This window comes from Bos javanicus, chromosome 23 (assembly GCF_032452875.1).
Source record: "Bos javanicus breed banteng chromosome 23, ARS-OSU_banteng_1.0, whole genome shotgun sequence".
Classification (NCBI taxonomy): Eukaryota; Metazoa; Chordata; class Mammalia; order Artiodactyla; family Bovidae; genus Bos; species Bos javanicus.
Window position 1 is genome coordinate 9,473,501 of NC_083890.1, and position 140,961 is coordinate 9,614,461.

General features: G+C 48.7%; 4 protein-coding genes across 6 annotated transcripts; 2 read left to right on the forward strand and 2 right to left on the reverse strand.

Moving 5' to 3' along the window:
• The first annotated feature begins 1,348 nt into the window (after positions 1-1,348).
• Positions 1,349-10,535, forward strand: FANCE (FA complementation group E). Of its 3 annotated transcripts, none has more exons than XM_061397971.1 (10): positions 1,349-1,819; positions 3,083-3,698; positions 4,302-4,346; positions 4,636-4,704; positions 4,995-5,138; positions 5,766-5,889; positions 6,117-6,195; positions 7,559-7,625; positions 8,097-8,190; positions 8,755-8,867. In XM_061397971.1, exons 1-10 carry the CDS (start codon positions 1,569-1,571, stop codon positions 8,769-8,771), a joined length of 1,506 nt encoding a protein of 501 aa, XP_061253955.1. In that variant the 5' UTR covers positions 1,349-1,568; the 3' UTR covers positions 8,772-8,867. The 3 variants fall into 3 exon arrangements, with proteins under 3 accessions (XP_061253955.1, XP_061253953.1, XP_061253954.1); XM_061397969.1 differs by lacking the exon at positions 8,097-8,190 and adding an exon at positions 9,979-10,535 and having other exon boundaries at positions 1,350-1,819; positions 8,755-8,880; XM_061397970.1 differs by lacking the exons at positions 4,636-4,704; positions 8,097-8,190 and adding an exon at positions 9,979-10,535 and having other exon boundaries at positions 1,350-1,819; positions 8,755-8,880.
• Positions 10,536-11,428: 893 nt separating this feature from the next.
• RPL10A (ribosomal protein L10a) lies at positions 11,429-13,986 on the forward strand. The gene is made up of 6 exons (XM_061397972.1): positions 11,429-11,528; positions 11,884-11,958; positions 12,045-12,125; positions 12,482-12,630; positions 13,306-13,478; positions 13,784-13,986. The coding sequence occupies exons 1-6, from the start codon at positions 11,524-11,526 to the stop codon at positions 13,952-13,954; spliced, it is 654 nt and encodes a 217-aa protein (XP_061253956.1). The 5' UTR covers positions 11,429-11,523; the 3' UTR covers positions 13,955-13,986.
• Positions 13,987-18,786: 4,800 nt separating this feature from the next.
• On the reverse strand, positions 18,787-42,889 carry TEAD3 (TEA domain transcription factor 3). The gene is made up of 14 exons (XM_061399381.1): positions 42,821-42,889; positions 41,492-42,176; positions 32,017-32,268; positions 30,112-30,176; positions 24,841-24,903; positions 24,005-24,016; positions 23,313-23,450; positions 23,156-23,205; positions 22,508-22,569; positions 21,414-21,547; positions 21,067-21,240; positions 20,749-20,889; positions 20,492-20,644; positions 18,787-20,262 (listed from the first exon to the last, which is right to left on the reverse strand). The coding sequence occupies exons 1-14, from the start codon at positions 42,887-42,889 to the stop codon at positions 20,149-20,151; spliced, it is 2,112 nt and encodes a 703-aa protein (XP_061255365.1). The 3' UTR covers positions 18,787-20,148.
• On the reverse strand, positions 42,163-57,443 carry TULP1 (TUB like protein 1). Its single transcript, XM_061397973.1, has 15 exons — positions 57,242-57,443; positions 57,092-57,143; positions 56,622-56,700; positions 56,195-56,362; positions 55,383-55,532; positions 54,041-54,142; positions 53,837-53,953; positions 53,406-53,524; positions 50,212-50,217; positions 49,946-50,116; positions 49,672-49,784; positions 48,561-48,672; positions 48,381-48,479; positions 45,839-46,010; positions 42,163-43,087 (listed from the first exon to the last, which is right to left on the reverse strand). The coding sequence occupies exons 1-15, from the start codon at positions 57,286-57,288 to the stop codon at positions 42,954-42,956; spliced, it is 1,641 nt and encodes a 546-aa protein (XP_061253957.1). The 5' UTR covers positions 57,289-57,443; the 3' UTR covers positions 42,163-42,953.
• Between the last annotated feature and the right edge of the window lie 83,518 nt (positions 57,444-140,961).

Consider the following 140,961-nt stretch of genomic DNA (forward strand, 5'->3'; position numbering starts at 1 on the left):
CCTCTGTCTATGGGATTTCCCAGGCACGAATACTGGAGTAGGTTGCCATTTCCTCCTCCAGTGGATGTGCCCAGACACTTGGCAGGTGAATTCTTTACCACTGAGTCACCTGGGAAGTCCAGTCCTATCCAATAGCTCCCTTGAAATCATTTTGGAAAAAATTATAAAACTGACTCTAATGGAAATCAGATACAGCTCAAAATATGCCTATGGCTTCCCATACTATTCAGAGTAAAAGACAAGTTTCCCTCTGGGACCTCACGGCCTCACAAAATCTGGTCTGGTTATCTTTTCAATCTCATCTATTTTTCTCCAGCAGGTGCACTCAGCTCCAGCCAGGCTTCTGCTCAAAGCCTAACCATAACCTTCTTCCCAGAATGGTCTCCTCATAGACCTCTACCTGGCTTCCTTCCTTATCTCCTTTAGATTCAGCTTGCCTGACCACCTATTTAAAACTATCTCACTCTATCTCTGTTCCCTCCTATCACAAACAGTCATTCTATTGTTTACTTATTCAGTTGTCTGTTTCCTCACTTGAGTGTCAGCAACAAAAAGGGCAAGGGTCTTTATTTTGTTCCCTGTATCCTTAGCCCTAGGTGATCAGTAAAAGGCTTATTGATCGAATGGATGTATGCATGGCAGCAGAAGCTGGGAAGACAGAAATACAAGCTGGCACCCAAAGAAGGCTTTATGGGGGTCCTGTGGGGCTCTTCTCCCCTCTGCCTTTATTTCCATCCTCTGCTATGATCCCTCCCTTCGCGGGAAGACTTGCCTCCTCCAGCAGATTTCCCTAAGCTGAAACACTGGGAAATGGAGGCTCTCTTGGTCCTTTATAAACAACCACAGCAAGGACACTTCTTGATCTCTGAGAGGAAGATTACAGTAGCTAGACTTTTTGCTATATAGATAACATTGGATTTTACTGCAACTCCCATTCTCTGGTGTACTTATACATCAAATATTTCTGGAGATGGCTGAAACTCAAATGATAGCAGCTGATGGCCTGTGGAAGAGGTGACGTTACGGTGTTTTATGATCAAATCCTATGCCAAAGCCCAAGATCTACAAGAAACATGGGCGTCAGTTTAAATTAAATAGGTCTGGATTCAGAAGTATTGAATACAACTAACCCTGATATCTGTTCTGTACCTCCGCCCTCATCGCTTACCTGAAGGAAGGTAAGGACCCGCTCCTCCATCAAGCCCTGTCCCACCCAATCTCTTGCATGACCCCGCCTACAAGCCTGTTTCTCTGTAGCCCCGCCCCAACTCTGGCCCCGCCCCATCAGCTGACCGGCAGTCGGCCTTTGCCCCCTCCCCTGCTCGGTTCCTGCTTCCGGCCCGGCGCATCCTGGCCCCGCCCCTTCCGGCTTTCCCCCGCGCCCCGCCCCTAGCCGCACCTCCAGCTTCTTTGCTGACCGCTCGAGTTCCGCGCGCTGGTCGGGCGTCCCCGTGAGCTGAGGAGGGAACTTGGCTGGATCGGCGCTGTCCTCAGCCTCCCTTTTCCCAGGCCCCGGAGCTGAGGCCCGAAGCCGGACCGCGGGGCGGCGCGACTCCCCGATCCTGGGCATGGAGGCCTTGGAGGCTGAGACCGCTCGGGCTGAGGACGCAGAGCCGGCGGCGCCCTGGGCTCGGCTGGAGGCCCCTGGCCGCCTCCTGCTGCAGGCGCTGCAGGCCGGGCCCGACGGGGCGCGGCGTGGTCTAGGCGTGCTGCGGACACTGAGCGGCCGCGGTGGGGAGCCCTTTGCCTGGGGCGGCGTCCTCGAGGCGCTGTGCCGGGAGGAGCCCGTCGTGGAGGGCCCGGACTGTCGCCTGGAGCTGTAAGTCGTCCGCCCGCGTTCCTCCGGCCCTGTCGGTGCCCTCATCCTCTAGGGTCGTGTGAAGCAGGAGCTGGCGCTACCCGCTGCTCTAGATGTGTTTTTAATCCCCACACACAAATAAAAGGTTTCTTTCCTGCCTCACATAGCCCAAGTGTCTTTGTGTGTGATGACAAATAGCAGAGTCACGTACTGAGAGGTTCAGAAGCGTGAAGGGTGGTGACCCCTGTGAGTTACAGGGACTGCCGAGGGGAGCACAGGGCTGCAGACTAAGCATTACTCAGCGTTCTGGAGTATCATTTTTACATAAAATTTCAGAAAGGTCTTTTTTTTTTCTTGTTTACATAAAACAGGTATGGATCTATTACAGGGTTCAGTTCAGTCACAGTTGGTCCAACTTTTTGCGACCCCATGAACTGCATCATGCCAGGCCTCCCTGTCCATCACCAACTCCTGGAGTTTACTCAAACTCATGTCCATTGAGTTGGTGATGCCATCCAACCATTTCATTCTATGTCGTCCCCTTCTCCCACCTTCAATCTTTCCCAACATCAGGGTCTTTTCAAATGAATCAGCTCTTCGCATCAGGTGGCCCAAAGTATTGGAGTTTCAGCTTCAGCATCAGTCCTTCCAATGAATGTTCAGAACTGATTTCCTTTAGGATTGCCTGGTTGGATCTATCTGTAGTCCAAGGAACTCTCAAGAGTCTTCTCCAACACCACAGTTCAAAAGCATCAATTCTTCAGCGCTCAGCTTTCTTTATAGTCCAGCTCTCACATCCATACATGACTACTGGAAAAACCATAGCTTTGACTAGACGGACTTTTGTTGGCAAAGTAATATTTCTGCTTTTTAATATGCTGTCTAGGTTGGTCATAGCTTTTCTTCCAAGGAGTAAGCATCTTAATTTCATGGCTGCAATCACCATCTGCAGTGATTTGGAGCCCAAGAAAATAAAGTCTGTCACTATTTCCATTGTTTCCCCATCTATTTGCCATGAAGTGATGGATTACAGGGTAGGTTCCAATTTTTGAGCTGAAATAGGAGATGTCAAAGAGCAGGGTCTAGTGTAGTGTAGAATTGATGCTCGCTTGTTGAGTGATTTCCATGTTGTCTCCACTTCCATCCACACTGACCCTCAGGTGCTGCCTTCCAGCACTCCCCACCCACTTCTGTCCGGCGCAATGTAGCCTCTAACTCTAGCCAGCCTGCCCTGTGTTCCTTTCAGTGAGATGCTCCTAACGGTGCCCTCCCTCTGCCACCCAGGAAACCACTGCTGCTGCGATTGCCCCCGTTATGCCGGAGAAACCTGATGTCCCTGCTCATGGCTGTTTGGCCATCGCTGCCCGAAAGCAGGCTCCTCCCTGTGCTGCAGGTTGCGAGGCAGGATCCAAGTCCTGACCCTGATCCCTGGCTCCAGGCCCTTGGAGAATTTCTGCAAAGGGATCTGAGTGCTGGCGTCTCCACTGATGGAGCGTCCCCACTGTCTGAAAGGTGCCAGAGACAGCTCCAAGGCCTGTGTAGGCGGCTGGGCCAAGGGGGCAGGAAGTTGAAGTTGCCCCCGACTCCAGATTCTGAAGGAGAAGGAGGGAAGGAGGAGGACAAGGACTCCCAGCAGCCTGGGAAACGCAGGAAGGAGCCAGAGGAAAAGCCTGTCAGTCCTGAGGGGGAGAGGGCCCCCAAAAGGCTCCGGTGTTTGGAAAAGGAAGGTCATGAGGAGAAGAGACCTGAACACGAATCTTTGGAATCCCTGGCTGATGGAGGAGGTGCATCATCCATTACAAACCAGGCTGTCATGGGACCTGAGCCCAGTGAGGCTGGTCAGAGTCTAAAGGATGCTAAGGGCCTACCTGAGAGTTTGGAGTTGCCCAAAGTTATCCAGGTACTAGGGTGAGGTGGCTGCTTTAGAGTGATCTTTTGGAGTGGAGGGTTCATACAGGGCAAAAGCTGGCTGGGACACTGTCCCCTTTGGAATGACTGTAGTCTGCAGAGCAAGGGGAAGGAGGTGGGGTTGAGGGAATGTCGTTTCTGCTCCACAAGCTTCTGAGAAGAGGGTAGGGAAGGGAGGGACTGGAGGTGGGAACCCTTGACCTAATGATCAGTATTGTGAGATCAGGGGTACCGGGGAATAGGAAAGGCTCTGGAGCTACCCCTGCCGCCCCACCTTATGGGAAATGGGGGAGTTGTCCCAGCATCCAGCTTGACCTCCCAGCCCAGGGCCTGGTCTAGCCCCATCAGGATGGATGAAAAGAAGACAAGTCTGTTCAGGTGGATTTACATGGGCCCTTGTCTAGTTTGAGTTCTGAAGCACTTTGTAAAGTTTAGGCTTCATGTTCTGGCTCTCTTGAGTCATCTTTGCCCGCTAGCTCCCACTGACCCAGGGCCTTCTCTCAAAGGGGGCTGGGACCCGGCTGGGGCCATGGCCATGACCGGAGGCCGTGCTGCATGGGTTGGGGCTTGGCAGTGACTGGGCTCTCCTCTGCAGGACCAGGTTCCCAGGCTGCAGCAGCTGCTCAAGACCCTCGGGAAGGTGACTTGCCCTACCTTGCTCCCTACAGCCCTTCTTCCACCCTTTCCTGGACCCCAGTGGCGCCCAGGGAAGCCCCAGTGCAGCGAGGCACAGCTGTTCAGTGGGGGTGGGGGGTGGGAAATGAAGGTCTCGCCATCCGTGTGAAGGCTTTTCTTGGCCCACATATGTTGTTCTAACCCCTGGCAAGTAGCTCTCCAGTAGCACCTTCTGAGGTCCTCACCCCTCCACTCTGCCAATTGACTTGTCACTGAGGGCTCTGCCAGCCCTAACATGGCATTCGCCCTCTCAGGGGTTGGAAGGACTGGAGGGCACCCCACCGGTTGAGCTGCAGCTTCTCCAGGAGTGCAGTCCTGGCCAGGTGAGTCCAGAAAGCCTGGCTGGCCCCGAGGACATGGTCCCTGTCTCCATTTAAATTTCTGTTCCCCTGCCTCATGTGGGAATTTGGAGAGGGGATTTGGTTGGGTTTTTGTTCTCTCAGGGGCAGGGGTCACCCACAGTGGTTTCTTTTAGCCCTTGGTTCCCATAGGGCAGCTTTCCCATCTTACCTTACCCTGGGGTGTCCTGGTCCCGCCTGTTCTGCCTGCTTGGCTTGAGACAGTTCAGCCAAGACAGGCTGAATGTCCTGGGACCCTCCCCCGTCCTTGGCAGGTGGACCTGCTGTGTGCCCAGCTGCAGCTCCCGCAGCTCCTGGACACAGGTCTCCTCCAGCTCTGCACCTGGCTGCTGGCCCTGTCACCAGACCTCAGTCTGGGCAATGCCACTGTGCTGACCAGGAGCCTCTTCCTTGGACGGGTAGGTGCTCTGGGACGCACATGAAGGGTCTGGGACTGGTGGGGCGCAGGGAGAGAGTCTGAGCCCTCAGCAGGATGCCAGACGGGGTTCCCAGCCTGGCTCACATCTGGCCTGTCCTGGGTCCTGGGGGCAAGGGAAGGGCATAGACCCCTAGGCCATCTACCTACGGGGCATCTAACTCATCCCTCTTGGGCCCCAGATCCTTACAGAAGCTGAAGGGATATGGGAGCTGGGGAAGGGAGCTATGTGTGCTTTCCAACGGGTGGATCCATGTGGGTCCTGGATAAAAGGACTTTTCTGTCACTGTAATGTATGCGTTTGCATTTAGTTGCTCAGTCTTGTCTGACTCTTTGTGATCCCATGGACTGTACCCGCCAGGCTCCTCTGTCCATGGGATTTTCCAGGCAAGAATACTGGAGTGGGTTGCCATTTCCTTCCCCGGGGGATCTTCCTGATCCAGGGATAGAATCTGCAGCTCCTCCTGCCGCATCTCCTGCATTGCAGGCAGATTCTTTAACCGCTGAGCCACTGGGGAAGCCTGGTGTATAAGCTTCTGAAATGAGTCTGATAAACATTTGTTGGAGGGAAGAAGCAATTAATTAATTGTTTCCTCCCCGTTGGCTGTAGATTGTCTCCCTGACTTCCTCAGCCTCCCGCCTGCTCACGACTGCCCTGACCTCCTTCTGTACCAAGTATCCCTATGCCGTCTGCAGAGCCCTCCTTGGCCCCGTGCTCCAAGCCCCAGGAATAGGTAATTTTAGAACAGGCCGCAGGCCCGGTAGCTCTGCCCTCTCTCTTCCCAGCACCCTTCACCTCCCCTGGGTGGTCCTGGCAGGAGTTGGGTATTCAAGGAGTAAAGATACCAGTTGCTTCCCTGACACTGCCGCCTGTAATGAGCTGGGCATTTTGTTCCCTGCCAGCCCCCTCCTCTCCTGCTGTCTTCTCCCAGACTTCTCTCATCTGCTGTCGCCCACTCAGGTCCAGCTCAAACAGAGTTACTGTGTTGCCTTACAAAGGACAAGGCCCTGGAGCCAGATGTGCAGGTTCTAATGCTGGGGTAAGTGACAGGCACCTCTGCTGGCCCCACCCACACCTCCTCCCCCTGGCCAGGCTGCTCTTGGCATTCTGGAATTGGAGCTGACTGGGCACCAGGCCCTGTGCCCAAAAGTGTCTGAAATACAGGCAGTGGCACAGCCGATGCCCGCTCTCACTGACCTGAGCCTGGCTTTGTGCCTTACCACTGTGGGTCCTTGTAAGTTGCCACACCATGTCCGTTCCCCAGCCCAAGGGGCCAGACTTCTGTGCCAGGCGCCCCAGGGAATGTGGAGAAGAGGCTGGTGCTGCTGTGCTTGAGTTCTCAGCATAGTTGGAACATGACATCGTGGTTCAGAGCACTGGCTCAGGAGTCAGACGGACATGGGTGAAAACCTCAACCTTGCCTTTTATTTTTTTTATCTTTCAACTTTGCCTTTAAATGTGCAAGTTTAATCAGGTTGTTCTCTCTCTCTGAGCCTCTGCTTCCACACATTAACTGTGTAGGGTTTTTCTAGATATTAAGTGTGATAATGCACATGAAGACCTCAGCACAATATTTGGCACCTAGGAAGTGCTCAAATACTGTCATAAAATTGGTGTTAAGTTTGGGCATCAAATTGGGGAGTTAAGATACAGACATGTAGAAATAATGAGTAGGTGAGACCCCATTGGACATCAACATGAAATGTAAAATGCTAAGTATCAAATGAGAAGGGGACAATCTCCAAAAAACCACTAGCCACCTGTTTCCGAGGACTTTCTCTGTGCTTTCAATTCATTACTTCAGTCTGCGTGCAGTCCTGCGCTGCTGCCACCTTAGAGATGGAAAAGCTGAAGCTCAGAGAGGCTGAGGGAGGTGGCCAAAGGCCACAGAGCTACAGCGAGCGCAAAAGCCTGGCCTCAGACCCAAGTCTGTGCACCCGGGAAGGGACACTGTTTCCACATGACATCCTGCCTTTCCCAACAAGCTGAGGACAGGAGGTGCAGCTGGAGTGGACCTCACCGAGGGCTGGGCTCTGCTGGGACGGCTTGCCTTCTCTCAGAAGCCTCACATGTGTCACCTCACCCATCATTGTCATCATCCTCTTCCCTGGGTCACCCTCCCCTTTTTGCTCAGGATGCACTCTCGACTCTTGGTCATTTTTCAGGGAACCATTGTACCTCTCGGCCAAAGCCTCCACTGTCAGCTCCCAGGGGTCTGGGGCCATGGCTTTCCCGGCACTGCAGCAGCGGCTCCTACCTGGCCGCCAGCATCAGGGGCCCTGACTACTTCCTCTGCGGCTGGGGATCTTAGCTGTCCCCGGGGCCTTGCCTTGGGGTAGGAGCAGTAGATCCCTGGGCTTGGTGGGAGGCTGAGCTTTCCTCAATGGGGCCTGTGCTTGCAGACAGATCTTGGAGCTGCCCTGGAAGGAGGAGACTTTCTTGGTGCTGCAGTCACTCCTGGAGCGGCAGGTGAGCAGGCTGCCTTGGGATGGACAAAGAAGCGCTGCTGTGCTATGGGCGGGCGTGGGGCTCCTGGGCTTCTGACCACTTCAGTGACAGAATGGGCAAGGAGGATGGCAGCCCTCCAGGAGGGTACCTGTGACACTGGGAGGAGGCTCCTGGGGCTTGAAAGGCCAGGAGCAGAGAGCTGACTGCACGGTGAATCCCAGCTGTGCCTCTTGCTGGCTGTGTGGCCTGGAGGAGGGACTTATTGATGTGTATGTGTAAATTTAATTTATTTTTGAATAGGTAATAGAGTCATATGTTTCCACTTTTGAACTGTATCCTTACAAGGACATAGTGAAAAAATTCCTCCCAGCCACCCAGATTCCCCTCCCCAGGGCTAATCGGTGTTACTAGTCACAGTGGAACCCTCCCAGAGACGCTGTATAAATACAAGGACACATGTTGAAATTTACTCTTCCCCTGCTTTTTACATAGGTTGTAACACACCAAGCTCTAAGCTGTAACACAGAGTGCCCTGTGCTTTGCTTTTTCCATCTAACAGGAATTTTGGCAGTTTTTCCATATACCGGTACATGAGTCTGTCTCATTGGTTTATAATGCAAGTAGTTCGCCTCTTTATGCCTCATTTTCCTCATCGGCAAAAGGGGGGTGATGATGGCACCTACCATGTAAAACTGGGGTGAGATTTAAGTGGTAAAATTGGGGTAGCATGTCCAGAACGGTACCTAGTGCCTAATAAGTGTTTATTAAGTTATGATTATGAAGAGCTGTTGTTATTATGCAGGCAGGACTCCCTTGGGACCACTCTCTCCTTTTATCTTCAACCACTATGCCAGGCTAAAGATCCTCAGCCTCCCCTTGCTCCTAATCTGAGCCTGTGCAGCAGTGACTACCGCTTTTCTGAGCCCTGTGTGCCAGGCTTTATCTGCATAATAACATTAAATCACTTTCAAAGTCCTCAGAGTTCAGTATTATGAGCCCCATTTTACAGATGTGGAAGCTGAGGCTCAGTCTGGTTGAGTGACCTAAAGCTCAGTTTGGTTGAGGGTCACTTGCTTAGGAAGTGGTAGAGTTGGGGAATTGAATCCAGGGCCCTTTCTTGTGCTATTGCCCCATCTCCTAATGTGTGCAGGTGGAGATGCCCCCTGAGAAGTTCAGTGTGTTGATGGAGAAACTCTGTAAAGAGGGGCCAGTGGCCACCACATCCATGGCCTATGCCAAGCTCCTGCTGACAGTGATGACCAAGTATCAGGCCAACGTGAGTACTGGTAGGGCCACAAGTGTGGGGCTTCCCTGGTGGCTCAGTTGGTAAAGAGTCTGCCTGCAATGAAGGAGACCTGGGTTTGATCCCTGAGTTGGGAAGATCCCCTGGAGCAGGGCATGGCAACCCAGTCCAGTATTCCTGCTTGGAGAATCCCATGGACAGAGGAGCCTGGCAGGCTGCAGCCCATGGGGTCGCAGAGTCAGACACAACTGAGCAACTAAACACACACAAGGGCAGTTTCTGCTGCTTGATCCTGCCACGAGGGTGTTTGATGTTCGCCAGGGAGAAAACCCTGAGTGTAACAGGGAAACCACAAGTTCAAGTCCAAGAATAGGGGAGTGAGGCTGCTTAGGAGTTCGTTCATCCAGCCAACACTGCTATAGGCCAGGTGCTTTCTGAGGCATTAGGAATCAACAATCACAATATCACAGTTTCTGTCCTGGACTTGACCTCTGCACCAGCACCTACTGGGCTAGTGAGAGGGGAGAGAAATGATAAACAGATCATTGTAATAACTGTTAGCAGCCAGGTGAAGGTAAGCACAGGGCATCTGATGGCAGAGGAAAAGGGGGCAACTAAACCTTGTTTGTCATGGAAATTGGTACAGGCTTCCTGACTCTTAAAGGATGGGTGGTAGTTAAAGGCCAAGGTGGAGGAAAGGGCATTCCAGCCAAATAAACTGTGTAAGCACTGAATGTCCGAGGGGATCTGCAGGTAGGTCATTGTAGCTGAGGCCTAAAAACCCAGGAGTGGATGGTCGTGGGAGAGAAGGTTAGAGAGCTAAAAGACTAAGCTGATACTTGTAGCCCCTGCTATGTTCCAGGCATCCTTCTAAGCCCTTTATATATGTGAACTTGGTACTAGTCCTGTGAGAACTAGTCCTATGAGAAGATACTATTATTGGCTCCATTTTATAGATGAGCATCTCCTGGTCATGGTAGCATCTAATGGAAGTTAGATTTCTCAGGGAGTCATCTCCAATCATCCTTGGGTCCTGGATTTCTCTCTTCTAACTAACAGAGCCCAGGGGCAGGATAGGGGAGAGGAGGGATCAGCTGCTGGAGTCCTGATACGATTCATCCTTCTCTCCAGATCACTGAGCCCCAGAGGCTGGGCCTGGCTGCAGCTGTGGAACTCAACACCACTTTCCTGAGGAAGTCCCTGCAGGCTGCTCTGAGACATCTGACCCCCTGACTGTCCACCAGAGGACCACCCTCCCGAAGCTCCCTCACCGACTTCCTGAGGGACACTTCTGCCCTCAGCTCCTCACCCTGCCTCTTGCCTGGGGGTCAGGGCTGAACCTGGCCATCCCAGGGATCAACTGCCTCCCTGCTCCAGGCTGCAGAGGGGCTGGCAGGAAGGGACTGGGGCTACATGATCTGCATTACCGAGGGCTCCTGACCCTGGGCTCCCTCCTTGTCACTTCTGGGGACAGACACCGTTAAGATAGGCCTCAGCAGGGTCATAGCAGACCCAGAGTGGACAACGATGACACTCCAGGAGCCCCAGGGACATGTGCTCAGCACAGATCTCCTGTGCTCAAGTGTATATGTGATGATCCTCTGTGTTCTTGTTTCTGACTTGAATAATTTATCAATGGTATTTCATTAAAAAAAAAAAAAGAGAGAGAGAGAGGTTCAATAATGTCTTATTAGAAGCAGTGCCTGTCTTCCTACTAACTCTTGTTATTTGTTGAAACCAGCCCACACCACCCCCCACCCCCTGCCCCACCCTGCTTAGTGACAGGGGGCATCTTTCTCCTTGTGGGCCAGGTGGTAGAGTTCTGAGGTTCATTCACATTCTGTGGGCCAGATCACGTGTGATACCACGCACCTGAGCCCTGTCAGAGCGGTCTGTGGAGTGGGTGAGACTGGGCATGCCACACTGCTGGAGAGGGCTTGAGGGTGGGAGTGACTCAGCCTGGAGTTGGGGAAGGCTTTGGGGCAGATGATGGCCTTTGGGGAGGGATCTGAAGAGCTCCTGGGGTTACGGTGAGCAGTCTGCTGGACAGAAGAGGCAGAGAGTGTGCAGTATGTGGGCGCGTCTGTCCTACATCTCTATATTCCCACAGCACTTAGCGAGGCGCCTTGCTCACAGTAAACAACCTATAGATGTTCCTGAATCAACTGTCAGGTGTAAGTTCATCACAAAACCTTCCTTGAGGCCTCCCCGCTGCAGGCTCTGAGCGGCCAAGAAAGAAACTTTTAGTAAAGCCTGCTTTTGAGACGTGAAACAGGTTCGCAAGGCAGGAGGAAGTGCGCGCCGGAGGTCTAAGAGACAAAAATGGTGGGAGGTCTGTCTGCATCCTCTCAGCGGCTGTCAAGGGTGCGATGCCCAGCAGTGTGGCTACTGCGGTTCGATCCCTGGCCCTAGCCTCTTCCCTAAGGGCCTGGCAGAGTCTGGTGCCACGGGGCGCGCGGCTGGGGTCTTCCCAAGCGAGTCTAGCGGTACAAGGCACGTCGGTGGCGCCCCTCAGTGGCCGCAGGTGGCGGCGCTCCCCGGGATTGAGCCACCAGACTGACTACACTCAGGAGAAAAGCCGCGGGAACAGACATCTCTCGCGAGAACAAGGATCCTATTTGGGCGCATGCGCGAGCGGCATTTCTCTCTTTTTCGGTTATCGCGGCGTAGGGAACTATGAGGTTGGTGTTGCTTAGTCGTGCTATCCACGTTCATCCGCGCCTCTGGACGCCCTCGTGGGGAAGGAAACATTGCGGGCAGAAGCCCCGGGAGTTCTTGCCCCTGCTTCGCTGAGGGGCATTTCTTGTCAGGCTTCGGCCTGCGGGCCTGGCGTTCGAGTTGGCGCGCCAAGGCCGGTCTCCAGTAGGGTCTCTCTTCCCCGGGGTTGGTCCTTGGGCCCGAGTCGCTCCACTTGGGTGTCCAGAAACCCCCGGGGAGTAATCTCTAGGCAGCCTCCGCGCCCGAGGCTTCTGACACCCCCGGGGGTTGGTCCCCGGCTCCCGGGCTCTGACCGCTTGTCTTGCTTGTTTCTTGCAGCAGCAAAGTCTCCCGCGACACCCTCTACGAGGCGGTGCGGGAAGTCCTGCACGGGAATCAGCGCAAGCGCAGAAAGTAAGCGCCGGCCTCGGGGAGAGCCGCTTTGGGGAAAGCCGCTGGAGGCTTGTTATAACTTCGTTAACATTTTTTTTTTTTTAAAGGTTTTTGGAGACGGTGGAGCTTCAGATCAGCCTGAAGAACTATGACCCTCAGAAGGACAAACGCTTCTCGGGCACCGTCAGGTTGGCACCGTTCCGATCCCACCCAGCCCTCAGTGCCCCCGCGCTGCCCTGTCTCCTCCCTTGTGGCCCCAGTGGAGCTCGAGGCGGCCGGGCGCGTGCGGCACTGAAGTGCCCGGGTAGTTCAGACCCCCTGCTCCGGGCAGACGTGGCTGGACGGACCCCCACCCTGGGTCTTAAAAGAAGAGGGGAGGCGTGGGGAGGCTTTGGCCGAGCCCGCCGGCTAGTTTGAGAAGCCAGACTAGCTGTTGGTGAATGTGGACGGCTCTGGGTAAGGCTCAGTGGTCCCAGACCCTTTCACCTTCAGCCTCGGTAGCTTAGGGCTGGATGTGACCTATCCTGTCCCCCCCAAAATGCAGGCTTAAGTCCACTCCCCGCCCCAAGTTCTCCGTGTGTGTCTTGGGGGACCAGCAGCATTGTGATGAGGCCAAGGCTGTGGATATCCCCCACATGGACATCGAGGCGCTGAAAAAACTCAACAAGAATAAGAAACTGGTCAAGAAGCTGGGTGAGTGCCTGGTGTGGTAAATAGGTGGGGTACAGTGATTGCAGATCTCTTGGGAGTGGTAGAATATAGGGGTATTTCTGCTATTCGGATTTTAAAATGAAGGGGTAGAGTCATGGCCAAGCATCTGCTGTGCTTGGCCAACTGGAAATTGAAACTTAGCCATGTGAAAAATTAATTTTTTTGCTTTGAGGGTTATTTTTAAGGGAACAAGGCCAGGTAGTGGTTCTTTGCTAAGCAGGTGAGCTCTGTCAAATTGACAGGTTAGGTGCTAGTGCCTTCTGCGTTGGAATTTCTATTTAGAGCTCCTATTGTTTCATTTTAATCTTTATGCTCTATGATTGGAGTGTTTTACAGATGAACAGGTTCTTCAGTTGGGTGACTAGAAAGTAGGAAGGTGGGATTTGAAACCAAGCAGTCTTAATTAGAGTGAGCCTTTTTCATTGCAACATGGATTGTGAGTCAGTGTGGACTTCTGCCACCTGGTTTCATGTGGATATTTGGCCAGTAAAAGTCCAGAGGATGGAGCTCCTACTGCCCCGAGGAGAGGATGCAGAAGACTTGGTAGCTGTGGAAAGGGTAGAGTGCTGATGGAGGCCACTTCTGTGGTTGGGTCACAGAGCTCTGTTGAGAGTTGTCTTGAGGGGCCAGGTCCTAATGGCTTTTTCTCTCTACCAGCCAAGAAATATGATGCCTTTTTGGCTTCAGAGTCTCTGATCAAGCAGATCCCCCGAATCCTGGGCCCAGGCCTGAACAAGGCTGGCAAGTTCCCTTCCTTGCTGACCCACAATGAGAACATGGTGGCCAAAGTTGATGAAGTGAAGTCCACGATCAAGTTCCAGATGAAGAAGGTGAGGTGGTCTGGCTGGTTGCACAGATTAAACAGTGGTGATGGTGGCAGGGCCTTGCAGTTTACCCACATTCTGTGTGTGGAAGCCCTGGTTTGCATTTCTGTGGATTCTTGGGACTTGTGACAGTCACTTACAGGATTGAAGGTTTTCAAATAGCTCTGGTCTTCTAGGTCTGAGGGCAAAGCACTGCTTATTAGGGCACTGGAAGGGGGTGGAATGGGCCATCTGGCTTGTAGATGAGCCCACTCTCCACAGTTGGTTTCTTTGAATCAGGCCACCAACCTGATTTGACCTTCTCCTCACAGGTGCTGTGTCTGGCAGTGGCTGTTGGCCACGTGAAGATGACAGATGATGAGCTTGTGTACAACATCCACTTAGCTGTCAACTTCCTGGTGTCATTGCTCAAGAAAAATTGGCAGAACGTCAGGGCCTTGTACATTAAGAGCACCATGGGCAAGCCCCAGCGTCTGTACTAAGGCACAGCTTAATAAACCATACTAAACCATCAGCCGTGTCTTCTGTGGCTTTGGGGAGGGAGGGAGGGAGGCGCTTTGCTACCCTGCACTGATGAGCCAGTGATGGGTAGCCATTTAGTACAAACAAGAGAAGGCCTTTCTGCCCTCAAAATCATGGAGTAATGCTGAAACTTCTTAAAACAACCTTTATCTACTTGTGTACAAGGTGTTAAGTGGCTAAGTCATGTCTAAACCCTTTGAGACCCCATGGACTGCAGCATGCCAGGCTTCCCTGTCCTTCACCATCTCCTGGAGCTTGCTCAAACTAATGGCCATTGATTCGGTGATGCCATCCAACCATCTCTTCCTCTCACCCACTTCTGCTCTCAGTCTTTCCTAGCATCAGGGTATTTACCAAAGGGATTTGTCATTTTGGCTTAGGTTGTAACTATTACACCTAATAATCTGGTGAGCATTTAATTTTGGTTCTCAATGTGATAGTCCTGACTTGCTCCTCTGGTAATACAGTTAGTGATAAAACACCTAGGCCTGTTAACAGTGTTGCCAGTAGGTGTGGAGGGGGGAAAGCTGGCTACAACCGACGAGTTCAATTTCACTGAAAGGAAAAAGTTTTGTTCCTAGTATAGGGTTGGCCAAAAGGTTCACTTTGGGTCTTGTAAGCTGGCACAGAAAAAAAGGAGTTCCCTGTAACTCAGATGGTAAAGAATCTTACTGCAATGCCTGGATCAGGAAGATCCCCTGGAGAAGGAAATGGCAACCCACTCCCAGCATTCTTGCCTGGAAAATCCCATGGACGGAAGAGCCTGGGAGGCTACAGTCTATGGGGTCTCAGAGTTGGACAGTGACTAACAGAACAAACTTTGGCCAACTCAAGGAAAATGGGAGCAAACTAAAGCTTGTAAAGTTAACTCCCACTGAAAGCTGGGAGTTAAGTGATTTAGGGGATTTTCTGAAGCTGTGTGGTTTTTGTTATCCAAAGAAAAAAGGCAACACGGGGAAATTTTATGATTTGGTAACTAGAGGAATAGAGTATGAAAGATAGTTCACAAGTGACTACATTTTCTGTCCCGTCTCTTATAAAGGTAAATAGAGCAAAAGGAAAACGTTTCAGAAAACGAAGATCGTGGCATCTGGTCCCATCACTTCATGGGAAATAGAAGGGGAAACAGTGTCAGACTTTATTTTTGGGGGCTCCAAAATTACTGCAGATGGTGATTGCAGCCATGAAATTAAAAGACGCTTACTCCTTGGAAGAAAAGTTATGACCAACATAGATAGCATATAGAAAAGCAGAGACATTACATTGCCAACTAAGGTCCGTCTAGTCAAGGCTATGGTTTTTCCTGTGGTCATGTATGGATGTGAGAGTTGGACTGTGAAGAAGGCTGAGCGCCAAAGAATTGATGCTTTTGAACTGTGGTGTTGGAGAAGACTCTTGAGAGTCCCTTGGACTGCAAGGAGCTCTGACCAGTCCATTCTGAAGGAGATCAGCCCTGGGATTTCTTTGGAAGGAATGATGCTAAAGCTGAAACTCCAGTACTTTGGCCACCTCATGCGAAGAGTTGACTCATTGGAAAAGACTCTGATGCTGGGAGGGATTGGGGGCAGGAGGAGAAGGGGACGACAGAGGATGAGATGGCTGGATGGCATCACTGACTCGATGGACGTGAGTCTGAGTGAACTCCAGTAGTTGGTGATGGACAGGGAGGCCTGGCATGCTGCGATTCATGGGGTCCCAAAGAGTCGGACACGACTGAGCGACTGAACTGAACTGATAGCAAAAGGTATGAGAGGGATTAGGTGAAGGCCAGCAAACCTCCCGTATTGGAGAAGGAAATGGCAACCCACTCCAGTGTTCTCTCCTGGAGAATCCCAGGGACAGAGGAGCTTGGTAGGAGGCTGTCTATGGGATCGCACAGAGTCGGACGTGACTGAAGCGACTTGGCAGCAGCAGCAGCAAGCCTCCATAAGGCGGGCCCCAAGTGCACCTTCGGTGGCCAATTCTGAGAGAATGATCACAGCCTGTGAGATGAAAGCAAATCACTTCTGGGAGACCAACTGTGCCAGCAGCTGTGCTGTCATGAGCAGCATCACAGCAAAGCTAGGGTTTCCCAGAGGAGGTTCCTGTGACCAGCTGCATATAATTTGTGGGGTCCGAGACCAGACTGGGCTGAGGCCCCCACTGCCTGAGTGAATCCCAGCTCTACCACTCAGAAACGATGGGTACCTACTGAGCCAGCCTCGTCCAGAAAGCTCATCTGAAAGTGGAGCTGAAGAAGGTACCTACTAAAAGCATGATGTGCTTTGCACAGTGCCAGGCACTTGGTACTCAAACAGCGGTTATAAAATGGTAATTAGGCATAACTACGTACATGTGTGTTCTAGACCTGGCGCATAAATACCTGCTTGTCTGGCTCAGCTGGCTGTAGGACAGATGGAATGGAGGTCGTCCTGAGGACAGCTGTTTCATCAATGGTGATGCGTGGGGAGAACAAGGTGCCTTGAGAATCAGTTGCACCCTCGCGCCCCTCCCCACCAGCCACTCTGTCTTGCTGTGCCGCGTGTGGGATTTTAGTTCCCCACAGGGGATCCCCACCAGGGATCTAACCCAAGCCCCCTGTGGTAGAAGCGCCAAGTCTTAATAAAAATAGTTATGGGAACTCTATGGGTAGGTTTTGGAAATTCTTGGAAATTTGAGTCTTACTGGATTACTGATTTGCATCACCTGGATTTAAAAATTAAGCCCTCCAGAGGCCCATAGCACCACACTAGAGAGCAAAGAGTGGGAGGCAGGACGGGAAAGCAGACTGATTTGATTATAAGTGACAGCCCAGCTATCTTAGCCAAGCCCAGCCTCTAGGATGACTCTAGACTAAAGCCTAGTGTGCACCTGAGTTAGAAATCTGGGGGCCCCAGTTCTCCAGCATTTGCTGTTATTGTTTAGTCACTAAGTTGTGTCCAACTCTTTTGCGACCCCATGGACTGTAGCCGTCCAGGTTCCTCTGTCCATGGGATTCTCCAGGTAAGAATACTGGAATGGGTTGCCAATTTCCTTCTCCAGGGGATCTTCCCAAACCAGAGACTGAAGCCGTGTCTCTTGCATTGGCAGGTGGATTCTTTACCACTGAGCCACCTGAGAAGCTAGTGTTGGTTCTAGAGGGAAATAGAGAGCCCCCCAGAAACCTCATGACAGCGCTCAGGCTTTGTGGACCTGGCAAAATGATGGCCCACCTGCATCTTCCCTAAGGACATGGGAACGGGAACAGGGGGCAGGACTACTGGCCTCTCTGGGTCCCTGCTCTCCCGGCCTTTCCTTACAGCTTCCCACAGAACCCCAGGCAGGGAGAGCTACCTCTAGGAGAGAGTCCTAGGTTTTGGGTTCATAAAACCCACCTTCTTATCAAGTTCCTTCAATATTTTGAGACCTCAGAACTATGTAATTTTCACCCACCCTGAATCGGTTGCATTTGTATGTGGGAGTGGGGGTGGCAAGTGAGGAGGGCAGTCGAATTTCACTTCTTGAGTTTTCATGAGACTTACATTATTCTAATAGAGATTACCTGGAGGCTGTTTACTCCAGGAGCCTGAAGGCAATAACCCACGTGAGGATGATTCAAGCACCCAAGAGATATATTCACCTATTAGTAGAGATTGGATTTTGTATCCAGCCCTAGGCCTAGCACAAGGCAGGTTTCTCATAAACCAATTTCTGTCTGCAGGACACCCTTCCATCTGGCTGGGGCTCCAGGCACCCTCCCCATCTTGTGAGCAACAGTCTCGGGTCCCACCGATGCAGTGGACCAAGACAAGAGGCCACCTGATTATTTAATAGTATACTAGGTGGCTAGGCTTGAAGTCAGAAGACCAGGTTCAAATCCTGGTGTTGCCACTGACAGCTGAGTGAGAACATTTAACCTCTTCTGTTTCCCCATCACAAAATTGGAAGTTGGGCCAGAATGATCTAGAAACTAGATTTCAGTGTAGGGTTGCCAGATTTAGCAAATGAAAATACAGGATACCCAGTTAAATTTGAGTCTTTTTTTTTTTTTTTTTGGCCACACCATGCGGCACACGGGATCTTACTTTCCTGACCAGGGATTGAACCCCTGCCCCCTGCACTGGGAACACAGGACCTCAAGAGAAGTCCCTAAATTTGAATTTTGGATAAACAGCTGTCCACTGAGTTCCCCATCTCCTCACCCCCTCTCTCCCCACACTGTGGTCCCAGCTGTGTGAGCACAGGAGAGCTCAAAGGGGAGAGGTTTTCCAGGCACAGAACAGGTTGGAATCCGGCTGCCCCCAGCGAGCAGCCACCCACTTGGGGAGCACTCACTTCCCTGAGGTTCTTTCCTCACGTGTGGGGTGCGGATGGGATGGTAAAACCCGTAGTGGCCCCTATGGACTGTGGGGATTTGACAGGGGCCCCATCTCAGTACTGAAGTCACCTGTGGCAAGTCACCGCATTAAAGATGCTGCAACACAGGGCTCAGGCCAGCGCTGGTCACACTTCCGTGCTCAACTCATGGGGTGGGGGCGGTGGCAAGAGAAAGGCTGGAGTCGGCAAAGCTTTCACAAGACCCTTGAATCATGTCTATTCTTTTAATGATACTTTTTTTTTTTTAATCTTTTGGCCATACCCCGTGGTACGTGGGATCTAGCTCCCAGACCAGGGATTGAATCACACCCCCTGTATTGGCAGCGCAGAATCTCAACCACTGGACCACCCAGGAAGTCCCAGTACATACCTATTTTAAGTGTGGATAGAATTGGGCCCCCCCCCCCCGACCCAGCGGAGACAGGGCACACACCACACAACCACCCGGGCACACAACTAGCCCACAAACAAATAACTTTAATTTTTTTTTTTTTCAAGCAGGAGCCGGGCCTTCAGGCCTTCTGCCCCAGCCTTGTGCCACATGTATGATATAACCCATCACAGCTGGATTTTAAAAAATACACAAAAAATATATAATATACATTATAAAACCTAGGTTGGGTTTGGAGGTGGCCTGAGCAATATGCAAACTGTGAGGACCTTCAGGAAGCTCAGGGGCGGCGGAAGGAAGGGGCACAGTACTTCATATGAAACTCATAAATACCCACGGGCGGCGGCTGGAGGTGGAGGGGCCTGGGTGATGGGGAGGCATAACCAGCAGTCCCAGGTCTGGGTACGGGGAGCCGCCGCTCCAGGCCAGAGAGACCGAGGCGGGGAGAACAGAAGAGAACGGCGTCCCCCGAGGGTTCACCACCAGATGCAAGTCTCAGGCAAGAGAAACTGTCAAACCTTTCTACTGCCCGTTCTCCCTGGGCCACGGGTCTTCCCCGGGGGCTGGGACTCCATCTTCGGACCTGACCCTCAAGCCTGTTTTGGAGCCCGGGCCTGCCCCTGGGAACCTTTGCCCACAGGGAGGCTTCTCAGGGCGGGGCTGGGACCAGGCCAGGCAGGGAAGCTTGGATCTGACCAGGAAGCCCCCAGGGCCTGGATTTGCAGGCTGGTAGGGCCCTGGGGTCTGTTTAGACACCCACCCCAGCCACCCTGGCCCTTCAGTGCAGACTCCCTCTGACCCCTGTGGCTGGGCCCCACCCTATGGAGGTAGTGTAAACCTGGGCTTTTAGGGACAGGCTGCCCTGGGGGAGGACTCCCAACTTGCCCACCTCTCCCCCGGGTCCCTCAAGGGAGACACTGAGCCCCACTCTTGCCCTTCAGGGTCTGACGATGGCATGCGGGGGCCTGCCCCAGGCCTGGCACACCACAGGCACACAGAAAGCACGGGCCCTCTCTCTGCCCAACATGACCCCAGCTCGACACTCCCCCATCCGGGGCCTCTGCACTCCGGCTCCTCGCCCACCACAGTCCCCTGAAAGGTCAGCAGCCACGCACCCCTGAGCTGGAAGGTGTCCTCCCAGTCTTTCGAGGCTGGGCAGAGCTGGTGACGGTGGTCGGCGTCCAGCTGAGCTGGGCCCGGCGCTGAGCCCCGCCTCTCTCCTCCTTCAATGAAAGCGCAGAACAGTGGCAGGGAGTGGACGTGCAGGGGTGGCTGGGGAGGCCTCCCGGGTCCTGGGCCTGAGGCCTGGCAGGTGGATGAGTCCCCCATCCTGGACCCCTGGGGTGGGGGGACCAGGCAGGCGTGTGGGAAAGATACTCGTCCTGGATCCTGGTGGTGGTGGCGGTGGTGGTGGGGGCCAAGGGCACCCTAGTCTTTGACGAGTTTGTAGACGTGGTGCTGGGCTCCGTGCTCGCTGGTGGAGACTTCAAAGACGAAAGCAATGACGAGCAGGGTCTCCTGGGAGTCCCGGCTGGTGACCACCTGGGGGTCGGGTAGGAAGAGATGGGAGGTCAGGCAGCCCAGGGCTGGGGTGTGGGGAGGGGTCCTCCTTTCTGGGGCTCAGGCTCCTCCTCTGAGGAATGGGCTTGGGTACCCCTGCTTCAAGGCCCCTGTGCCCTGGTGCCCCCTAACCCCCGTGCCCCCTGTGCCCAGGTGCCCCCTGACCCACCCCATTCCCCCTGTGCCTGGGTGCCCCCCGCCGCCTCCACACCTGCAGGACGGTGAAGTTCTCCAGGACGCTGTTCATCATGTATTTCTCTGGCAGGTGCTTGAGCTTGTGGATAAAGTTGATCATGTACTCACACATGGGCGAGCGGTGGATGCGGTACACAAAGCGCCCGTTTTCCAGCCTGGCATACTCAGTCTGCGGGAGCCGGAGGGGGTGGGCGGGGGGCAGGAGTCACTCGGCCGGCCCACTCCCAGTAGCCGACCCCCCGGCCCCCTCCCTCGCTGTGGCCCCCCACTCACCTCTACCTTCTCCACTACCTGCTTGCCAAAGGAGCACACCTTGGTGGAGACGCTGATGGTCATGCTATCGGCCGAGCTGTACTGGGAGCTGACCCCATAGAAGGCGCCTGGGCCCTCCTGGATGGTGCTGTTGAGGTCGGCCTGGAGGAGAGAGCCGGGTGGCATGAGGTGCTGACCGAGGCCAAGGGAAGCATCCTACCTGGGGACCCATCGCCCGCATGGTACCCACAGGCCCAGGCAGAGAGGGCAGGGGCAGGCCCAGGGGGCACTGTGCCCCTGGCGGGGGCCGTCGGTAACAGAAGAGCAAGGGCAGCTCACCCAGAACTTGACGAGGAAGAAGGCGTTGGGGGGCCCCTTCTCATAGAGCTCCTTCAGGCCACCCTTCTTCTCAGGGAACTTGTCGTATATCTGACGCACATCCACTGCCTCCAGTGGCGGGTCTGAGAAGGCGGGGTTCGTCTGGCCGATGTGCACAAACAGGTGTTTGCTGTACTGTGGGGAGGGCCCAGTACAGGGTCAGGAGAGCACACAAGTGTGCAAGCCCCGGGGCGGGGGGGCAACAGGCTGCACGGAGACAGACTGCCCCCCCCACCACGGTGTCCCAGCCCCACGACCCTGAGCGGCGGCCCCGGACTGCACAGACCCTGCCCCCAACCCCACGGTACCGTGTCAGGGTCTCGCTGCACCTCCATGAAGGCGGAATATTCGAGGAGCCGCAGCCGGGAGGAGGCGATGGTGCGGTCCTGCCACACGGGCACAGAGGCAGCAGCTGAGGGGAGCGGGGCCAGGGGCTCGTAATCTGGGAGGACGAGATGGACCCTCGTCGGCACGGGGTGCTGTGCGGTTACACGCAGAGCCGCCCCCGCCTGCACCCGGCCTGTGTGCAGCGCGGACCCTGCACCCCCGTGTGTTGTGGCCTCAGTAATGTACACCCGTGGATTTTCCCTTGTGTCACTGTTAATGTGTGTCCAAACAGAAAATACAAGGCAAGTGAAAAGGCAGACTTAGAAAACGAACTTACGGTTGCTGCGAGGAAGGGATAATTAGGGATGGGTATGTACACACTGCTATATTTAAAATGGATAAACAAGGACCTATTGTATATAGCACAGGGAACTCTGCTCAACGTTATGTGTCAAACTGGATTGGTGGGGGGCGGTTGGGGGGAGGATGGATACATGTATATGTATGGCAGAGTCCCTTGCTGTTGACCTAAAACGATCACAAGTGTTAGTCGCTCAGTTGTGTCTGACTCTTTGTGACCCCATGGACTGTAGCCCGCTAGGCTCCTCTGTCCGTGGAATTCTCCAGGCAATAATTCTGGGGTGGGTAGCCATTCTACCCCAATACAAATTAAAAAGTTCAAAAATTTAAAATAAAGTGAAAATGGAAAAAGAAAAACTACCCAGAACCCCAATACCTAGAAGAAGTGAAACTCCGTGAAGATTTTGGTGTATTTTCCTAGAAGGAATTATATATATACACACCTATCAGTGTAACACTTTTGGTGGTGTCTACTTGTAACAGAGTTCTGGAAGCAACACTGTAAAAGGTAAGGGGCTTATTCCTGGCCTGTTCCGATCCCCTACAGATGTTACCCACCCCTCCCTCCCAGTATCCATACATGCGCGTGCGCACGCGTGTGTACACACACACACACACTCACTCACTCACTCATTCACTCAGGCCCAGGCTCTCCCGAGCACACGTGCAGGTGCTGAAGGAGGAACGGAGTGGCTGCCTCGAGCGGGGAACTTACTGCTGAGCGTTGGTGGCAGGGGCGGCTGGACAGGGTAGGTTGGCTGTGCAAAGGGCTTGATGCTGCAGACAGGAGCACGGGCTGGTTAGAGAGTCGCCCCCTTCCCCACCTTCCGCCTGACCCAGTCGCATGGGCCTCATTGGGACCCCCGTAGGGAGGAACCCGGGTTCCTGTGCACTTCCCCGAAATGCATGCTGACCAGCTAACTCCCAAGTGTTTTGTTTGCTTCATGTGTTAACTTTTATGAAGTCTGGCTGCATCTCACAACTGATGTGCACATTTAATGTAGCATTTCAAACCCCACCCTGCAGACCTGCTCATTAAACCGAGGGCGTGTCTTAGGAAGAAATTCGTCCTGGAGTTGAAGGAGCTGAGAGTACTTGGCTACCCGACTTGTTGACTGAAAGACTGACTCAGAGATTAACTGAGTGAAAAATAATTGTAAGATGGATGACAAGTGGTTGATGAATAAACAAACACATGAATGAACAGACAGAAGCATCAGCTCTCTGAACTGGTGCTCTCCAACCCTCTATTTTTAATTTAAGATTTTGCTCAGCTGTTGCTGGAATCCAGATGGGAAGGGAAGTGCAGCGCGGCTGACAGGGGAAGGAAGACGGTGGGGGAAGGCCATCTCCCAATACTCACTCCTGAGAGGGTCCAGGCTGCTGTCCCAGGAGAGGGGGGCTGCTCCAAAACTGCAGAGACGGGACAAAGGCCAGGGTCCCTCAGTATCCAGGACTCCCAGCTCACCCACCCTAAAGGCACTCCCTCACCCCAGTCCCACCTGCCAGGACCCCCGTACCCGTGAGGAAGCCGAGAAGACGGCCTGGGGCAGAGGGGAGGGTGGGCTGAACTTGTTCTGCAGGACGCTGGCAGAGACGATCTGGGCAGAGGACATGGACGCCATGCTCTGGAGGGCTTTGTCCTTGGAGACCTGGTCCTGGGGAGGAGAGGAGCCCTGTGAGGCCTCGGCCAGGCCAGAGACAGGATGGCGGCCTGCCTCAGGGGCCCTGTCCCAGGCCCTCGCTCCTACGTGTACATCATCCCTCTGATTACAATCCACAGTAAGAGATACTTTTATTTCATTCCATAACCCAGTATACGTGAAAAATATTTCCTTTTATTTTGCTTGTGTGTCAAACACTCATAGTTTCTATTTCATCAGCAGTTCTCAAAGTCTGGTCCGCGGACCAACGAAACACCAGCATCCCCTGGAAGCTTATTAGAAATCAAATTCTCAGGCCCCACTTCAGACCTAATGACTCTGAAACTCTGAGGGTGAGGCCGAGAAGTCTGGCTCCCTAAGCCTTCCAGGTGATTCTGATACAAGCTAAAGTTTAAGAGCCACTATCATCCATTAAGAAAAAAAAAACAAAACGCTGTTTGCACAGTCTATTACACTGATTTCGCAATCCATACTCTGAAAATTCTGCATAGGTGCTTTCCCACCCACTGCCCTTCCCCCACCCTCAGGGCAGGGGCAGTGCTACTTACCAGGTTCATGGCCTGTGGAAGAGAAGGAGGATGGATTAGATGAGACACAGAGGAGCCCGGATGGGGTGGGGGGTGGAGGGCACGTCATTTCACCGCCCTCCTCTCAGTGCCCGCCTGGCTCTTGGGGTCCTGAGGGGCCCAGGGGAGCTCAGAGGCAGTCGTGGACCTCCCCCCAGCCCCCTGCCACCGGGAGGGAGTCCGTGTCGGCTGAGGGTGCCCCGGAAAGGGCAGGATGAGGGTGGAGGGGCTGGAGATCTAGTTAGGGGACCAAGCTGGGGCCCTTTGGGTCTGTCCACATCCACTGGGGCTGTGCTTCAGGCAGAGGAGCAGGGGCAGGAGGCGTGGTCTGCTGGGCAGCCGTGGGCAGAAAAGAGGTGCAGCTTACCCAGGCTGGGGCCATAAGCCCAGGCTCTGAGATCCTCAGCCACAGGGCCACCAGGATTGAGTGCCCAAGACAAGGAACAGCCATGCCTGCCAGTCCTCCCCACCCCGTGTCTCCTCCCTGCCCACCCGAAGTCCCCATGCAATTAGCAAGCAGCAATTAGGAGGAAGGAGAAAAGGAAAATGGAGGAGAAGAGAGCTGAGCCTCAGTGGCCCCCAGATGGTCTTCCTCTCCCTCGCTGTCGGGTGGGCTGTCCTCCTGGGCTCCTCCTGTCTCCAGGGACCGTGGCCCTGTGCAGCATGAGGCAGCCACTGGGCTTCTTCTGCTTCTCATATTTCTGAGACCCCCATGCTGCCCACCTATAGCTCCACAACCGGTTCCCTCTCCCCGGTTGGGGTCAGAGAGCAGCACCAGGCCCGGGCAAGGCCAGGCCAAGTGGCAGGGGACCCCCTACCTTCAGCTTGGACTGAATCTCCCGAGACTTCCGCCTGGCTAGAACCTGCAAGTGGCTAGAGACCTGTAGAGAGAGAAAGGAAAGAGAAAAAGAGCAGAAAAAACAGGAGAGGCAAGAATAGAGCTTCAGCCAGAAAACAGCCATAGAGGGGCTGGAGAGCCAGCCGAGGCAGAGGCCTGAGCCACGCAGACAGTGGAGGAGGCACCGTGAGTGAGAAGGGGGCTGGAGGCCCTGGTCAGGTGCCTGACATACCTTGATGCCAACCTGGTACTCCCGCACCTTCTTCCGAGCTAGAACCTGTATGTGGCTGGACACCTAGGGGCCGCCCCGTGCCCGGCCAGAGAGGAAAACACAGACAGTGAGGAGGCATAGCTGGGGTGGCCACGGGCAAGGAGCATCCCAGCCCTTATTCCTGGGACCAACTGTAAGTGGGGGGGAACTGTGGGGCCCCTGTGGGCAGACACCCCTTTGCACTGCCAATTCTGCCCTCTTTTGGCCTGTCTTGATCATGAGCCTACTGTGGCTTCCAGGACTACCATGTACAGTTGTACAAGTTGTTCACTGTGTAAGAGCACCTGACCAGTGAGGGCTAAAATCTAGCTCAAGCTCTGTTGGCCAAGCCGTGTGCCCTGATGCAGGGCTGCATCTAAAGCAAAGGAAGAGAGACCCCTGGAATCCAAGATGGCATCAGTCATACCACCAGCTGGAGAAGCTCCTGGATAGCCAAACAGGGGAGCTGCTAAGCTGGATACTGACGCAGGATTTCGCCCCTAAAGGCACTGCTGGAGCATTTCAAGAGTATGACAACAAGTATGTCAATGTGAAGAAAGGAAGCCTTGCCGGACTTTCCACGGTGCTGGAAGCTTACAAGCTTTTCAACTACTGCCATTCTTACAAGGAGTTCAAACACAAGTGGCCACGCAAGTACCACTGAAGAGGGCCCGATGTGAAGGGACACTCTGCATTCCTGACCATGACCTTGGCCTGGCAGCCCTGAATCCTTTCACATCCTAATGGAGAATTAACACCCATTAAAAGATGACTGGTAAAAAACAGAGGAAGAGCATCTTTGTATTCTTCCAAGAACGCCTGACTTCTTCCTCATTGGACCCCTTTTTTTCCCAATTGGCATCTCAGAGGCTAGCCATGGCCATAATGCCTCTGCTGGCCACCAGATTACCCATCAAGGCCAAATCCCTTACAGAAGGTCTCCCCTGAACCTCTGCCTAAGTCCTCCCAAGAAGACCCCAGCTTGCCAGCCTATGGAACTAGGCCTGGTCTCGCTCCTGCTTTGTTCACGAAGCTCCCTTCCCCAGCACGCCTTTCTTCCCCTCGGACTAACACATAGCAGTGTGTACTCTCTCTGTGTACACAGTATTTCCTCTTAATTGCATTTCTTCTCCAGCTCCTCCTTCCTGAAGCCTCCCTCAACTGGCAAAACTGAGCTAGCCACCATCTGGATGTGTGCGCCTTGGGCTTGCACAACACCCGCTTGACATTGTCAAGGATCTGACCCTGAGCCTCAGAGAACTAAACATCTCTGTTTTTTTTCCCCCATGAAACAAGCGGGGAGGAACTCGAGGATCTTCTAAGCTGCTTCACTTTCAGTATCAGCAATTGCTGTTGGCTTGCCTTGCAAATTGTTTTTATCACCACAAAGAAACAGTTTTTCTTTTTAATCATGGATTAAAAGTTACTATGTAAGGGCTGCTGGAAGGCCCCCTGCTATCTGGTGAGGACCCAAATGAGTGCTTCTCATCTCACTGCGCCCACGATTCAGACCTACAGCCAGCAAGATTCTTGATCACTTCACATCATGACAATAATCAGCGTTTACCGAGCACAGCTAGTATTTTTTTTGTTATTAAATGTATTATTTATTTATTTATTTGGTTGCACTTGGTCTTATTTGCAACATGCAGGATCTTTAGTTGTGGCATGTGGGATCTAGTTCCCTGACCAGGGATGGAACCCAGATCAACTGCACTGAGAGCTTGAAGTCTTAGCCACTGGACTACCAGGGAAGTTCCACACAGTCACTGTTGTTCCCGGCACTTTACATGTACCAACTCATCTGAGCTTTACGGCAATGCTAAGAAGTTGGCACTAATATTATTCCCAATTTAATATGATTGGGATGATGTGCCAAAGCACAGAGAGGTTAAGCAACTTATCCAAGGTCACACCGCTGGACCCAAGTGGCCTGACAGCAGAGCCCACTTGGCCACCACCAATAGGCCCTTAGCCCAGGACTTATCTCCAGATGGCCAACTCTGTGACAGCTGAAAGTCACATGGGACTTAACCCTAATGTAATATTAGCTGCGCTTTCAACATGCAGGCATTGTTGTTGTCAGTTAGTCCCTAAGTCGTGTCTGACGTTTTGTGACCCCAGCACTGTAGCCCTCCAGGCTCCTCTGTCCATGGGATTTCCCAGGCAAGAACACTGAAGTGGGTTGCCCCTTCCTTCTCTAGGGGATCTTCCTGACCCAGGGATCAAACCCACGTCTCCTACTTGACAGACAGATTCTTTACCACCGAGCTACCTGGGAAGCCCACGAAGGCACTGCACTTGCTATTAACTGCTGGGGGGGTGGTGGTTTAGTCGCTAAGTCATGTCCGACTCTCGTGATCCTGTGGACTGTAGCCTGTCAGGCTCCTCTGTCCATGGGATTCTCTAGGCAAGAATATTGGAATGGGTTGCCATTTCCTTCTCCAAGGGATCTTCCCAACCCAGGAATTGAACCCAGGTCTCCTGCCCTACAGGCAGATGATTTACCAACTGAGCTATGAGGGAAGCCCATTAATTGGTCTAAGTAGCTATAAAAAATAAATTTAAAAACTGCATTTTTTTTTCAGCTAAAAGTAAAATGAAAACCACCAAAAAACCTTGCATTGCTCTTTGTGACACATAAAGACACACCTTATTCTCACAACCATAGGTTGGGTCCCTCTTTGAGGAGATATCAGACATCAAAGCTCTAATAATAAAGTAAGAGGAGTGTCACCCGTGCAAAATGACAAAAGCCAGAGGTTTTTAAAATCCTGAGCTTACCAACAGCTAGTATGTAAAATGTCATTGTACAGCCAGCCTTCTTGGGATATCTGGCCAGGAGCAGGTGTGATGCTGGACCCAGAATTCAGGGGATCTGCCACCCTCCCTGGGTCTCATTTAAAGATGCCTGGGCCCCTTCCCACTCTGACCAACAGGTTCCTATAAACACGTCTTTTGGGTGAAGCAGGACACACCTGCCCAAGACAGTCCCCTCTTCCTGTGCCTGGGATGGTGGTCTATAATGACTATAATGGGATTTCCCTGGTGGCTCAGATGGTTAAGCATCTGTCTACAATGTGGGAGACCTGGGTTCAATTCCTGGGTCGGGAAGTTCCCTGGAGAAGGAAATGGCAATCCACTCCAGTACTATTGCCTGGAAAATCCCACGGACAGAGGAGCCTGGTAGGCTACAGTCCATGGGGTCGCAAAGAGTTGGACACAACTGAGCAATCTTCACTGTAATCCTTCACCGTAATGACTATAATACTAATAGCAATAGAAGTGGCAAATTCTTACACAAATACACTCTGTTTTACATTTAAGCTAACTGAACAGCTGAGGACAGAGGCTGGGAGGTGAGGCATCCCCTGCCCGCAGGTAGAGGAGCAAGTATTTGAAGCCGGGGGCTGAACAGCTAGTATTCCTCCCATGGCCCCAGGCTTCAGGGAACTGGGCCCTGTCTGTCCGGTTCTTGGCGGGATCCCTAGTGCCGGGAGAACACAGTAGTAGCTTCAACGATTTGCTAAATGAATAAATGCTGTACGGTCTGAGCTGGCCCAGGGACTTCCGTGGTGGTCCAGCGGCTAAGACAGCGAGCTCCCAATGCAGGGAGCCCCGGGTTCAAACCCTGTTCAGGGAACTAGATCCTGTGTGCCACAAGGAAGACCTGGTGCAGCCAAGTAAAACGAAATAAATAAGAAACTAACAACAACGACGACCATGCGCGGGCCCAGGCAGAGTGACTAATAAAGGCCTGAACAATGAGGGAGCAATTTCCACACTGGGTGAGTGGACCCAGAACCTTCCTTGGAGACAGGGGGGATCTCGGGGGTGGGTGGCAAGGCCCAAATCCCACCCAGAGAAGGAGGTTCGGGCGGTGCTGACCTCGGTTCTCCAGGTGCCTGACTCCAGCCTGCCTCTCTCACCCCACGTGCAACCCACCCTAAAGGGCTCCGTTCAGGTTTCCTCCCTGGACTGGAAGCCTAGATGACGAGCTCCCAGATCGCCAGTTTCTTCCGTGTCCACCATCGCTACCCACGGTCACTGCCCAGGCCGCGGCTGACCTAGGTCCCTGCCTCCGCCTGGCCCTCCCTATGCACTGCCTTGGGTGTTCGGGGCAGACAGGCCTTAACAGCTGCCACTCCCTGATCTAGTCCCTTCCAGGCCCCCAGCTGCCCCCAGGGAAACCTGGCCCTCAGGCGCCAGCTCAATCTCTCCACCCCTCCCTCCACACACCACACCAACTGAAATCTCTTTTCCTGTCCAGTGGATCCAACCTGCCAAGCAACCTTAGGAAGTTACTTAACTTTCCTGCACCTTGGTCTCCTCACCTGTAAGAGGGAGATAATTACTGTACCCACTTCACAAGGCTGCTATGAGGACTAAATACATGAACACAAAGTCAACTCTGGAGGCGTTAACAATTATTTTTTGTACAGCCAACTTCCTCGGCCTGGAAGAATCATCTCCCTTTCCTCCTGCCTGCCTAAATCTGTTCCTTCCTAAAAAAAAGTCATCTTGAGCATCGTCTCCTCCAGGAAGCCTTCCCAGCCCTTCCTCCTCCCTTCCCCTGGCTGGTCAGGGTTAGATGCTTGTCCGATAGCGCACACTCCAATCTCAGCCATGCCGCCCTCCTCTGCACTCATCTGTCCAACCGTCCGTCTCCCTGCCTGGTCAGTGAGCCACTCGGGGCAGGGACACACAGCTGCCACAGTTGCCCAGCGATCTGTGGTCACTGAACCAAAGATCCGGGGGAGGGGGGCAGTCACAAAGGACAGCGGCGACTTCCCTGGAGGCCCAGTGGAGGAGGAGACTCCTCGCTCCCAATGCGGGTGGCTAAGGTTTGATCCCAGGTCGGGGAACCAGGGCTGAGTAATGGGGCGAATCCAAGGAAGTGGGCAGGGAAGTGGGCTAGCTCGGCTGGGAAGGGGCTGAAGGAGGCAGGGAAGAGGGTGTCTTTTGGGGTGGGGGGTGTGCACAGTATAAATCATCTCTTACCTGTTTTCTCGTCCTAGTCTTTCCCGTCCTCAATTTAATATAGCGTGCGATCAACTCATTTCGACCTAGATTGGGATAAGAGGAAAATGGGAAGTGGGCAAAGAGGAGAGCCCCTCCCCAGCTGGAAACCACACCACGCCTGTTCCCCCATCTCTGTCTCAATTCCAAACCACCCCCCTCTCTGCCCCCCAAGGGGCACAAGCAGGGCAGCTGAAGGGGAAGTCCCAGGGCTCCCCTATGGCCTCCAGGACCTGGGGGGGCTGCTCATTGGGGGAGGGGTTGCAGAGCAGGAGGTGGAACAATGTCAGGCGGCCTGACGGGCTTTCCCTGCGAGACAGACAGGGGCAGGTGCGGCCGAAGGGCGGCAGGACAGCTGGGCCCCCCACTCCCAGCCCCGGGCAGGGCTTCCTTCCCCCTTGTGTTGTCAATGAGGGTGTGTGTGTGACGTCTCTTCCTGGGCACACATCCCTGTGTGTCTGTGAGAATTCTGGGCCCTGGGTCCCTGTCCTTCTCTGGTGAAACAGGCAGGAAGGACCGGACGGTCCCCAGCACGCCTCCTACACCAACAGCCTGGGTCAAGAGGTGTCACTGAGCGCATCACCATGTCCTTGAGCCTGTCACCCCCAAGTCACTGGTTCCCAGTGTCTGTTCCACCCTGTGAGAGCGGGCTCAGCCCGGCAGCCTTGGATGGGGGGGCTCTGCTCTGCACCCCAGACCCTCGGGGGACCCAGAGGCTGGCCAGTGTCCGAGGGCTTGGCCCTGTGAAGCGAGGGGTGGTGCTTGGGACACACGGTGCAGTGTATGTCAGCATCCTGGGGGCACACCCCTTACCCCCAACTCCAGGCCCCTGCCCCCCAACTCCACAGCCTCCGCAGAAGGGCCACATTCTCCAAATTCCTCTTCCATGACAGAACCAGGCCCACTGCCCCTCCCTTCCTGCCTGCCCCCTCCACCCCACTCCCTCCACCCTGTCTAAAAATACCCTGCGGGGCTGCCCCGGCCATCTGGGAGGTGGTGGTGGGGGCAGGTGGCCCCCATCCCGGGGAAGGCACCCGGGAACACCTGCCTGCCCCACGAGTGGGCCCGGGCTGGCGGTGGGCGTGTGCCCGTGGGAGGAGAAGGGGACCCAGGCAGCCCAGCTGTCTCACTTCTGCTCCCCCCACGGCGCTGCACACCGGGCGCGGACGGGCTGACGGCCTGCCCCACTCCAGAGAGCTGGAGGATGCTGGCAAGGAGCCAGGAGCAGAAGGGTTGAGTTATCCCAAAAATGCAGCCCTGGGAGAGCCCTCTGAGGAAGGAACGGGGTGGGGGGGACACTCCCTTCTGGAGGCAGGAGGTGGGCCAGGTGGCAGAGGGAGGCAAGCAGGAGGCCTGGGAGGAGGTGAGACCCTCTTCCCCACACGGGCCCTTCCCAGAGCAGGCCTCTCACCACCCTGCAGTCCCCCTCCCCGACCCCCCCCATGATGGGGGGAACCCCTGCTCTGCACTGGGATCCCACCCCAGGCCTCAGCCCTCGGGGGGCTCCCCGACGTCCTCCTAGGAGAGGGACCTGTGTTCAGGTCCAGACCAGAACACACCGAACTGACCCAGTTTCTGGGGCCCACTGAGTCACCTCGAAACCTCCAGGCCAGCAGGGGCGAGGAGAGGAGGGGCAGCCAGGGGGTGTCGCGTGTGGGTTGCACTCTGGTGGAGGGGGCAAGCCTGGCCTGTTTGTGAGGAGGATCCAGACACACAGGCTTGCACGCCCAGACTCGCCCGCCCGCCCGCCCGCCCTAGGAGGGCTGGAGGCCCCGCAAGGACTTCGCCAAACCGGTTGGGTGAGGGGGCAGAGAGCAGGGGGAGGGGCGGGGAGGGCCAGGCGCCTCCCCAAGTCCGGCCCAGGGTCCCCTGCCTCCCCGCACGCACCATACATCTTGCCCTCGTCCGACAGGATGATCTTGCGGCGGCCACAGGGCGGGTAGATGGCCAGGGCCTCCTGGAAGCTCTGCTCAATGTCCGGGCTCCACACGCCCTCTGCATCGTTGTCCAGCCCCTTGTCCAGGCCCTCGGGCCCATCCTCCCGGGCCTCCCCGGGGCTGCTGCTGGCATTCCAGCTGTTGGACGCTATTGTGCTGGTTGCTCTGGGCTCTGGGCCTGAGCCCACTGGGCAGCCTGAACCTGGGGGGCAGAAGCAGAGGGGTTAGGTAGCACAGGGCCCTTCCAGACAACAGCAATCTCCCACCCCGGGGCCGGGCCAGTGCTCCAGGGTTGGGTGGTTTAGTCAGTGTGACCTTGGGTGAGTGACTCCACCTCTCTGAGCCTTATTAAAAGGAAGGAAGGGTCTCCCTGAGATTGTGAGGGTTAAAATGAAATGAGATTCTTTCATTAACACTCAAGACATGGTACTAGTGGAGATCAAGAGCAACACAAAATGCCTTATACCTGCACAGCGCTTTTGTGAGGAAAAAGTACTTTCAGAGAAGGAAATGGCAACCCACTCCAGTACTCTTGCTTGGAAAATCCTATAGACACAGGAGCCTGGTGGGCTTACGGTCTATGGGGTCGCAAGAGTCGGACACAACTTAGCGACTAAACCACCGCCACCTGCACTTTCATATTCATTCAACCCTCAAAACTAAGGTGGCGTTGGGGGGGTTGGCGGGGGGGTGGCAAGGAGTGATGCCCATTATGCAGATGAGGAAAACAGGCTCACAAGACCATGCAGCTGCCAAAGGCACCATGACGAGGAAGAGAGGAGGACCACACGGGCAGGGCCAAGGATCTCTGCGGCTCTCAAAAGGGCTCCTTGCCTCTAGCCTTGACTCTCCTCCTCGCCATCAGGAGTCCTGATCAGGGACCCCCACCCGTGGGCTTCCCTGGTAGCTCAGACGGTAAAGAAGCTGCCTGCAATGTCGGAGACCCAGGTTCGATCCCTGGGTTGGCAAGATCCCCTGGAGAAGGGCATGGCAACCCACTCCAGTATTCTTGCCTAGAGAATTCCACGGACAGAGGAGCCTGGCAGGCTATACAGTCCATGGGGTCGCAAGAGTCGGACACGACCGAGCAACTAACACTTCACCCCTTATTCTCCCCCAGTATCAACCCAACCCTGCCAAGGACCTGCCATAAGATGAGGGTTCCTGATTCAGGGAGGGTATGGTTTTGCTTTCCTCAAAAGCTAACTCATGAGAACCCTGCCAAGGAACCTAATCTCAGGGCAGGAACTGCCCTAGGAATCCTGGAGAATGGAGCGACGCTGGGGGGTAAGGGAGCAGCTGAGAAGGTACTGGGCTGACAGCCTTGCTCAACCCCACCCGTTCCTCCATCCCACTTCCTGTTCCCGCACCTCCCGGCCCCACAGCAGCCCATAAACCACCCACACACCCGCCCCTGCCCTGGCCCACATGGTGGAAGGGCCAGGGCTCTATAAACTCTGAGTTCCCTGCACACGCCGAGCTGGGTTATTAAAGCAGACCACACCCAGACAGTCCCCCAACACACACAGCCCTTCGGCTCACCCCCGGCCCACTTCAGCCTTAGAACTGCACGTCCAGGGCTTTCTCAGGGTCCAGGGAGCTGCAGAGCCCCAGATGGCTAGACTCTGGTATGTGCTCTGGGCTGAACAGAGAGAAGGGAGCCAGGTGGGAGACCCCCACAGAAGCCAGGGAAGAGAATTCTTTCCCTTCAAACAAGAATTCCAGGTCCTGCCAAATGGGTGGGGTTCTCCCTTTGGGGACCACCTATTTACTCTGGAAGGCGTGACGGTGGCTGCTGGCAGCCTGGGAGGGCCTGGCGGGGGCTGCTGCCTGAATGTCAGGTGGACACAGAGTTTACACTTCACGTCACTACAAACAACAGCACCTGCATATGGCAGGCACTAGTCTAGGACTTGACACACACTGACTCACTTCATCCTCACCGTCACCCATGAGGTGGCTACTATTATTATTTCCACTTTTCCGATGAGACAACCAAGGAACAGAGAGGTTAGGCAATCTGCCCAAGGACACGCAGCTAGTGCGTACTAAAGCTGGGTTCTGAACACAGGCAATCTAACTTCGGTCTCTTAACCAAGATGAGAAGTCCCACCATCTGCAGACAGAAAGGAGACCCAGCTGTCACGGCAACCATCCTCAGTCTACCTAGTGGGGTCTGGGCCACGGGATCTCCTCAACCCAGGTGGCTGGAGCAACTTCAAGGACCCCCAGGTTACTGCCATAACCCTCCCTTGGAAGGCCTTCAGGACACACCAGAGGGCAGCCATGGAGAGAGGAAGCCGTGCTCCTGACGGGTCTCAAGGGCCACACTTCTCTATTCAGCCCAGGAACTGCATCCCCACCTCCATCCCCTCCTCAACCCCTTGAGACCAAGTCTATGTAATAAAGCGGGGAGGGCAATGCAGGGTGGGGGGATCACAGCGGCTCCTGTACTGGGGTAGTTGGGATGCAAAGCCTCCCCCAGGTCTGACAGTGCCACAGATGAGTGGGCTCTAGAGGGGAGGCAGATGAGGGATTACGATGAGCTAAGACCCCTCCCAACAGATTCCTCAGCCCATTTCCCCCCAAATCCTTCCCTGAGGCCTCCCTCAGAGCAGCAGGGGCCCGGCGCATGGGGGGCCCTGCCAGCCCCAGACTTTCCAAAGCCACTTTCCTGCCTCCCCCAAGTCTCTGCCCGCCTCCCCTCACCCAGGCGGCGGGGGGCCCCCCCTTCTCAGGGTGATGTCAGCCCCGCCCCGCCCCCCGCAGGAGCACTGTGGCCAAATATGGCGAACACAGCAGTGCTTGGGAGCTGGGACAGACTGGGGGGGGTGGGGCGGCGGCCCCTGGCTGGGACTGCTGGCAGCTGGCGAGGGGGAGGGGAGCCCCGGGGGGGCGGCCGCAAGGACAAGTCAAGGAGAGAAGCGGGACCACCGTCCCTTCCACTGGCTCACAGGCTACATGCAAGACCCACTTTCCAGGCACACTCCTGGGGGCCCGCAGGTAACTCCCCACCCCACACAGCCATGCCCAGGAGCACCATGTGTGCAGGTTATGCTGCTGTGTGGGTGCCCAGATTGACACCCAGTGAGAATATCTGCACCGCCCCACCAGAACGAGGAACACCCGGGGCACTGGCAGGTGGGCAGTGGCGCCTGGCTGGGGGCTGAACTAGGGTCTCTGTCCTACCATGTCACTCAGGAGGGGGTCAGTGTGGAGAGCCTGGATAGCCGCTCTGGCCTTCCCAGAGTTACTGCCCTGGGGCGAGGACAGAGAGTGGTCCCCCCTCCTTCTCTTAGACTCCAAACCACTGGGACTCAGCCTGCGGGGAGGGAGGAGGCTACGGGCTCCCCTCAGCCAGCTGCAGGACTGGACTGAGGCCAATCCTGAGGCCAGTGGTGAAGGGGGCTGACCCCAGGGATGCTAGCCCCCACTCAGCTTAGGGTTTGATCTGCCCTTTCCATGGCGGGGTTCACAGGGGTGGCAGCCCCCAGCCACTCACTGTCGCTGGCCCAGGTGTGCAGAGCCTCTGCGTTGCTCTCAAGACAGGTGGGAGAAGGGGGAGAAAGACCCAGGTGAGGGGCAAAGAGGTGGAGGGATGGGGGGTGCAGGATGGGGGAGAGTCTGGGAGTGGGTGAAGAGAAGACAGCCAAGAAAACTGACAAAAGAGAGGAGACGGTCAGAGAGTGAGAGACCCAGAGAGGGAAAGTTGGAGTGAGAACAGGAGGGAGAGAGTGAGATCCGGAGAGAGACTGACAGACGGAACAGGTAGACTGCTGGAGAGAGTGGGCTCCACGGACACTGCGGGGAGGGGGCAAGGGACCCTGACCAACAGAGACACAGAAAGACAGAGGCCAAGATGGAGAAGACAGGAGGCCCAGCTGAAAGGGGCCAATCAATAAACCAAGACATGGTCAGGCTGTGCGAAAACGGAAAACCAGAAGGTGGGGGGAGAGAGAAAGAGACGGATGGAGTCAAGGACAGAAAGACCCCGAGCCCCGAGCAGACCAAAGGGGAAGGGAGGAGTGACGGGGAGCCATCGCTGGGGCTGGGGCCGCATCCAGGGCGACAGCCCCTCCTGGCCCACCGCTCCCCACCCCTCCTCTCAGAGGACCTCCCTCTCCGCGTTCCTGCAGGGCCTGCGGGCCTCTGTGCTCTCATATGGCCTTTACCTTCGATCTGACCAGTCACACCTGCTTCCCCTTCTCCCAGGGCCTTGGGAGGTCAGAAGATGCCTCTGGGTGGTGGCCAGGTGGGAGATAGGAGGCTAGGCGAGCAGGCTTCGGGGCCCTGAGGGAGATAAGGGGTACTCTGCAGCCCACTCCCCTCCCTGGGGCCAGACCTGCTGGAATAACTGGCTGGACAGCTCCAGAGGTGGAAGCCAGGGCGGCCACAGAGGACCTAAACACCCACCCCAGCCCCTCCCACCCCACCAACTCCAAACCACCCGCCCTCTACTGCCTTTCAAGTGGGGGCAGGGACAGACTTGAAGCTTGGGCCTCCCCAGAGCCTGGGCCTCGTGGGAGATGCAAGCCAGGCCAGTCCAGGCAGGTGTCAGCAATCCCCCCCACTCTCCCCAGGTAGCGGCCCCACCAAGGAGGCGACTGAACCGCTGTCTGCACTGGGGGTAGAGGCAGCAGCTGTCCGCTCCTGCAGAAACTCAGCCCCCAAAATGCTCTCATGCTGAGTGAGAACCTCACTCAAAGGGTGGGAAGATCAGGAAATCAGCAGTTTCATCCCGAATGCCCTGCCTCCAGACCAGGGCAGGGCAGGGCAAGGCTGACCGGCCGGCGGGTTGAGGATGGGGCCGGCAGTGGAGGAAGGCTCGGGGAGCCTCCCTGCCCCCATCCGTCTTTCCCTCCTTCCTCCCCACCCACCCCCACCGCGGGGCCAGCTGTTCTCCAGCTGCCAGAGGCTCCCACCCTAGAAGTAGCTGTGCTGTGCTGGGACAGGGAGCGTAGGGCGGGTGGGATGCGGATGGTGTCCGCCGCCCCCACCTCCAGCCCAAGGACCCCACACCCCCCCTCAGGGATCCTGCCAAGTGACCACGCCCTGCCAGGCTAGGGAGGGAGTACCCGCCTCCCTAGAGCTGGGCTGAGATTTTTACAGGAGGAAGCAATTTGCAGAGCCCACTAGGAGGGAGGTGAAGGGGGCTCCCCCGCTGCCCAGCTTATTAATGTGCTTCCAATTTGGGAATCCAGCCTCTGCACCCACCCACCCCCTCTCCTAGGGCACAGGCTTCTCAGGGAGTCGAGGGGGCAGGGAAGCCCCTGTAGGCTTCTCTCTCCAAGGCTCCCCCTCACTGTCTCCCCCCTCCAGCAGTGTAGGAGGGAGGGAAGGGGCTCGGAGCCCTCAAACCTCCTGCAGAGAGAAGGGGCCCACTTCCCAGACTTCACCCCCAACTCCGAGCCGCTGTCCAGCCTCTTCATCCCGACTCAGTCCAGGAAGGCCAGGGATCCAGGCTGGAGAAGGCGGGGGTGCAGTAAAGGGGTGACTCTGGGTTTCGCAGTTCTCACTGTGTCAGAGGGACTCTGGGTCACCCACCGAGATGTGACCCATCCCTCAGTTGGTTGTTGCCTCCTCGGGAAAGTCACACTGTCAATGTTATGTATAAACACAGAAGCTTGCCCTGGGCCCCTCCTCTCTCTCAAACATACACACTCCTGTTCACAGCCACTGTCCCGCACAGCCACTGTCACCTGCATCTCTCATTTCTTTCCTTTTAAAAAAACATTTTTTGGGGGGGCTACATGCAGCCCTACCAGGGATCAAACTTGCACCCCCTGCAGTGGAAGCACCAAAGTCTTAACTCCTGGACCACCAGGGCAGTCCCTTGATTTTTTTTTAAATGGTGATAAAATATACACGATAAAAAAAAATACCTTTTTAAAGTGCACAATTCAGCAGCATTAATTACATCCTTTGTTTCTAACAGGTTTTTTTTGTGATCTGCCACAATCACGGGGTCATGGGCCCTCAAATTCAACACACACGGCATCCCACGCCATATATGCCACAGCCCTGAAGGGTGTCACCCCCACGGCCCCACTATCTCAAACCACCACAGATGTGACCGCCCACAGGGTCAGTCTCACCCCGCAAGCGGCACCGACCCTCGGCATGTGGGCTTTCTTTCTCCGTCTCACCCACACACCTGATTTCACGCTCAGCCATGGCCACGGCTTCTCAGCACTCGCATGCTGCACTAGGTAGAGTCCATCACGTCACAATGGCGTCTCAGCGTGTTATACGTGAGCACACCCGGCCCAGTGTGCCTCATTCTGCCTTGGACACACACAGCATCACACGGTCGCACTGGCCCTCACAGGTGGCGCATCGGCATCCCAGCCAGTCAGTGCAGGACAGGGATGTGAGCTCACACCACTGGTCAAGCAGACGGGTTCTTTCATAAACCCACCCCGTGTGATGGCCCCTCACACACACAGAGGTGCCCTACACACACACACGCACGCATGCAGCATCAGTCACACACTGAGAACGTCACAGCGTCTCTCACATGCATGTTACAAAGTCACAATGTCGCATACAGTTCCGTCCTGTGAAGTCACACACATGAACTTGTTTCACCCCAGTTCCCCTCACATGCACCACCCCTACGGTGTCACCCACAGAGGGTCCCTCTCGGCCTCACACACACACACACAGGTCCAGCAGCACACACAGTTGCACTCCCGCTTCCCTCTATCACTTCCGGTCCTGTGGGCCTGGCAGGGAGCACAGGAAGCAATCAGCACTCTAGGAAACCTCAGGGGCTGAGGCTTTGCGGATTCACAGAGGGACAGGGTTCTCTGGGCCCCTGCGCCTGTGGGTCCCAGCCTCCTGCGGGACCCTGAGCAGACAGGCAGAGCCCCGAGGGGCAGTGCCTCTCCGGCAGACCACCCTAGGCTGGCACAACACTGCGGGAAGGGGAGGATGGGGCTAGGCCACAGGGACAGGGCCAAGTGTGATCAGCTGGTCTCCACCCCAGCTCTGAGCAGAGAAGCTCCCGCCATGACCCCAGGGGTCCACGGAGACCTGGATCCTCAACACTACCCCTTGAACCCCACATGGGAAGCAGAGGCTGGGACCTCCCGGCCACCTCCATGGAGAGCTGCAGTCTTGGGAGCCCTCTTTCTTGGCTCCTTGGGGCCTGGCACCACCAGCTCCCCCCGCCAACCCGAACGGTCCTCTCTGTGAGCCGGACCCCTTGGCTCCTCTCCCTTCCTGAGCGAAGAGATGGATAGGACTGGGAGTTTTTGCTCCCTTCCAGCTTCCACCCTGAGCCCTCAGAGGGGTCTGGGAGAGGGCTGGCCATCCAGGTGGCCTCTGAACACCATTCATTGCCAGACCCCACAGCCAGTTCCCAGGGCTGTTCTCTGACTCCACCTGGCCCCCCTGGCCCTCCTGATGGCTGCTGCCTTAACCTTCTCAGCCCCTCTCACTGGCTTCGCTGTCTTCAGTCAACCCCCAATCAGCCCTGTTTCTTCCTTAGACCCACTTTGATCACCCACTCACCTCTCCAGATCCCACCAGGTTCAGTTTCCATGATGGGAAGGCCAACTGACCAGGAACCAAAAAGAGACTTGGAGAAGCTCAGAGAAAAGGGACCAGAGAAGTCCTGGATTCCAAGCAGGGAAACTGAGGCCCACCGCCGAGCTGGGGCCAGATCTCTTAAGTTCTTGGCCTCCTCTGTTTGAGATGTCTCCTTTTCATTTTAATATTTCCCCAGCTGTTCAGAATGTGCCAAGATCTGCAAACCTGAGGGTGAATGTGGGAGCAGAGCCCAGGACACACACATACACACAGCTCTGACCTGGGCATCACTGACCATCCTACTCAGCCAAATGCACTAATTAGCATTAATTACTGTTCCCTCCCTGGGGGGCGGGGAGTGATGGTAGAGGAAGGCCCATGAGGTTGAGACTCCCATTGGATCCCAGCCTCTCTCTGAGGAGGGGGCATTTGGGGTCCCATGAGTCCCCCCTCATCATATACCCTAGTCCTAGAAAAGACATCTGTCCATCGCCTGCTCACAGGGTGAGCAGGGATCCAGGAAGACCCCAGAACCATGGTCTGTGGTGGCAACTCTATGGGGAAAAAGAGCTGCCAGAATCTGGGTGGGAGGAAGACCTCATTTCTCACCAAAACTAACTTTTGGCAACTTCAGATTTCCCTCCTTGCCCCAGGCTGCCCCCAGCATTCTGGCCAACGAGGTGTCCTGGCCCCCCTGCTCTGGGGCTGCAGGAGGTGGGATACACAGAGCCGCCCTGGGCACCAGCCCCTCTGAGCTGTGTCCAGCCCCCACCCCCACCCCCTGCTCTACTCGGCTACAAGTTCAGGCCTGACCTGGTTCTGCCTCTACCTGGAGAGAGAAAAGACACAGAGGGAGCTGTGAGGGACGGCTTCCCTCCCCTGAGAAGCTCTACCCCAAGGCCTCAATCCCCCTTGTTCACAGAAAAAAAAAAAAAAATCTCGCAGCCCTGGATGAGGGCCCCTCTCCCGGAAAGGTGACACGGTGGGGTCTGGTCTCAATGACACTGCCCCAGGGCCCCGCTAGGCTGGAAAACAGAGGCAGACAGGCGCTCCCAGCTCTCCTTCCCCAGGCAGGAGTAGAGGGCATGACAGACAATGGTGGGGGTGGTGAGTGTGTGGTGGGGCTTAGGGTTAGAGGAGACAAGCCGCCTTCAAGTCCTCTAAAGTCTAAACACGGGCTCTGACGAAGTGTGTGGCCAAGACAAGGCCCCAAATCCAGTCCCCTTCGGAACCAGGCTCACAGAGCTCAGGGCTGGAACTCTGAAACTTCCACCCCGACGCCGGCGGCAGAAATGAAGGCAACTTAAGCCCCTGCCCCATCAGGGGGCACACGCCCGGGGTCGTGAAGCTTGGCTGCCAGAGACCGTCCACAGTCCGGCGCGGCTGCGGGCACCGCGCGCGGGAGCCAGCCTGGGCGCCCGGAGGCCCGGCCCGAGGCCTGCGTGGAGCTGGGGCCGGGCGGGCTCCGAGAGAGCGCCAGCCGGGAGTCCAAAGGGCGGCGGGGCCCGGGGCTGGGCGCTGCGGGGACGAGCTCCCCGGTGGCAGGCCCCCCCAACCCCAGACTGTGCGGGCCCCCGAACCCCGACCTCGACACCCCCAAATGCGGACGTCTGGACAGGCGCTGGCACCGGGGCCAGGCTCGCGGCTCCCCGACCTCCCCCCGAACAACTCGTCCGGGTCGCGGGGGGTTGGTGGGAGGGTGGGCGGGGCTTCCCGGAGAGCTTCTCCCCCTTTCCTCTAAACTTCCCGGCACCCAGATCCGGGGCTCAGGCTCAGGCTGGACAATGGCTCTGGGAACCAGCCCCCCCTTGACTGCTCCCCACCCCCCAAAGCACCGACCAACCACACCACCTCTCCCAGCGGGGCCTCCTCCCGGCGTCCGCCCGGCTTACCTGGTCCGATCTCGCGGGGGCGCTCCGGCCGGGCGGCTCCGCCGGGCCCGAGGGAGCGAAGAGGGGGGCCGGGGGAGGGGGGTCGTGGGGAGGGGGCTGACCGGAATGTGCGGAATGAGCCGGGCCGGAGCGGGAGGCGCCGGGCGCGGAGGAGGGAGCGAGCCGCACGGAAAGTTTGTGTTGAGGAGCCGGGGCTGGGGGTGGGGGCTGCGGGGAAGGAGGGGGCGGGGCGCGGAGCGGGGCGGGCACCGGCCGCGAGGGGCGGGGCCGCGCGGGGCCGCCCCCCGCCGGCGACCGGGCCGCCCACCCCGGGGCTCCGGGACCCCCGCGGCAGCCCGCCCGGCCTCTCCGCGCCCGGGCGCCTCGCTCCTCGCCCGCCCGGAGCGGCGCTCCTAACCTGCCTGGAACGCCGGGCGCTACGCCCCCACCTCCCCGGTTCCCCGCCGGAATCTGGGGCTCCGGCCTGGGCGGGGCCGGGGGCGGAGCTCCCGCCTCGAGGGCAGGACTCCCGTCGGGGCCCTGGCGCGGGTGCCGCGTCACTAGGAGCCCGGCGGAGCCTCGGGGCGCACGGGCCTCGGGGCTCCTCACTCTCCACCCCCCCAGTCCCGAGCGGCCGAGGCGGAGCGTCCTCTCCGGCCCGGGGGCCCGCACCCCCGACTCCCGGGGCCCCAGAACCGGTCCCGCCCTAGAGGCTGCGCCCGCCCTGCCCGAACCCGGTTTGTCTGGTTCTCCCCGAGAGGCTTGTTTCTCGAATTTCTCCCTTTCCCCCTCTTCCTGGACCTCCGGGGCCCTCCCTCTCGTCCCGGCTCCCCGGGGGCCCCCGCAGGGGGCGTCTCGACACCGCGAGCCCGCCGAGTTTCGGTAGGACCCGCGATGGGCGCGTGGGAGGGGACGCGGGAGCGCCTCGGGGCCCGAGCGGGACGGGGGTGGGGGAACGGAGGCCTCCAGCCCGCCCCCCGGACCCCTCCCGCCGCCTCGTTCTCCGCACGCGCTGAAGAACCGCTGCCCGTCCTGGCCTAGGAAGCGGCTTTATTGGGGGTGTGGGTACCGGCTCTCCGTCCCCCATCACCTGCCCCCTCCTCTGAGCCCCCGCCGGCTCCTCCGAGCCCTAGTACAGTCCCAGAGGGGGTTAAAACAACACTGACTACTGCTCCTGGACAGGAAGTGACTGGGGCGCGGGGCGGGGGTGGTGTTGGTGAAGCGGCGCAGCCTAGCTCCGCGACCAGATGTGCAGCTCCAACTCCAGATGTTCTTCATCTCCGTCCGAACCGCCGTCTGAGCTCCTCCCCCCACCCCACCGTGCCAGGCTGGGCAGTGAATGAAGGTCACCCGGAGACGGTGAGGGGTCAGCCCCCCAAGGAAGAAGTCTTCATCGAGAGGCTCTGGTGAAGGGACCATGTAAGCCTCCAACGTGAATCCTTTTCCCAGCCCTGGCGGGCGGGCGCTGGGGATATCACTAGGATCACTCGCAGGCCAGCTTCCCGTCGAAACTGGAGAGGGCGATGGCGAACGCCTGCAGGGCGCACAGCGGGTACCGGTAGTCTAGGGTGAAGGCGTCCTCGGCCACGCGGCCAAACTGCAGCACGATGTAGTCGGCTATGGACACAGACACGGGTGGGGGCGGCCTGAGACCTCGCGGGCTCTGTCCTGGCAGACGAAGCCCTCATCATTGAGGGAAGGGCCCCCATCCTTGCACTGGGATCCCAGTCCTTAGCCACCATGTCAGTCACCCTCCATCCATGCACCCTCTTATCTCACCCAATAAGCCTGCCTACCGCCGTACCCGCCACTGTAAGCCCCCGAGGGCAAGGACCCTGCCTTACCTTCTACTGCCCAGGGCTAGGCAGATGACCTGCCCGCATTGTAGTAACCAGTCAAACTTGCTTATGCCTAGAATCCTTCCTTTCCAACTAAAGCGATTTTACCCCATTCTTCTCATCCCAGACCCCAAGTCCTGAGACCACCAGCCTCATGGCCTCAACCAGTGCCCTCACTCAGCCCCTACCTCATATCTGGCCCAGGTTCCCAGCCCCCATCCCAACACTTCCCCCGGCATCCATGGGACAGGATGTTGCTAAAAATACCCCCAACCCAGGCAGACCAGGCTCCACCCGAAATGTGATCTGGAGATGGGTTTTTAAGACTTCAGGACAGATGACACTGGGGGCACATCCCTAGGATGGAGTGGGGGTGGGGAGCTCGTTCAATGTTAACCAATCCTGGGAACCTGGAAAATCCCTAGGAGATACTGCTCCGTATCCAAATCCCTTCAACCTAGTGGGGACCTCTTCCCCAGGCTTGTAACGGGATGTTTTTGTGTTCTGAGTATATCTTTTTTTCCCTAATTCTACGATGGCAGGCCTTTGACCTCACTGGAAAGAGAATAGAAATGCTTGACTTATACTTCCTACTCCTGAAAGACAATCATCTTGATGGGGTTAGGAGTGGGGCACTGGAGACAGACTACCTGGGTTCTAACCCCAGCTCTGCCTTCACAAGCTGTAAGTTACTCAACCTCTCTGCACCTCGGTTTTCTCATCTGCCAAATGCTGTTCCGTCGCTAAGTCATGTCTGATACTTTGTGACTCCATAGACTGCAGCACACCAGCCCTCACAGGGTTGTTGAAAAGACTTAATGAATCAGTATCTGTGAAGTCCTGAGAACACTGTCTGGTCCACAGAAAGCACTGTGTGTTTCTGAAATAAAATTTGAGGGCCAGGGTAAGTAATGCCTGCAGTTGCTGAGAGACTTGGGTAAGGGACTGCCCTCTCTGAGCCTCAGCATCCTCTCTGGCCACATAGGGGTTGGGCTATAAGTTTTGGGGGGTTTTTCATATTTATTTTTATTGATTTGGCTGTGCTGAGTCTTAGTGGCTGCATGTGGGACCGAGTACCCTGACCAGGGGCTGAACCTGGGCCCCCCGCACTGGGAGCATGGAGTCTTAGCCACAGGACCACCAGGGAAGTGCCCATAAGTTTGTTTTTTTTAACTTTTACTTTTGGCAGAGCCTTGTGGCTTTTAGGTTCCACTTTCAGTACATGATGCAGAGTACATCATGAGAAACGCTGGGCTGGAAGAAGCACAAGCTGGAATCAAGATTGCTGGGAGAAATATCAATAACCTCAGATATGCAGATGACACCACCCTTATGGCAGAAAGTGAAGGAACTAAAAAGCCTCTTGATGAAAGTGAAAGAGGAGAGTGAAAAAGTTGGCTTAAAGCTCTATATTCAGAAAACTAAGATCATGGCATCTGGTCCCATCACTTCACGGGAAATAGATGGGGAAACAGTGTCAGACTTTATTTTGGGGGGCTCCAAAATCACTGCAGATGGTGATTGCAGCCATGAAATTAAAAGACGCTCACTCCTTGGAAGGAAAGTTATGACCAACCTAGATAGCATATTAAAAAGCAGAGATATTACTTTGCCAACAAAGGTCCATCTAGTCAAGGCTATGCTTTTTTCAGTGGTCATGTATGGATGTGAGAGTTGGACTGTGAAGAAAGCTGAGCACCAAAGAATTGATGCTTTTGAACTATGGTGTTGGAGAAGACTCTTGAGAGTCCCTTGGACCGCAAGGAGATCCAACCAGTCCATTCTGAAGGAGATCAGCCCTGGGTGTTCATTGGAAGGACTGATGCTGAGGCTGAAACTCCAATACTTTAGCCACCTCATGCGAAGAGTTGACTCATTGGAAAAGACTCTGATGCTGGGAGGGATTGGGGGCAGGAGGAGAAGGGGACGGCAGAGGATGAGATGGCTGGATGGCATCACCGACTCGATGCACATGAGTCTGGGTGAACTCCGGGCGTTGGTGATGGACAGGGAGGCCTGGTGTGCTGCGATTCATGGGGTCGCAAAGAGTTGGACACAACTGAGCAACTGAACTGAACTGCAGTATCTTATTTCCCTGACAAGGCCATGGCAGTGAAAGTACCAAGTCCTAACCACTGGACCACCTGGGAACTCCCTTTCAGTGTTTTTTAAACTCTAGCAGCATAACTGTCCCTTCAACACAGTCTTACCCAAAACAGCCCAGCATCTGCCCAGGCTCTGGTCAGTGCTAGGACGAGGCCCTGAAAACAATGCACCTGAAGACAGCTGCTTGGAATATCTGAGGCTCTTTGTGGGGTACAATGTGAGTGCCCCCACAGGAGAGAGTGACCTTCCTGAATGTTCTGGCTCCAGGGATAAAGGCCAGCTCCACTCCAGCACGCACATGTGTGTGTGTGTGTGAGACAGAGAGAGGGAGATGGCAGGGGGAGAGGGGAGGGAAAGACCTGAGTGAGGTTTGGGGTCTTGGAGGTGGTAGGGAACAGCCTGGCTTGTGTCCTCAGATACTCACGGTCATCAGCGTGGACAATCTGGAAATTCTTGACTGAGGCCTGGGTGACTCGGCCTTGGAAGTTGAGGGTGTAGGAGCCACTGTCTTCGTTCCAGATGGGGGGCTTATTGTGCAGCTCGATGAGGCTCTCCAGTGTCTTGTTCTGCCAGCGCACCAGCAGCCCGTCGCTGGCCTGGGGTGTGAGGGGTGGGCAGTATTAGGGGCAGGATAGTGAGAGCTGGCTGAGATATCTTGGGACTAACGGGGTGGGGCAGCGGCTGGGGACCTGTGGTGCTTTTATATATGTGTGCAGCCTGGGTGTCAATGGCCATGGTGGCCAGGGTTTCTTTGAGTACACCCACAGTGTCTGTGGCATCCACCTGGCCAGGATGTACGTCTGGGAGAATGGGCTCGGCTGTAGGACGCCAAAGTGAAGAGTTGGAAAGTGAAAAGTAGCATCTGCCGCACAGGAGGGGCTCTGTGCCATCGGTCCCAAGGGGTCTTAGGCCACATGCTAGCATCTATCACAAGGATGAACCAGATATTCTAGGATTTACAAGGAGCTCACAGTTGAGCTTCAAAAGATGTATAGGTACAGAGTAGTTAAAATGTCCTGGAAGAGTTTCTGGAAGGAAGGAGCAGGGTCTATATGAGACATGTATTTCTTTTCTTGGTTTCTTTGTCACCTGTTCACGTTCATGGCTTAGAATGAGTCCACTCAAGATTGTGTCCTCCAAGAAGCCTTGTGACCCCAAGTCTGACTTAAATGTCTTAGCTCTGAATTTCCATAACACCTCGCTCTTATGATTTCTCCCACTGCACTAACAGTGCAGACAGGACAGAATTAGATACCCTAACAGCAGGCGCAGTATTTGACTAATGGCTCTATGCCTTACAGATGACAGGGGATGAGATGATTGGGTGACATCACTGACTCAATGGACATGAGTTTGAGCAGGTTCTGGGAGCTGGTGATGGACAGGGAGGCCTGGCATGCTGCAGTCCATGGGGTCACAAAGAGTCGGACACGCCTGAGTGACTGAAGTGAACTGAACTGAACTCTGTGCCTTAGTTTCCCTCATAACAGGGTGTTGTGAAGATTAAATGATTAATAGTGCATGAAGTGTTGTTTTGAGCAGTTCCTCACACAGAGTAAATGTTCAATAAATATCAGATATTGTTTTGATGGTACCTCTTGTATTGATTTTACATCCTCAATACCTGGCATTAATAAATGATTGTAGAATGAATGAAGTGATGATGAAGAAATTCAGAGCAGCTCTGGGTGTCAGTTCCTACTAAGCCCAAGGGAGGCACCGCCTTTGGAGGATCTGTGTGTCTATTCCAGGATGGGAGGAGCAGTTGTGGAACACACAGGCTCCTAAAGACAGGAGCCACCCAGGGCTTGTGCCCCATGGGTTGGCCAGGTCTCTGATTATTCCATTGTGGCTTTCCAGCAGGGAAAGATGTGTGATCAGCTGATGGGAGTATTCTTTTTCATTGTAAATGAGTAAAGTGACATCACTGTGAGTATGAGACACGCCAGTCAACCGTCTCTGAAATCCCGGGCTCACTCAGCTTGCAGTGCTGAGGGGCAAAGCATGGGTCTGACACACTGAAGGAGGCCCCCTCTCTCTGGGCCAGCTCTCCATCTTGCCCTACATCTCACTCACACACACACACACACACACACACACACACAACAGCCTTTGCTTTTTAAAATATGTCAAATCGTATCACTCCTTTGCCCAAAGCCCTGCTGTTCCTGTTTCTCTGAGTAAAAACCAGCTACACAGGCTCACCTGCCCCTCACTCTCACCTCTCTGACCTCATCTTCCTCCAGCCACCGTGGCCAGCTTGCTGCTCCTCAAACTCAGCAGGCACTCTCCTGCCTCAGGGCCTTTGCACTGGCTCTTCTCCCTGCCTGCATGATCTTTTCCCAGATATCTGCAGGGTTGCTCCTCACCTCCTTCAAATTTCATCTGCTCAGTGAGGCCCACTCTGACCACTGAATTTAAATCACACCTACACACACACATCTCATCTCCTTTCCCTGTTCAACTTTTTCCCCCCCCCCCCCCCCGCCGCTACAGTAAAAACCACTTTCTAACACACTACACAATTTACTTACTTATCACAGACTTTGTCTACCGTCTGTCTCCCTCCACTAGAATGCCAGGTTCATGAGGGTAGATCTTCGTTTTGTTGACTGATGTCTGCAGTTGCCTAGACTAATACTTGGTACTCAATGTATGTGTGTTGAATGAATATATGAATGAATGATTTTGATGTACACTAAAAAAAAAACAAAACACACGAACACAACTAACCAACCCTATTGTGCTCGTTTCAGTGAGTTCAATGAAAACCCTCCAAACTGAATCTATTGTGCAAGTTGCCAGAATGAATTTGTGACGGGGCAATGGGTGTGCTCCGGGTTGGGTATGGGGTAGGCCGAACACCCCTTCCCCACCCCACAGGGCTTCCTGGAAGTGGGTTACAAGCCGGTAACTAGGGAGCAAGACCCACAGGGAAAGGCGTGTCAGGGAGGTGCGGGGCTCACGTTGCGAGGCCGAATGGGCACCCTTTCGTTGTCGGAATTCATGCCAGGAATGATGACCGTCATGCGCCGGGGACCTCGGAAGCCCAGCACATTGGTTTCCTGAGAGGGAGATGCGCATTAGACCACTCGGCGAGGGAAGGGGCCTGCCCTAGGGCATACGGGGACAGAAGGCGCTCTCACGTAGATCACGGCCGCCAGCTCCTGCCGAAGGCTCCCCACGTCCGTGCTACCGCCGCGGTGCGGATTCTGCCCGTTGTCAAAGACAGTAAAGCGGTTCCCCAGGAGGTTGGACCTGCGAGCAGGGTGGAGCTGGGGGCGGGGCTGAGGGGGTTCCACACCCCTTCTTCCAGACCCCTCCTCACAGCCAAGCTTAAGAGCTTTCTGCCTCAAGCATGGGTGTGTCTTAGGACCCTGCCCCTGGCTTTCTGCATGAAGTCTTTTTAAAACCTGGATCTACAGGGAGACTGGGCAGCTTTCAAACCTCAGCTCTTACTAGCTGTATGACCCCAGGCAAGTGACTTACTCTTAGCCTCAACTTCCCCATCTGTAAAATGGGCGTGGTAATAGTATTTTCTATGAATTTGGTTGATAAAATTATTGAATGGATTAATATTTGCAAGTTACCTAGAAATACCTCTGACACAGAGGTAGGCCTTACATATGTGCTTGGTAAAGACATAAAGAAATAAAGCCTGACTTGGGGACTCACTTTCTCCTCATCTCTCAGATTTGTGGTGAGGACTGGATGAGCTATATGGGGAGACATAACACAGGGTGGGTGCTGACTATTTCGTTCGGTCAGTTAATAACTGTTTGTTGAATAGCTACTATGTGCCAGGTGCTAGGAATTCAACCATGAACAAGACAGGCATAATCCCTGCTTCATGGACTTTATGCCCTACTCCGAGTGAGGTCCCAGAACCAGCAGCATGGGCATCACCCCAGTGCGTCTTAGAAATGCAGAAGCTCACTCCCAGCCCAGACCCTCTGAACCCAATTTTCTTTTTTTTTTGGCCTCACCCTGGGGCTTGCAAGATCTCAGTTTCCCAGACCAGGGATTGAATCCAGGCCACCACAGTGAAAGTCCAGAATCTTAACCTCTAGACCACCAGAGGACTCGCCTCACTGAACCATTTGAAGAAGATCCCCAAGTGATCTACATGCATCAAAGCGGACAAGTGTCCATGTATATAGAGAAGCCCGGGGCCGGGGGACAATTCCAGAGTGTCTGAGGTGGGGCACTCTGCACAGCGGGCCAGAGGTGACTGGCCCCCGAGCTCCGCAGCCCCACCTCAGCTTCCCAATGAAATTCTCCCCTCCTCGGGACAGATTGGTGGGATCGCTAGAGATGAGGTAGTTGGCGGTCTTGCTGCGTTTCCGCTTCCTGCCGGCCAAGAGAAACACCTGGGGAGAGGGGCAGCGGAGACGCGCTGGAAGACAGAGGCGAGCAGGAGGGGACCGGGGAGGGGAAGGCCCGTTTGCCCCCCAGCTCCCACCCCCATTCTGGCTCTCGACTGGGGTCCGGGCCCCTCCCCTCTCCCTTCTCCCTCCCTCCTCCAACCCACCTTCTTCTCAGTGTCCAGGTGCAGGAAGTAGGAGGGATACAGGCCCCGATCCATGCCCTTCTTGTCCCGGGTCAGCCGGCAGCGGACCGTCCGGCCCTGGGGGGCAGGCCGAAGCACGAACTCCTGGGGTTCGTCCACTTCCACGGGTGGGGATGGGGCCCTGTCCTCCTTCTGAGTCGGGGCAGAGGGTGCGTCAGCCCCAGAGCACCATCTCCCCCAGCCCTCGGCAGAAGGTCCGGAGCCCGGAGGCAGGCAGGGCAACTCACCGCTTTCTGTTTGGGGGAGAAAACAGAGGCTGCTCCAGGGGTCGCCCTGGGCCCCTCAGCCTCCCCCGAAGCTCGCCAGGCTGTGGGGAGCTTTGTGCTTTATTAAGATTCTGTTTAGCTTGTGGTTAAGAGCCAAGGCTCTGGGGCTAGACAGCTTGGGTTCAAATCCTGGTTCCACCAGAACTGTCTATGATGTTTGTTAATTTTTAACGTCGCCGTGACTCAGTTCGGTTCACCTGAGAAGTATGCAGGATGGGGGTGGATACCTGGGACAGACCTTAGTTTATGTATTTAACAGACACTCATAGTAAGTCTACCGATGTGCCAGGAATTATTCTATGCACTTTCCAAGTGTTCCTCTTTGGAATATTATCATTCTTCTTATCTATAGCTACTGAGGTGGTTGGTCTCTTTATACAGGTGAAGAAGCTGAGGCTCAGAAAGGCTTAATAACTTGCCCAAATTCACATAGTTAGTAAGAGCTGTAGCTGGATGTTGACTGCTGCCCAGTCTTCTGTTAGATGCACAGCCTGTCAAAAGACCTTCCATCACATGGATGCTCTTAGGAAGTGAACTGAGCTGAGGCTGAAGATTTGGGTTACTGTGTTCTAGGCACATGGTGTTAGAAGTGTTAGCTACTACTGTTACTATGTGCGTGCAGGTGTGCTAAGTCACTTCAGTTGTGTCTGACTTTTTGTGACAAGGAAATGGCACCCCACTCCAGTACTCTTGCCTGGAGAATCCCATGGACGGAGAAGCCTGGTGGGCTACAGTCCACGGGGTCGCAAAGAGTCGGACACAACTGAGCGACTTCACTTTCACTTTCATGGACCACAGCCCACCAGGCTTCTGTCCATGGGATTCTCCAGGCAAGAATACTAGAGTGGGTTGCTGTTCCCACCTCCAGGGGGTTTTCCTGACCCAGGGGTTGAACCTGTGTCTCCAGCATCTCCTGCATTGGCAGGTGGGTTCTTTACCACTAGCGCCACCTGTTAGTTTAACAGAAAGTAAATACCCAATGAATGTAGCAGCCAATCTCCAAGATAGTATTTATACTCTAGTGTAGATCCCTCCCACATTGGTCTCTGTGATCAATGGAATAAGGCTGAAGTGATGGGCGGTCACTTTGAAAGCTAGGTCATAAAAGATATTACAGCTTCTGCCTTGCTCTGTCTCTAGGGCCATTCTTGAACTCTTAAGGCAAGTTGGCTACCACATCATAAGGATACTCAAGGGGCCTCTGGAGAGGCCTCCAGCCAACAATCATGATAGTAAACCAATTTAGAAGTAGATCCTCCATTTCCAGTCAAGGTTTGAGAATGGGTGCAGCCCCAGTTGACATCTCAACTGCAAATTCATGGGACACCCTGAGCCAGAACTACTCTTGCTAAACTACTCCTAGATTTCTTTTCTTTTTGAACTTTTTGTTTTGTATTGGGGTATAGCTGATTAACAATATTATGATAGTTTCAGGCGAACAGTGAAGGGACGCAGCTATACCTATACCTGAATCCATTTTCCCCCAGACTCCTCCCGCATCCAGGCTGCCACATGACATTGAACAGAGTTCCCTGTGCTAGACAGCAGATCCTTGTTGCTTATCCATTTAAAATATAGCAGTGTGTACATATCCGTTCCAAACCTCCTAACTATCCCTTCTGCCTATCTAGCCCCCTGGCCACCGTAAATTCGTTCTCTTAAGTCTGTGAGTCTGTTCCTAGATTTCTGACTCACAGAAATTAAGAGGATGAAGTGTTGTTTTAAGTTTTGGGGTGGTTTGTTACATAGCAATACAACAAATGAATAAATGAGCTCATTTTGCTCATTGAAAACTTTTAATAACTCTTTGGTTGCATTAGGCCCTAGGGTGGCCTGATTATTGCCCCTCTGTTCTTACAAGGCTAGTACCCTTTGCTCGTATGTTCTGTCCCTCACATGAAGGGCAACCAAGATTCTAACCCCAACTTTCTCAGCAGGGGAGAGAAGGGACTGCCACCTGGGTATGTGCATTTGAGGAGTAAATGCTCTCTGGGAGCCACCAAGAAGCCCTGGTGGGCTGAGGTTGCCCATTTTGCTGAAGACAGGTTTGCACTGGGTGTGAAGTGAGGCTGGTGTTGGGAAGTGGGCCCTTAAGCTCTGGGTGAGTGGGCATCTCTTCTCCACTCTAGGCTGCTGCAGAAGAATCTTGGGAAACTCAGGACTATGTTTGGAATGCGGTATGGAGAAAGCTGGAACTCATTTAAACATTTCTACATGGTGAATTTCAAGAGCCTACTATATTAAAGGCTCTGCATGCCTGCATATTCTTTCTGGAAGATAATAAACTGGGCTTTCAGTTTATACATCAGTATCTGGTGATCTCGGCCCATGTGAATCAGTCCCTCGGTGTACAAAGGAATAAACCCACAAAGCTAAGACCCCACCCTCACCCCCCAGGCCCTGCCCTCGGGGTGATCTCTCCATTCCTGGAAGCCTATTTCTCAAAGGCTTTCATCACCTTCTCCAGCTGGACCCCTCTCTCTTGCTTACTCCAGCCTGTGCATGTTGGTACCTGAGTCCTGTTTGTGAGGAGGGGCAGCATTCAATATATTTAACAACATGCTCTGCCCCTGGAGACTGCCCAATCAGAATGGACATGGTAGAGGAAGGTCCTGGAGGCCCTTGAGAGCCAGTGTTAACCCTCTGGTCGCTGGATAGTTAGGTTGCTGGAAGGTTGGGAGGTCCTGGGTGGGAGAGGAAGAAGCATTCTGAGCAGTCTCAGAGCAGCAGGGTAGAACTATTTTAATAACTCACAGTCAGCTGGCTGTCAGTCAGTCCCTATGCCCAGGGGTGTGTACGCCTGTGCCTGTCTGACTGTGCTCCACCTCCTGGTACAGAAAATGTGTGTGCTTTCAGGCGGGGCCATGCAAGCACCTCCGGCTGTGTCTGATGGTTAGGCTGCAGTGGGGAGGGCTCAGGGCAGACAGCATAAGGCCCCCGGGTGGCCAGTCCCAGCCTGGTGACCCCGCAACTGCCTCTTCTGTTCCTACAAACCTGGTTCCCTTTGTCCTCGTACCCTATCACCAAAGAGGGAGCTAAGAATTCTAACCCCAAGGGACTCCATTGCCCCAGCCCACGAGGCCCCACACCCAGGTCCCCCAAACCCTGCCACTGCTCCCAGCAGGGACCTCGCCCTCTCCCTTCCAGGCTCCCACCTTTTTGCCTTTTCCCTTGGCTTTGCCCTTCTGATTGCTGTTCTTGGTCATCGCAGCGGCCGCCTCATCGTCCTCCTCCCCTTCCTCCTTCTTCTCCTCTTCGGAGCCTTTGGGAGTTCCTGGGGGTGGAGGGGGAAGCCTGTTTGCACCCTTACCCTGGCATGGGCACATCACGGTTTACAAGGGACACCCACACCTCACCTGGACCCCAGTTCACTATTATCGGAAAGCAATAACCTCAGAAAGGCGAAGACCCTGTCCTGAGGCCACACGGCTTATTAAAGTGGGCGTCAAGGTGCCCCCAAGTCTTCCAACTTGAGAACCTCCGCCTTACCCCCTCTGCCTTACCTGCCCCTCCACACTGACAGCTGACTGCCCCTGGACATCCCGGAACCAGAGCTCACCAGAGCTCACCAAAGCTCACCACCCACCCTTCTTCTTCAGAGCTTTCTCCGCTGGGCACTCCCCGGGAACCAGAAACATGGCTGCTGGTGTCTTCTTCACTGTGCCTGGGCTCACAGAGCAGTCCTTGTCAGCCTCCCCAGACCCTGCTGGTGTGGAAGTGAAGAGGTCACACCCCCACCCCCACCAGCCCCACACCCAGAGACCCTTGCTCCTCCGGAGACTAGGCTCACCTTTCTTCTTCATCTTTCTTATCTTGGTCCCTTCCCCCGCTGGAGCCTCCTTTTTCTTAACTCGAAGAGGTTTCAGTGGGGGGCCAGGGCTTCCCAGATCTCCTGGAAATGGAGGGTGGGGGTTAGACAAAGACGAGTCACACCCTCCACCTCACTCATTGTCCCTTCAGTCCCCTGGGAGGCTCAGAGCTCCTCTGCTTGTCTTGTTTTTAACCCTGAGCCCAGAAAGAACTGAATGAACACCAGGAGTATAATAAGTAGTGAATGAATGAATGCTAGGCCTTCTAAGGAAACTCTGAATCCCACCACCCACCCCATCTCCATCAGAAATCCTCCAAACCTTCTCTGGTCAGAGCTACAGATAGTCCTCCCACTTCGAGAGGCCCAAGGTCCTAGCTATGTGTCTACATTTACACCAGACCCCAGCACCCACCCGTAGGGCAAGGTGCCCAGCCAGGAAGCCATCACAGTATTTACTCACTAACTGATTTTTATTATAATCACTTTGATACTTTTGTAAAAATTATAAATATAATTCATATTGAGTTAAAAAAAAATTAAAAACTCACCAAGAACATGAAAATCCTCTGCCCTCCCTGGCTCAGCACACCCTGACCAGGGGGCTGGGAGGATGGTGGTGATGGTGGCGGGGCGGGGGGCACATATTAATTTAAGGATCATTAGAGGGAAGAAGTTTCCCAGGTGGTGCTAGTGGTAAAGAACCCGCTTGCCAATGCAGAGACACAAGAGAGGTGAGTTGGATCCCTGGGTTGGGAAGATCCCCTGGAGGAGGACACAGCAACCCACTCCAGTACTCTTGGCTGGAGAATCCCATGGACAGAGGAGCCTGGCGCGCTACAGTCCATGGGGTTGTAAAGCGTAGGACACGACTGAAGTGACTTAGCATACAGCATGCTGCTGCTGCTAAGTCACTTCAATCATGTCTGACTCTGTGCAACCCCATAGATGGCAGCCCACTAGGCTCCCCCATCCCTGGGATTCTCCAGGCAAGAACACTGGAGTGGGTTGCCATTTCCTTCTCCAATGCAGGAAAGTGAAAGTGAAGTTGCTCGGTGGTATCCAACCCTCAGCGACCCCATGGACTGCAGCCTACCAGGCTCCTCCGTCCATGGGATTTTCCAGGCAAGAGTACTGGAGTGGGGTGCCATCGCCTTCTCCGATACAGCATGCAGAGGGAAGAAATCACCAAAGGATGGAACACTTGGGTCCAGGCACCTGGTAGCTTTCTGATGTCTCAACCCCTGCACATCCATGAACCCCCAGGCCCCTCTGGGGCCAGTTTTGTGTGTCTTTCTGCCCCCTCTGGACCCTCAACACCCACCCTTTGGACCCTGGGCCTTGGTCTTCCTCTCCTTGATGTCTGTAGAAGCCTTCTCTTTGGGGGGTTTCTTGGGAGGCAGGCGGACTCTCTCTTTCTTTTCCTCCTCTTCGTCTTCATCTTCCAGGTCATCCTCTTCCTCCTCCTCATCCCCTGTAGGTAGAAATTCATCAATATGGGGGTTGGGGTGGGTCCTCTAATCTCTGCGGGTCTCTCCAGATTTCTGGGAGGCAGTGAAGGAGCCAGGGGTAGGAGGCTCCCTTCTGGAACAGAAACAGGAGGAAGATTCTCAAAGAATGCGGTGACCCCAAAGTCTTCCACAGCGTGCAAGTCACACGAGAGCTGGAGTCGGGGTTACGCTGGGGGCTTGGCAATCCTATTCTGGGAAAATGCACTTCTTTGCAGGCCCTTCTCTCTCTGGCTGTCACACACCCTCCTGGCATCTTTCAGTTTCCCCTTTTCCATCCCTTCTAATGAGACACGTGCCTGCTTCTCCCACTCTGCTTCTCCCTACCCTGGTCTGTCTCTCTTTCTAACTCCCAACCAGACCCATCTGAGCTCCCCCTTGCCCCTAGTCCTGGTCTAAGGCAGAGCTCTTAACCACTCCTTTGTGCCTCGGTTTCCCCATCCGGAAAATGGGGAAAAGAACACGAGCATAAAGGGTTTCCTAGTTCAGAGCCAAGGCCAGGGATGCAGACGCTGTTTTCCCCAGCTGTCTGCCTCTCTCCCTCTGTTGTTCCTGTCCAACCTCTCCTCTCCAGTCGCCCGCTCCCCTGCTGGTCTCCAGACGCCCCCTTCCCTCGGGGTTCGCTCACCGTCCTCCGTGTCCGGGGCGTCTGGGGCGCGGGCTACCAAGAAGGTCTCCCGGGGGTCGCGCTTCTTGGCCTCGGGGTCCCTGAGGAACTTGGTGTAGACTGTTGGCGCTGCCCGGGCCTCAGCCGGTCCCTGCGCGGGCTCCTCCCGCGGCTTCCCCTTCCGCCCGGCTGAGCCGAGATGCGCGGGTCAGGAGCGACCCCCACCTCTTCCTGAGAAGGTGCCCGCGCCCCCTCAGGCTCCTCACTCTGGGGGCTCCCCGGGGCTCTGTTTCACTTTGGACACCACTCTCCCGGCTTTCATTCATCCTTTCGCTCTTCCTATCCCCCAGCTCACCCACCTCCCCTTCGTTCTTCGCCTGCGGGCCTTCCCTCACGGGACCCTCATCCTGGGGGTGCCCCGGGACTCGCCCTCCCACCCCCAGCCCACCTCCAGGTCTCCGGGGCTTGGATCCTGTGGGGCAGGGAGCCTCTGGGGCTTCTGGCTTTTTCTTCCTCAACTTCTGTCGCTGCGGAGTGGGGGGTCAAGAGGAGGGAGAGGAAGGAAAGGGGCGGAGGGACTCTGAGGGCTGCCCATCACCCTTCTAATCCCTTGAGCTGCCAGAAATAACCGCGGATTATTGGGAGGGGAACTCTGCCCCTTCCTGGGGCACGATGGATGACTCCCTCCCACGTCTCATGGACACCTCCAATGTCCCAAAGTCCAGGTTCCTCCTCACGACACCCCATGCCCCCCCAAACACCCCTTTCCTGCAAGAACAAAATAAAGCCCAAACTTCCAGGGAAGTAAGGACCCCCAGAGGCTGCCCCGCTCGCTCCCAGATCCCCTGTGCTGCGTGGGGGGGCCCTCTGTCTCCTCCCCAAGCCGGGTGACCTACCTGCTTGGTGCGGGTGACCTACCTGCTTGGTGCGCTGCTGGACCTCGGGGCTCCGGCCTTCCTCCTCGTGTCCGCTGAGGGTAGCAAAGGAATCAGCCTGTCTCCCTCCCCAAACCCTCCATCTGAGCCCCCCACCAGGCTTCAGGTAGGGTGAAGTGGGGGCTTTCCAGACCTGTCTGAGGCCCACACCTCTCGGAGGGTGTCGTCCTGCAGAGGCATGGTGCCCGCGCCTGGCTGCACCCACTTCTCTGGCCACCCTGCAGCTCTAGAAGCTTCCCTGCCCCCGGCCCCAGCTAATCCAGGCTCAGCCTCACCCCCACCTCCTGCAGGCTCCCGAGGGTGGCAGGACTGTGGGAGGGGCTTCTGCCCAGAGTACCCTCCCCCTCCCCGCGTCCTGGCCTACTAAGAGAAGAGGCTGAACTCACAAGATCTCAGATCCCCAGCAGCCTGAAGGTTGGTGTCCCTGTACGAGGTCCCCCCACGCCCTGAGCTTTGACTTAGAGATGCTGATTTGTAATTTGGTGGTGGTAAATGGGGCATGGGAAGAAAACATGAGATCAGATCCTGTATGTATCTTCATTTTTCATAAAAAAAGAATCAAGATTTACTAATATTTAATATATATGGATTGACACATGCATGTGTGTATACTTTATAAAGAAATATGCCTATATTCTGGGTGTAAATGTAAATGTTTCTTAATGATAAGGAACATGCTTTTTAAAATATATTTCAGTTAATTTTTATGAATTTTTTTTTAAGTTTTGTTGATTCAGCTAGTTTTTGTTTTGTTTTTTTTGCCATGCAGCACACAGGATCTTAGTGAGGGATCTTAGTTTCCTCACCAGGGATTGAACTCATGTTCTCTGCATTGGGAGTGCAGAGTCTTAACCACTGGACCACCAGGGAAGTCCTGGAACGTGCTTTTTAAAAAGCTTAGAGACAAGGGAATATAGTGTTGGTATGATTAATATCATGGGAGAGGTTTGGCTAAGTGCAGAGGAAGCTCAGAAGAGGGGCCCAACTGGGGGTCCTAGAGGCTTCCTGAAACCTGATCTAAAACTTGAAAGGGGAGGGGAGTTCTGCAGTCAAAAAAAAAGAAAAGAAAAAGAAAAGGTGGGATGGTTTATTGCTGGAAAATGAACAGCAAGGTAGAGACCTAAGGGTTGGAAACAGATGTATTCAAAGATCTAGCACTGGGAGGGAGGCAGCCGTCTCTGGCATGGGTCAGCCAGCCCTGAGCACAAGCCTTAAACTCTGCTGCTTAAGAGCTGAACATCCTTGGGTGACTGACTTAACCTCTCTGAGCCTCCGTTTCCTCATTTTATGAAATGGGTTTAACAACAGCACTGACCTGGTAGGGATGGTGTGCAGATGAAATGAGATGACAGGTGGAAAGCCACATACAGTAAACGCTCAAAAATCAGTAATTAGAAGGAAAAAAAAAGACAAAAAATTGGTAATTATGTGCCCCTTTTCAGAGCACTTTGGATTCATCTCTGTTTCCTCAGCATTTACAGCACAACTTGGTACATGGTTGGGGTTCATTTTTTGCATCAGTAAATTAGCACTTTTTTTCCTTTTATGCCCACAAGGTTTGTGAGATCTTAGTTCTCTGACCAGAGATTGAACCCAGGCCACAGAAGTGAAGGTGCTGAGTCCTAACCACTGGACTGTCAGGGAATTCCCTATTTCATTTGATTTTCACTGGACAATAGTCCAGTGATATAGGTAAGGTAGAGATTATTATTTCTATTTTATAGGTGGAGAAACTGAGGCCCAGAGAAATGAAGTGACCTGCTTAGTATCGGCCAGATGGTAACCAGAACTGTCTCCTGTCAGAGCTTTTGCTTTTAGCCCTTTTATGTTTTATATGGTCATAATGATTAGATGGATTTTGAATGAAACAGTCTTTTTGTTTTTCTCCACGTCCTTGGTCCACCTGGTCCCAATTTGCCATACATAAATTTCCTAAAATGCTGCTTCTTCAGTTCACACCTTCGCTCCGAAATCATCACTGTGTCCCTACGATCAGGTTTAAGTGCGCTGGGCTGGTGTTCCGGGCTCTCCCTGACCTGGCCCCAGTCTGCCTTTCTCACTACAGGGCTGTCTCAAACCCTACTCTCCATCCAGCCCCGTAGGTTTACTTACTGCCTTTGTGCTTCCTCTCCTCCATACTTTTGCTGCAGCCGTTTCATGAAATCCATCCAACCCTCACTCAGTCATTCAGTCGTGTCCGAATCTTTGCAACCGCATGGACTGTAGCCTACCAGGCTCCGCCGTCCCTGGGATTCTCCAGGCAAGAACACTGGAGTGGGTTGCCATTTCCTTCTCCAATGCATGAAAGTGAAAAGTGAAAGTGAAGTCGCTCAGTTGTAAATAGCCCTTAAGTCCCCACTGCTAAGATTCCTCAGTCCTCATCTGCCTCTGAATGTGTGATAACCGGAGCAGCATTTATTGACCAGCTACTGTGCATCAGGTCCTTGTTCCCATTCTCTCTCCACTGAGGCAGATAGTAACACCTTGATATTAAAGGTGAGGAAACTCACAGCTGAGAGTCATCAGCAAGCATTTCCTGGGTACCAACTCTGTGCCAAACAGCACTGGTTATACAATGATGGACAAAAGGATGTGGTCCCTGCCCTCATGGAGCTTCCATTCTTGTGAGAAATGGAAGAGAGCAAAGCCATGAATATGCAAATTACCAGGGAAGCCCAGTTATAATGATATCATTATTATTAATTCTAATAACTGCCAGGAAAGGAAAGAACTGGGTTCCATGAGACTAGCAGGGGGGACCAGTCTGGATTTAGAGGATAGATGAGGCTGAGAAGGGAATTTAAAAAAAAATTATTTATTTATAATATTCGGTCGTGCCAGGTCTCAGTTGCAGCTTGTGAAATCTAATTCCCAGACCCGGGATGGAACCCAGGCCCCCTCCATTGGGAGTACAGAGCTTTAGCCACTGGGGCACCAGGGAAGTCCTTGAGAAGGGGATTTTAAACTGAGACCTGAAGGATTTCAAAGACTAGGAAAGAGAATGTTCCAGGTAAAGGGCACAACTTAAGAACATGTTTCCAAGCAACAAAGAACTTGGCATAATGTAGCAGTGGGAGCCACAGCCGCCTCAACCAGGACTTAAGCCTAAGAACCACCCTTCAGAGGGAATCTCTAACCTCAAACATGTCCGAGCCGAGAACCATGGGGAGCCTGGGGCTCAGCGGGCTGTAACCCTAAACATCCAGGTTCCAACCCTGCTGGGGTCCCAGAGACACTTCTCTCTTGCCCACTCTTCTCAAAAGCAAAGATTCCTGAACCCGCCTGTAGGAGGTGTGTGGGCTGAGCTTTGGCCGACACCAGAGGTGGACTCTGCTTCTGAGTTGGGGGGCAAATCTGTGCAGCAGAAACTTTAACTTGAAAGAAAAGGTAAATTCACTTCTCAGATCTCTCCTCTTGGGTTGCATGCCTGTGATCAACACTTACATAACAAAGTGTCCATTTAGTTGCTTTTATTTCCTGTTCCGAAGGGTCTCGAATCAGCATTGTCTCTGTGCCTTTTGCACGCGGCAGCTGAGGAACACTACAGAGTATTAATTCATAGCAATGTGTACCTACATAAGTCTGGACATGACTTGTGAAGCATGGTAGCAATTCTTCATGTTGGATGAAGAATTGGATGATATTTTAAGAACAGTCCGGTTTTCCTAAAAGTGTTAAATAAGATGAAATTAAAACTTCTAAAAACCATTTAAATTTGATTAATTGGGGGATATTTATTAAGTGTAAACTATATTTGCCTTCAACTTTTAATATATCATTTTGAATATATTCGAGGAAAAGTCACTTTTCGAAACATACATGAAAAATAATTTTAATTAAAAAGTTTAACATTTACTTAGTTACTTTAAGGAGAATGTATTCACATTTTGTACACTTTGAATGCAGTGACATGTTTTTAATCCTTGGAGAGTTAGTCTGGGTCCAGATCATGATAGAAGCAGAAAATAGCCAAATGAAACACAGAAAAGAATAAAAAGAATCTTCAGAGTTTTGTTGGGGACCTTCCCTAGTGGCTCAGCTGGTAAAGAATCTGCCTGCAATGCGGGAGACTTGGGTTTGATCCCTGGGTTGGGAAGAGCCTCTGGAGAAGGGAAAGGCTACCCACTCCAGTATTCTGGCCTGGAGAATTCCATAGTCCATGGGGTTGCAAAGAGTTGGACATGACTGAGTGAGTTTCACTTTCACTTTTCACAGTGGGAAACTTAGAGATGTGTGTGAAACTTAGAGATGGGTCAGTGTTTAGATTTGGGCCAAGGATGGGTAGGTTTAGGATTGGCCATTAAGACTTTGCTGAAAATGAGAGTTTAGTGATAAGATTCATGTCAAGAACACACATAGGGACTTGCTTGGTGGTCCAGGGGCTAAGAGTTTGCACTCCAAATACAGGGGGCCTGGGTTTGATCCCTGGTCGGGGAACTAGATCCCACATGCCCCAACTAAGAGTTCTTATGCTGCAATTAAAAGAAAAAAAACAAAAAAACAAAAAAAAATCTTGAATGCTGCAACTAAGGCCTGGAACATTCAAATAAATACCAAAAAAAATTTTTTTTAAAAGAACACATATCTTCTGGTACCTTCTGCTCTGACAGCAGAACACCAAGCCTCTCCACAAAGAAAAACAAGCTTGAGACTTTGTAACTACACTTTGTTCTGGTCTAAAAATGACATTTCTCTTTGACCATTGGCATTAGTCACCAGACTCAATTCCACTGGAATTTTAGCTATTTCCTAAAATTAAATCTACTTTCAGAAGACAAAGATTTGCTACCACCAATGACTTGGATGCTGATCAATAACGACTCCTGCCATGTGTTGGGCGTTGTTCCCAGTGCTTTCAGCTGATTCTTATAGCACACTTGTGTGTCTGTGGCTCAGAGAAGCTAAGTAATTTGTCTAAGGTCACACCGCTGGTGCTTGGTGGAGCCATTCCATGGACAAGCGCCTGCTAGGTGTGCGGTATTCACTTGTGTTATCTCTAGTCCCTGTGGAAACTTTGAAAGGCAGGTGAGCACATGAGTTCACCTCTCCATTTTCTAGACAGTAAAGTGGTTACAATAACTGTATCTGACTTTATGGAAGTTGTGAAAAGCAAATGGATTGATCCACGTTCGGTGCTTAGTGCAGTGCCTGGCATAGAACCGATGTCTTATCAAGGTCAGCTGTGTGGTGCTTTATGTATAAGGAAAGTAGGGCCCAGTCCTAGAGACTCGAACCCAGCCCTCCCTGGTTCAGCCTGTGTGGTGCAAAGGAGAAAAGAGGGGATTTTGGAGAAAGTCTGAAGCAGTGGTTAAGAGCTGGAGATTTTACCCAGAAACAGACCCATGCGTCCTGCTTTTCCATGTCCCAGCGGGGTGACCTTGGGGAAGTTATCCCCCTTGCTTAGAGCCTATTGCCCTGAGCTTCAGTTTCTCAATCTGGCAAAATACATTTGTACCGTGAAAGGATCCATTCAGGTGGGCTTTTCAGAAACCGGGAAACTCTAGCTGCCTCCGGTGTTCAGGCTCTTGGAAAATAGAAAATAGGTCTTAGCTTTGAAATGGCCGATTTTTGTCAGCTTTATTTTGTTGAAGAATGGGGCTTCTTTTATCCATCAGGGTGCTATTGATGTCATATAGCCCCTGGCAGACTGTTCTAGAAGGGAGTTTCTCTCAGTGAGCTCTAGCCTTGCAGTGCCAGGGTCTTAGTCTTTTTTTTTGGCTGCATCGGTTCTCAGCTGTGGCATGTGAACTCTTAGTTGCGGCGTGTGGGGTCTAGTTCCCTGACCAGGCATCAAACCCAGGCCCATGCATTGGGAGCTTGGCGTCTTAGCCACTGGACCACCAGGGAAGTCCCCAGGGTCCTAGTCTTAGCCTTGCTTCTTGGATAAGGAAACAGAGGCTAAGGAAGGTTAAGCCACTGTCCAGGGTCTCACAGGAGGACAGGCGGGAGTGAGCAGGATTCAGGTCAGCTGTTTGAGCTCAGAGCCTGGGCTGAAGGAAGCCCTAGTGACAGTTGGGCGCTGGCCGAAGGAGCTGAAAATGGTGTTCCAGCTTGGTTTTTTCCTCATGGAATGCACAGGCTGTGAGATGAGGTTATTGGGAGGCACAGAGAATAAAACTGGGGCACTGATGTCTCCTCTAGAAAAGGAGAACATGACAAATAATATTACTGGGGTTTCTGAAATGCTTGAAATTACTCCTTGCAGTAAAGCAGTGATTCTCAAAGCAGGTTCCCTGGACCAGCAGCATTACTGGGGAACAGTAATGGTTCCCTCGGCATTACTGGGGAACACGTTAGAAGCATGGATGCACAGACCTCACCTCTGACTATCAGCAGCTCTGGGCTGGGGCCCAGCCTTCAGCATTCTAGCATAGCCTCTGGGAATTCACATGCCCACCTGACTCTGAGAACCACTCAGCCCAGCACCGTCTCCAAGAGGCCTTCGAGAAATGAGGATACTATCTCCCCACTGGGTAGTTCCCCACACGTCTCTGAATGATGTCACAGGAGCTATGAAGAAAAGCTCCCTGAGGCCAGGGACTTTGTCCATTCTGTTCACAGCTGTCTCTCCAGGGCCCACGGTGTGTGATGAGTAACTAAATGGGGAGAGAGAGACAAAGAACTGTCTTGGATGCTGTGAATGGGGAGGGGAGACCCCGCCTGTTTCTTATTCTGTCTTGATCCTGCAACATGTGACTCTAGTGTTTCTAGTGTTTAAAGATCCAGATTTCTGGCACAAGTGGGCCCTTAAACACCTGTCTCTCCACCTAGTGCTCAGGGAGGAGATGTGGCCTTCTGCTACCCCTGGTGGAGCAGCCGCCTGGCTGTTGTTCTAAGTCCGTTTGTCTCCAATGTGGTGTATGCCTGTGGCAGGTACACTATTTGACAGGCGATTTATGAGACTTTTTCTTCAAAAACGTTTCCTTTTTTTCCCATCCAATGTTCATTTTTTTTCCTCCAGTGGTGTTTGTTTTTTTTTTTTCTTTATTTTTGAAACAATTTCAAATTGACACATAAGTTTCCAGAATAGTGTGATAAACTCTGGAATACCCTTGGCCAGAGACCGAGAGGTTTTTCCTACTGTCCCAGTATTGGCCGTTATAGGTTCAGGGGAACACTTTGCATTGGTCATGATGTCTCTCTAGTCCTCCTCAATCTCTGAGGAATTGTCAAGGGCAATTCTGCTCTGTGCGATTTTCACTTATGGGTGTGTGTGTGTGTGTGCATTAGTCACTTAGTCGTGTCCGACTCTTTGTGACCCCGTAGACTGTAGCCCACCAGGCTCCTTTGTCCATGAATTCTCCAGGCAAGAATACTGGAGTGAGTTGCCATTTCCTTCTCCATCACTTATGCGTAATTACCCTGATTTAATAGTTGCCTTCAGGCCCAACCTCCGAATAAGAAGCCACTTCCTGGACATTGTCTCAACTGAATCCTTAAGGGTGACCAGGGACTATGAACCCAACCTAAAGCCGTGTAAGTGACAGGTAACAGAAGCCCAGTGTAAAGTAGCATAAACACAAAAGATTGCACCCTCAACTAGGTCAGCTAGAGGCAGTCTCACCTCTGGCATGGCTGTACCCAGGGGCTCAAAAGGCGTCCCCAAGTCCCTCTCTCTCACACTCTCTGCTCTCCTCTGCGTTCCTGGGAAAGGTGACCTCAGACGACTCCCTGAGCTCATTAGCTCCCCCAAGCGGACGCCTGACTGGCTGCACTTTGGTCCCTTGCTTACCCCTGGATCTAAGTCCTAGGATGGGTGTACTCTGATTGGCCAGCTCAGACCTGTGCCCGCCTCTGGGCGGGGCTCTCTGTGATTTTCGAGAACAGTAGTTCTGAAAAAGGAAAGAGGATTTCTTCCTCTTCTGACCGCTCGGTGAGCAGTCCGCACCCGGAGCTGCTGTCGGAGTGAGGAATAATAATAGCAGCAGCTGTAGCCGTAACATTTATTGAGAGCTTGCTGGGTTCTGGGCATCGTTCTAAGTGGGTTTCCTATCAATTAGCTCATTTAATACTTAGCCATATTGTGCCGTCGATTTTTACTTTCATACATGCTTTCCATACCAGCAGCTTCACAGACAGGTGCAGTCACTTGCCCAAGGCCAACACAACTAGTACGCAGCAGAACCTGGTGCCCCACACCCTCGGGCGTCACTCTAGAGTGCGTCCTGGTGCACACAGAAGTTCGCCCTCCAGTTACCTCTCAGTGGTAGAACCAGGTCTCCTGCTCCAGGCTGGGGCTGTCACGTGGCACGGTCATCCCCCGGTGCACCTATGAACCTGGGGCAAGTGGAACGCCTGGGCCCAGATCGTTTATGGGAAGTTTGCTGTTACCCACAGAGCAGAGAGCAGGGCCCCGAGCCCCAAGAAACAGAAAACAGACGGAGTGAGTTTAGAGCAGTGGTTCACACGGGCCGCCCACAAGAATACTCGGGGGAGCTGAAGCCATATCCCAGGCCAATTAACCAGAATCTCTGGGGTGGAGCCCAGGCATGAATATTCTTTAAGCTTCCCCAGGTGAATTCAGTGTCCTGCCCAGGCAGATAATCACTAGTTTGTAGGCTTTCTAGCTTAATAGAAATAACCATAGTTTAAAATCTGCCTGGGTTTGACTGTTCTTTAGTAAGAAAGCATGAAGATTCTGGCTGAATCAGTTTCACAAGGTTTTTGCGTAACCTGAGTGTCCAGAGCTGAAAAGCCTGTGGCTGTTTAGAAGAATCAAACATTATATTAAATTTTGGTGAAAATTTCTAACTCTGTAGCCTTCCTTTCTGGAAAAAGAAAATAAAATCCTTTAAAAAATATCCACCTGGGCTTGAGATTTGGCTTCACTGTCACAAGCTGTGTGATTTTGTGCCTGTCACTTACCTTCTCTAAGTCTCAATTTCCTCGTCTGTGGGAAAGTTCTAAGTCCCTCTTCTTTATGTGAAAATCAAATGAGATGATACCTATAAGACCTCCAGCATAGAACTGGCACTCAGCTCCATTCTTACTATCAAGGAGGAGTCAGGACAGAAGTGGCTTCTGCAGGACCATCCAGGGAGTCAGTGCCAACGACTTACCATCCCTAGGCTGAGGCTGTGGAGTGGACTCTGGGAGCCTCAGACCCCAGCCCCTCCCGCCTTGATCTTCCACCCTCGCAGAGGGGCCTAAGGCTTTTGAATAGGGTGAGCTTGGGATGGAATGGGCCGGTGGGAGTTGGGGCAGAGTTGGATGGGGAAACGGGGAAGTCAGGGTGTGTGCACTGACTTAGTCTTACCACCAGGAGGCGACAGGAACCCACCCACTGTGAGAAGAACAGTCAGGCTGAAGGAGCGGACGACTGGGGATAACACAAAGATATTAGAGGACTTTTTTGAGTACTAGGTAAATGCTAAAGCCTTATTTTCTTTCATTTCCATTTACTTCATGCAGGAGTCCTGGGGTAGGCGCCATTACCCTCCTTTACGGGATGAAACTGAGATGGTGCTGGTGACTGGCAACCAGGAATTTAACTGAAATCAGTCAGACTCCAGGTTAGTCTCTTAATCACTGAAGTCATATGTCGCAGCTGCAAGGGTCTTTAGAAATTCTCCGGCCATGTGATTCCCAAACCTGTTTGATGATAAAAATCACCTGAGGCTCTTCAAAAAATTCCAAATTCCTGGGTCCCAGGACAGGCATTGAATTAGAATTTCCCAGGAAAATGGGCTTGGGCATGTGTCTGGTTAACAGAAGTCCCTGTTTGGAAACGTGATCTGCTGTCAGAGAGGGAAAGTGTCCTGCCCAAGGTCACACAGCCAATCCCCTCCAACCTCCTCATACCCTCTGATTCAGAAACCAGGCCACACCCACCCCCTCCAAAGATGAGACAGTATATAGCACATGCCCTGGGTATATGCCCAAAAGAGTTAGAAGCAGGATCCTGAAGAGGTATTTGAACACCCATGTTCACAGCAGCATTATTCTTAACTGCTGAAAGGTGGACACCACCCAGGTGTCCGTCAACAGGTGAATGAATAAGCAAATGTGGTGCATGCACGTGTGCACGCTCAGTTGTGTCCGACTCTTTGTGACTCCGTGGACTGTATGTAGCTCTCCAGTCTCCTCTGTCCATGGACCTTTCCAGGAAAGAATCCTGGAGTGGGTTGCCGTTTCCTTTTCCAGAAGCAAATGTGGTATAAACACACAATTATAAGAAAGGAAATTTTGACATATGCTACAGCATGGATGGGAGAAGGCAATGGCAACCCACTCCATTACTCTTGCCTGGCAAATCCCATGGACGGAGGAGCCTGGCAGGCTGCAGTCCCTGGGGTCGCTAGGAGTTGGACACTACTGAGCAACTTCCCTTTCACTTTTCACTTTCATGCATTGGAGAAGGAAATGGCAACCCACTCCAGTGTTCTTGCCTGGAGAATCCCAGGGCTGCCGTCTATGGGGTCGCACAGAGTCGGACACGACTGAAGTGACTTAGCACAGCATGGATAAACTTTGAGTACATTAGGCTCGGTGAAATAAGGCCATCCATAAAAAGACAAATACTGTATGATTCTGCTTATATGATATACCTAAAATAGTCAAATTATTTTCATAGAGGCAGGAAGTATAATGGGCCTGAGGGGAGGGAGCAATGGGGAGTTACTGTTTAATGGTAACAGAGTTTCAGATTTACCAAATAAAAATAGTTCCAGAGATGGCTGGTTGCACAATAATATGAAGGCTACTGACATTGAGCATCACCAACTCAATGGACATGAATTTGAGTCAACTCGGGGAGATAGTGAAGGACAGGGAAGCCTGGCATGCTGCAGGCCATGGGGTTGCAAAGAGTCAGACACGACCTAACTACTGAACAACACCAGCAACTGACATTGAACTGTATATTTTAAAATGTTTAAGATGGTAAATTTTATGTGTATTTTACTACAATACAACAATTAGAAAAAACGATAAAATGATCTGTGCCCAGCCCTGGAGGGTTGATAGAGGTGAAGAGTGAGAAGGTAAGTGTAATTTTCTTCTTTTGAATGAATTTATGAATAAATATATGTGGAATTTGATGAGTGTTGATTGTCAATCATCTCTTTTCCTCAAAGGGGATTACACTAATAATGTATGGATACACTTTTTTCCTAGTAACTTCACCAACTTTTGGTTCTATTATTTTGCCTTTTTTTTTCTATTTAATGGGTGAGAGACAGTACTTCATTATTATTTAAATTTGCATTAACATTTGTTAGATTTAGAGTGGAAGGTCCAGAATTGACCAACGCCGTTGACAGCATCAGAATGATTTTCCTCAAAATGTTAATGCTTGATTTATTATACTAAATGAAACAAGTCCATGTTTATTGTTAAAGTAAATTTAAAAACCTACTACGTCTGTTAACAGAGAAGAGAAAGTGGCTCCTGCTTGAGCTCTGGCCTTAGGGTTTCTGCTTATTTAGCACAAATTCCAGGTTCTGAGATGGAGGCTCTTGAAGCAGAAGGCTCATGAAGTCAAGGACTACGAATGTAAAAACTCGTGTTCATTTTGCTTCATCACCTGCCAGTCCTCCCAGTGGCTGTTATTGTTATTATTTTTAAATATTTATTTGTTTATTTTGGCTGCACCGGGTCTCAGCATGCAGGATCTTCGATCTTTCTTGCAGCTCGTGGGATCCCTAGCTGCTCCATGTGTGATCTGCTTTAGTTGCGGCATGTGGGATCTACTTCCCTGACCAGGGATTAAACCTGGGTCGCCTGCATTGGGAGTGCAGACTCTTAGCCATTGGACCGCCAGGGAAGTCCCCTAGTAGCTGTTGTTATGTTCCTCCTAGGTCATTCTCCTTAGTTTTTTTTCTTTTTTAAATTGGAATATAGTTGATTTATAATGTGTTAGTTTCAGGTGTACAGCAAAGCGAACCAGTTATACACACAGCGGGCGTTTCTCTTGTTGCGGAGCATGGCTCTCTGTGCCCAGGCTTTCGTAGCTGTGGCTTGAAAGCTCTAGAGCGTGGGCTTCAGTAGTTGCGGTGCGTGGACTTAGTCGCTCCCCAGCAAGTGGAATCTTCCCAGAGCAGGGATTGAACCCACGTTCCCTGCCTTGGCAGGCAGATTCTTAACCACTAGACTACCAGGGAAGCCCCATAGCCTTTGCTTTTTAGATTCTGTTCCCATATAGGCCATTTTAGACTATTGAGGAGAGTTCCCTGTGCCGTACAGTAGGTCCCTATTAGTTATCTATTTCATACGTAGCAGATCACTCTCCTTGTGATGGGGTAAAAATGATCAGGGAGAGGCTGGGCACAGAGATGTGTTCTCACTCCCTTCCCCACCCCCATCCCCAAAAGAGTCCTGTAATTACGGGTCCACTTTCTCCTCCCTGCCTTCCCTTCCTGAAGAAGAGTGATTCTTCCCCATGGGAAAGTAGCTGCTGAGTTGAGCTAGATGTGGAAGAGGAGCGTTTTTTCTTTTCTTTTCTTTTTTTTTTTTTTTTGGTGGCAGATGGAGATTGAGTAGCTTCGGGGCATGAAGAAAGAGAAGAGAGGAAAAGGGGGTTTAAAGAGTGTGGCTTTGAACTATGTACCTGACTCCCTTTAAATCCTCCTAGAGGTGTGACCAAAGAATGAAATTGCTTGTTAATTACATTGGCTGTTGGGCTGTGTTTCTGGTGCTGTTCTGGGACTGGATCATGTGTGGCCACATTTTAGTAGGGTTCCACCCTTGCTAATGAAGACCTTGGGCACGAGCACTTCAGCCTCCAACACCCTGGGGACTTGGCTCCTTGACAGCCCTGCTACCCACCCCCAAGACCACACCCCGGTCCCTGTCATCACCTGAAACTGCTCCACCTCTGAAATTGCACTTCAGACGCCCCAGTCTCTAGTGACAGTCTCCTCCCCGACCCCTGCCCACTCTCCTCTGCCACACCTCTCCTCTGACCCCATTGGGGCTTCTAGCCCATTGATCCCTGTTGGTCTTCTTTTTTTCTGTTGGTAACAACACTCACTCACTCCTTGGAAGAAACTTGGTTTTTTTCTCCCATATGGATATGATGCGAATGAGGCTGACTATACCCTCAATCGTATTTCAGACCCCTGGCCACAGCATTGGGTCAGGGGTGAGCCTGGGAGAGCCAACCTGAGGGGACACTTTTTTTCTGCTCCTGTGGCTCACCTGGTAGGACTTAGCCAGGGCTGTCCTGGGGTCAAGAGCCTGCAGGATAATGAGAAAAGCTGAGCAGAGACGGGAGGTTCCTAATAGTCTTGTTGGAGTATCTGGAACTAGCCATTCCTGAAACTACCCTGGGCTTTTTGGCTATGTGAGTCAATGTCTGAGATCCATGAGTCAGGATTGGACTGTATCACCTGAACAGACCTGGCCATTACAGGGCTGCTCCACTGAGGCTCTAGACGAGGGATACCGAGATGTGGTTGCTCATCAGAATCACATGGGTAAGGGGGTACTTTCCTGGCAGTCCAGTGATCAAGACTCTGCTTCCACCACAGGGGTCGTGGGTTTCACCCCTAGTCAGGGAACTAAGACCTTGCATGTCAGCGTGGTGCAGCCAAAGAACAAAACAAAAGAATCACATGGGAAGATTTTTTTTTCTTTCCTTAAAACCTTTATAGTTACAGAAAAAAGACTAAAACATAAATATACAAGTGAATGTATTATTACAAGGCCGACTCCCATGTAACCTCGTTAAGGTCTAGAAAGATAACTGCAGGGACTTCGCTGACGGTCCAGTGGTTAAGATGCTGTGCTTCCAGTGCAGGGGCCGCAGGTTCAATCCCTGATCAGGGAACTCGGACAGCGAGGCCCAAAAACAAAGCAGAACACTGTCAGACTCAAAGCCTCAGCCCCTCCTGCCCCTCATGGAACCACTGCCCTGATCGGGTCCTCGCATCCTTCCATCTTTTTCAGCCTGAGGATGCCTTCCTAAAGACCATGGGGGCAGTTCTGCCTGTTTTAGAGTGTTGTACAAATGGAATTACTTATTAATCTTAATGAAACCAAATTTGTCAGGCTTTTCATGTAAGGTTGGTGCTTTTGTGACAGGAAATGTAATCTGTCACTACCCCGAGGCTTTCATCCTCAACCTTTTCTTTCACCTTCTATCATCTCGTGTAATCTTTAGTGTTCTGCCCTCCGTGTGATGACAGCTCACCCGAGATTATTTGTTTATGGTGTGTGGCAAGGATCAAGTTTCACTTTTTCCCCATGTGAACACTCAATCTGTTTATTGAAAAAGCTCGTCTTTGCCTGCGCTCTTGTTGCCACATAGATCGTAACTCCTGTCCTCCTCTGTGTCCCTCTCCAGTCGTCTTCAGTCTGTCTATGCTGACCCAAGTATCACCCTCTCCTAATCACTGTACTTTATCAAGTTTTGCTATCCAGTTGAGTGATATTCCCATGTTGGGCTGTTTTGTTTTTTCATTTACATACATATTTTAGAATCAACCTGTCACATTCTACCAAAAAAATAACCCATGAAGATTTTGATTTGATTGCATTGCATTCATATCTCCTAATCCTTTTTAAAAAGAAAATGTACACATATTAAAAAGAGATTTAAGATGGGGAAGACCTAACAAAATTTGTGTTTTTTTTCCAGCTTATTGAGATATAATTGACATACAACACTGTGTATGTTAAAAGTATACAATGTGATGATTTGATACATTTATAAATTGCAAAATGATTGCTACTATAGCATTAGCTAACATTCCATCCTGTCTCATAATTACCATTTCTTTTGTGTGGTAAGGACAGTTAAGATCTACTCTCTTAGCAATTTCAAGTATGTAATAGAGTATTATTAGCTATAATCACCATGCTGTATTTTATACCCCCAGAACTTATTAATCTTATGACTGGAAGTTTGTATCCTGGAAGTTTGCCTTCCAATCTTTGAATGTGGTATATGTGTGTGTGTGTGTACATGTGTACTCATATGTATATGTATGCATACACTTATTCAGTTAATTAAAATTTTTCTCTTTGAATTTATTTCTTGATAATTGTTGGGGGCTTCCTTGATGGCTCAGTGGTAAAGAAGCCCCCTGCTGATGCAGGAAATGGGGTTCAGTCCCTGGGTTTGGAAGATCCCCCGGAGAAGGAAACGGCAACCCACTCCAGTGTTCTTGCCTGGGAAATCCCATGGACAGAAAATCCTGGCAGGCTGCAGTCCATGGGGTTGCAAAAGAGTCAGACACAACTTAGTGACTAAAACAGCAATAACAACAGATAATGGCTATATTTTCTAGTGCTTTAAGAAATTATCTATTTTTGGCTGCGCTGGGGTCTTAGTTGCTGCACATGGACTTTCTCCAGCTGCAGGGAGCAGGGTTGTCTCATTGTGGCGGCTCCCCTTGTTGTGGAGCACAGGCACTCGGGCTTAGTTGCCCCAAGGCATGTAGAGTCTTCCCGGAGCAGGGATTGAGCACGTGTTCCGTGCATTGGCAGGCAGATTCTTTACCACTGGATTACCAGGGAAGTCCTTAGTGCTGTTTTTTAAAAACATCTGTTTACTTGGCTTCGTTGGGTCTTAGTTGCAGCACGTGGGGTCTTTGTTACATCATCTTTCACTGCAACACATGGACCGTCTAGTCATGGCACACAGGCTTAGCTGTCTTGTGGCATGTGGGATCTTAATTCCCTGACCAGGGGTCAAACTCACGTCCCCTGCATTGCAAGGCGGATTCTTAACCATTGGACCACAAACGAAGTCCCTTTTGGAAGTCCCTTTTAGCTGCTTGCTGCTGCTACTGCTGCTAAGTCGCTTCAGTCGTGTCCGACTCTGTGCGACCCCATAGACGGCAGCCCACCAGGCTCCTCTGTCCATGGGATTCTCCAGGCAAGAACACAGTGTCTTATTTAAAATCCAGATCCTGTGGCTCAGCCTCTGAAGAGTCTGAGTGAGTAGTTTTGGGTGAGCGAGCCCATGTACACTGTTAAACCATCTGAATTTCTTTTTTTTTTTTTTAATTTGGCTATGGTGAGAGGTGGTGGTTCTAACTCATTGTCTCCCTGGTGGGATCCCAGTGAGTCAGCAACACTTATTAAGTACATTCTTCCCTCACCAAATTGAAATCCTGCATTGTCACATTTTAAATCAAATCTATTTTGGTATCTGTTCGTGTGCTCTTCTGTTACGCTGGATTTTTCATCATTGTCTTGACCAGTCTTGGAAAAGTCTTAATAGGAATCAGAGTTCTGGAAAAGCCCATCTTCCCCATGTCCTTAGCCAGACTTGAAGATAGTGAGCATCCCATATTACTGGATACACCTGGCAAGACATATACAATCCCAGCATACATAGGATTGCTTCTGCACGGTGTGGTTATATATGCGTCTCTGCATGAGTTTTCTCCCTGACAGCCTTGCCAGCCACCCAGCCCCACTACGGCTCTGCTGCAGACTAATCTCATTACACCCTTCATCCCTGTTTATGGTCTCTGCTCAGCCTCCTCCCTGTATCTAATCCTCGTCTGGCCGGTCTTTCCCTTCTCTTGTCCCATCTCCTGCTCCTTTACTAAAAACCCTTCACGAGCCCGTCCAAATTCAGACATGGGAAGCACCCTGGGATTTGTCTTCTGTGGACAATTCCTTCGTCTCCTAGCTCTTCTGGAATACCGAGTCTCCCTGGGGACACGGCTTTCCCCGCCACTAGCTCAAATGGTGACTGTCTTCTCTCTCTCGCTCCTTTTGCCATGGGGCCAAGAAGAGGTGGGGTCGGCGATCGACTCGTTCCACTTCCAGAATGTGACCCTTCCTTCTTCCCTCCGCCCCACAGCTTTAAATCTCATGCTATTTAACCGAACTGGTATTACAGAGCTACTGGCCCTTGGTCACTCCTGATTCCTTGAAGGGAACCTAATTTAGTGAACCTAATTCACTGCACCTTCTCTTAAATACCACTCCAGTCATAATTTTTTTGAAGTCTAATTGACCTACAATACTGTATTAGCTCCTGGTGCACAACTTGGTGACTCAGTATTTCTGTGCATGACACAGGGCTCACCACAATAAGTTCCCATCTGTCACCTGTACAAAGATATTACGTAATTATTGACTCTGTTCCCCACGTGGTACATTTCATCCCTGTGACTCATTTATTTTGAAACTGGAAGTTTCTATGTATTAATTTCCTTCTCCTGTTTCACTCATTCCTCTCCCCTCACCCCTTTGGCAACCATCTGTTCTCTGTATCTCTGACTCTGTTTCTATTTTGTTGTTTGTTCATTTATTTTTTAGATTCCACATGTAAGTAAAACAATACAGTGTCTTTTTCTGTCTGACTTAGTTCACTTATCATGATACCCTGTAGGTCTATCCACGTTGTTTCAAAAGGCAAGATTTCATGATTTTTTTTTTTTTTATGGTTGAGTAATACTCTAGTCAAGGCTATGGTTTTTCCAGTGGTCATGTATGGATGTGAGAGTTGGACTGTGAAGAAGGCTGAGCACCAAAGAATTGATGGTTTTGAACTGTGGTGTTGGAGAAGACTCTTGAGAGTCCCTTGGACTGCAAGGAGATCCAACTAGTCCATTCTGAAGGAGATCAGTCCTGGGTGTTCTTTGGAAGGACTGATGCTAAAGCTGAAACTCCAGTACTTTGGCCACCTCATGTGAAGAGTTGACTCATTGGAAAAGACTCTGATGCTGGGAGGTATTGGGGGCAGGAGGAGAAGGGGATGACAGAGGATGAAATGGCTGGATGGCATCACCGACTTGATGGACGTGAGTCTGAGTGAACTCCGGGAGTTAGTGATGGACAGGGAGGCCTGGAGTGCTGTGATTCATGGGGTCGAAAAGAGTTGGACACGACTGAGGACTGATCTGAACTGAAGTAATATTCTGTTGTATAGTAAGAGTAGTGTTAGTCACTCAGTTGTGTCTGAGTCTGTGTGACCCCATGGACTGCAGCTCACCAGGATTCTCTGTCCATGGGATTCTCTAGGCAAGAATACTGGAGTTGGTGGCTATTCCCTTCTCCAGGAGATCCTCCCCACCCAGGGATAGAACCTGGGTCTCCTGCATTGCAGACAGATTCTTTACCTTCTGAGCCCCCAGGGAAGCCCATATACACAGATATGTATATACTGCATCTTGTTTATCCACTCATCTATCGATGGGCTTCCCAGGTGGCACAGTTGCTAAAGAATCCACCTATAATGCAGGAGACACAAGAGGTGCGGGTTTGATCCCTGGGTCTTGAAGATCTCCTGGAGAGTGGCATGGCAATGCACTCCAGTATTCTTGCCTGGATAAGCCCATGGACAGAGGAGTCTGGCAGGTGATGGTCCATGACGGGCACTTAGGTTTCTTTCATATCTTGGCTTTTGTAAATAATGCTTTCTCAAACATGGGGTGCATGTATCTTATTCAATAGCTGGTTCTGTTTTCCTAGAGAAAACACCTAGAAGTGGAATTGCTGGATTGTACGATTGTTCTTTTGTTAATTGTTTTGAGGACCCTTCATACCATTTTCCATAGTGGTTACACCAATTTACATTCTCACCAACAGTACAGGAGGGTTCCCTTTTCTCCACATCCCCACTAACACTTGTTATGTTTTGTCTTTTGATGATATCCGTTCCAACAGGTGATGTCTCATTGTGGTTTTGATTTGTATTTCCCCAACAATTAGTGAAGTTCAGTGTCTTTTCATGTGCCTGTTGGCCATCTGTACATCTTCCTTGGGAAAAATGTCTATTCAGCCCCTGCGCATTTATTTATTTGGCTGCACCAGGTTTTCGATCTTCTTGCAGCATATGGGGTCTTTAGTTACAGCATGGGAACTCTTAGTTGCAGCACATGGGATCTATTTCCTGACCAGAGATAGAATCTGGGCCTCCTGCTTTGGAAGTGCAGTTGTCTTAGCCACTGGACTACCAGGGAAGTCCCACCCCTGGCCATTTTTCAATGGACTGTTTGTTCCAGCCATAATTCTTACATGTTCAGTGTTCACATAGATGGTCCTTCTCCTCTCCTGGTCCCTCAGTCCCCTGACTCCTCTCTACCTGTGACCTTGCCTTCATCTGGCCTCAGCTCTCTGTCGCGGGGTCATACCTGAGGCTCTACTATTACCAAGGACAGGCCCCTCATTTGGGCTTGCTCTTTGCTGGCCCTGCCTGAGATCCAAGCTGAAGGCATCCTCTCTCCATTTAACTCCCCACCCTCCCTGATTCTTCATCTCAGTTGCTTTGGGCACCGCCGTTGCCCATTTTGTAGTTTGCAGTTTTCGTTATTTTCTGGTTTCCTCAGAGATGGTCTTTCTGTTCCTCGGTTCATCAATATGAGATCACACTGGGTTTGTGTGCCCCAGTTATCCGTTGCTGCATAACTTAGTGGTGTAAAACAATAGCTGGTTTATTTGGTCGTGATTTTGTGGGTTGGCAGTTTAGTTGAGCTCAGCTGGGCGATTCTTCTGCTGGTCTCTCCTGGCGGCAGTCATCTGGTGGCTCGGCTGGGGCTGGGTGAACGCCCCAAGACAGTCGGCCTGTAGATGCTGGCTGTCTGCAGGGGTGTGTGGTCTCTAATTCTCCAGGAGGACCATCCTGGCTCCTTTCCCTGGAAGTCTCAGGGCAGTGAGAGAGTGGACAGTCAGGGCCAGTGCAAGCTGCAAAACTTCTGAGGACCTGGTCTCAGAACACCCACAAAATCACCTTTGCCATATTCCGTTGGTCACAGCACATTACAAGCCCAGGTAGCATTTAAGGCTGTGGAGACGTAGGTGTCCCCTTGACAGGAGCTGCTGTCAAGTCACACTTTGAAGGGATTTACACACAGAGAGGGGAGGGACTGTCACTATCTTATTTTGCCATCTCTCCCAGTGTGTCAGCTGGTACAGCTGGGAGAGTTACTGAGCAGTTTTCTTGGTTGATTTTTTTTTTTTTAATGTGGACCATTTTTTAAAAGTCTTTATTGAAGTTGTTGTAATATTGCTTCCATTTTTAGCTGCAAGGCATATGAGATCTTAGCCCCCTGACCAGGGATTGAACCTGCACCCCCTAATTTGGAAGATGAAGTCTAAACCACTGGACCACCAGAAAAGTCTCTGCTTGGTTGATTAACTAAAGCCTGGACTCAGTGACTGACTCTGTTCAGTGAAGTTGAGGTGCTAGCACATCCCTGAAATTATGTAGAAAGAATCCCAATGTGCAGGAGGGAAGAAATGTGTATTTGTCATGTGTGATGGGCACATCCCCGCCTCACTGCATCCCTTGTGAAGTCCCAGAGGACACATCCCTCCGAGGGCACTAGGGATTCTGTACCAGTGTCGCCAGCTCTGTGCTGGCTGCTTCCCATAGGCCAGGAATACCAGGGGGCCCACCCCTGAGATGGGCTCCCATATTTCAATGGGAAAGCCGGAGTCCTGGAGCAGGAGGGGCTACAGGGCAGCGTTTAGTCACCAGAAACATCATGGACATTGGAGAATGGCAATCAGAATGTTTTGATCTGTATGGATTTTGAGGGTGCCCAATTGATCATGGTATCCCTAGGAATAAAATAGATGAACAACCTATAAAATATTTCTTAATCTACAAAGCCAGAACCCTTAGTTCCCACAGTAATGGTCACAGTCCCCACCCAGTCTATGGACCTAAAGCAGTTCATAACCTCAGAGCCCTTTGACTGACTTAAGGCTGGGGTCCCTCTGAGATGGGATCTTGCAAGCTCCTGTAAGCATGCAATATATATCTTCCAAGCTTTCCTCCAAGGACCCTGCAGCCATTTACTAGGGTAGCTGTGTCTTGGGTAAAGGGACATTCTCAGCCTCTTTGGAGATCACTAGATACCGGTTTTGAATTGTCATTAATTCCTGGCAACCAAAAAGGCCAGTAAGGCCTTACGGTGGTCAGATGATAAATTGAATTTTGGCTAAAGTCTAAATCACAAAGAGCCAAGCAGAATCACAGACCCATCCTGTGATTGTTTTCCTAGTTCTTGAATGAATACTTGGCCAGTGGTAGAATCCTCATATTAGATCTCAGAACCATGGTAAAAAGGCTATTTTGGCAGGAAGTACCACAAAGAAGAATCTCAGAATTAACCGTCCCTAACCAGGTAGTAGGAGAAGGCAATGGCACCCCACTCCAGTACTCTTGCCTGGAAAATCCCATGGACGGAGGAGCCTGGTAGGCTGCAGTCCATGGGGTCGCTAAGAGTCGAACACGACTGAGCGACTTCACTTTGACTTTTCACTTTCATGTATTAGAGAAGGAAATGGCAACCCACTCCAGTATTCTTGCCTGGAGGATCTCAGGGACGGGGGAGCCTGGTGGGCTGCCATCTATGGAGTCACACAGAGTCGGACACGACTGAAGCGACTTAGCAGCAGCAACCAGGTAGTAAAGTAAAAGCAATTTTGCAACATGGGGAAGCAACATGGATGATGCTACCTTGCACACGCCCATTTATTATCTTACCTGCTTGGCTTGTACAAAAAAAGATGGCTTTAAGAGAGCATTTCTGTAATTCATTGTAAACATAATCAGATGGTGATTCCAATTGCACCTGCTGTTCCAGATGCATCATCTTTATTGGAACAAATTATTACGGCTGCATGTCCCCCTGGTTAGCACTACTGACCTGGCAAATGATATTTTCTTTGTAACAGCTTGCAAGTGGTACCAAAGGCGGTTTAAATCACTTACCAGGCCCAACAGTATTTGTTTACAGTCTTCTTCAGGGCCAAGTCAACCCTCTAGTTCTCTCATAACCTAGTGTGCAGAGGTTTTCATCATCCCAGTATCTGACAGAACATCAAGGCCTTTACGATGCTCATTTGATAGGACCTGAGGAACAAGGACTTTAGACACCTAAGTAAGGCCCAACCAAGCCAGAGGGTGGGAGACAAAGCCCGTGAAAATGCAGGGACTTGCCATCTCAACAACCTTCCTGGGGATACACAGGGGTTTGGTGCAAGTTGGGTTATTTCCTTAAAGGTGAGTGTGGTGCCTTCTACTGCCTCTGACCGAAGATGAGGCCCAGTGCTTCATGGGTCTCTTTGGATTTCGAAGGTGTTATGGTTTGAATTGCATTTCCCAAGAAGATATGTTGACATTCTAACCCCCTATGTCTCAGAAGGTGACCTCATTTAGAAATAGAGTTTTGGTAGATGTAATCAAGTTAGCATGAGGTCATTAGGGTGGACCCTAATCTAACATGACTGGTGTTCTTGTAAGAAGAGGCCAAGGTCACATGAAGACACGGACACACAGGGAGAAGGCCAGGTTTGGGTGGAGGCAGAGATTATAGTGATGTGTCTACAACCCAAGGAACACTGAGAACTGCTTGGAACAACCGGAAGCTGAGAGGTGGAACGTCATGTGATAAGTTCTCACCTAGACCCTTTGAGAGAGTGTGGCCCTGTGACACCTTGATACCAGACTTCCAGCCTCTAGAACTATGAGAAAATTAATTTCTGTCTTTTTAAAATTTATTTGTTTATTTATTTGGCTGCTCCAGGTCTCAGTTGTAGCACACGAGGTCTTCAACCTTTGTTGCAGCGTGTGGGATCAAGATTGCTGACCAGGGAGTGAACCTAGGTCCCTTGCATTGGGAGCGCAGAGTCATAGCCCACTGGACCACCAGGGAAGTCCCCTTTCTGCAGTTTTAAGCCAACCTGTTACAGCAGTCCTGGGAAATGAATACAGGGGCGATGCACATCATAGGGAGTGTACAACTCAGATCCATTTACTGAGTTTTGAGCGGGGTCCAGGGAGAGGCAGGCTCTGTAGCGTGCTCAGGCTGTAGTGCAGATGGCTCCATCACTTGGGCCTTTTATGATCCAACCGAGGAAGCCCTGATGGGGAATCATAGCACACACATGTAAGTTTGCAGAGCAATTCCATGCTGTGGAGTGCAGAGAACTACTTTCCTTCTGATTTACCTGCATGCTTGCTGGGACCTGGTGGAGACCAAATGTCTGGGGATGGGACATCAAGTGGCTGTTTGTTCTGAGGTGCCTATTAGGTACTGGGAGTCATCTGACCCATCAAGTCACAAGAGAGACAACATCTTGAAGTATGGGGTTCGTCTTATAGGATGAACTTTTGGAGAAGCACCCAGAATATACAGACCTGGAAATCAAACGGTGAAAATGTACATGGTTCCTTTCATAAGTACATCTGTCTATAGATGGCTCCTGTTCCTGCAATTCTGAGCTCTGCTGATTTAAAGGTCATGATACCCAGTAGAGAAATTTCTTCCGCCATGGGATATGACATTGATATCATTGACCTGGAAGCTGAGACTGCTTCCTGGTCAGTTGGGGTTCCTCATGTCACTGAGCCCACAGGTAAAGGAAAGGGTTACTCTACCTGCTGGAATGACTGAACCTGGTGACTAAGGGCAAAGGGGGCTGCTACTACACAGTGAGGTCAGACATCTAGAATCGGGGATGTGTCCCGGGTGCCTCTTAGTGCTTCACATTCCCAAGTAAAAGTGAATGGAAAACAATAGCAACCAACAAAAGGCAGGACCACTGAGAACTCATACCCTTCATATTAAATAAAGGGCTGCCCCACCACATAAATAATTCAACCAGCTACGGTGCTAGCTGAAGGAAGAAGGAACGCAGAATGGGGAATGGAAGAAAGAAGTTACTGTCATCAAGTACAGTCTTGTAGTGAATTACCGAAATGAGAATAGGCTAGCTAGGTACACTTTCTTACTTATTCTATACACACACACACACACACACACACACACACACACAGCTAGTTTCCTAGTGCTGCCGTAACAAAGGCACAGGGTGAGTGTCTTAAAAACAACAGAAATCTATTCTCTGACAGTTCAGAAGGTGGAGTCTGACATCTGGTGGTTTCTTGGCTTGTAGACACATCACCCTAAGCTCTGCCTCTGAGAACATGCTGTTCTTTCTGGGTCCATATCTTCACATGTCATTTGCCACTTCCTGTAGGAACACCAGTCAGATTGGATTAGGGTCCACCCTAGCGACCTCATCTAGACTTTATTACATCTGCAAAGACTCTATCTCTAAATGAGGTCACATTCTGAGGTACCGTTAGGACATTAACCCATCCTTTTGGGAGACCCAACTCTACCCATAAGACACACACACACATGCACATGTGTGAAGTTGCTTCCGTCGTGTCTGACTCTTTGCCACCCTATGGACCGTAGCCCGCCAGGCTCCTCTGTCCATGGGATTCTCTAGGCAAGAATACTGGAGAGGATTGCCATGCCCTCCTCCAGGGGGTCTTCCCGATCCAGGGATGGAACCCACTTCTCTTTCGTCTCCTGCATTGGAGGCGGGTTCTTCATCACTAGGGCCATCTGGGAAGCTCCTGCCCCCCCCACCCCACAAACACATATACATATAAAGAAATATATATGTAGCTTTATATTATCAGCATCAATGCAGTCATTAACATCACTTAGCGATGGCTGTACAGACTTAGTGTGTCCCCTTTGGGGGCAAGGCTGAGAATATCTTCATTTATTTGAAGGATAGTGGGATCTAGCTTGTTAGGCAGAAGCGTCCATTTGTTTCGCTGGAATATGAAAGTTCAAATATAGGTGGCAGGGTGGAACTGGATGCTGAGGAGCCAGGGGGTGGCTTGGGTGGATTGTTACTGTCTTTCCGCTCCTAATCGACCCTTCTGTGTTCTGCTCTGATGTGCTGAAGCTGGAACTCGGCGGCATTTCTCTGGCTAGATAGCGTCCTGCGAGCTTCTGCCAGCAGAGGGCGATAGAGGGAAGACCGGGCGGCCGGAGCTGAGACGTGCCCGGGTGCTTCTGGGCTTGAGCAGTATTTCACCAGCAGTGGGCGCAAATCACCCCGGGGCAGCAAAGGTTGGCTTCCGCCTCCAGCTTGATTCGGGGGTCCAGGCTTCAGCCTCCCCGCAGTCTCTTGATACACTCACATGATGACACAGCATCTCTCCTTGGGGGTGGAGCCCAGTACCATCCCTTCCTCGGAGCAGTTGGGATGGTAGCAGCCACTGGATCCCACCTCTTTTCCAAGGTCCAGAACTCACCTCCAAGCTGCTGCTGCTGCTAAGTCACTTCAGTCGTGTCCGACTCTGTGCGACCCCATAGACAGCAGCCCACAGGGTCCGCCGTCCCTGGAGACCTCCCTTTTAGCGTCTTTTCATCATTCCCCCAGCGCTTCAGGTGGGAGTTGCTTCTTGGAGTAGCATATATCTTGGTCCGACCTCAGTGTCCTACTTTTGTTTTTTGAGTCCTCCAGCCCCTGTTTAATCAATGTCCTATCTCACATTCTGTTAAAATAACTACTATGAAACCTGTTTTCTTTTATTTATTTATTTGGCGGTTTTAGTCCTTTGTTGCAGCATGCAGGATTTAGTTCCCTGACCAGGGATTGAACCCAGGGCCTCTGCATTGGGAGCGTGGAGTCTTAGCCATTGGATCACCAGAGAAATCTCCGGAACCTCTTTTGTGACTGGACCCTGACTGATACAGATGATTTCCAGATAAGCGGGAACACATCAACTTTATTAAAATCAGAAGTCAAAGACCCTGTTTTATAAATTTTTGCATATCCATAAGTTCTGTCTAGTCAAGGCTATGGTTTTTCCAGTGGTCATGTATGGATGTGAGAGTTGGACTGTGAAGAAGGCTGAGCGCCGAAGAATTGGTACTTTTGAACTGTGGTGTTGGAGAAGGCTCTTGAGAGTCCCTTGGACTGCAAGGAGATCCAACCAGTCCATTCTGAAGGAGATCAGCCCTGGGATTTCTTTGGAAGGAATGATGCTGAAGCTGAAACTCCAGTACTCTGGCCGCCTCATGCGAAGAGTTGACTCACTGGAAAAGACTCTGATGCTGGGAGGGATTGGGGCAGGAGGAGAAGGGGACGACAGAGGATGAGATGGCTGGATGGCATCACTGACTCGATGGACCTGAGTCTGAGTGAACTCTGGGAGTTGGTGATGGACAGGGAGGTCTGGCGTGCTGTGATTCATAGGATTGCAAAGAGTCAGACACGACTGAGCGACTGAACTGAACTGAAGACTGAATGCTGGTTGGATGGTATCACCGATTCAATGGACATGGGTTTGAATGGACTCCAGGAGCTGGTGATGGACAGGGAGGCCTGGCATGCTGCGGTTCATGGGGTCGAAAAGAGTCAGATGCAACTGAGCGACTGAACTGAACTGAACTAAAGACTGAATGCTGACTTATATAAATATTCAGTAAAGGGTTGAGTCATGTGTATTGAATGAATCAATGTGCCCATGAAAGATATCCATATCCTAATCCATGGAGCCTGGGGGTGGGGGTGGGGGTGAGGGTGGGAGGATCTTTGCAGATGTGATTAAGAGTGTTGAGATGAGGTAACTATCCTACATTATCCAAGTGGTCCCTGAAAGCACACACATGTAATATTCTTACAAGAGGTATGCAGAGGAAGTTTGATAGAGAAAACGGTTATGTGAAGATGGAGCAAAGGGAGATTTTAAGATGCTGGCCTGAAAGACAAGGGTGATGTGGCTATAAGCCCAAGGGCTGCTGGCAGCCAGCCACTGGACGCAGCATGGAGTAGATTCTCCTCTAGGGCTTCTGGAAGTGTGAGGGAGTAAATTTCTATTGTTTTAAGCCATCAAGTTTGTGTAATTTGTTACAGCAGCCACAGGAAAGTAATACATAAATACTGGATTCGATTAACTTGACATGGGAGGGACCTCCCTGGTGGTCCAGAGATGAAGACTATGAGCTCCCAATACCAGGGGCCCAGGTTCAATCCCTGGTCAGGGAACTAGATCCCACATGCTGCAATGGAAAGATTCTGCATGCTGCAACAGAAAGATCCTGCATGCTGCAACAGAGATGGAAGATTTCATGTGCTGCAACTAAGACCTGGTGCAGCCAGATAAAAAAAATAAGTATTAAAAAGTTGACTTGGGAGATGGCTTTCCTAAGGAAATTAGTTCTTCTGGTGTCACATCCACATGGCTTAACCGGCCGGGTCAGTGTCTTGACTGCTTGGGTCCACCGTTGTTGAGGGGGGGTCCCTTATTTTCAACTCTCTGATTTATTTCACCTACCCACTACCAGGAGATCCAACCAGTCCATTCTGAAGGAGATCAGTCCTGGGATTTCTTTGGAAGGAATGATGCTAAAGCTGAAACTCTAGTACTTTGGCCACCTCATGTGAAGAGTTGACTCACTGGAAAAGACTCTGATGCTGGGAGGGATTGGGGGCAGGAGGAGAAGGGCATGACAGAGGATGAGATGGCTGGATGGCATCACTGACTCGATGGACATGAGTCTCAGTGAACTCCGGGAGTTGGTGATGGACAGGGAGGCCTGGCATGCTGCGATTCATGGGGTTGCAAAGAGTCGGACACGACTGAATGACTGAACTGAACTGAACTGATACTCCTCATTTACTGGGGATAGAGTGCCCTGCCGATTTCAGTGGAGGGCGAAAGAAGTTTGACTTATAAGAATACGTATTTGGTCTTCTTCCTGCTTCTGGCACAGAGCCCCTAAAATCCTTGGGATTTCCTAAGCGATAAGAGCAATGGGAGCTTTTTTTTTTTTTTGGTCATAACATTTGGTCTTTTGTCTTTGGTTCGTGAAACAGCTTCAGAGCCATAAAGGCAAAAAGAGTGTTTTGGTATTTATTCATGAGAAACTTCTTTCAATCACAGCTGCTTTGTGTTAATGAGGTGGCTTTTGGAAAGCCCCAAAGGATGGGGGCTGGTTGCCAGGGGAACCAACCACTGATTAGAGGGCTGGAGCTTTCAGCCCCACCTCCTTGACTTCTGGGGAGGGGAGAGGAGATTGAGTTCAGTCATCAACGGCCAATGACCCAATCAGTCATGCCTACATAATGTAGCTTCCTTAAAGCCCCCAGAAGGACAGGGTTCAGAGACTTTCCGAGTTGCTGCTGGAAGAGTGGCCTGCTCTGAGTGGGCATGGAAACTCCACCCTCCTTCCCACATTCCTTACCCTCTGCATCTCTCCCATCTGGCTGTTCCTGACTTCTATCTTTTGTATAACACACTGATAATCTAGTAAGTAAATGTTTTCCCAAGTTCTGTGAGCCACTCTAGGAAATTAATTGAAACGGAGGAGGCAAATTTGTAGTTCACTGGTCCGAAATGCAAGTACCGGGGACTTCCCTGATGTTCCAGTGGTTTAAGAATCTGCCCTGCAGTGCAGGGGACTCAGGTTTGACCCCTGGTGGGGGAATTAAGCTCCCACATGCTCTGGAGCAGCTATGCCTATGCACTGCAACCAGGGAATCCGTGTGCTACAGCTGGAGAGTCTGTGCACCACAACGAAAGATCCTGCATGATGCAGCGAAGGTCTCTTATGCTACAACTGCGACCTCTCATGCTACAACTAAGACGCGATGCAGCCAAATAAGGAGGTAAATAAATGCTTTTTAAAAAAGAAATGCAAGTAACAACCTGGACTTTTTTTTTGTAATTTTTGGCCACACCCTGTGACATGCTCCCCCAACCAGGAATCAGACCTGCTCCCCCACATCGAAAGGCGGAGTCTTAAGTCTTAACCACTGGACCATGAGGAAAGTCCCCAGTCTGGACTTTTGATTGGCATCTGAACTGGGAGTAGGGGTGTCTTGTGGACTGAGTCCTTAACCTGTGGGATCAGACGTGATCTCCAGGTAGTGTCAAGATTGAGTTAAACTGTGGGACACTTAGCTGATAGCACAGAGCTGCTTGAACGTGTGAAAAACAACCAAGCACACACAGACCTGGTGTCAGAAGCAATTTTGTAGTAGTGTGAGGACAAGAATCCCTTGTACTATTTTTTAGATCCTTGTATTCTTTTAAAGAAATGGAGTAGCCATAATAGTCAACAAAAGACTCCAAAATGCAGTACGTGGATGCAATTTCAAAAATGACAGAATGATCTCTGTCATTTCCAAGGCAAACCATTCAATATTACAGTGATCCAAGTCTATGCCCTGACCAGTAACGCTGAAGAAGCTGAAGTTAAACAGTTCTATGAAGACCTACAAGACCTTCTAGAACTAACACCCAAAAAAGATGTCCTCTTCATTATAGGGGACTGGAATGCAAAAGTAGGAAGTCAAGAGCTGCCTGGAGTAACAGGCAAATTTGGCTTTGGAGTACAAAACGAAGCAGGTCAAAGGCTAACAGTTTTGCCAAGAGAACGCGCTGGTCATAGCAAACACCCTCTTCCAACAACACAAGAGAAGACTCTACACATGGAGTAGATAGTCAACACCGAAATCAGATTGATTATATTCTTTGCAGCCAAAGATGGAGAAGCTCTATATAGTCATCAAAAACAAGACTGGGAGCTGACTGTGGCTCAGATCATGAACTCCTTATTGCCAGAGTGAAGTTGCTCAGTCGTGTCCGACTTTTTGCGACCTTGTGGACGGTAGCCCACCAGGCTCCTCCATCCATGGGATTCTCCAGGCAAGAGTACTGGAGTGGGTTGCCAATTCCTTTTCCAGGGGATCTTCCCAACCCAGAGATCGAACCCAGGTCTCCCGCATTGTAGGCAGATGCTTTTAACCTCTGAGCCACCAGGCCAAATTCAGACTTAAATTGAAGAAAGTAGGGAAAACCACCAGACCATTCAGGTATGACCTAAACAAATCCCTTACAGTGGAAGTGACAAATAGATTCAGGGGATTAGATCTGATAGACAGAGTGCCTAAAGAACTATGGATGGAGGTTCATGACATTGTGCAGGAGGCAGTGATCAAGACCATTCCCAAGAAAAAGAAACGCAAAAAGGCAAAATGGTTGTTTGGGAGGACTTACAAATAGCTGAGAAAAGAAGAGAAGCTAAACACAAAGGCAAAAAGGAAAGATATACCCATTTGAATGCAGAGTTCCAAAGAATAGCAAGGAGAGATAAGAAAGCCTGCCTCAGTGATTAATACAAAGAAATAGAGGAAAACAATAGAATGGGAAAGACTAGAGATCTCTTCAAGAAAATTAGAGATACGAAGGAAACATTCCATGCAAAGATGAGCACAATAAAGGACAGAAATGGTCAGGACCTAACAGAAGCAGAAGATAGTAAGAAAAGGTAGCAACAATACACAGAAGAACTATACAGAAAAGATCTTTATGACCCAGATGACCACAATGGTGTGATCATTCGCCTAGAGCCAGATATCCTAGAATGAGAAGTCAAGTGGGCCTTAGGAAGCATCACTACGAACAAAGCTAGTGGAGGTGATAGAATTCTAGCTGGGCTATTTCAAATCCTAAAAGATGATGTTTGTTTCTGAGTTTTCAGTTTTGTTTTTCTCTCTATGTCTATCTTTATGTTAGTAACACACAGTCTTGGTTACTGTTGCTTTGATTAATAGTAAGTTTTGAAACCAGAAATATGTCCTCCAACTTTGTTCTTTTTCATAATTATTATGGCTAGGCAGAATCCTTTGCAATTCCTTATGAACTTTAGGATCAGCTCATCCATTTTCATAAAAAAGGCAGTTGGAATTTTGACAGGAATTGCATTGAATTTTATAGACAAATTTGGGGAGTATTGACCTCTTAACAATAGTAAGTCTTCCACTGAACACAGGATGTCTTTCCATTTATTTAGGTCTTTAATTTTTTTTCAGTGATGTTTTGTAGGTTTTAGCATACGAGTCTGGCACTTCTTTTGTTAAATTTACTCCTAAGTATTTTATCCTTTTTGATGCTTTTGTGAACAGAATTGTTTTCTTAATTTCCGTTTCATTTTTGGACTGTTGATTGTTAAGTGTAAGAGATACAGATGATTTTTGCATATTGACTGCGACTTTGCTGAACTTGCTTATTAGGTCTACTAGATTTTTGGTGGCAGATGCCTGATCCTTGATAGATATGGCTGCTCACGGAGTAGACCACACTTCCAGCATTCCCTGCAGCTTGGTATGACCCAAGGATTAAGTTCTGGCCACTGACTGTGAATGCAAGTGATGTGTGCAACTCCGAGTTGTGTGGGCAGCTTCTCCTTTCCTACTCCCTTTTGACTGGAATGAACTCAGCCGTCATGGCCTGTCTTCAATGATCTGACAGCTGTTTTTATATTGGGTTGGCCAGAAAGTTCATTCGGGCTTTTCATAACACCTTGCAGAAAAACCTGAATGAACTTTTTGGCCAACCCAATAGATAGTTTTATGGAACATAGGCACCCCCATTCACTTGTGTCTTTCTATGGCTGCTTTCATGCTATAATGGCAGTGTTTATTGCATAAAGACCCTAAGGCCTGCATGGCCTAAAATACTAACTGGCCCGTTACTGAGAAAAGTCTGCTGATGCTTGGCTTAGAGGACCTCTCTATGGTAGGATTTTATGGTCCCATCTTTCTGGAATTGGACTTGAAGTTACTGGTATTTGAAGCATTGCTGTTTGATTTTTGTTGTTGTTTAGTCGTTAAGTCGTGTCTGATTTTATTACGACCCTGTGAACTGTAGCCTGCCAGGCTCCTCTGTCCATGGAATTTTCCAGGCAAGAATACTGGAGTGGGTTGCCATTTCCTTCTCCAAGGGATCTTTCCAAGCCAGGGATCAAATCCACGTCTTCTGCTTGGCAGGCAGATTCTTTACCACTGAGCCACCAGGGAATCCTGTCTTTGATTTTACTTATGTGAATTTCTGTCACAGGCTGGCAGCTTGGTTCTTCTCTCCATCATGAGCTCTCCTGGTAGCAAGAGGAGCTCGTGAATTGTCATTATTTTTCTGATCCTGAAGAGGAATTTGGGTTTTATTAGACTGATCACTCCTCTCTCCTTCCTAAAATTTGCCTTCCTGTTCTTGAATTCTGTGCTTAGAAGTGTTTTTGCTTCCTCTTCAGCTAAGAGCTTCGGCTCTCCTCCCATTTATTCTCTTTCTTTTTGACAATAGTAAGGGTTTTTTGGGTGGGGGTGGGGGTGGGGGTGGTGACCAGGAATTGAACCTGGGCTCAGGGCAGGGAAAGTACCAAGTCCTAATCACTCGGAAGTGAAAGTCGCTGTCGTGTCCGACTCTTTGCGACCCCGTGGACTATTCAGTCCATGGAATTCTCCAGGCCAGAATACTGGAGTGGGTAGTCTTTCCCTTCTCCAGGGGATCTTCCCGACCCAGAAACTGAACCAGAGTTTCCTGAATTGCAGGCGGATTCTTTGCCAACTGAGCTATCAGGGAAGCCCTCCTAATCACTGGACCGCCAGAGAATTCCCCCATTCATCCTTTTTCAAGCCAGCTTCTCCTCTGAGCTCCTTTCTCTGCTGATGCAGTACTTAAAGGTTTGCTCTCTGCCTCAAGGTTCTGCATTTCTCCCCCACCATCTCTGTGACAGGATGTAGCTATTATCAGGCTTATATCTCATTACCCATTTGATTAGAAATGGTCTCTTTTTCAAAAGTGCAGGATATTTTTTTTTAATTGAGTATACTTTACATGCAAAAAAATATTAAGTGTCCAGTTTGATGAATTTTGACAACATGTGCACCTGTATAGCCACTACTCAAAGTAAGGTAGAGAACATTCCATCTTGTGGCTTTTCTCAGTCAATTCCCACCTCTACTTCCCAGGGGCAACCACTTGTTCTGATTTCATCACAGACTAATTTTGCCTGTTCTTGGACATCACATAATCAAAACCGTATATTAGAAAGTGCTCTTTTGTGTCTGATTTTTTTTTTCCCCTCAGCATAGCATCATGTTTTTGAGATGTATCTTTGGTGCCTGTTTGAAAATAAGATTGTTCCTTTTTTTTTTAATCACTGAGTGGTATCCTAGCATATGGATAGAGCACAGATTGGTTATAATGAACCTTTGAGTTTTTCCATCTCAAGCACAGTATTTTTTAACTACAATTTTATTCATGGCCTTTTCCAGCTTTAAGGCATTATCATCTTGACATTGTCAACGGAAAGACTGAAGGTAGGAGGAGAAGGGGACGACAGAGGATGAGATGGTTGGATGGTATCACTGACTCGATGGACATGAGTTTGAGCAAGCTTCCGGAGTTGGTGATTGACAGGGAAGCCTGGCGTGCTGCAGTCCATGGGGTCGCAAAGAGTCGGACACGACTGAGCGACTAAACTGAACGATTGTCAACGGTATAAGGCAATGTTCCAAAAACTTCAATTTCTTTCTTTTTCAGAAGTCAGAGCTTCTGGCTGTCAATCCTGGCTGCCCACTAGAGTCACCCGGGAAGCCTGTAAAGCCCAACAGTCAAGCCACACCTGACACCAATGCAGTGAAACTCTTTGGAGGCAGATGGGGCCCAGGGTCCCGAGGCTTTAAAGCCCCCCTGTGATTGCGCTGTGTGGCCAGCTGGGGGAGCTCTTGCAGGGAGTCGGCGGAAGGCTTGGAATGCTCGCTCATCCCAAACGCTTCCTGCAAATAAGAGCTCCGAGCTCTTCTGAAATCCTGTGTTTTTTCTCCTTTAGAATTTGAAGGCATTCAGACTTCATCTTCTTTCTAATCGGTCTTGTTTCCTTACGGGCTTTTCTTTTCCTTCCTAAAGTTTCACCAAATTCCTCGTTACAGGCTTCCCGCATCTCCTTTACATTGTCTTTTTTCTCCACCGCCCCCATCCCCACACCTCCACCCCCAATCTCACCTCTCTTTCCTTCCCTCCATCCTCCATCCCTTACGCCAAACATTTTCCCCCTTGAATTTGGTCTGGATCCTCAAGCCTTCTAGAATAGTGCATCGTAAAGCCTAAGCACCTCTTCAGGTGAGTTCTCCTTTTTGTACGTTTTTCCCTTCAGAAGAGATCATAGCTGCCTTGCTCTTTTGCTTATAAATTTAAGTTTTGAAATAGCTTATTTTATTAATAAGAAAAGAATTTCTGCAAAGCCTTTGATATGTTCTCCTCTTGATGGAAAAGAAAGTTCCCTGCAAGAAAATGGAAAATGCACCAATTCCCAGTAAAGTGTAATAATAGTTATAGGCTTCCAGGTGCTAGGTGAAAACCACAGATTCTAGATCAAAAACAATTGCCCTCTCCTTGGCGGCCAGGACAATTTGGCCAAATTCTGAAGCACTAATGTCCTTCAGCTTGTGGGCTGTTAAACTGCCCGCCTCTTCTCACAGGTGGGACTCCTGGCTTATCCTTTCCAGGTCTTGTTTGGTCTTCTCCGGCAGCGTCTTGTTGCTGCTCCGCTGGCCATGACCTCACGTCCGCATGCACTGGTGTCTGCTGGACTCTGTTGCCTGCCCCTGCATGCAACTCCGGAGCAGCCACTGGGACGCCCTTCTCCCCGGCAGGTGTGTCTGTACCGGAGGGGGCAACACCTCCAAGCGTGAGTACCCTCCTGGCTGGGGATCTGGAGCAGTGAGTTTCCAGGGGCAGGAGGACTGGGGAGAGCCTGGTGCTGGACTTGGGCGGGCAGTAGGCATGGCAGCCCCAGGTGCTGGCACTGAGGGAGTGCGCAGTCTGTGGAGATTTGTTGCTGAAATGTTACCTTGTGTTCTTTAGGTGGTCCAGCTTCAGTATATAAGTGGGGCTATTTTCTGTCTTTAATGACTGCCCACGTTTACTCTTTTATCTGTGACTTCTTAGATTGTAGCAAGGCTGCAGAAAGTAAAATGGACGAGACAGATGTAGGAGAGTTTTGAAAACAATTATAAAACTGAGCATCTTGCTGGCTTTTTATTGTAAAACCTTGCACTGGCGATCCTCAACAGTATTAGTGGTAAAATGCCCCCTTCCCCAAATCTTTTGTTCCAGTTACCTTGGTTATTACTGAATTTCAAAGCACAGAATTTCATTGTGTGCTTCAAATTAGCATATTTTTATTATTTATCCTTTTTAGTCTACCTGGAAGCTCATTTGGAGAAATCTCAATTTGTATAATAGAAAACCTTTCCCTGACGCATTGCACTCACACACTTGATCTACAGTAGCTTTCATTAGGAAAGTAGGAACCTCGAGGTATGAAATACTCCAAGCTCACTTTGGCTGTATTGTATCTCCAGCTGTACCGCATATTCCTGCATTTAATTAGTGAATATGAAATAATGATGGCACAGTGGTTGTAAAAATTATCACACAGAACTAATTTCAATTCTGTCTTTATATGATCACTTAAAAGTTTTTACTTTGTGTTTAAAATTTTAAATGGCAAAATTGAGTGTAAACTTCAAGGTGTGTGTGTGTGTGTGTATTCTTTGGTCAGTGCAAATTTTCATACGTAAAATACTTGAATATTTTTAAATTTTGAAGTTACTCTTTTTAATAGTTATTTTAAAACTGAAGAATGAGTCAAGAAAAGTGATTATTACTGAAAAAACAATTTTGTGTATAGAGAAGAGGGTGTTAAAACAATCCACCTGGGATATGAAATGTGAGCTTCCCAGGTGGCTCAGTGGTAAAGAATCTGCCTGTAATGAGGAAATGTGGCGTTCGATCCCTGGGTCAGGAATATCCCTTGGGGAAGGAAATGGCTTCTCACTCCAGTATTCTTGCCTGGAAAATTTCATGGACAGAGGAGTCTGATGGGCTACAGTCCACAGGGTGGGAAAGAGCTGGACTTGACTGAGTGGCTGAGCACGCACAGGGTGTGACATGGAGCAGGGACCTCAGAGGTAGGAGTCATCCCAGGAGACCTGTGGCTCCAGGTCTTCTGTTCTGACTTTCCCTCTTGCATGGCTGAGTTTCACCTTTGAGTCTTTTCTGAGGAAGCCTTCTGAGAACAATATTCCTCATTTTGCTTGTTCAGAACTGTTTGGACTGAGTATAAATGTCTTGGCAGTGTTTGCTTTTTCCTGCCTTTTGAAGCCTTGCTGGCTCAGGATATGGACAAGGGTTCTAGGTCTTCCCCAATCAATAGCATTTGACTAGAGGCTGGACAAGAAGCTCAGGCAAAGCTTTACTGGGGCCCCTGCTGAAGCAGGGGTGCTGGGCAAGCGAGAACAAGCAGGTTCCCTTGCTTGCTTGCTTCTTGGGCAGGGACGAGCTTGTTCTTCATATGGGATGAGGGTAGGGTGTGTCCAGGGGTTGGGCTGGAGGGGTGGTTTAGGTGATTTGCTCACCCCTTTGGTGGTGCAGGGGGCATGTGCAGTACCCTGCTTTTGCTCCCAAAACCCTGTTTTTGCTCCAGGCTCTTCACAAGTGGCAGTTGGGTATTTTGATCTCTTTTGTCCAGAATTTGCCCCAACTTTGCATACCCATAGTTATTTTTAGCCCCATACAGTTTCTTTGTATTTTGTTCCTGGAGAAGAGGTGTGTCCAGGTGCAAGCATTGCAGCAAGAGAGTCCCAGGTCCCAGCTTGTCTCAATGCCCTCTGAGAGACGTCCTTATTCTTAAGGGGTAAGGGGCTGAAGGTCTCATCTTCTGAAACTGCTTCTTGCTGGACAGAGGCAACAGACTCTAGCCTACCCAAGAGGTATAGAAGTCCCTTGCTGACTGTTCCAAGGACCCGTAGGGACCTGGGCCACTCTCTGCTGGAGTGGGTTGAACTCCTTGAGCCATCATGAGCCTTACTTCCAACTGTTGGAGCCTAAAAGACCCAAACTTCAACAAAAGGTTAATCAAACAAGGACCAGAAAGGAGAACAAAGGAGTAGCCTTTAAAGGGCTTCGGAAGGGAAGGAACCAGGTTAACTTTGGGAGGGCTTCCTTACCTGTTGACCAGACAGGGGAGGAGCTGTCACCCCTGCTCAGAAGCTGTTCTGCTTGGGTATATATGTTTTGTTACTCTCAGGGTTAAAGTTGAACATGTTTTTCTATTTTTAGAATAGAGGCTCTGGACCTGTTCGTTCCAGGTCTCCTCCTTGGCCCAAAAGTCTTAGTCACAGGTTTACAACACTAGGGAAGACATCGGAGTACTGTTGTAAACCTGTGACCAAGTCTGTGAGTGAAAAGAAAAGGGTTATAAGAAAATGAAAACCTCCTGCCAAAAAGTTTTTTTATATCTTGTAGGATGCGAGAGAACAAACTAGAGAACCAACTTTCAGTTTCCCTGTCCATACTGAATAGCAAGCACTGGTGGTTAATTGTCTGCTGAAGCCAGGGGACTTGTTGAATTTTCTCAAAAGTGGTTTCTACCTGGAACGAGGTATTGACATATGGGCGACAAGCAGTACTAGCAATGGCCACACCCCTCCTTGTTCCGTCAGTAGATACTCAGAGGTCAATTTCCTTTTGGTGCCCACGGCAGTGAATGACTGTTCCTTGTTTTGGATTTTGAGTCACTTCTTTGAGATGTCAAATCTTAGCCCCATATATTTAACTAATTTCTTTATGACTATGGTGGGCCTTGGCTACCCACTACGGTATTCTTGGGCTACGCTGGTGGCTCAGATGGTAAAGAATCTGCCTGCATTGTGGGAGACCTGGGTTTGATCCCTGAGTTTGGAAGATCCCCTGGAGGAGGGCGTGGCAACCCACTCCGGTATCCTTGCCTGGAGAATCCCATGGGCAGAGGAGCCGTGGGGTCACAATGAGTCGGACTCGACTGAGCACAGCACAGGGTCTTTGTTGCCGTGCTCAGGCTTTCTCTAGTTGCCGTGAGCAGGCACTTCTCTCCAGTTGCAGGGTGTGGGCTTCTCCTGTTGCGGAGCACTGCCTGTAGGCTAGCAGGCTCAGTAGCTGTGGCACGTAAGCTTAGTTGCCCCACGGCAATGTAGAATCTTCCTGAACCAGGGATTGATCCATTGTCTCCTACATTGGTAGGTGGCTTCTTAGCCACTGGATCACCAGGGAGGTCCCTTAGCCCCATACTTTACAGGGGATTTTTTTTTTTTTTTTTTTGCATTTAAAAGTCCTTTTTCTTTCCAGATAGCTGCATGGGCATGTAAAACAAGGCATATTTTGAGTCTGTACATATATTCATGTATCAGGCTTCCCTGGTGGCTCAGACGGTAAAGGATCTGCCAGCAGTTTAGGAGACTGGGGTTCAATCCCTGGGTCGAGAAGAGTCCCTGGAAAAGGGAATGACTGCCCACTCCGGTTTTCTTGCCTGGAGAATCCCACGGACAGAGGAGCCTGGTGGGCTACAGTCCACAGGGTCACAAAGAGTTCGACACGACTTAGCAACCAAGCACACGCGTGTATTTATAGTTTTTCCTTTTTCTAAGGTTAAGGCTCGAGTTAGGACCGTTAGCTCACCTCTGGGCTGAAGTGTTAGGTGGCAGAGGTTTTGCTTCTGTAGCAGTATAGGCTCTCACAATAGCATACCCTGCCCTGCTGCCTCCATCTTTAACGAAACCACTGCCGTCAGTAAACCATTCTTCTCAGGGTTGTCTATTACCTGGTCTGTTAGGTCAGGGCTGCAGGCATAAGCCTGGCCACAGGTTTCAAGGCAGGACTGTGTTAGTTCTGGGCTTTCAGCAGGCATGGGTGTCGCAGGGCTGAGGGTGTGGCAGGTGTTGAGGGTTAGTTCTGGGGCGTCAAGGAGTAAAGCCTGGCGCTTAGTAAGACGGCCTCCAGTAAGCCATGGTGGTCTTTAATCTCCAGAATCCCTTGTACTTGATGAGTGGTCTAGACTTCCAGCTAAGCTCGTTAGCTTCTTCCTGTAATAAAGAGATGGCAGCTACCACCTGGAAGCAGCCATGGACCACAGAATCTAGTTGTTTGGAAAAATAGCCTATAGGCTGAGGAACTTCTCCTAGCTTTTGTACAGGGACCCCCCCAGAGTTGTCCCCTAGCTTCTCAGCTACGTACAAAATAAATGGCTTTTTGAAACTGGGAGACCCAGAGCAGGAGCTTTGGGTGAGGATCTGTTTAATGTTATTAAGAACCAGTCTAGAGTAATGGTTCTATATCTGGGTCTTAAGTGGCTTCATACAGAGGCTTGGCCACTAGTCTGAATCCTGGAATCCAAATTCTGCAAAATCCCACCACACCTAAGAAAGGATGATTTTTTTTTTGTTTTGGGGGCACTTAGGCCTAATATAGCTTCTTTTCTATAAGGAGATAACTGTCTGCTTCCAGGGTTTATAATATATCCCAGGTATTTAACTTGTTGCTTTGAGGTTTGGGCTTTTTTTTCTGGGAGATCCTGTAGCCCCAGTGTTAGTTGCTCAGTCGTGTCCGACTCTTTGTGACCCTGTGGACTGTAGCCCTCCAGGCTCCTCTGTCCATGGGATTCTCCAGGCAAGAATACTGGAGTGGGTTGCCATTTCTGACCCAGGGATCAAACCTGAGTCTTCTTGCGTCTCTTGCATTGGCAAGTGTATTCTTTACCACTAGCACCACCGAACAAGTGTGGGCTGCCTTGAGACCCCTGAGGCAATACTGCCCAGGTACTGTTGCATTTGGCCCGAGTAGGGGTTCGTCCACTTGAGGGCAGACATACTGAGATGAGGAATGAGTTGGGATGCGAGAGAAGGCATCCTTGAGGTCAAGCACAGTAAACCATTTGGCATCTCCAGGAATCTGAACTAATATAAGGATCGGCCATATGAGATATATAGGGACCACTGCCTTGTTTACTGCGCTGAGGGCTTGCACCATCCCACATTCCCAACTGGCTTAACAACTGGCAAAGTAGGGGTATTGCATGGAGACAGATCAGGCACTAAGAGGCTGTGTTTTAAGAATTTATTTATGAGAGTTTGCAAACCGTTTTTTGCTTCCAACTTTATAGGGTACTGTCTCTTGTTAGGATAAGTGACTTCTGGCTTATGGCTAATTCTTACTGCTTGGGCATTGATAGCCTTCCCAGGGATTCTTTTGTCCCAAACTGTAGGGTTTGCTATGTGTAGAATATGGCTGGGAACAGGCCCTTGTTCTTCCAGCTGATTTGTCTTCGAATCAAGAGAAGGTTGCTTGGGGCCTGTTAATCGTGAGATGGCCCCATGGAGCCGAGCAGGTCTGTCTCCAGTTGTGGAGCAGGACACTCAGGAACCACTGGAAAGCCATGTGAGATTAAATGCTGCTCGGATTGGCAAGTGAGACACCTAGTGAAGTAATGGGCTTTCCGTCCATACCAGTCACTGTACAGGTTTTGGAGGGAAGAGGCCCAGTGTGAGAGCTCAGGCAGAGTAAGTGGCTCCCATATCGATTAATAATTGATTTTCTTGCCTACCATGTCAAGGACCACCCAGGACTCCTCAGTGGAGATAGATGTCTCGTTGAGGGGAGGTGCCAGAACCCCAGGCCACCTCAATCATCCAGCGTGGCCGTCTCAGGAGCGGGAGCCCCCATTCCCTTTCAGGACTGGGGACAATCCCACTTGCAGTCTCCCTGTTTGTTGCGGACTGGACGTGGACCAGGGGGCTCTTTTGGGCACTTTTGGGCCCAGTGGCTGGTCGACTTACATTCGAAGCCCCCCTCTTGTTGGTTTACTGTCCTCCAGGTGGATGGTTAAGCTTCCTTGTCCCCTTGGGTTGTCCTGTGGTCGCAGGGCGTGGCTGACGGCTATGGCTGTAAGCTTGGCCTGAGCCCTGGTCTTCTGTTTTCCTGCCAGTTTCTCTCTTCCTCCTCAGCTTGATCTCGATTATTAAACACCCCAAAGGCCACCTCTAGGAATTGGGGCATTGCAGTTTGTAGGCCTAATTGTAACTGTTGGAGTTTCTGCCTAATATTAGAGGTGAACTGGCTGGTAAAATGTTGTCCCAGCAGGGATTGACCCTCAGGATGGATCCGTGTTAGGAAATTTTCTAAAAGCCTCCACAAACCATCCCTGAAAGAGGGCTGGATTTTCTTTTTTTCCTTGGGTCAGTCCTTTAACTATCCATAGTTAACTGGCTTTTTGATGTGCTTTCTCATCCCTTCTGACACACACTGGATTGTGGGCTTTTTGGCTTCTGTTCCCTCCAGGAGTTATAATTCCAGTGGGGCTCCTGATTTGGGACTGCATCTCCACCCACAACAAAATGCTCGGGTTGGTCCCTGGCAAGGTGGTCCCCAGGCCCCTGGGCTGCTGTCCATACTTCTCTGATGTTCTTCAGGGGCACAGCAACTAGATAGGACTATTTGGACATCCTTCCAAGTTAAATCAAGGGCCAGAGTTTGGGCCTAAAACTGTTCAACAAACATACTAGAGTCTTCAGAAAATTGGCCCAGGCTCTGTCTGCATTGGGCTAAATGGGTTAAAGAAAAGGACACATGTACTCTGGTTGTCTCATCACCATTTGCCACTTTCCTCAGAGGGCACACTTTTCCCCATCCTGGGTGATAGGAAGTTCCACTATGAGTTATCCCAGAGGGACTAGTCTCTCTCCTGGGGTAGCAGAGACCATAAAGGGACATAGGGAGGTGGTGTGTGGGATTGGGCAGAGGGATCTGAAGAATAGGTGCCTCTAGGGAAATAGGTGGCTCTGGAAAAGCAGGGGAGACTTGGGTTCCTCCCTGAAAGTTGGGAAAGGTTAAAAGAGGATCATCAGAAATGTTGGGAATGTTTTTTAATTCCTCAGACTTGAATACAGGAGCAGAGGGCAGGGTTTTGGTAAAGAACCGTGAAGGCTCGAACATAGGGAACCTCAGTCCATTTTCCCATCTTGAGACAGTAAAGAGCCAATTGCAAGATAGTATCGTAATTTAAGACCCATTTTAGGCCTTTATTCCTCTATCTCCCTCAACTTATATAAAGGCCATGCATTGTTACCATAGGATTTAAGTTCTTGCCTTTTCAGCCCTCTGTTTTTAAAAATTTCCATTTTGGGGGGATACATTCCAGAGGTGTTTCTTCTTGCTCAGAAGAGGGTCCTCCCGTGTTGAGTCCCCTGCAGTTGAGAGTGCTCCTGGAAATGAAGTCCAGCATCCCAGAGACATTGACTAGGAGGCTTTTGTCAGAAGGGGGTTGGAGTGTCCTCCAAATTCCCTTCTTACCTAATGGGATTTGGGGCTTCCTCTATTCCCCTATCACTCATCCAGATGTCTCTGGTACTCAGTCCCTCCTGCTGGTGGGGTGGGGCCGGCGGTGTCCCCTGGTAGCGGATATTTGCACCAGTCATGGTTCAAACCATGACTCTTCCGAAGGGGGGATCTATTGCCTAGAATGCTTATGTCCTGTAACAATTTTCCTGATGTTGGGTCGGGTTGTATTCTTCAAGACTGAGCAGCTATAAAGCCTCGGATATGGGCCTCTTGGAGGTGGCCAGCCCCATAGGTAGTCTGTAGCAAGATATGGGCTGCCGAAGCCTGGAGCGAGGGGCGCAAAAAGGAACTCCTGGAGGAATTAAAGTTGGGCAGAAAGTGCCACAGGGGTCAGGACCTGCGGGCCTACAGGTGGGAGTATTCCCACAGGGGATATTTTTGGACATAGAGTAGGGTGAGAGACTTGGCAGCAGAAGAACCCGGAGTTCCTTCCCCTGTCTGGTGGCTGCAGTCAAGGCGGGGAGAGCCTGATGTTTCCATCTGACACAGGCAACCGCCAGTTCGGACAGTTTCCCGTATGATTTAACATACCAAGCCAATTCGTTTAGGATCTCGCTTTGGGATGGTCCAGGGGCCCTTTGAAGCACCCCAAAGCTAGCTGGAGGTCAAAAGAACTTTAATTAGAATTTGACATTTGAAAAGTCTGTCAAAAATTTCATAAAGCTTTAAAATAACCCAGTCAGATAGAATCATAGGTCACTGTGAAACTATTCCTTGAGCTAAGGTGAAAAAAAAAGATTTCAAAAGTAAATGCAGGTCACTTAAAGGCACAGAAATTCACGCAATCTGTTATCAAAAGCAGCATTCCAGGGAAAGTTTGTTCTCTTATGAGAAAGAGGCCAAATCCAGTCTTGTATCAGCCTATCTTAAAAAAAATCCATTTACCTAATTAAGTTTAATCCAACCTTAGAAAATCCTATGACCCAGCAATCCCACTGCTGGGCATACACACTGAGGAAACCAGAATTGAAAGAGACACATATGCCCCAATGTTCATCGCAGCACTGTTTATAATAGCCAGGACATGGTAGCAACCTAGATGTCCATCAGCAGTTGACTGGATAAGAAAGCTGTGGTACATATACACAATGGAGTATTACTCAGCCATTAAAAAGAATACATTTGAATCAGTTCTAATGAGGTGGGTGAAACTGGAGCCTAGTATACAGAGTGAAGTAAGCCAGAAAGAAAAACACCAATACAGTATACTAACGCATGTATATGGAATTTAGAAAGATGGTAATGATAACTGAAAGATGGTAACGATAACCTTGTATTTGAGACAGCAGAAGAGACACAGATGTATAGAACAGTCTTTTGGACCCTGTGGGAGAGGGAGAGGGTGGGACGATTTGGGGGAATGGCGTGGAAACATGTATAATATCGTATAAGAAATGAATCGCCAGTCCAGGTTCGATACAGGATGCTTGGGGCTGGTGTACTGGGATGACCTGGAGGGATGGTATGGGGAGGGAGGTGGGAGGGGGATTCAGGATGGGGAACACGTGTATGCCCGTGGCAGATTCATGTTGATGGTTGGCAGAACCAGTACAATATTGTAAAGTAAAAAAAAAAAAAAAAAGCAGTGAAGTGATAAAAAAAAAAAAAAAAAGAAAATCCTGACCACATACAAAATTCTTTTCTCAGTGTTCCTCTTCCACAAACCTTCTGCACTTTTCTGTAGCCAGACTTTGTTTCTTATTCTTTTCATTTAGAAATAATCAGTTTCAGGACAAACCCACCCTTTTTCCTTGAACAAAATATATTCCCATTCCTTATACCTTCTTTTCTAAAAACACACATCGTTTCTTTAAGCAACCAGGAGCTGTCTTTTACATTAGCATTGTATAGATTGGTAGAGGACATCTCAAGGTGGCACCAAACTTCTTGCAAGAAGTCAAAAGAGGTACATTTAGGCCTGTTCAGCCATTAATGTTCCCAATATTTTATTTGAAATGGCCTCTGTATTCAACGAATTCCTATCATGTAACTTAATTTAGTTTTACGTTACCAAAGTTTGGAGGTCCTGTTTTACTTTCTTTTTGGCCATGCTGGGTCTTCGTTGCTGTGGTTGCCTTTCTGTGGTTGTGTTAGTGGGAGCTATCTATCGGTGGTGCCCGGGCTTCTCACTGCCGTGGTCTGTCTGGTTGCAGAGTGCAGGCTCTAGGGCGCCCAGGCTTCGGCACTTACCACTCGTGGGCCCAGGAGTTGCGGCTCTCAGGCTCTAGCACAGGCTCAATAGTTGTGGCACATGGACTTAGTCGCTCTGCGGCATGTGGGATCTTCTCGATCAGGGATCGAACCCATGTCTCCTGCATTGGCAGGTGGATTCTTTACCACTGAGCCACCGGGGAAGCCCTGGAGGGACTATTTTCGATGGATATTTTCAAAACATGATTATTCCTAAAGAGTTTACCAAAAAGTTCTTATCACAGTTACATTGACTTAAAAATTTGATCATAAAAGTTTATTTTCCCTGTTGACAAATTTCATAACAAAACCAATATGTACTTATTGACTCTCAGTGATCCTAGGTACAATGAAAGTGTTATACTTAATTTAAAAAAATTATTTACTTATTTAATTTTGACTGCGCTGGGCCTTCGTTGCTGTGTGCAGGCTTTCTCTAGTTGCAGTGGGTGAAGCTACACCCCAGTTGCGGTGTGGGCTTCTCACTGTGGTGGCTTCTCTTGCTGTGGATCACAGGCTCTACGGCTCACAGGCTTCAGTAGTTGTGGTTCACAGGCTCAATAGCTGTGGCCCACGGGCTTAGTTGCTATGTGTCATGTGGGATCTTCCCCGACCAGGGATCGAACCTGTGTCTCCTGCATTGGCAGGGGGATTCTTAACCACTGGACCGCCAGAAAAGTCCTATACTGAATTCTGATGAATCTAAAGTCAGGTCTGTGTTAATTAAACCCACAAGCTTAAGTCAAGCTAACTTCTGTAGAACCAGAGATCTAGTTTTCTCACTTGAATTTGTTTATTTAAGCTGCAACACGCAGCATGTGGGATCTTAGTTCCCCAACCTGAGATCGAACCCACACCCCCTGCATTGGAAGCACAGAGTAAGCCACTGGACCTCCAGGAAGTCCTGGAATTTGCACTTTTAAAATAAAATACTTATTTGTGTATTTGGCTGCACCGCATCTTAGTTGCAGCATGGGATCTTTGATCTTCACTGTGGCATGTGGTGGAGAAGGCAATGGCACCCCACTCCAGTACTCTTGCCTGGAAAATCCCATGGATGGAGGAGCCTTGTAGGCTGCAGTCCATGGGGTCCCTAAGAGTCGGACATGACTGAGCGACTTCACTTTGACTTTTCACTTTCATGCATTAGAGAAGGAAATGGCAACCCACTCCAGTGTTCTTGCCTGGAGAATCCCAGGGATGGGGGAGCCTGGTGGGCTGCCATCTATGGGGTCGTACAGAGTCGAACACGACTGAAGCGACTTAGTAGCAGCAGTGGCATGTGGAATCCAGTTCCCTGACCAGGGATTGAACCTGGGCCCCCTGCACTGGAATGTGGAGTCTTAGCCTCTGGACCGCTAGGGAAGTCTGCCCTCTTGTTTGAATTTAAAATGCCCCCCACCTTTTTTCTCTTTAGTCTGGAGGACTACACATGAATCAGGCAGTTACTGAGAGCCCAGGCAGAATAGTTACATTGCAAAAGCAGAGGAGGGAAAAATGTAAGCTCCTTCTCTTCTTTGTGTTCTCTAAAATCCCACCAAGCAACCCAAGGTTGGACTCTCTGGCAAAGTGGGTTGTATTTATATTTCAAGATTTAAATGTTCCGCCATGCCCACAATTTTGGTGGAGACTGGCAGGAGCAGTTGGACAGATAAGACTACGTGAAACAAAGATGCCAATGCCAAAATCTTAAAGACACAAACAAGCAGTTTTCATGATAAAGGGGATGGCAGTGAAGGTATTAGGATCAAGGGAGAGGTTCAGAGAGGAGGGACAGAAAAGACTGAAAAAGGGAAAGAGACAGCAGGAAAATAAAGGGGAGACTCCTGGGATGATAGGACTTCCAGCCACTACCTGATGTGAGGTTTAAACCTCTATCACTCTCATAAGCCTTGCATCAGGGAGAGCCTGCTCCCACCTCTGTTCATCACCTGTCCAGGTGAGCTTGCCAGCCAGAGGGATCAGGTGACAGGTTGAGAGGAGTGATGCTGTAGGTGCCTGACGTCCACTGTCAAAGATGGAGAAGACAGAGAAGTAGAGCGATCTCAGGAAAGGGAAAAGGACAGGGGGGAAGGGATGCATTGTCTGAATGAGGGTGCCAAAGCCCCCGGGGGGCAGGAAGGCAGGCTTAGCAAAGGGGATGACTCTGGACCAAGAGGCTCAGGTGGCCACTTGTCACCCATGGGAAAACTGCATCCAGAAGTGGATAACTGTCCCACTTTGGGCGCCATAAATCTGATGCCAACCAGGGTTCTTAGCCTTCCCCAGTCAATAGAAATTGACCAGAGGCCAGACAGGAAATTCAGGCAAGGCTTTGCTGGGGACCCTGCCGCAACACTGGGCAGGGGGAGTGAGAACAACAGGTTCCCTTGCTTGCTTGCTCTCGCTGGAGCGGGGCGAGCTTGTTCTTTATACAGAGTGAAGGTGTGTCCAGAGGTCAGGCTGCAGGGGTGGCTTAGGCGGTTTGCCCACCCCTTAGGCGGTGGTATGTGCAGGGGGCCGTGTGCAAGTACCCTGCTTTTGCTCCCAACAGCTTGTTTTTGCTCCAGGCTCTTCAGAAGTGGCAGTTGGATTCTTTGGTCTCTATGTATTTTTTTTTTTTTTTTTGGTCCAGAATTTGCCCCAACTGCTCGTGCATACAGTTATTTTTAGTCCTGTCTCATTTCTTTGCATTTTGTTGCTGGAGGAGAGGTGTTGTCCAGGTGCAGGCGCTGCAGCAAAGGGTCCCAGCCTGTCTTAGCTCCGCTGTGCTCCAACACCAAATACAGCTGTAGGGTCGTGTGAGCCCAGATGTGATCTGTTTGCCTGTCGGTTCAAAGGATTCTTACCTTTGAAGTCCAATAACAGCCAGCATTGGACATCTTCACTGTTTGTAATCCCCTTTCCCGGGGACCCGGCCTTTCCAGGTGTCACGCCATGTGTTTTCTCATTGCCGAAAGCAGTCAAGATTCTGTTTTCAAGTCTCTTTGGGTTTTCTTTCTTAGGGATCTCTCTCTGTCTCTCTCTCGCTCACTCTTTCTCTGTCTTGCCCATTTGCCATGCGTGTTATTTCCTTTTAAGCCTGTGTAAGTATTTCCATTTATCTTGCTCACTCTTCAAAAGTCCAGTTTTCCAAACCCTCTTCTGTGTTTCTCAGTCTGTTTTTCCTGAGACCCTTTCATCTTCTCTTCTGTGCTACTTTAATTTTCTTTCTTTCACTCGTCTCCTGGGTTTTGCCAGCTCATGTTTTGCTTGTTATTTATGCAATGCTCGTGCATCTTCTTAGTTTCATTCTTGGGCTCTGGTTTCATGGAAGAGTTGTTTTTTTTTAAACTGAAGATGAAATATCTGGTCGAATTTTTTTTCACCTGCTTTGTGGTAACGGTTTCCTAACAAGTGTTTTCCAGTGTTCACATTTGTCCTGCCTTTTTTTCCCTTTCTTTCCTTCTAGTATCTTTGCATAGGTTCCTCTTTGATTATTCATCTTTGCCTGAGGTGAGCTTTTCAGGTAGAGCTGGGACCCTTTTGCAGGCCAGCAGGAATTTTCCTAATGGCCTGGGGTTATTATAATCTTTACTTTTCCCCAGGTGGTAAAGCAGGCAGCCACAGAGATATTCACAATGTGAAACCATGGCTATTGGAAAAAAACACCAAAGTAAGAATCTCTAAAATTTCTTCCATAAAAGCAATGAGAAAACTGGCTAAAATGGTCAGAATTAACTTTCCCAAACTCTGGAAATTTACCAAAGACTTGCAGTGATTCAGGGAGTGTTTATGCAAGAAAAATGGCTGACTCTTAGAACAGTGAACTTTTTAGTAAATTTTTGTTTTATTGTGTGAAATACATGTAACATAAAATTTAACACCTTAAACTTTACAGTCCAGTAATATCACATACATTCACACTGTTGTGCAACCATGTCACAATTCATCACCGTATTTCTTTTCATCTTGTAAAACTGAAGCTCTACATTTTATTTTTATTTATTTATTTTTTGCTCTATGCTTTTTAAATAACAGCTCCCTATTCTTCACTCTTCCCACTCCAGAACCACCATTTTAGTTTCTGTCTTTATGAATTTGACTACTCTGAGTACCTCACACAAGTGAAATCATACACTATTTGTCTTTTGTAAGACAAAAGACAAATTTCACTGGCTCATTTCACTTATCAAAATGCTGTCAAGGTTTACCCGTGTTGTGACATTTTGGAGAATTTTCTTTTTAAGGCTCTATAATATTCCGTTGTATGTGTCCACAGCATTTTGCTCATCCATTCATCAGTTGTGGACGCTTTGTTGCTTCTGTGTGTTAGCAGTTGTGAATAATGCTGCTGTAAACATGGGTGTACAAAGATCTCTTTGAGCCTTGCTTTAAGTTCTCCAAGATATATACCATGAGGGCAGGAAGGGAGCTATTCCATCAGGCTGGGAGGACTACATGGCCCTCTTGCAAATGGAATTCTGCCTCTTCAAGGATGCAGTGTGAAGTTCCCAGCATCTATTGGCAATACAAGGATTTCGTGGTTTTTTAGTAATATAGTAAGCTTATGTATATTGTCACCCTGCTTATTTAACTTCTATGCAGAGTACATCATGAGAAATCCTGGGCTGGAAGAAGCTCAAGCTGGGATCAAGATTGCAGGGAGAAATATCAATAAGCTCAGATATGCAGATGACACCACCCTTATGGCAGAAAGTGAAGAGGAACTAAAAAGCCTCTTAATGAAGGTGAAAGAGAAGAGTGAAAATGTTGGCTTAAAACTCAACATTCAGAAAACGAAGATCATGGCATCTGGTCCCATCACTTTGTTAGGTAGGTAGAATAGGGAAAAGGAGTCCAAAATGGCAGTGGCTAAAAGACGAGGAAGGTCAAAGGGAGGTCCAAGGACCAGAGTGAAGACTTCAGGCAGAACAAACAGCACTCCTGACTAAGCCCAATTTGCATAGGGCAGGCCCAGGTGGAGGAAAAAAACATATAAAAGGAGGAGCCAAAGTGCTCTCTCATGGACTGTCTCTCCCGTGTGCGAGCGCTCTTTTCTTTCTCTCTCTCTCTCTCACTCTCCTGCTATCTTCTAAATAAAATAGAGCTGTAACACTGATTTGCCTAAGAGCTGTAGCACAGTTTGTCCAAGACCCAAGAGCTGTGACGCGCCGAGGGCTTTAATGTCCGTCGCTCCAAATCTTTGTTGTGACGAGACAAAGAACCGAGGAACATACACTCGCGTGACATCTATGGTGCCGTGACTCGGATTTAACCTGGCTGAAACAACCTCTGCGTGGAAGAGACCAAGCACAGCAGGAGCCCAACTCAGCGAAGCTCCTACGCTAGAAGCGGAAGGCTAAGAAACCCAGTGCAGGGGAAGGCCCATTGTGCTGGAAACCGGGACAGCGAAAAACGAACTCAGCAGAAAGCTCACGCGGCCCAGTCTCAGATTCCAGAAGACCTCCAGTTAAGGTAAGAGGTCCTCGCTCCTATGGCTGGAGGGACCCTTACAATCTCTCGTTTCTTGTTTCCTCGAACCTCCCGCTAACAGGCGGGTGGCAGGGGCACAACTGAGGGACTCTGGAGAGGTGCTCCTCAGTGTGTCCCAAGGGCGCTATCTGCTGAGCCCCAGTAGCTGTTACACAAGCCGGTGGGGGTTCTTCTGTCCTTTCTCTTTTTTTTTTTCCTTTTTTTTTTTAGGTATACCTGTGGCGGATTCATTTCGGTGTCCTTTCTCTTCTCTGTGCCAAGGATCAGACCAATGAAACTGTGAGCACCAGTCAGATATTTAGCAAATCTTCCAGTGGGCTATGAAGGGGATTCCTTGGCACGTTTTTCCCACTGCTTTTTCCTCCTGTCCTTCAGCTCTCTCCTGGGACTCAAGCCCGACCAAAACTAATGAAACTCAGGCTCTGATGTCTCATTGCAAAAATTCATTGAGAGACAAAGCGATAAGAGGTGGATTTGTTAGGATCCGGAGAGAAGCCACCCCTCAGGGTGTGAACCATTGCCAGGGCAAGAGCTGCAGCCATGGTATTAGGCCTGGCTAGGTTTTGTGAGGGGATGGAATTCATATGCTAATGAGTAAAAGGATCATCCCAGCCATTGGGGAACCACCCACTCCTCCCTCTTTTGACCTTGTGCCTTGGAGCTGTCCTGCCACCTCTGGGTGTGTCGGTTGGCTTATAGATTGGGGATTAAGGTTTACTTGAATTTGACTTGTCATCTTGGACCCAATTGATTTTAATTGGTTTACATTATACCCTTGTGCTATGTCATTCTTTCAAAGGTTGTGCTCTGCCCCCTTCCCTCCTGTTTCATGCTCTTTTCCTAAGCCCTATCCAGACCCACAAGGTTGCCTCTACAATCTTCTGAAGAGACAACCAGAAAATAGCTGGCCTTGGGAGGGAAATACTCTATAATATCCAACCCCCTAATCCTACCCAATACTGGTCACACTGGAGATCTTGGGGACGCCCAAACTCCAGTCCGGGGGGTCCCAGGGGGTCATCACGCCTTGACCTGCCTAGGGATCGGTCTTCGAAAGGTTGTCACGCCTGAACCTGCTCGGGGATCCTCTAGTCCCAGGGGTCCCAGGAGGTCGTCACGCCTCGACTTGCCCAGGGATCCAATCCTTGGGAGGCCGTCACGCCTCGACCTGTCTGGGGATTCGATCTCTAGGAGGCTGTCACGCTTCAGCCTGCCTGGGGATCTGCACCCTGACCCGGGGACGCCTGGCTTTCAGGTTGCAACAATTCTGGGTAGGATGAACTTACATCATATCTATTCCCGTCCACAGTGGGCAAAACAAACCTCTTAATTCTACCCAGCACTGGTCACACTGGAGATCTTGGGGACGCCCAAACTCCAGTCCAGGGGGTCCCAGGAGGTCATCACGCCTTGACCTGCCTAGGGATCAGTCTTCGAAAGGTTGTCACACCTCAACCTGTTCGGGGATCCTTTAGTCCCAGGGGTCCCAGGAGGTCGTCACGCCTCGACTTGCCCAGGGACCCAATCCTCGGGAGGCTGTCATGCCTCGACCTGCCCGGGGATTCGATCTCTAGGAGGCTGTCACACTTCAGCCTGCCTGGGGATCTGCACCCTGACCCGGGGATGCCTGGCTCTCAGGTTGCAACAGTTCTAGGTAGGATAAGCTTCAGAAAGACTCACCCCTAAGGAAGTCCACCCATGGAAACATAAAGAAGCCTATTACTTGTGGGACTGTGCCCAGTCTCAGCAATAACTCAGGAGCCCAATAAGAACCCCATTGCCTTTCTGGAGAGGCTAAAAGAGGCACTCCAAAAGTTTACCAACCTGGACTTAGACTCTTACGAGGGACGGGTGATTTTAAAGGACAAATTCCTGTCCCAATATGCATCAGATATCAGAATTAAGTTACAGCAGCTACAACAGCAGGACCCTGCTGCCTCTTTAGATGAGATGGTCCAGACAGCCACCAATACCTTTTATAACAGGGAACAGGAGAAGGAGGCCAAGGCCCAGGAGAAGGAGAGAAAGAAAGAGACAAGCCATGCCCAGATGCTGGCCACCCTCCAGAGAAAGCCCTATGGCAAACCCCGAGTCCTTGAGGGACAAGGCATGAGACAGATGCCTGATCTGTAGACAGGTGAGGCATTGGGCCAAAGAGTGTCCAAACCATGACAAGTCTCCTAGAACGGCTTGCCACAAATGCCATCAACTGGGACATTGGGTGGCACTCTGCCCTCGGGACCCAAGAGCCTCAAGGTCAAGCACCAAGCCTACCCTCACGATGGTTCAAGAGGACTGAAGCGGCCTGCTCCAGCCAGCCCGCCTGTCACAGATAACCATCACAGGGCTGGAGCCAAGGGTGCAACTGGATGTGGCAGGTAGGTCCGAGAATTTCTTGGTTGACACAGGGGTTACCTACTCTTGTCTTGATCTCCTACTCCGGAGCCTTCTCCTCCCAAACCTGTACCATTTTGGGTGCTACAGGAAAAGCAACTAAAAGATTCACCTGAGCACTTCTTTGTTGCTGGGATGGAAAAATACTTTCCCACCAGTTTCTGGTGGTCCCTGAGTGTCCTACCCCCTTATTGGGAAGAGATATACTCACTAAACTGGGGACCACCCTTGTGATGGGAAGTTTTTCAGCCCCTACAGCTCCTGGTTACTACTGAAGAACCCATTACACTTTCTCCAATAGAGAGGGACCGAAAACTATGGGAAGACAAAATTAACCCCCAGGTGTGGGACCAGGGATTCCTGGGCAAGCCCACCAAGCTGAACCAGTCATCATTGTCCTCCGAGATCCCACTCGGTTTCCTAACCGGAAACAACATCCTCTCAAAAGAGAGGCTCAGGAGAGACTACAGCCTTTAATAAATAAATTCCTTGCTTGTGGGCTATTGGTCCCCACCAGTTCACCATGTAACACCCCAGTCCTCTCAGTAAAGAAAAAAGACGGAACCTGGAGAATGGTTCAAGATCTCTGGATTATAAATGAAGCTGTAGTCCCCCTCCATCCCACAGTACCCAATCCCTATGTAATCTTGGGAGAAATCCCACCCAGTGCCAAGTGGTTTACAGTCTTGGATCTCAAAGATGCATTTTTTTTGCATACCACTGGCTAAAGAATCCCAATATCTTTTTGCTTTTGAGTGGGAGGCCCCAGGAGAAAAACACCAACAGATGACTTGGACAGTATTACCTCAGGGGTTCAGAGATAGCCCCCACCTGTTTGGACAGGCCCATAGCCAGGATCTCCTAGATCTGGACCTGGAACCTAATGGGAAAATATTACAATACGTAGATGACCTACTAATCTGCTCTCCAGATGAAAAAAGCACCCAACAACATGCAATTCAGGTTCTAAACTTCTTGGCAGAAAGGGGATATAAAGTCTCCGGTGCTGAGGCACAGATGGTCGAGACAAAGGTCACCTACCTGGGAGTTCAGATTACACATGGGTCCAGGAGGCTGTCCTCTGATCGGGTACAAGGAATCCTCCAGTTGCCCTCCCCCATGACTCGAAAACAATTGCGAGCTTTCCTGGGGCTAACTGGGTATTGTTAGAATCTGGATACCTAACTATGGTCTAATTGCCCAGCCCTTATATGAAAGCTTAAAGGGATGGGGGTGATTCAATCCCGCTGATGTGGGGAACTCCTCAAAAGAAGGCAGAGGCTACACTAAAACTGGCCTTAACTCAGGCACCTGCCTTGAGGTTGCCAGACCCAGAAAAAGCATTCCAACTTTATGTCCATGAAAGAGAGGGAATAGCCTTGGGAGTGTTAACTCAAAGGTTGGGATCTGAGCCCCAGCCTGTAGCTTACTTATCCAAGAGGCTCGATCCAACTTCCTGAGGTTGGCCCCCCTGCCTTCGAAATCTTGCAGCTATTGCAATCATGATAGAAAATGCTTTAAAACTCTCCTTTGGGGGCAAACTAACTATTTTTACCAGCCACCAAGTAAAACAACTCCTAAATGGGAGAGGCTATTTATGGATGTCTGATCAAAGAATCCTCAGATATCAAGTAATGCTGATGGAAAGTCCAGGCCTCACTATATCCCCTTGTGAGGTTCTTAACCCAGCCACCCTCCTACCTACCCCCAAGGGCTCTCTCCCGTTTCACTCTTGTCTAGAAACCTTGGACCACTGGACAAAACCCCGAGAGGGCTTGTCAGAAGATCCTCTGACCAATCCTGAGGAAATCTGGTACACTGATGGAAGCAGCTTTGTCTTGGATGGAAAAAGAAGAGCCGGGTATGCAGTAGTCTCCAATTTTGAGACCATAGAGGCTAAGCCTCTGCCACCAGGTACTTCAGCCCAATTAGCTGAGCTCATAGCCCTGACTCGAGCTTTAGAGCTGGGAAAAGGATAAAGAATAGCCATTTACACTGACTCCAAGTGTGCCTTTCTGGTGCTACATGCACATGCGGCTGTTTGGAAAGAAAGGGGCCACTTGACCACCAGAGGGTCCCCAATCAAATATGGTGATCAGATTCTTCGACTCTTGGAGGCAGTCCATCTGCCCACTGAGGTTTCAGTCTCCCACTGTAAAGGACACCAAAAAGGGAACACGAAAGTGGCACGAGGGAACCAAGCAGCTGATCAGGCAGCTAGGAGAGCAGCATTACAGAACCATAACCTAATAGGGATTGCCACCTTAGTTCCACAGACTAATTTGTCAGAAACTCCTTCATATACTGAAGGTGAGACTCTTAAAGCTAAGAGCGAGGGCTTTCAAGAAGATCATATGCGGTGGTTCCAAAAGGAGGGACTCCTTTTTCTGCCTGGGAACCTCCAATGGAAGTTGGTTAACTCCTTACCAACTTGGTTATTTAGGAGAAAAGGCTGTCCAAAGATTACTAGAAAGGTCCTTCAGAGGAACAGGCCTCCAAACAACTATAAGACAGGTGGTCTCCTCTTGTCCCACTTGCCAATTAAACAACCCCCAAGGAGCTTGAAGACCCCAACTGGCCCAGCCCATCCAACGACGTGGGGCCTACCCAGGAGAGGACTGGCAGATGGACTTCACCCAGATGCCAGTTTCTCAAGGATATAAATACCTGTTAGTCAAGATAGATACATTCACAGGATGGATTGAAGGCTTTCCCACCCAGACTGAGAAGGCTGAGGAGGTGGTAAAAAAAACTGCTCCATGAAATCATTCCAAGATTTGGTCTGCCCAGGTCATTATAAAGTGACAATGGGACATCATTTACTTCTAAGGTCACCCAAGGGGTCTCGAAAGCATTGGGCATTACTTAGTATCTCCATTGTCCCTGGAGGCCTCAATCTTCAGGAAAAGTAGAAAGAGCCAATCAATTCTTAAAATCAGCGATAAAAAAGATAACCCAGAAGACCTCCCTGGGATGGAAGGAGGCTTTACCAATAGCTCTCCTCCACACCTGCATTGCCCCTAAGGAACAGGTTGGTCTTAGTCCTTATGAGATGCTATATGGGAGACCTTTTGTTTATGTCAATGACCTCTTCCTAAATCCAGAGGTTCAGACCTTCCAGTCTTATACCATGGACATTGGGCAATTCCAACAGGATATATGCTTGTGGGGTATGAACTAGGACCCAAAAGATTCCAAAGAGTCACCTCTATATGCTCCAGGAACACAAGTCCTAATTAAAGTCTGGAAAGATGGGTCCCCAAAGGCTCAACTCCAGCCCACATGGAAGGGCCCCTACCCTGTAATACTTTCTACCCCCACAGCAGTCAAGGTACCAGGACATGACTCCTGGATTCACTACTCATGAGTCAAGCTGTGGAAGAAAACAGAAGAGGACACTCAATACACCTGTGAGCCCCTGGGAGATCTCAGATACCTATTCAGAACTACCAATGAGTGTCATTCTAATGAACACCCCCAAAATCTGGTTTCTGGGGATAAGATTCTCAGGATAACTCTAAGGAGCCAACACAGCTTGACAGAGACTGTTCTCCAAAACAGACAGGAGATAGATCTTCTGATCCCCGAACAAGGAGGGACTTGAGCCATCGTGGCCATGTGAATTTAAAATTGACTAATATCCCTACTAGTCCTTGTTATGCTATATTGATGATGCCTATGCTTATTCCATGTCCTGTCAATTGTCTAACCTGTTTTGTCTCTGCCCAGGTCAACCAGCTACAACATGCAGTGCCAGTTCAACAAAGATATAAAACTACAGCCAACTATGGAAAATATCACACACCCTTGGACACTGCTATAAGGACTCTGAGGCTTGAGACTAGCAAGAGGGGGAGGTCCAATACCCCTCGCCGTCCCAGTTCAGCAGGAAGTAGCCAGAAAGACCTTGATGCCCCTATTCCCAAAGAATTAGGCCTCCCATCTCTTGAGGGGGGAATGTTAGGTAGGTAGAATAGGGAAAAGGAGTCCAAAATGGCAGTGGCTAAAAGACAAGGAAGGTCAAAGGGAGGTCCAAGGACCAGAGTGAAGACTTCAGGCAGAACAAACAGCACTCCTGACTAAGCCCAATTTGCATAGGGCAGGCCCAGGTGGAGGAAAAAAACATATAAAAGGAGGAGCCAAAGCGCTCTCTCATGGACTCTCTCTCCCGCGTGCGAGCGCTCTTTCTCTCTCTCTCTCTCACTTCCCTGCTATCTTCTAAATAAAATAGAGCTGTAACACTGATTTGCCTAAGAGCTGTAGCACGGTTTGTCCAAGACCCAAGAGCCGTGACGCGCCGAGGGCTTTAATGTCTGTCGCCCCTATTCCCAAAGAATTGGGCCTCCCATCTCTTGAGGGAGGAATGTTAGGTAGGTAGAATAGGGAAAAGGAGTCCAAAATGGCGGTGGCTAAAAGACAAGGAAGGTCTGAGGACCAGAGTGAAGACTTCAGGCAGAACAAACAGAACAAACAGCACTCCTGGCTAAGCCCAATTTGCATAGGGCAGGCCCAGGTGCAGGAAAAAAACATATAAGAGGAGCCAAAGCGTTTTCTCTCGGATTCTCTCTCTCTCTCTCCCTCCCTCCCTCCCTGCCCCCGCCCCCCCATGCACTCCTCCACTCTCTTCTCTTTGAGTCTTGGATTCTCCTGCTATCTTCTAAATAAAATGGAGCTGTAACACTGATTTGCCTAAGAGCTGTAGCACAGTTTGTCCAAGACCTGAGAACTGTGACGCGCCGAGGGCTTTAATGTCCGTCTCTCCAAATCTTTGTTGTGACAAGACAAAGAACCGAGGAACATACATTCGCATGACAACTTTATGGGAAATAGATGGGGAAACAGTGGAAACAGTGTCAGACTATTTTTTTGGGCTCCAAAATCACTGCAAATGATTACTGCAGCCATGAAATTAAAAGATGCTTACTCCTTGGAAGAAAAGTTACGGCCAACCTAGATAGCATATTAAAAAGCAGAGACATTACTTTGCCAACAAAGGTCCGTCTAGTTAAGGCTATGGTTTTTCCAGCAGTCCTGTATGGATGTGAGAGTTGGACTGTGAAGAAAGCTGAGCACTGAAGAATTGATGCTTTTGAACTGTGGTGTTGGAGAAGACTCTTGAGAGTCCCTTGGACTGCAAGGAGATCCAACCAGTCCATTCTGAAGGAGATCAGCCCTGGGATTTCTTTGGAAGGAATGATGCTGAAGCTGAAACCCCAGTACTTTGGCCACCTCATGCAAAGAGTTGACTCATTGGAAAAGACCCTGATGCTGGGAGGGATTGGGGGCAGGAGGAGAAGGGGACGACAGAGGATGAGATGGCTGGATGGCATCACTGACTCAATGGACGTGAGTCTGAATGAACTCCGGGAGTTGGTGATGGACAGGGAGGCCTGGTGTGCTGCAATTCATGGGGTCACAAAGAGTCAGACACGACTGAGCGACTGAACTAAAGCATATGTATGTAAGTTTTTAGAATTGGTACTAGAATTGAGGGGCTGCCCACGTGGCACAGAATCTGCCTGCCAATGCAGGAGACACAAGAGACACAGATTTGATCCCTGGGTTGGGAATATCCCCTGGAGTAGAAAATAGCAACTCGACTCTGGTATTCTTGCCTGAAGAATCCCATGAACAGAGGAGCCTGGCAGGCTACAATCTATGGGGTCAACAAAGAAGAGTCAGATACAAATGAGTGACTAACACTTTCACTTCACTTTTTTATTTATATTAACTATGTTTCTGATTTTTTTGAGAAACTGCCCATACAGGGCTCAAGATTTCCAGTTTATCCACCTCTTCATCAACATTTGCTGTATTTTGGATAGTGGCCATCCTAATGGGTATAAGATACTATCTCACTTTGGTTTTGATTTGTATTTCCTTACTGATTGAGTGATGTTAAGCATCTTTTCCTGTGCTCATTGGCCATTTGTTTATTTTCATTGGAGGAATGTCCAAATCCTTTGCCCATTTTTGAAGTGGGTTTTTTGGTTGAGTTTTAGAAATTCTGTATTTGTTTTGCATATTAAGCCCTTAGATACATGACTTACAAATATTTTCTCCCAGCCTTTTAACTCTGTGGATAATGTCTTTTGATGTACAAAATTTAAAAAATCTTCATTAAGTCTGATTTTCTTTATTATCTGTTCTTTTGGTGTCATATCCAGGAAATCATTGCCAAATTTAGTGTTGTGAAGCTCTTGTCCAATTTTTTTTTCTAAGAGCTTTAATTCAGGTCTTATATTTAAGTTTTTGATCCATTTTGAGTTAAAAGTTTTGTATATGGTGTGAGATAAGGGCCCAATTTCATTCTTTTGCATGAGGATACTCAGTTTCTTGAGCATCATTTGTTGGAAAGACACATTCTCATTGAATGGTCTTGGCACTGTTATCAAAATTCATTTGACCATATAGGTGAGGGTTTATTCCTGGGCTATTTCTGTTTTATACCATTGGTCTATATGTCTGTCTTTATGTTAAAACCACACTGTTTTGATTATGGTGGCTTTGTAGTAAGTTTTGAAATCAGCTATCCGGTTTTTCCTTTTCCAGACTGTTTTGACTATTCAGGGCCCTTCAGTTTCTATACGAATTTTAAAATGAGTTTTTCTATTTCTGAAAAAAAAAAAAATCATTGGAATTTTGATTGAGATTGCGTTGAATCTGTAGGTTGTTTGGCTAGCATTGACATTTTAAATAATGATGTCTTCCAGTTCACGAACATGCGGTATATTACTGTTTATTTCTGTTGTCTTTTATTTCTTTCAGAGGTGTTTTGTACTTTTCATTGTATGAGTCTTTACCACCTTGGTTAAATTAACTGCTGAATATTTTGTTCTTTTCGATGCCATTGTAAATGGACTTGTTTTTTTTTTTTTTTCAATTTTTCAGATAGTTTATTGTTCATGTGAACCTTTTCAGATAGTTCATTCATTTAGATCACCACAGAGCACTGAGTAGAGTTCCCTGTACTACACGGTAGGTTCTCATTAGTTACCTGTTTTATATACAGTATCAACAGTGTGTACATGTCAATCCCAATCTCCCAGTTCATCCTACCCTTCCTTCCTCCCTTGGTATCCCTATGTTTGATCTCTACCTCTGTGTCTCTCTTTCTGCTTTACAAATAAGATCATCTGTACCATTTTTCTAGATTCCACACATATGCATTAATATGTGACATATTTTTTTCTTTCTGACTTACCTCACTCTGTATGACAGTCTCTAGATCCATCCACGTCTCTCCAAATGGCACTATTTTCATTCCTTTTTATGGCTGAGTAATATCCCATTGTATGTATGCACCACATCTTCTTTATCCATTCCTCTGTTGATGGACATTTAGGTTGCTTCCATGTCCTGGCTACTGTGAATAGTGAACACTGAGGTGCGTGTATCTTTTTGAATTATGGTTTTCTCTGGGTACGTGCCCAGGAGTGGAGTTGCTGGGTCATGTGGCATTCCTATTTTTTCACTTTTTGAGGAACCTCCATACTGTTCTCCATAGTGGCTATATTAATTTACATTTCCACTAATAGTACAAGAGGGTTCCCTTTCCTCCACAACTTCTCCAGCATTTATTGTTTGTAGAGTTTTTGTTATGACCATTCTGACTGGTATTATTATAGTTTTGATTTGCATTTCTCTAATAATTAGTGATGTTGAGCATGTTTTCATGTGTTTGTTGGCCGTCTGTATGTCGTCTTTGGCAAAATGTCTGTTTTGGTCTTCTGCCCGGTTTTTGATTGAGTTACTTGGTTTTTTTTAATACTGAGCTGCATGAGCTGTTTATATATTAATATTTTGGTGATTAATCCGTTGTCAGTTGCTTCGTTTGCAAATATTTTCTCCCGCTCCTGATTTCTGTTTGCTAGTAACGTGTCAAGGATTTTGTATCAATGTTCATAAAGGATTTGCTCTGTAGTTTCTTCGTAGTGCTTTGTCTGGCTTCGGTATTAGGGTTATGCTGGCCTCAGAAAATGAATTAGGAAGTATTGCCTCCTCTTTAGTTGTTGGGGAAAGTTTGAGAAGGTTTGGTGTTCGCTCCTATTTAAAGGTTTGGTAGAATTTCCTAGTGAAGCTGTCACATCAAGGACTTTTTTTTTTTTTTTTGGCCATGGCGCACAGCTCACGGGATCTTATTTCCCCAACCAGGCATCAAACCTGGGCTCCCTGCAAGTGGAAGCACAGAGTCCTAACCACTGAACTTCCAGGGAATTCCCTAGGATTTTTCTTGGGAGATATTTAAAAGATTGAGATACAAGTGACATATAGCATTATATTAGTTTTAGGTGTAGGACATAGTGATTTGATATATGTATGTATTTTGAAACAATGACCATATACGTTAACATCTACCACCACACAAATAGTAGTTGCAATGATTTTTTCTCCTGTTGAGAACTTAAGATTTACTCTCCTAGTGACTTTCAAATATATGATGCAGTATAGTCACCATGCTGTGCATTAATCCTCAGGAGTTATTTATCTTATGACTGGAAGTTTATACCTACTGATGACTTGCCTGTACCTGTTTCACCTGGTCTCTGCAACTGCTGTCTCTGTTATCTGTGTCTGTGAGAGTTTTTTTTTATTCTATGTATAAATGAGGTCATACAGTATTTGTGTTTCTTTGTATGAATTTAATTTTATTTAGCACAATGCCTTCAAGGTCCATCCATATTGTCACAAATTGCCAGCTGTCCTTTTTGTAACTGAATAATATGCGATTATCCATTATAATGGAATTAATATACGTATAATATGTATATGTATTATATTATGGAATTATATATATATAACTCACTACTTATATAATATTATGGAATTATATATATAAATCTCTCTCTATATATAATTTCACTACTTCTTCATTCATTCATCCATCAATGGACATTTAACTTGTTTCCATGCCTTACTGTTGTAAACAATGCTGCAGTGAACATTGGGCTGCAGCCGTCTTTTTGAGATAGTGCTTTTGTCGTCTTTGGATAAATACTCAGACTGGAATCGCTGAATTGCATGGTAGTTCTGTTTTTCAGTTTTTGAGGAACAGTATGATTTTCCATAGTGGCTGTTGCAATAGCAATTCAGAGACCCACTAACAGTGCACAAGGGTTCCCTCTTCTCCACATCCTCCCAACACTTAACTATCACATATCTTTTTGATACTAGCCATTCTAACAGATATGAATTGATGTCTCATTGTGGTTTTGATTTGTGTTTTTCTGATAATTAGTGAGGTTGAGTACATTTTCACGTTATCTGTTGGCCATTTGCCTATCTTCTTTGGAAAAATGTCTATTCATTTCTTCTTCCCACCTTTTAACTGGATTATTCTTTTCTTTGGAAGTATATGAGTTCTTTATATATTCTGTTTTTTTAAAAAAATATTTTTTAATGCCTAAGTAATAGACATGTGGTTTTTATTACTTTTTAGTATTAAAGGACTCTAAATTCTCTTTTCAATGTCCATTTTTCCCTCTGACTTAAGAACATAAAACATACTCACTATAAAAGAGATAGAAACACAGGAAAGGACAACTATGAAAAATAAAACTTTCATTCTAACGGTTGTTAGGATTTTATTGTATATATTTTTAATATTCTTCTTTTCAAATGTCTTTTGACATTTTCAAATGTCCATTTTTCCCTCTGACTTAAGAACATAAAACATACTCACTATAAAAGAGATAGAAACACAGGAAAGGACAACTATGAAAAATAAAACTTTCATTCTAATGGTTGTTAGGATTTTATTGTATATCTTTTTAATATTCTTCTTAGAGTATTGACATACCCTTTTAAAATTAATTTTTGTTGGAGTACAGTTGTGTCACAATGTTGTTAGGTTGTACTGCACAGCAGTCAGTCAGCTATACACTTACGTTGTAGTTTGTCCTTTAGTCACTCCGTCGTGCCTGACATTTTACGACCCCACAGACTGCAGCCCGCCAGGCTCCTCTGTCTGTGGGATTCTCTAGGCAGGAATACTGGAGTGGGTAGCCATTCCCTTCTCCAGGGGATCTTCCCAGCTTACAGATCAAACCTGGGTCTCCTGCATTGCAGATGGATTCTAGACTGAGTACCAGGAAAGCCCACATACACTTGTATCTCCTATTTTTTTAGATTTCCTTCCCATTTAGGTCACCACAGAGCACTGAGTAGAGTTCCCTGAGCTATGTAGGTTCTCATTAGTTACCCTATTTTATCCTCTGTATAAAACAGTGTGAATATGTCAGTCCAAACTCCCAATTCATCCCACCCCCTCCATGTTCTTTATTTTCAATATTAACTCTTTATCCATCGTGTGCTTTGCAAAAACGTTTTCTCTAATTTGATAGGTTGCCTTTTCACTTTGTTGATGGTTTTCTTTGCTGTATAGAAGCTTTTTGGTTTAACCAAGTCCCATTTATTTGTCCTTCTTCTCTTATTGCCTTTACTTTTGGTGTCAAATCCGAGAAATCATTGCCAAGACCAATGTCAAGGAGGTTTCACTCCATTTTTTTTTCTCCTAAGAATTTAATTTTAATTTCAGTCTTACATTCAACTCTCTTTTAAACTTGTATTATTTTTGGCTGCTCTGGGTCTTCATTGCTGTGCATGGCCTTTTTTTCTAGTTGCGGTGAGTGAAGGCTACTGTCCAGTTACAGTCTGGGGGCTTCTCATTTCAGTGGCTTCTCTTGTGGAGCAAGGGCTTAAGCGTGCACGAGCCTCAGTAGTCGCAGCTCGTGGGCTTGGTGGTCGCACTGCATGGACTGAGTCGCCCCACCGCATATGGAATCTTCCTGGGCCAGGGATCGAGCCTGTGTCCCCTGCATTGGCAGGTGGATTCTTGACCACTGGACCACCAGGGTGGTCCTACATTCAACTCTTTAATCCATTTCAGTTGATCTTTGTGTATGATGTATGATAGTGATCCAGTTTCTTCCTTTTGCCTGCGGCTCTCCAGTTTTCCCCATGTGGCTGTTCATTTCCCACCATTTATTGAGGAGACTGTCCTTTCCGCATCGTATATTCCGGCACTGTTGTCATAAATTAGTTGGCCGTATTTGTGTGGGTTTACGTCTGGGATTTCTATCCTGTTCCATTGATCTCTGTGTCCGTTTTTATACCAGTACCATTACTGTTTTGACACTGTAGCACTGTAGTCTAATTTGAAGTCAGGAAGCATGGTGCCTCCAGCCTTGTTCTTCTTAATCAAGATTGTTCTGGCTCTTCGAGGTATTATGTAGTCCATACAAATTTTAGACTTGTTTATTCTAAATATGTCGAAAGATGCTGTTGGAATTTTGATAGAGGTTGCATTGAATCTGTAGATTTCTTTGGGTAGTATGGACATTTAAAAATATTCTTCCATTCCATGAGCATAGAATATCTTTCCATTTATTTGTGTCTTCAGTTTATTTTATCAGTGTCTGTAGTTCTCAGTGTACAGGTCTTTCAATTCCTTATTCCAGGATATTTTATTCTTTTTGATGGGATTGCTTACATTTCTCTGATAGTTCAATGTTAGCAGCATATTTTTGTATGTTGATTTTGTATCCTGCAACTTTACTGAATTCATTTCTTAGCTCTAACAGTTTTTTGGTGGAGTCTTTAGGGTTATGTGTGTGTATGTGTGTGTGTGTGTGTGTGTGTGTGTGTGTATGTGTGTATATATAAATAAATCTTTTTATTGGCAAACAGTGACAGTTTTACTTCTTCCTGTCTGAGTTGGATGACTTTTATTTTTCTTCCTAATTGCTCTGTCTAGGATTTTCAGTACCATGTTTAGTAAGTGGTGAGGGCTTCTCTGGTGGCTCAGTGGTAAAGAATCCACCTGCCAATGCAGGAGACACGGGTATGATCTCTGGTCTGGGAAGATCCCACGTGCCATGGAGCAACTAAGCCTGTGAGCCACAACTATCGAGCCCGTGCACCACCACCACTGAAGCCCGCATGCCCTGGAACCTGGGCTCCATGGCAAGAGAAGCCACTGCAGTGAGAAGTCCATGCACCACCACTAGAGAGTAGCCCCCACTAGCTACAATTAGAGAAAAGTCCACGGAGCAACAAAGACCTAGCACAACCAAAATAAATAAATTAAAAAAATAACTGGTGGGAGTGGGCATCTTTGTCTTGTTCCTGATCTTAGAGGGAAAGCTTTCAGCTTTTCATCATTGAGAATAATGTTTTCGTGATGTTTGTTTCTTGATGTAGGTTTTTTATCACTTATGAACTTCCCTCTTAGAATTGATTTTGCTATATCTCATAAGTTTGAGTATATCATATTTCCGTTTTAATTTTTCTCCAGGTATTTTTAAAATCTCTTGATTTTTCTTTGATCCATTGGTTGTTCAGTAGCATGTTGTTTAATCTCCACGTTTGTGAATTTTCCAGTTTTCTTCCTGTAATTTATTTCTAGTTTCATACCATTATAGTCAGAAGATTTTTGATATGATTTCAATCTTCTTAAGTTTACTGGGACTTGTTTTGTGGCTTAACATGATCTATCCTGGAAAATGTTCCTTGTATACTTGAAGATTGTGTTCTATATATTTTTGAGTAGAGTATTCTGTATATATCTGTTAATCTGATCTAAAGTGTTACGGCTTTTTCCTTAGTGATTGTCTGGATGATCTATCCATTGATGAAAGTGGACCATTGAAATTCTCTGCTGTTATTCTATTGGATTATTGTATTATTGGAATGAAAACTGACTTTTTCTAGTCAGTTTTCTAACTATGTTTTTCTAGCTGGTTTTATCAATACCAAAGAAGGACAATGTCAAAGAATGTTCAAACTACTGCACAATTGCACTCATTTCACATGCTAGCAAGTTCATGCTCAAAATCCTCTGAGCTAGACTTCATACAGTATGGGAACCAAGAACTTCCAGGTGTACAACTTGGATTTACAAAAGTCAGAGGAACCATAGATCAAATTGTAAACATTCATTGGATCATAGAAAAAGCAAGAGAATTCCAGAAAAACTACTTCTGCTTCATTGATTAAGTTAAAGCCTTTGACTGTGTGGATCACAATGAACTGTGGAAAAGTCTTCAAGAGATGGGACTATCAGACCACCTTACCTGCCTCCTGCAAAACCTGTATGCAGGTCAAGAAGCAACAGTTAGAACCAAACATGGAACAATGGATTGGTTCAAAATTGGGAAAGGAGTACATCAAGGCTGTATACTGTCACCTTGTTTATTTAAATTATATGCAGAGTTCAGATCAGTTGCTCAGTTGTGTCCAACTCTTTGTGACCCCATGGACTGCAGCATACCAGGCTTCCCTGTCAATCACTAACTACTGGAGCTTGCTGAAACTCATGTCCATCGAGTTGATGATGCCAACTCAATGAGTTGGATGGATTCCATTATCATTATGTAATTCCCTTCTTTTTCTTTGTCTTAAAGTCAGTTTTGTAAGATATGAGTATAGCTACCCAACTTTATTTTGATTTTCATTTGTATGGAATATCTTTTCCATGAGTTCACTTTTTGTATATGCAGAGTACATCATGTGAAATGCCAGGCTGGATGAAGCACAAGCTGAAATCAAGACTGCCGGGAGAAATACCAATAACCGCAAATATGCAGATGATACCACCCTTAAGGCGGAAAGCGAAGAGGAACTAAAGAGCCTCTTGATGAAGGTGAAAGAAGAGAGTGAAAAAGCTGACTTAAAACTCGGCGTTCAAAAAACAAAGATCATGGCATCCGGTCCCATCACTTCATGGCAAATAGATGGGGAAACAACAGACACAGTGACAGACTTTGTTTTCTTGGGCTCCAAAATCATTGCAGATGGTGACTGCAGCCATGAAATTAAAAGACACTTGCTCTTTGGAAGAAAAGCTATGACCAGCCTCAGTTCATTTCAGTCTCTCAGTCGTGTCCGACTCTTTGTGACCCCATGAATCACAGCAGGCCAGGCCTCCCTGTCCATCACCAACTCCCGGAGTTCACTCAAACTCATGTCCATCGAGTCAGTGATGCCATCCAGCCATCTCATCCTCTGTCATCCCCTTCTCCTCCTACCCCCAATCCCTCCCAGGATCAGGGTCTTTTCCAATGAGACAACTCTTCGCGTGAGGTGGCCAAAGTACTGGAGTTTCAGCTTTCGCATCAGTCCCTCCAATGAACACCCAGGACTGATCTCCTGGGTGGAGATGGACTGTTTGGATTTCCTTGCAGTCCAAGGGACTCTCAAGAGTCTTCACCAACACCACAGTTCAAAAACATCAATTCTTCAATGCTCAGCTTTCTTCACAGTCCAATTCTCACATCCATACATGACTACTGGAAAAACCATAGCCTTGACTAGACAGACCTTTGTTGGCAAAGTAATGTCTCTGCTTTTTAATATGCTATCTAGGTTGGTCATAACTTTCCTTCCAAGGAGTAAGCATCTTTTAATTTCATGGCTGCAATCACCATCCACAGTGATTTTGGAAAAATCAAAAAATAAAGTCTGACACTGTTTTCCCCATCTATTTCCCATGAAGTGATGGGACCAGATGCCATGATCTTAGTTTTCTGAATGTTGAGCTTTAAGCCAACTTTTTCACTCTCCTCTTCCACTTTCATCAAGAGGCTCTTTAGTTCCTCTTCACTTTCTGCCATAAAGGTGTTGTCATCTGCATATCTGAGGTTATTGATATTTCTCCTGGAATTCTTGATTCCAGCTTGTGCTTCTTCTAGCCCAGCGTTTCTCATGATGTACTCTGCATATAAGTTAAATAAGCAGGGTGACAATATACAGCCTTGACATACTCCTTTTCCTATTTGGAACCAGTCTGTTGTTCCATGTCCAGTTCTAACTGTTGCTTCCTGACCTGCATATAGGATTCTCAAGAGGCACATCAGGTGGTCTGGTATTCCCATCTCTTTGAGAATTTTCCACAGTTTATTGTGATCCACACAGTCAAAGGCTTTGGCATAGTCAATAAAGCAGAAATAGACGTTTTTCTGGAACTCTCTTGCTTTTTTGATGATCAAGCAGATGTTGGCAATTTGATCTCTGGTTCCTCTGCCTTTTCTAAAACCAGCTTGAACATCTGGAAGTTCGTGGTTCACGTATTGCTGAAGCCTGGCTTGGAGAATTTTGAGCATGATTTTACTAGCGTGTAAGATGAGTGCAATTGTGCGGTAGTTTGAGCATTCTTTGGCATTGCCTTTCTTTGGGATTGGAATGAAAACTGACCTTTTCCAGTCCTGTGGCCACTGCTGAGTTTTCCAAATTTGCTGGCATATTGAATTCATCCCTTTCACAGCATCATCTTTCAGGATTTGAAATAGCTCAACTGGAATTCCATCACCTCCACTAGCTTTGTTCGTAGTGATGCTTTCTAAGGCCCACTTAACTTCACATTCCAGGATGTCTGGCTCTAGGTGAGTGATCACACCATCGTGATTATCTGGGTCGTGAAGGTCTTTTTTGTACAGTTCTTCTGTGTATTCTTGCCACCTCTTCTTAATATCTTCTGTTTCTGTTAGGTCTGTATCATTTCTGTCCTTTATAGAGCCCATCTTTGCATGAAATGTTCCCTTGGTATCTCTAATTTTCTTGAAGAGATCTCTAGTCTTTCCTGTTCTGTTGTTTTCCTCTATTTCTTTGCATTGATTGCTGAGGAAGGCTTTCTTATCTCTTCTTGCTATTCTTTGGAACTCTGCATTCAGATGCTTATGTCTTTCCTTTTCTCCTTTGCTTTTTGCTTCTCTTCTTTTCACAGCTATTTGTAAGGCCTCCCCAGACAGCCATTTTGCTTTTTTGCATTTCTTTTCCATGGGGATGGTCTTGATCCCTATCTCCTGTACAATGTCATGAACCTCCATCCATGGTTCATCAGGCACTCTATCTATCAGATCTAGGCCCTTAAATCTATTTCTCACTTCCACTGTATAATCATAAGGGATTTGATTTAGGTCATACCTGAATGGTCTAGTGGTTTTCCCCACTTTCTTCCATTTCAGTCTGAATTTGGCAATAAGGAGTTCGTGATCTGAGCCACAGTCAGCTCCCAGTCTTGTTTTTGCTGACTGTATAGAGTTTCTCCATCTTTGGCTGCAAAGAATATAATCAATCTGATTTCAGTGTTGACCATCTGGTGATGTCCATGTGTAGAGTCTTCTCTTGTGTTGTTGGAAGAGGGTGTTTGCTATGACCAGTGCATTTTCTTGGCAAAACTCTATTAGTCTTTGCCCTGCTTCATTCCGTACTCCCAGGCCAAATTTGCCTGTTACTCCAGGTGTTTCTTGACTTCCTACTTTTGCATTCCAGTCCCCTATAATGAAAAGGACATCTGTTTTGGGTGTTAGTTCTAAAATGTCTTGTAGGTCTTCACAGAACCGTTCAGCTTCAGTCTCTGCAGCATTACTGGTTGAGGCCTAGGCTTGGATTACTGTGATATTGAATGGTTTGCCTTGGAAATGAACAGAGATCATTCTGTTATTTTCTAGATTGCATCCAAGTACTGCATTTCAGACTCTTTTGTTGACCATGATGGCTACTCCATTTCTTCTAAAGGATTCCTGTCCACAGTAGTAGATATAATGGTCATCTGAGTTAAATTCACCCATTCCAGTCCATTTTAGTTCGCTGATTCCTAGAATGTTGACGTTCACTCATGCCACCTCCTGTTTGACCACTTCCAATTTGCCTTGATCCATGGGCCCTGACATTCCAGGTTCCTATATAATATTGCTCTTTACAGCATTGGACCTTGCTTCTATCTCCAGTCACATCCAAAACTGGGTATTGTTTTTGCTTTGGCTCCATCCCTTCATTCTTTCTGGAGTTATTTCTCCACTGATCTCCAGTAGCATATTGGGCACCTACTGACCTGGGGAGTTCCTCTTTCAGTATCCTATCATTTTGCCTTTTCATTCTGTTCATGGGGTTCTCAAGGCAAGAAAACTGAAGTGGTTTGCCATTCCCTTCTCCAGTGGACCACATTCTGTCAGACCCCTCCACCATGACCTGCCCATCTTTGGTGGCCCCACATGCCATGGCTTAGTTTCATTGAGTTAGACAAGGCTGCGGTCCGTGTGATCAGATTGGCTAGTTTTCTGTGATTACAGTTTCAGTGTGTCTGCCCTCTGATGCCCTCTTGCAACACCTACCTTCTTACTTGGGTTTCTCTTACCTTGGACGTGGGGTATCTCTTCACGGCTGCTCCAGCAAAGCACAGGCTCTGCTCCTTACCTTGAACGAGGGGTATCTCCTCACGGCCACCCCTCCTGACCTTGAACGTGGAGTAGCTCCTCTCGGCCCTCCTGCGCCTGCACAGCCGCCACTCCTTGGATGTGGGGTAGCTCCTCCTGGCCGCCACCCCTGACCTCAGATGTGGAGTAGTTCCTCTTTGTTGCCACCCTTGACCTTGGATGTGGGGTAGCTCCTCTTGGCCGCTCCTGTGCTGACGCAGCCTGGCACTCTCGGTCGCCGCCCCTGACCTTGGGTGAGGGGTAGCTCCTCTTGGCCACGCTTCTGACCAGTCTAGAGAGCATATTAAAAAGCAGAGACATTACTTTGCTGACAAAGGTCTGTCTAGTCAAGGCTATGGTCTTACCAGTAGTCATGTATGGATGTGAGAGTTGGATTATAAAGAAGGCTGACCACTGAAGAATTGATGCTTTTGAACTGTGGTGTTGGAGAAGACTCTTGAGAGTCCCTTGAGAGACTGCAAGGAGATCAAACCAGTCAATCCTAAAGGAAATCAGTCCTGAATATTCATTAGAAGGACTGATGCTGAAGCTCCAATGCTTTGACCACCTGATGTGAAGAGCTGACTTATTGGAAAAGACCATGATGCTGAGAAAGATTGAGGGAAGGAGGAAAAGGGGACGACAGAGAATGAGATGATTGAATGGCACGACTGATTCCATGGACATGAGTTTGAGCAAGCTCCGGGAGATAGTGAAGGACAAGGAAGCCTGGTGTGCTGCAGTCCGTGGGGTTGCAAAGAGTCAGACATGACTGAGTGACTGAACAAAAACAAATTATTGTATTGCTGTGTATTTCTTTCTTTAGGTCTGATAATAATTTTTTTGTATATTTGGGTGCTCCTGTGTTGGAAGCATTAACATTTATAAATGTTGTCTTGTTGGATTGATTCCTTTATCCTTATGTAATTGCCTTCTTTTTCTCTTTATCCTAAAGTCAATTGTGTAAGATATGAGTATAGCTGCCCTAGCTTTCTTTTGATTTTCATTTGTATAGAATATCTTTTCCATGAGTTCACTTTCAGTCTGTGTGTGCTCTTAAACCTGAAGTGAGTCTCCTGTAGGCAGTACACCGATGAGTCTTGGTTTTTTCCCCCCCGTATTTATTTGTTTTATTCTTGGCTGTGCTGGGTCTTCTTGCTGTGTGCAGTCTTTCTCTAGTTGTGGCGAGCAGGGGCTACTGTTTGCTATGATGCATGGGCTTCTCTTATTGCAGAGCACAGGCTTAGCAGATGTGGTGCATGGGCTTAGTTGCTCTGTGGCATGTAGTATCTTCCCGTACCGGGGATTCAACCTGTGTCCCCTTCATTGGCAGGTGGATTCTTAACCAGTGGACCATCAGGGAAGTCCTGGGTCTTGTTGTTGTTTTTTTAATCCATTCAGGCACTCTCTTTTTTTCCTAAAAATGTCTTTAATTTTCTGTCACTCTTTTTTTTATTGTGGAAAAATATATAATGTAACATTTACCATTTTTTGGATAATCAACAAGGACTTACTGTACAGCACATGGAGCTCTTCTCAGTGTTATGTGGCAGCCTGAATGGGAAGAGTTTGGATACATGTATATATATGGCTATTCACCTGAGACTATCACAATGTTATTTGCCTTCAGCTATACCCCAATACCGGAGAAGGCAATGGCACCCCACTCCAGTACTCTTGCCTGGAAAATCCCATGGATGGAGGAGCCTGGTGGGCTGCAGTCCATGGGGTCGCTAGGAGTCGGACACAACTAAGTGACTTCACTTTCACTTTTCACTTTCATGCATTGGAGAAGGAAATGGCAACCCACTCCAGTGTTCTTGCCTGGAGAATCCCAGGGACGGGGGAGCCTGATGGGCTGCCGTCTATGGGGTTGCACAGAGTCAGACACGACTGAAGCGATTTAGCAGCAGCAGCATACACCAATACAAAATAAAAAGTTTTTTTTTAAAAATTACCATTTCTAAGTGTAAAATGCCATTAAGGCACATTCACAACAACATTCATGTTGTTGTACAACTGTTACCAATTCACCTCCAGAACTTTATCATCATCACCAACTGAAGCTCTGTACCCATTAAATGAATAATTCCCTATTTCAGACAGTCTGTAGTATGAAGTCAAGTGGGCTTTAGAAAGCGTTACTACAAACAAAGCTAATGGAGGTGATGGAATTCCAGCCGAGCTATTTAAAAATCCTAAAAGATAATACTGTTTAAGTGCTGCACTCAATATGTCAGCTGCTGCTGCTGCTGGTAAGTTGCTTCAGTCGTGTCCGACTGTGTGACCCCATGGACTGCAGCCTACCAGGCTCCTCTGTCCATGGGATTTTCCAGGCAAGATACTGGAGTGGGTTGCCATTGCCTTCTCCACAATATGTCAGCAAATTTGAAAAACTCAGCAGTGGCCACAGGACTGGTAAAGGTCAGTTTTCATTCCAGTCCCAAAGAAGCAATGCCAAAGAATGTTCAAACTACTGCACAATTGCGCTCATTTCAATGCTAGCAAGGTTATACTCAAAATCCTACAAGCTAGGCTTCAGCAGCATCTGAACCAAGGATTTTCAGATGTACAATCTGGGTTTCAAAGAGACAGAGGAACCAGAGATCAAATTGCCAGTGTTCATTGGATTGTGGAGAAAGCAAGGGGGGTTCTAGAAAAACATCTACTTCTGCTTTATTGAGTACACTGAAGTCTTTGACTGTGTTGATAACAACAAACTGTGGAAAAGTCTTAAAGAGAGAGAAATTCCAGACCACCTTACTTTTCTCTTGAGAAGCCTGTATGCAGGTAAAGAAGCAACTGTTAGAACTGGACATTGAACAATGGACTTGTTCAAAATTGGGAAAGGAGTACATCAAGCCTGTATATTGTCACCCTGCTGATTTAACTCATATACAGAGTACATCTTGTAAAATGGCAGGCTGGATGAATCACAAGTTGGAATCAAGATTGACAGGAGAAATATCAACAACAGCATATATACAGATGACACCATTCTAATGGCAGAAAGTGAAGAGGAACCAGAGATCCTCTTGAAGGTGAAAGAGGAGGGTGAAAAAGCTGGCTTGAAACTCAACATTCAGAAAACTAAGATCATGACATTTGGTTCCATAACTTCGTGGCAAATGGGAAAAAAGTGGAAACAGTGACTTTCTGGGGCTCCAAAATCACTGTGGATGGTGTCTGCAGCCATGAAATTAAAAGATGCTTGCTCCTTAGAAGGAAAGGTATGTCAAACCTAGACAGGGTGTTAAAAAGCAGAGGCATCACTTTGCCGACAAATGTTCATATAGTCAAAGCTATGGTTTTTCTAGTAGTCATATACAGATGTGAGAGTTGGACCGTAAAGAAATCTGAGTACCAAAGAACTGAAACTTTCAAATTGTGGTGCTGGAGAAGACCCTTGAGAATCCCTTGGACTGCAAGAAGGTCAAACCAGTCAATCCTAAAGGAAATCAACCCTGAATATTCATTGGAAGGACTATCGTTGAGGCTGAAGCTCCAGTATTTTGACCACCTGATGCAAAGAACCAATTCATTGGAAAAGACCCTGATGCTGGGAAAGATTGAAGGCAAAAGGAGAAGTGGGCAGCAGAAGATGAGAAGGTTAGATAGCATCCCTGACTGAATGGACATGAATTTGAGCAAACTCCACGAGATAGTGGAGGACAGAGGAGCCTGATATGCTACAATCCATGGGGTTGAAAAGAGTTGGACATGACTTAGCAACTGAACAGCAACAATATTTCATTGTATGGTTATACTGTATTTTATTCATCCATCACCTGATGACAGAAGCTTAGGTTGCTTTTACCTTAAAAACTTTTTTTGAAGTATAGTAGATTTGCTTCTCTGTTTTGACAATTGTGAATAATGCTATAGTGAACATGGGTGTGCAGGTATCTGTGCGAGTCCCTGCTTTCATTTCTTTGGGATATACTCCAGTTGTTGAATTGCTGGGTCATGTGATAATTCTATGGTTAAGGTTTTAGAAATTGCCATATGTTTTCTACAAGCAGCTAAACAGTTTTATATTCCCACTCGCAACACATAGGGTTCCAAATTTCTCCATGCCCTCAATGCTTGTTTTTTTCCTGCATTTGTTGTTGTTAGCCATTGTCTTTAAAAAATTAATGAAGTATAGTTGATTTGCAATGTTGTGTTTGTTTGCAAGTTTGTGTTTATTTGTGTGTACAGCAAAGTGCCTCAGTTATACATATATATGTATATTCTTCCCCACTGTGGTTTATCACAGGATACTGAATGCACTTCCCTGCGCTGTAACAGCAGGACCTTGTTGTTTCTCCACCCTATGTATAATAGTTTGCCTCTGCTAATCTCAAACTCCCAATCCTTCCCTTCCCCCTTGGCAACCATAAGTCTGTTCTCTGTATCTGTGAGTCTGTTTTCACTTTGTAGATGTGTTCATTAGTGGCACATTTTAGATTCTACGTATGAGTGATATCGTATGATATTGGTCTTATTTTTTTGGCTGTGCTTGGTCTTTGCTGGGGCTCGTGGTCTTCTCTAAGTTGTGATACATGGGCTTAGTTTCCCTGTGGCATGTGGGATCTTAGTTTCCTGACCCCCTGGGATCAAATCCACATCCCCTGTATTGGAAGATTGTTAACCACTGGACTCCCAGGGAAGCCCTTGTCTTTCTGTTTCTGATTTACTTTGCTTAGTGTGATAATTTCTAGGTCCATTCATACTGCTGAGGTATGGCATTACTTCATTTCTTTTGGTGACTGAGTGCTATTCAGTGTGTGTGTGTATCTCACATCTTTATCCGTTCATTCGTCAGTGGGCATTTAGCTTGTTTCCATGGCAATGGCACCCCACTCCAGTACTCTTGCCTGGAAAATCCCATGGATGGAGGAGCCTGGTAGGCTGCAGTCCATGGGGTCACTAGGAGTTGGACACGACTGAGCGACTTCACTTTCACTTTTCACTTTCATGCATTGGAGAAGGAAATGGCAACCCACTCCAGTGTTCTTGCCTGGAGAATCCCAGGGACGGGGGACCCTGGTGGGCTGCCGTCTATGGGGTCGCACAGAGTCGGACATGACTGAAGCAACTTAGCAGCAGCAGCAGCAGCAGCATGTCTTGGCTGTTGTAAATAGTGTTGTTGTGAATGTAGGGACACCTGTACCTTTTTGCATTATAGTTTTGCTCAGTTATGTGCCCAGGAGTGGGATTGCTGGATCATATGGCAGTGCTAGTTTTATGTTTTTTGAGGAACCGCCATCCTTTCTTCCATAGTAGCTGTATCAATTTACATTCCCCCCAGCAGTGGGGGAGGGTTCCCTTTATCCCCCACACTATCTCCTGCATTAATTATTTGTAGGCTTTTTAAATGATGACCATTCTGATCTGTGAGGTCGTACCTCATTGTTGTTTTGACTTGCTTTTCTCTGATAATGAATGATGATGAGCATCTTTTCATCTGCTTTTGGCCATCCATATGTCTTCTTTGGAGAAATGTCTATTTAGGTCTTCTGCCCACTTTTTGACTGGGTTGTTTGTTTTTTGTTATTGAATTGTATGAGCTGTTTCCGTATTTTGGAAATTAAGCCCTTTGCTGGGTGCATCATTTGCAAATACTTTCTCCCAGTCCATAGGTTGTCTTTTTATTTGGTTTATGGTTTCCTTTGCTGTGCAAAAGCTTATAAATTTGACTAGGTCCCATTTGTTTATTTTTGCTTTTATTTCTATTGCCTTGAGAGGCTGGCCTAAGAAAACATTAGTATGATTTATGTCAGAATGTTTTGCCTATGTTCTCTTCTACTTTTATGGTGTTGTGTCTTTTATTTACAACTTTAAGCCATTTTGAGTTTATTTCTGTGTGCGGTGTGAGGGCCTGTTGTAGCTTCACTGATTCACATGCATCTGTCCAACTTTCCCAGCACCACTTGCTGAAGGGACTGTCTTTTCCCCATTGTATATTCTTGCCTCCTTTGTCAAAGACTAAGTGTCCATAGGTGTGTGGGTTTATTTCTGGGCTCTCTGTTCTGCTCAGGTGATCTGCATCTCTCTCTCTTTGTGCCAATACCAGGCTGTTTTGGTTAGTTTTGTAGTGTTGTCTGAAGTACAGGAGGGTTATGCCTCCTGCTTTGTTCTTTTTCATCAGGACTGCTTTGGCAATTCTGGGTCTTTTATGGTTCCATATAAATTTCAGGATTATTTGTTCTAGTTCTGTGAAAAATGTTATGAGTATTTTGATAAGTATTGCATTGAACCTGTAAATTACTTTGCTTTTTAACAATAGTCTTCTAATCCAAGAGCATGGGATATCTTTCCATTTCTTTGAATCATCTTCAGTTTCCTTCATTAATGTTTTATAATTCTCAGCATATAAGTCTTTCACCACTTTGGAGAGATTTATGCCTAAGTATTTTATTTACTTATTTAAAATATTTTTCAAGTGAGGCTGCTGTCACTGGTTCAATATTTATTTATTTAATTTTGGCTGTGCCTTGTGACTTGTGGGATCTTAGTTCTCAGATCAGGGATTGATCCTGGGGCCACAGCAGATCAAAGTGTGAGTTCTGGACTGCCAGGGAACTTTTCCTGGTGAGCATCTTTATAATCATTAATTTAAAATCTTTTGGGGGTAAATTATCTGTTTTATTGAAGTCTTTTTTCCTTGTTCTTTTACTTGGAACATATTCCTCTCTTTCTTCATTTTGCTTGACTCTCTGTGTCAGTTTTTTATTTAGTAAATTAAATAATCACCTCGACAGAGCCTGCAGATGCAGGTGATCAAGAGGCATCTTCTGGGCAGCAGCAGCAAAAGCTGGGCCACCAGATGTGTGTAAAAGCTCTTGCTGGAAAAAAAAAAAAAAGGCCTGGAGCTGTAAGAAACAGTGCCCACCCACTGGAGCCAGACAGAGAACGCCAACATGGCATCTGTCAGCCTCCCCCGACAGAGAGTACCGGATGCTTGCCTGTCAGGCTGGTGCTCCAAGACCAACCAATGAGCCTTTTTCACTTAAAGTGTGGGCGGCTCTAATTTGGCTGATCCCTGGGGTAGGTGAGTCGAAGTGCATGAGGTCTTTTTTTTTTTGACTGCATGGGCTGTTCATCGCGGTGTGTGGGTTTCTCTGGTCCTGGCGCTCTGGAGCACGTGGACTCCAGTTGCGGCATCAGGCTTAGTTGCCGTGCAGCTTGTAGGGTCTTAGTTCCCTGACCAGGGACCATACTTGTGTCTCCTGCATTGGAAGGTGGACTCTTAACCACTGAACCACCAGGGAAATCCCTGCATGAGGTCTTGAAGAGCCATTTCCCAGTTCCTTATAGCCTTGTGTTTCTTGTGGATGCAAGCCCTCAAAGCTCAATGTTTTGGGGGCTCAGTTCTCAGGTTTTATTTAAAAATTTTTTGTTTGTTTTTTGGTCCTGCCACATGGCTTGCAGGATCTTTATTCTCTGCCCAGGGATCCAACCTGGGCTCTCGGCAGTGAAAGCATGGAGTCCTAACCACTGGACAGCCAGGGAATTCCCTCAATTCTCAGGTTTTAATAGTGGGGGTGCTCCATGTGGGGCTCAAACCCTTTACCTCTCAGGTAGGAGCTCCAGGTCTTGTGTCCCCACTTGATTGTGGGTTGCCAGACCAGGGGTGGGCAAGGCTGTTTCTCAGCCTCTCTCACCCATGTTGGTGTGATCTCTTTCTTGTTTGCCTCATGTATAAGTCACTCAACCAGTTCTTAGGTTGCATTTTTTAGAGGACATTGCTCCACATGTAACTGTAGACACAGTGTGTATGTAGGAGGAGGTGTATTTAGGATCTTCCTCTGCTGCCGTCTTGAGCAGGACTCTTAGAGTTTTCTATATATAATATCCTGTCAGCGGTAAATAGTGACAATTTTAATTCTTCCTTTCTAATTGCTTGCCTTTCATTTTTTTCCTTGCTTAATTGTTGTGGTTAGGACTTCCAATGCTGTGTTGAATAAAGGCAATGAGAGTGGGCATCCTTTCTTGTTCTTGGAGCAAGAACTTTCAGCTTTTCACCATTGAGTATGATGTTAGCTGTGGGTTTGTCGTATCACGCCTTTATTTATGTTGAGGTACATTTCCTCTAGACTCACTTTGATGTGAATTTTTTCATGAATGGATGTTGAATTTTGTCAGACACTTTTTCTGTATTTATTGAGATGATTATATAGTTTTTATCCTTCATGTGTTAATGTGGTGTATCACATTGATTTGGAGGTGTTGAACTATCCTTGCATCCCAGGGATAAATCCTCCTTGATCATGGTATATAACCCTTTAAATATATTGTTGAATTTGGGTTGCTAATATTATGTTGAGGTTTTTTGCATCTATGTTCATCAAGGATATTAGCCTGTAATTTTCTTTTCTTGCAGTGTCCTAGTCTGGTTGTGGTATCAAGATAATATTGGCCTCATAAAATGAGTTTGGTAGTGTTCCCGCCTCTTCAGTTTTCTGGAAAAGTTTGAGAAGGATTGGTATTAATTTTCCTTCAAATGTTTGGTAGAATTCACCAGTGAAACCATCTGGTCTTAGACTTTTGTTTTTTGGGAGGATTTTGATTACTCACTCAGATTTTTCTCTTTTTTGATACAAAAATAAGTACATAGATAAACGTAAGAAATATACACACAAACAAATATCCTTAACTTACCCCTCAAAATCCCGTTCTGCCTTGCAGGGTAACACAGTCACAGGTATAGGGATCAGGACATGGACATCTTTGGCGGGGGGCGGGGGGGAAGGCATTATTCTGCCTCCCACAATAAGAAGACAACAAACTGTAAGATCTGAGGGCAGGACTTCATCTGGTTTATTCAACATCATCCTCAGCACACTATTGGTTTATTGTCAGTACCCAGTCAACACCTGTTTAAAAACTGAGTAAATGAATAAAAAATATAAATTATGTGCTTTCTGTGGTAACTCCACATGTAAATAAGGTATGGGTTGTCCCAGAATCTGCAGTTTGCTGTTTCTTACAAATGAAAGATTAAATGGGCACCAAGTTTCAGTTTGAGAAAATGAAAAAGTTCTAGAGATCAATGGTGATAATAATGGTGCAACACTATGACTGTACTTAATACCAATGAATTTAATTTAAAGATTGTAAATGTTACTATATATATATAAAACCACAATAAAAGAATACAAAAGACTAAAATGTACTTGCAGAAGTTTAGGATAAGCATAACAATAAATTATTATACAGTATTTGGGGGAAATCTGGTTATTCCATCTTCTTCATTGAATTTTATAGAAATAGAAATTTTTTAAAAGGACTATTTTTGATATAAAATGTAGTCTGATCCAAAAACATTTAGGAGAAACCTGAGATTTTAGAAGGGGATGTGTACAATCAAAAAAGTGTTCTTTAAATCAACTGCATTAAAATATTATAATAGAAATAGCAATGATTATAAAATATCATTTTGCCACTCTTCCTTATTTTAACCAAAATATTAGAGAAATAAAAACATTAGAGAAATTTAAAAATTAGAGAATACTTTCAGATCAGAATGGGAAAAAAAACTGAATAAAATTTAAAGTTATCATTGCTAATTAAAATACAGTTGGGTCTGTTAAAATTAAAATGGAGTATGTAACAGGTAACAGAGTATTTTATCTGCAGACCATCCACTCTGTATTTAAAGAAAAAAGAATAGTCACTTTTAGGGAGTCCTTGATTTCTCATTTCTCTGGGGCCTTTCCATCTGCATTTGCTTCCTTTATCTTAAGAAAGATGAAGTGAAAGCTGACTCTGGTGTGCTATGGCCATTGTGTTGTAAAAAGTAGAAGAATCTGTGGAAAGCCAGGGTCCAGTGTAAGTGCTTCTCCAGGGAACAGGAACAAACTGAAGGTGGTCAGGTATACCATAGACTAGTACATCAGACCACTCATACGGATTCTAGAATTTCTTTTCAGGTCCAAAATGATATCATCCTTTCCCTGGAAAATATAGGAGACTCCATCTACTCATATAGGTCTAGTAGGTGAGACAGCCATGGGCACGTGTGCCAGCTGGACACACAGCACCTTGCCAGGCAGCACATGCACCCCAGCAGGCACGGCCACACGTGGCTGAAGTTGGTGTGGAAGGCTGGGGTGGCCGCGTACCCATCTGCTGCCAGGCTGCCCTGCAGGACCTGCTGCAGCATCACTGAGAAGAGTTTGGTGGAGAGCTGCCTCCCCCTGCCTCATTTCTGGGCTGCGCAAGACCACCAGCAACTGATGCTCTGGCTTCCTCAGATTGTCTCTTAATGATTTAGTCTTTTTTTTAAAGATACTTATTTTTATTTATTTATTGGGCCACACCAGATCTTAATTGCTGCATGCAAACTATTGAGCCTGGGCCCCCCTGTATTGAGAGCACAGAGTCTCAGCCACTGGACAGCAGGGAAGTCCCTTGGTTTACTTTTGCTAGGTTTTGTGTTCTTTGTAGGAATTTGTCTCTTTCATCTGGGTGTCTATTGTGTGTGTGTGTGTGTGTGTGTGTGTGTGCAGTTGTGCATAGAATAGCACTGTCTTACAATATCCTTTTTATTTCTTTAGCATTGTTAGAAATGTCCGTACTTCCATTTCTGATTTAGTAATTTGCGTCTTCCTTCTGTTTGTCTTAGTCCACCTAGCTAAAGGTTTGTCAATTTTGTCGATCTTTTTGAAGAACAATTTTGGTTTTGCTGACTTTGTTTTCTCTTCTCTATTCTGTTTATCTGTGCTCTTGTTTTTATTATTCCCTTCCTTCTGCTGCCTTTAGTTTTAGTTGCTCTTTTCTTTTTCTAGGTTCTTAAATTGCAAAATTAGATCGTTGATTGGAAACATTCCTGGTTTTTTTAACATGTTTATAGCTAAAAATTTCCGTTAGCACCATTTTTGCCATGTACCATAAGTTTTGGTATGTTGTATTTTTCGTTTTCATTCATCTCTAAGTACTTTCTAATTTCCCTTCTGATTTTTTTTCTTTTTTTTTTTTTTTTTGCTCCATAGATTGTTTCAAAGTATGTTGTTTCATTTCCATGATCTTGTAAATACATTTCCAGTTTTCTCTATATTATTGATTTCTTACTTCATCTCATTATATTCAGAGAGTATACTTTGGATTGTATCTATCTTTTAAAAATCTATTGACATAATTTGTGGCATAACGTATGATATACCTTGGAAAATGTCCCATGTGCGTTTGAGAAGAATGTGTATGCTGTTACTGGGTAGAGTGTTCTGCGTGTGTATCTTAGATCTAGGTCGTCTGTTACATTGCTTGAGTCCTGTTTCCTTAATTAGCTTCTGCCTGATTATTCTCTCCATTTTTATAAGTTGAGTATTGATGTCTCCAACTACTATTTTAGACCTATGTCTCTCTTCAGTTCTGTTAGGTTTTGCTTCATTTGTTTTGATGGTCTGTCATTCAGTTCAGTTCAGTTGCTCAGTTGTATCCAACTCTTTGCCACCCCATGGACTGCAGCACGCCTGGCTTCCCTGTCCATCACCAGCTCCCAGAGCTTGCTCAAACTTGTGTCCGTCGAGTCTGTCTTTAGGTGTATACATGTTTATATTGTTTCTCTTCTTGATGTATTGAGCCTTTCATTAATATAAACTGTCCTTTTCAAAACATTAGTTTTGGTTGCACTGGGTCTTCACTGTCGCTCATGAGCTTTCCTAGTTGTGGTGAGCGAGGGCTCCTCTTCATTGTGGTGGCTTCTCTTGTTGCAGAGCACAGGCTCTAGGCGCGTGAGCTTCAGTCGTTTTAGACATGGGCACACTAGTTGCACACTAGCTGCAGCACTCAGGCTTCCGTAGTTGCAGGATGTGGGGTCTAGAGCACAGGCTCAGTGGTTGTGGCACTTGGGGCTGCTTTCCTCTGTGGCATGTGCACTCTTCCCGGACCAGGGATCAAACCTGGGTCCCCCTGCACGGCAGGAGGATTCTTATCCACTGTACCACCGGGAAGCCCTATACTGTCCTTCTTTGTCTCTCGTAACCTGTTTTGATTTAAGGTCTGTTTTTTGATATTAATATAGCCATTCATGCTGTCTTTTGTTTTGTATTTACATAGAGTATGTTTTCCCATCCTTTCAACTTTTTAAGTCTTTGGATCTCACGCGAGTCTCTAGCAAATAGCATGTAGCTGGATCTGTGTTTTCAGCTATTCTGCCAATCTTGATTGAAGAGTTTGATCCATTTGCATTTAAAGTGATTACGGATACACAGAGGGCTTCTGTCACTGTGTTGTTTTCTGTATGCTCTAAAGCATTTTGTTCCTTATTTCTTGTGTTCCTATCTTTTGTGTTCTGTTGATTTTTTTTAAGTGAAATGTTCTTGTTTCCTTTTGTGTATATATTCTGTAGATATTTTCTTTATGGTTACCATGGGGATTACATTAAAAAAAAACCTCTTTTACAGCTCTGTGCCCACCTCTTTCAGTTTTGGTGTCACTGAATTACATCTTTTTATATCGTATGGACCAAAAACATAAACTAATCATTCTTTTAATTACATTAGCTTCTTGAATTATGTAGAAAACAAGATTTGGAGTGACAAGCCAAAGTTACAATAATACTTTAACAGTAACAATTGTTTTCTTTTTTTGTACAATTTCTTTCTGTTTTTGGCTGCGCTGGGTCTTGCTGCTGAGCGCGGGCTTTCTCCAGTTGCGGTGTGCAGGTCTCTCATTGCGATGGCTGCTCTTGTTGCAGAGCACGGGCTCTAGGCGTGTGGGCTTCAATAGTTGCGGCACACGGGTTTAGCTGCCCCTTGGCATGTGGAATCTTCCTGGACCAAGGATTGAACCTGGGTCCCTGGCTTTGGAAGGTGAATTCTTAACTACTGGACCACCAGGGAAGTCGTTATAATTTTTTCTTTAAATGTATTATTATCGTGCAGAGTGTAAAAAACCAAGTGCAGTTAAAAATCATTGTTATATTAGTATTAGCTTTTCCAATTGCTGATATGCTTTTATTGAGATCTTTAGGCCTCTGTATTGCTTCAAGGTACTCTCCAGTGTCCTTATGTTTTACTTTGGAGGATTTCTTACAGTGCAGGTCTAGTGGTCATGAAGTCCATCAACTTCTGTTTACCTGGGAATGTCTTGATTTCTCCCTCATATTTAAAGGGACAGTTTGACTGGATATGAGATTCTTGGTTGAGTTTTTTCCATTTAGCACTAAATATACTAACCTACTGTCTTCTGGCCTCTAATATTCTAGTGAGAAATCCGCTCAGCATCCTATTGAGAATCCTTTGTATGTGGTGGTTCACTTCTTTCTTGCTACTCTCAGGATTTGCTGTCTTAGGCTTTTGAGAGTGTACATTATTTATAATTTGTCTTGGGTTGGATTTCTGAGTCAATCTACCTTGGAGTTCATTTACCTTTTAGGATGTTCATATTTATTTATGTCTTGGGCTTCCCCAATAGCTCAGTTAGTAAAGAATCCACAGGAGACCCTGGTTTGATTCCTGGGTCAGGAAGATTTGCTGGAGAAGGGACAGGCTACCCACTCCAGTATTCTTGGGCTTCCCTTGTGGCTCAGCTGATAAAGAATCTGCCTGCAATGTGGGAGACCTGGGTTCGATCCCTGGGTTGGGAAGATCCCCTGGAGAAGGGAAAGGGTACCCACTCCAGTACTCTGGCCTGGAGAATTCCATGCAGTGTGTAGGTCCATGACATCACAAAGAGTCAGACACAACTGAGCGGCTTCTGCTTTCATTTATGTCTTATATCAAATTTGAGAAGTTTTTAACCTTTATTCTAATATTCTCACTACTTCATTTTCTTCTTCTGGACTCTCACAATGTCCATATGGTGGTGTCCCACAGGTTCCTTAGACTCTGTTCACTTTTATTTAAAATTTATTTTAATTGGAGGCTGATCACTTTACAATATTGTAGTGGTTTTTGTCATACCTTGACATGAATCAGCCATGGGTTTACATGTGTTCCCCATCCTGAACCTCCCTCCCACCTCCCTCCCCATCCCATTTGTTCACTTAAAAAAATTTTTTTTTAGGGACTTCCCTGGTGGTCTGGAAGTTAAGACTTCACCTTCCAATGCAGAGGGTGCAGGAAAAATTTTTTTTAATTTACCCTTGACTATGCTGGGTCCTCATTGCTGCATGTGGGCTCTCTCTCGTTGCAGCGAGCAAGGGCTGCTCTTGTTGTGGGGCAAGGGCGTCTCCTTGCTGTGGCTTCCCTTGCGGACACAGTCTCTAGGTGTGTGGGCTTTGGTAGTTACAGCTCTTGGGCTTACTTGCTCCGTAGCCCGTGCAATCTTCCCAGACCAGGGATTGAACCCTGTGTCCCCTGCATTGGCAGGTGAATTCTTAACCACTGGACCACTAGGGAAGCCCTGTGCTCACTTTCCTTCCATCTTTTTTTCTTTCGTTTTCAGTCTCAGTAATTTCTGTTGTCCTGTGTTAAGGTTCCGGGAGTTGGTGATGGACAGGGAGGCCTGGCGTGCTGCGATTCATGGGGTTGCAAAGAGTCGGACACGGCTGAGTATCTGATCTGATCTGATGTTAAGGTTCTCTGATTCTTCTGTCTTCTCAGTCTGCCTTTCAGTCTGTCTAGTGAATTTTTCATTTCAGTTATGGTACTTTTCAGTCCTAGAATTTCCTTTTGGTTTCTCTTTAGGTTTTTAAAATCTCTATTGAGAGTTCCATTTTGTTCACATGTCACTTCCCTTACTTTCTCCATACAATATCTTTCTTTAGTTCTTTGAACATCTTTAAGATCGTTGTTTTAAAATTTTGGTAGTATATCTGCCATGAGGCCTTTTTCAAGGGAAGATTCTGTTGAATCATTTTTTCCACCAGTTGGTCCATACTTTCCTGCTGCTTTGTGTGCTTTGTGATTGTTGTTGTTGTTTAACTCTGACCATTTGAATCTAATAATGTGGAATTCATTCTGGAAA

What these genes read in the sequence shown, in the direction of transcription:
- FANCE (XM_061397969.1), top strand. Translation starts at nt 1,569, where the DNA reads ATGGAGGCCTTGGAGGCTGAGACCGCTCGGGCTGAGGACGCAGAGCCG. An exon ending in TGCTCAAGACCCTCGGGAAG is followed by an intron (nt 4,347 to 4,635) that starts GTGACTTGCCCT and finishes TCGCCCTCTCAG; the next exon opens with GGGTTGGAAGGACTGGAGGG. An exon ending in GGAGCCTCTTCCTTGGACGG is followed by an intron (nt 5,139 to 5,765) that starts GTAGGTGCTCTG and finishes CGTTGGCTGTAG; the next exon opens with ATTGTCTCCCTGACTTCCTC.
- RPL10A (XM_061397972.1), top strand. An exon ending in CGCTTCTCGGGCACCGTCAG is followed by an intron (nt 12,126 to 12,481) that starts GTTGGCACCGTT and finishes CCCAAAATGCAG; the next exon opens with GCTTAAGTCCACTCCCCGCC. An exon ending in TCAAGTTCCAGATGAAGAAG is followed by an intron (nt 13,479 to 13,783) that starts GTGAGGTGGTCT and finishes TTCTCCTCACAG; the next exon opens with GTGCTGTGTCTGGCAGTGGC.
- TEAD3 (XM_061399381.1), bottom strand. Translation starts at nt 42,889, where the DNA reads ATGGTCCCTTCACCAGAGCCTCTCGATGAAGACTTCTTCCTTGGGGGG. An exon ending in TGCAGCGAGACCCTGACACG is followed by an intron (nt 21,241 to 21,413) that starts GTACCGTGGGGT and finishes CCCTCCCCACAG; the next exon opens with TACAGCAAACACCTGTTTGT. An exon ending in TCTTCCTCGTCAAGTTCTGG is followed by an intron (nt 20,890 to 21,066) that starts GTGAGCTGCCCT and finishes TCTCTCCTCCAG; the next exon opens with GCCGACCTCAACAGCACCAT.
- TULP1 (XM_061397973.1), bottom strand. Translation starts at nt 57,288, where the DNA reads ATGCCTCTGCAGGACGACACCCTCCGAGAGGTGTGGGCCTCAGACAG. An exon ending in CGCCCCGGACACGGAGGACG is followed by an intron (nt 55,533 to 56,194) that starts GTGAGCGAACCC and finishes TTCTACCTACAG; the next exon opens with GGGATGAGGAGGAGGAAGAG. An exon ending in TGCCCATTCGGCCTCGCAAC is followed by an intron (nt 46,011 to 48,380) that starts GTGAGCCCCGCA and finishes CTCACACCCCAG; the next exon opens with GCCAGCGACGGGCTGCTGGT.